We start from the raw sequence: 144,179 nt of genomic DNA, 5'->3' as shown, positions 1-144,179 counted from the left end.
TATAATCATACAATAAAGGATCCTTCTTTCTATGTATTCGCAATACATTACATTTGTCTATGTTAAGGGTCAGTTGCCACTCCCTGCACCAAGTGCCTATCCGCTGCAGATCTTCCTGTATTTCGCTACAATTTTCTAATGCAGCAACTTCTCTGTATACTACAGCATCATCCGCGAAAAGCCGCATGGAACTTCCGACACTATCTACTAAGTCATTTATATATATTGCGAAAAGCAATGGTCCCATAACACTCCCCTGTGGCACGCCAGAGGTTACTTTAACGTCTGTAGACGTCTCTCCATTGATAACAACATGCTGTGTTCTGTTTGCTAAAAACTCTTCAATCCAGCCACACAGCTGGTCTGATATTCCGTAGGCTCTTACTTTGTTTATCAGGCGACAGTGCGGAACTGTATCGAACGCCTTCCGGAAGTCAAGAAAAATAGCATCTACCTGGGAGCCTGTATCTAATATTTTCTGGGTCTCATGAACAAATAAGGCGAGTTGGGTCTCACACGATCGCTGTTTCCGGAATCCATGTTGATTCCTACATAGTAGATTCTGGGTTTCCAGAAATGACATGATACGCGAGCAAAAAACATGTTCTAAAATTCTACAAGAGATCGACGTAAGAGATATAGGTCTATAGTTTTGCGCATCTGCTCGACGACCCTTCTTGAAGACTGGGACTATCTGTGCTCTTTTCCAATCATTTGGAACCCTCCGTTCCTCTAGAGACTTGCGGTACACGGCTGTTAGAAGGGGGGCAAGTTCTTTCGCGTACTCTGTGTAGAATCGAATTGGTATCCCGTCAGGTCCAGTGGACTTTCCTCTATTGAGTGATTCCAGTTGCTTTTCTATTCCTTGGACACTTATTTCGATGTCAGCCATTTTTTCGTTTGTGCGAGGATTTAGAGAAGGAACTGCAGTGCGGTCTTCCTCTGTGAAACAGCTTTGGAAAAAGGTGTTTAGTATTTCAGCTTTACGCGTGTCATCCTCTGTTTCAATGCCATCATCATCCCGGAGTGTCTGGATAAGCTGTTTCGAGCCACTTACTGATTTAACGTAAGACCAGAACTTCCTAGGATTTTCTGTCAAGTCGGTACATAGAATTTTACTTTCGAATTCAATGAACGCTTCACGCATAGCCCTCCTTACGCTAACTTTGACATCGTTTAGCTTCAGTTTGTCTGAGAGGTTTTGGCTGCGTTTAAACTTGGAGTGGAGCTCTCTTTGCTTTCGCAGTAGTTTCCTAACTTTGTTGTTGTACCACGGTGGGTTTTTCCCGTCCCTCACAGTTTTACTCGGCACGTACCTATCTAAAACGCATTTTACGATTGCCTTGAACTTTTTCCATAAACACTCAACATTGTCAGTGTCGGAACAGAAATTTTCGTTTTGATCTGTTAGGTAGTCTGAAATCTGCCTTCTATTACTCTTGCTAAACAGATAAACCTTCCTCCCTTTTTTTATATTCCTATTAACTTCCATATTAAGGGATGCTGCAACGGCCTTATGATCACTGATTCCCTGTTCTGTACATACAGATTCGAAAAGTTCGGGTCTGTTTGTTATCAGTAGGTCCAAGATGTTATCTCCACGAGTCGGTTCTCTGTTTAATTGCTCGAGGTAATCCCAAGAGATCGCCTGAATTACTGTGCATAGGGCAATCCCCCATGTCACGACACAAGTAAACAAACAACAAGGCGGCGCGTAACATCGACAGGTCATCACGTCCCTGAGGCGTAGAGAAGTCAGTCGCAAGCTGACGCAAGGTACTGCTGTTAACAAAACGCACTAAATAAGTGAGGGCCAAAGAAGCGTTTTAACAATTATACATGAAGCCCTTACAAGAACATACCAAAGAGCAGCAACTTATCTTTAACTCTCGTAACGAAGAGCTGTGTTCAAGAAGAAAGAACATGAGAATTAAATGCAGCCTCAAGCTTTAATCAACTGGCTAGTCACAATTATAAACAGAGGGCCAGCGGCAATTACAGCCGATAACTATCAGGCCACCAATCCGTTTGTTGGCGTGTATTACAGTGAGGCAGGAAGGAACAAGCTTACCTCTACAGAACTGGAACGGAGCAGATTCTCACGCCCTTTACCTGCTTCCGCAACACTTTAAGCAGGAAATCTGTAACAGAATTCTCATACCTATTAAACTTATAAGTTCTAAATCCACTCCCCCACAGTAAAAAAATAAAGATAGAAAGGCAAATACTAAAATAACCAGCAGCAGAAAATACAACTACTAGATTTAATTGAATTTAAGCTCAGGTGTTCAAATGGCTATTTAAGCATCCCAAATCAATTAGAATTTCACGTAGCCATGCATAAGAAAAATCTGACACAGAATCGTCACAAAATTATTAAAGATAATGAAGGACTACACTTCCATTAACAACACTCTTATTAATAAAAGGGGTGGCCAACAACATTTAAAAGAGACAGGACAACTCTTATAGTAATCACCAAAACAATGGAAAGATCAATAATATTAGTTGAATAACTGCCTTCGGCCACTGTAACTGGACTTAAGCTACAAAATTACGCACGCAATAAATAAAGCAGAATACAACCCTTAGAGAGGCACTGAAACGCGCCAGTACGCAATTAATAAAATATACCAATCAATGCGGTGCTACAGAACGAATGTTGAAAATTAGGTCGAATGATAAGGTAAGGAATGAGGAGCTACTGCGCAGAACCAGAGAGGAAACGAATATGTGGGAAACACTGGCAAGGAGAAGGTACAGGATAATAGTATATCTGATAAGACATCAGGGAATGACTTCCATGTTTCTATAGGGAGCTATAAAGGGAAAAACAGTAGAGGAAGACAGATATTGGAATACATCCAGCAAATAATTGAGGATGCAAGTGCTATTCTCTGAGATGAAGAGGTTCGTACAGGAGACGAATTCGAAACGGACCACATCAAACAAGTAACAACAGTGTGGACTAATAATAATAATAAAAAACCATCCAAAAAAGAATTTAAACTACGACTAGAAAATTATGTCAATGATAGGGATTATTTGAGGCAATGTTGACTGGAATACTCTCTTTCGAATTCTGAAGGTGGAAAGGGTCAAATACAGGGAGCGAAAGGCTATTTATAATTTGTACAAAAACCAGATGGCAGTTATAAAAGTCTTGAGAGACACCAAAGGACTTGGAGAACATTTGAACGGATTAGACAGTGCCTTGAAAGAAGAATATAGATGAGCATCAACAAAACGAGGATAATGGAATATAGTCGGCTTAAATCAGGTGATGCTGAGGTAATTAGATTAGGAAATGACACACTTAAAGTAGAAGATGTGTTTTGCTGTTTGGGAAGGAAAATAAGTGATTGGAAATTGGAAATTTGTGGTAATGACTATAGGATCAAACTGCTAAGATCACCGATCCCTAGGCCTACACAATAATTAAACTAACTTAAACTAACTTACGCTAAGGGCAACACACACACCCATGCCCGATGGAGGACTCGAACCTCCGACGGGGGGGGGGGGGGGGGGGGGGGGAGAGAGAGGCGCGAACCGTGACAAGACGCCTCGGACCGCACGGCTACCCCGCGAAGCAAGAAAATAAGTAACAACGGTAATAATAGAGACGATATAAAATGTAGACTGGCTAAGGCAAGGAAATCGTTTCTGAAGAAGAGAAATTTGTTAATATCGAATATATATTTAAGTGTCAGGAAGTTTTTTTCTGAAAGTATTTGTAGGAGTGTAACCATTAATGGAAATGAAACATGGACGATAAATAGTTTGGACAAGAAGAGAATAGAAGCTTTTGAAATGTGGTGCTACAGAAGAATGCTGAAGATTAGATGGGTAGATCATGCAACTAGTGAGGAGGTACTGAATAGAATTGGGGAGAAGAGGAATTTGTGCACAAGTTGTTAGAAGAAGGGATCGGTTGGTACGACACGTTATGAGACGATAAGGGATCACCAATTAGTATTGGAGGGAAGAGTGGTGGGTACAAATCGTAGAGGCAGACGAAGAGATGAATACACTAAGCAGGTTCAGAAGGATGTAGGTTGCAGCAGTTACTTGGAGGTGAAGAGGCTTGCACAGGATAGAGTAGTATGGAGAGCTGCATCAAACCTGTCTTTGGACTGAAGACCACAGCAGCAAGTATTTGGATGTGAATGTGATATATGTTGCTCACGAACTTGCACTGGCATAGTAGGCATGAAAATCCGCTGCATCGAGCTCAGCAGCACGTACGTAAAGTCTTTCGGCCCATCGCTACAGACGCTGTGTTTTTTACTACCGATCACATTGTTGTTAATTTCGGGGCCTCCTTGTCATGATCTGTGAACTATAACGATAAAATTCCAGAGAGAGTAATAAGATAAAGCAAATACTTGACACAAGGGTGCAGCGAATTCCCTTTAACGTCCACTTCCTACATAAAGTTAGCAATTGTTTCTTTTTTGTCGTTGTTTCTTTAGTTTTCCACATAACTTAAAATATTATGCGAGCGCTGATCTTCGGTATTGGTTGTTAGAATTTCTGAAGTAGGCTGCTATTACCTCCACTGTACCCTTAACAAGTATTCGGGGGCTCCTTTAACTACGAGAAGTGATTTACGGCGGCAATGATAGGCTTGGCACTGTATTTCAGTATTGTCATTATTACGGTAAGAGAGGGCTTGATTTTATGTAATTGAAGGACAGTTCCCACACCTGTAGGTCGACTATATCTACTTTTTTTTTACTTGTTCATGATGTTATATCTACAGAATCTGACTACATCTTTACGTACTAATGGGCTTTATGACGGATGTTCACCACTTATTGACTAGCTTAAAGTTCTCATCTGTACTGTTACTTAAAATTCAACGTTTCCCATACGTTACTTAGATGATTGGAATGAGTGCTGAGATATAATATCAGCGGAGGGTCTCAAAATTTTACATCTACGCCTGTAATCTGGAAACCGACTCATGGTCTGTAACGAATGGTGCATCGTATGACTCTGTGATGTTCCCCCTTTCCTGTTTCAACGGCAATTGTGGGAGGTATAATTGTGGCTAAGCATGCGCCTGAACTCGAATCTCTCTAATTTTACCGCCATGGTAATATACAAGGTGGTCCATTGATAGTGACCGGGCCAAATATCTCACGAAATAAGCATCAAACGAAAAAACTACAAAGAACGAAACTTGTCTAGCTTAAAGGGGGAGACCAGATGGTGCTACGGTTGGCCCACTAGATGGCCCTGCCATAGGTCAAACGGATATCAACTACGTTTTTTTAAATAGGAACCTGAATTTTTTATTACATTTTCGTGTAGTACGTAAAGAAATACGAATGTTTTAGTTGGGGCACTTTTTTCGTTTTGCGATAGATGGCGCTGTAATAGTCACAAACGTATAAGTACGTGGTATCACGTAACATTCCACCAGTGCGGACGGTATTTGCTTCGTGATACGATACCCGTGTTAAAATTAACCGTTTACCATTCGCGGAAAAGGTCGATATCGTGTTGATGTATGGCTATTGTGATCAAAATGCCCAACCGGCGTGTGCTATGGATGCTGCTCGGTATCCTAAACGACATCATCCAAGTGTCCGGACCGTTCGGTGGATAGTTACGTTATTTAAGGAAACAGGAAGTGTTCAGCCACATGTGAAACGTCTACCAAGACCTGCAACAAATGATGATGCCCAAGTAGGTGTTTTAGCTGCTGTCGCGGCTAATCCGCACATCAGTAGCAGACAAACTGCGAGAGACTCGGAAATCTCAGAAACGTCGGTGTTGAGATTCTACATCAACATCGATTGCACCCGTACCATATTTCTATGCACCAGGAATTGCATGGCGACGACTTTGAACGTCATGTATAGTTCTGCCACTGGGCACAAGAGAAAATACAGGACGATGAAAGATTTTCTGCACGCGTTCTATTTAGCGACGAAGTGTCATTCACCAACATCAATAACGTAAACCGGCATAATATGCACTGTTGGGCAGCGGAAAATCTACGATGGCTGCGATAAGTGGAACATCAGCGACTTTGACGGGTTAATGTATGGTGCGGCATTATGGGAGGAAGGATAATTGGCCCCCATTTTATCGATGGCAATCTAAATGGTGCAATGTATGCTGATTTCCTACGTAATTTTCTATCGATGTTACTACAAGATGTTTCACTGCATGACAGAATGGAGATGTACTTCCAACAAGATGGATGTCCGGAACATAGCTCGCGTGCGATTGAAGCGGTATTGAATAGCATAGTTCATGACAGGTGGATTGGTCGTCGAAGCACCATACCATGGCCCGCACGTGCACCGGATCTGACGTCCCCGGATTTCTTTCTGTGGAGAAATTTGAAGGATATTTGCTGTCTTGATCCACCAACGCCTGACAACATGCGTCAGCGCATTGTCAATGCGTGTGCGAACATTACGGAAGGCGAACTACTCGCTGTTGAGAGCAATGTCGTTACACGTATTGCCAAATGCATTGAGGTTGACGGGCATTTATTGCATTAATGTGGTATTTACAGGTAATCACGCTGTAACAGCAAGCGTTCTCAGAAATGATAAATTCAGAAAGGTACATGTATCACATTGGAACAACCGAAATAAAATGTTCAAACGTAACTACGTTCTGTATTTTAATTTAAAATACCTATCTGTTACCAACTGTTCGTCTAAAATATTAGTCATATGTTTGTGACTATTACAGCACCATCTATCACAAAGCGAAAAAAGTGGTCCAACTAAAACATTCTTATTTCTTTACGTACTGCACGAATGAGTAATAAAAAATGGGAGTTCCTATTTAAAAACACGCAGTTGATATCCGTTTGACCTATGGCAGCGCCATCTAGCGGGCCAACGGCAGTGCCATCTGGTTTCCCCCTTCAAGGTAGACAAGTTTCGTTCTTTGTAGTTTTTTCGTTTGACGCTTATTTCGTGAGATATTTGACCAGGTCACGATCAATGGACCACCCTGTGTACGTCGAAGGAAGCAATTCATTTGCCGACTCCTGTAGAAATGTACGCTTTCGGAATTTTAACAGTGAACTATATCGTGACAACGTCTCTCCTGTAGCGACCGTTACTAGAGTTAGATGAGTAAGTCGCTAACCCTTTCGCTCTTCCTAAGTGAACGGAACTCACTCCTCTTCTATAGATATTTTCATTTCCTCCAGCAGTCCTTTCTGATAAGGGTCCCAGACTGACGAGCAATACTGAGGTACCAGTGGAGCGAGAGTTTTGTAGAGATACCACCTTCAGGAGCAGACTACGCTCAGTCTGACATATACCATTCCAAAGACTTTATTTTCTTTCTCTTTTTTTTCGGCTCACTTTCAGTCGCTCCGTACGAGTAATGGTTCAAATGGCTCTGAGCACTATGGGACTTAACTTCTGAGGTCATCAGTCCCCTAGAACGTAGAACTACTTAAACCTAACTAACCTAAGGACATCACACACATCCATGCCCGTGGCAAAATTCGATCCTGCGACCGTAGCGGTTGCGCGGTTCCACACTGTAGCGCCTAGAACCGCTCGGCCACCCCGGCCGGCCCGTACGAGTACTCCCAGATATTCAATGCAGGTGGTTGCTTCCAGTGATTGTTCTGCGATCGTGTAATCGTCAATAATGGGTCTTTCTGCCCATTTATGCGCAAACGATATATTAGTTTATGTTGAGGATTAAGCACCAATCGCTGTTCCGAGCTCGATCCACTCCAGTCTTCCTTCACACAGACACTATTTGTTAACGTTGTAACTCCTCAGTATGTAACAACACGTCCGCGAAAATCACTTTCCACGTTATACACAAGGTCCTTTCCACACCTGTTGTTTAAAGTAAGGCCCTATAACACTCCCTTCTAATACGCCAGCAGCTACATTTTTATCTGAATATTTCTATAAGTTACGAATGGAATGTTGTTTTTCGTTTGCTAGGATCTCTTCAATCCAATCATGAACACAATCCAAACAAGTGTGACAGTCATATCATCATTCTGCTAACTCAAGTTTCATCATAGTGTTTACATCAACGACATGTTTGAGAGCTCCTTTATTCCGTGTCCCAATCACAATAATTCTTCAGACTTAATTGCATTTGGTTGCCACTTTCCCCCATGATTTTATAAATCCCTAACGAATATTATCTATTCTTTCTGCCTTATTTCATCGCACGTTTTTCAAGCCTCCATCAGCCCCTGACTCTTACGCTGAGCTGATAGCTTTAGCCACATATATGAATGGCGATAGTATCGCGTACACATGGTGTAATAGGGTAGTGCATTGGTGGAGGTGTCATTTGTATCCAGGTGATACAGCTGAATAAGTTTGTGGCTCAAATGGTTCGAATGGCTCTGAGCACTATGGGACTTAACATCTGAGGTCATCAGTCCCCTAGAACATTAACATCTGAGGTCATCAGTCCCCTAGAACATAGATCTACTTAAACCTAACTAACCTAAGGACATCACACACATCCATGCCCGAGGCAGGATTCGAACCTGCGACCGGAGTGGTCCCGCGGATCCAGACTGAAGCACCTAGAACCGCTCGGCCACACCGGCCGGCAATAGGTTTGTGACTTGATTACGGCTGTATGATGCGAATGGCAATTGTAACTCGACGCATGGAAGATTCAATTTCAGAAATCGTTAGGGAATTCAATATTCCGAGATCCACAGAGTCAAGAGCGTGCCGAGAATACCACATTTCAGGCTTTACCTCTCACCGTGGACAGCGCGATGGTCGACGACGTCCAGTTAACGACCAAGGTCAGCGGCGATCGCGCAGAGTATTCAGTGCTAACAGACAAGCGCCCGCATCTCGTGGTCGTGCGGTAGCGTTCTCGCTTCCCACGCCCGGGTTCCCGGGTTCGATTCCCGGCGGGGTCAGGGATTTTCTCTGCCTCGTGATGGCTGGGTGTTGTGTGCTGTCCTTAGGTTAGTTAGGTTTAAGTAGTTCTAAGTTCTAGGGGACTGATGACCATAGCTGTTAAGTCCCATAGTGCTCAGAGCCATTATTAACAGACAAGCAACACTGCAAGAAATAACCACAGAAATCTCTGTGCGATATACGACCAACGTATTTGTTTGGACAGTACTGCGTTAATGGCCTATGGCAGCAGAAGATCTACGCGAGTGCCTTTGCTAACAGCACGACATCGACTGCAGCACCTTCCCTGGGCTCACTACAATATCATTTGGATCCTAGACGACTGGGAAACAGTAGCCTGGTCAGCTCAGACCCGATCTCAATTGATAAAAGCTGATGGTAGGGTTGGAATATGGAGTAGACCCTACGAAGCCATTGACCAAAGTTATCCAAGAGGCACTGTGCAAGTTGGTGGTGTCTCCATCATGATGCGGGCTGAGTTTACATGGAATGGACTGAGTCCTTGGTATAAATGAACTGATCATTGACTAGAAATGGTTATGTCGGGCTGCTTGGTGGCCATGAACTTCATGTTCCCGAACAATGATGGAACTTTTATCAATTACAGTGTGCCATGTTACCGGGGCCACAGTTTTTCGCCGTTGGTTTGGTGGACGTTCTGGACAATTCGAGTAAATTATTTGGCCACTCACAAGGGAACCTCCCCATCGCATCCCCCTCAGATTTAATTCTAAGTTGGCACAGTGGATAGACCTTAAAAAACTGAACACAGATCAATCGAGAAAACAGGAAGAAGTTGTGTGTAACTATGAAAAATAAGCAAAATATACAAACTGAGTAGTCCATGTGGAACATAAGCAACATCAAAGACAATCTGAGCCTAGGAGCGCCGTGATCCTGCGGTTAGCGCGAGCAACTACTGAACGAAGGGTCCTTGATTCAACTCTTCCCTCGAGCGGAAATTTTAATTTTTTGTTTTCAGTTTATGTCAGAAACTCTTATGTTTTCATCACTTTTTTGGGAGTGATTATCACATCCACAAGAAAACCTAAATCGGGAAAGGTAGAAGAATCTTTTTACCCATTCGCCAAGTGTACAAGTTAGGTGGGTCGACAACATATTCCTGTCGTGTGACGCACATGCCGTCACCAGTTCCGTATAGAATATATCAGATGTGTTTTCCTGTGGAGGAATCGGTTGACCTATGACTTTGCGATCAGATGTTTTCGGTTCCCATTGAAGAGGCACGTCCTTTCGTCGACTAATCGCACCGTTTTGCGGTGCGGTCGCAAAACACAGACACTAAACTTATTACAGTGAACAGAGACGTCAATGAACGAACGGACAGATCATAACTTTACGAAAATAAAGAAAGTAAATTTATCACTCGGGGGAAGACTTGAACCAACGGTCTTTCGTTCCGCAGCTGCTCACGCTAACCACGAGACCACGGCGCACCTGTCCTTACATCCTCCTTGATGTTGCCTATCTTGCCATTGGACTACTCAGTTTGTATATTTTTGCTTATTTTTTCATAGTTCTACACAACTTCTTCCTGTTTTCTCGATTGATCTGTGTTCAGTTTTTCAAGGCCTATCCACTGTGCGAACTTATAACTAAATCTGAGGGGGGTGCGATGGGGAGGTTCCCTTGTCAGAGTGCCCGGCTTGAATCCCATCGAACATTTACGGGACTAATCGAGAGGTCAGCTCGTGCACAAAATCCTGCACCGGCAACGCTTTCGCAATTATGGACGGCTGCAGAGGCAGCATGGCTCAGTATTTCTCCACAGACTTGGAACAACATGTTGAGTCCATGCCACACTGAGTTGCGCACTACGCGGGGTGAAAGGAGGACCGATACGAGACTGGGAGGTGTCCCGTGATTTTTGTCATCTTGAAACGTCCCCTTAGAAAAATTCGTGAATTACTGTGCTGATAAACCTCCACGTTATTTGATTTTCAAACAGCTGAGCAAAACTGAACGTACTCAGACATTACTCTCTTTACTTATTCTGATCAACACTAAACTGACACACAATATTTTTAGCGCAACGCAATCTGACTTTCAAAAATCCCTACAGAAGAATGGCCCTGACTAACAATAACCTATACCTTTCATGAATCGCTTACCACACAAAAATCATCGTTATTCGAACTACTGCAATACTGCGAGCGCCAATAAAAGATTCTAACTACTGAAGGCACTAACTACTGATAGGCATAGTTAGCAAATGAAAGATTTTGATAGAGAACAAACAATTTATTTAACTTAATAGTGTTCAAAAGTCATAATATATATATATATATATATATATATATATATATATATATATATATATATCAGTTCATGATATCCAATATTACAAATTTACTCTTTCTGATGAACAGACGTCCAGATCGCCCGCTCTCAAAATTTTGCCATCTCTCTCTCCACATACACCACTGCTGGCGACTCACCTCCAACTGCGCAGCGCTACGCGGTGTTCACATCCAACTGCGCAAAATTACAACAGCGAACATTCCAACAATGCCAACCAGCCACAGACTGCACACAGCACATCCGGTGATTTTCATACAGAGCGCTACGTGGCGTTACCAATATTAAAACCTAAACCGCCTATTTACAATCTTACTGTTTATTAGACGCCAGCAAACAGTTTCTCACTCTCGATGAGGCCCTGCTCGTGCTCTTCCCATCCACCCGTTGTCTCCTATGCTCTTAGCATTGAAATTAATTTTACGCCTTCATTGTTGGCGTCTTTGCATTGACATACAACGAAAGTTGTTGTCGCTTATATGTGTGCTCAGTCAGTGCTTTCTACGAACATTTATTCATCAACTGATTGATATGTGATTTATTTATTGCGCGTTTCGCCCAAGTAGAACTTCATCAGACAAGCTGAAAGCACACAGGAAGGAGTAAACAGGAAGAATGAAGTTATAAATAACTCGCGTGGTCGTATTACATACTAACAAGACGGCTTAAGACTAATTCGAAAAAGACATAACTTATAAAATTTTGGTATCTCACGTTAAAATTAATTCGTGCGGCATATGTCACAGGAAAGTTGCTGCCACCGCCGTATGTCACATCGAAAGGAACACCTGAAAGGATAGTACTAGAAAGGAAGAGTAAATAAACATCATTTATACAATTAAAAAAAAAGTGAACGACACACGTGTGTATGAAACATAAGAAAGGCAGAATTACCTTAGGTAAGACGATAAAAGCAGTCATAGCAGTAGAGAATACGACCATGCGAATTTGTTTCTTCATCAGTTTCTTCACATCTTTTCTCCTGCCTTTTCTACAATAACTTCCTAGACCACCCTTTCAACTTCATTATTAGTGACTTATGTTGCTGTAACCGAGTCTTTTCAGTAACACTTCTGTATTTCTTTCTTTCGTTGGCATCTTCTACTTCCTTCCCCTAATATGTAATTAACCATGGTGCTAGAATAAACTCATACTCTGCAATCGGATCTCGTGACTAAAAATATCATGGTAAGAGGTTATTCTCCACATAAGATTAACGTAGTTATAGTTAAATTTCTATTTTCATTTTTTTTGTTTTATGACAATGAAGTCCTTCGCGGCGACATTCTCGAATAAATGCTTCACGTAGTTCTTGCAGTGTTAGCTTTGTCAGGCTAGATTTCAGTAGGCCACTAGATACACTGGTTGGCCGAATTATGTCATGGAGATATATCGAAGTCACGTAACTTCCACGAACTAGGAGAGATTTCATCGATGTCTATGACTGAAGAAGATTGTTTGGAAAAACGTAAATACTATCCGATTCACCTAATTGCTGGCTACCACTCCCTAGTAGGACATAGAAACGGGCGCTTGATGCTGAATGGAGGAGAAAAATCAGTTGAGTCATCAACCATCAGTTACAGAGCGAAATCATCGTCGCTACCAGTGCTCTCGTGTCACCGACATCGGAAACACGTCTGGCAGCATATGGAAGTTCCGTGGCTTCAAATGTTCAAATAGCTCTGAGCACTATGGGACTTAACTTCCGAGATCATCAGTCCCCTAGCACTTAGGACTACTTAAACCTAACAAGCCTAAGGACATCACACACATCCATGCCCGCGGCAGGGTTCGAACCTGCGACCGTAGTGGTCGCGCGGTTCCAGACTGCGGCGCCTAGAACCGCGCGGCCACCCCGGCCGGCTGACTTCAAACGTCTCCAACACATAATTCGGCCAACCAGTGTACCTAATGGCCTACTGAAATCTAATCTCCAAACGATGAGGAGAAAGTCGCTCAAACCTCGGGATTTGCAAATCTGAAGTGGCAAAACCTCCGTGACAGTTTTTCTCCGTTGGTACAACGAATCTCACGCATTATTTACATATCCGTATTTACAGCAAAAATAACTCTTTCACGTATAATATAACTTGAGAACGGAAAACGCATACATCTTGTACGTTCAGTGCCTGTCAATCAGTGGTCTTATTTCGCCGATCCTACTCTTGGCAAAACAAGGTAAAGTCACCATAAAGCGGTTGGACACGTCAGTGTTTGTAGCTCACCGGACATGTGCGAATGTAGTCGTTAAAAATCCGTTGGGGTTCCCAACGGACCGGCAGCGGCAGAAGATGCTGCGGTAACAGGTTTAGGCCGGCCGGTACTGCTCCTCTCGGGATGTTGCGCCCACTTCTGGAGCCAGCCGCCATTGTCCCGGATGCAGGCTCTGGACAACACGTTCAACTTCCTGTTTAATAATTCCTATCACCTGCAGCCGTAGGAAGCGCTTAAATTTTCCGCCACTTCCGTGACAAAGTGACCTGTCGAAAGGGCTGTGTCCCATGAATAAGCACATGCCTCTGTATTACAGAGGTTTCGCATCTTTGTCACAGCAGTAGCTTATAGAAAAATTATCAAATAAAATGCGCTATCGATCAGCCTGATTTTCCTGGGCAACGAGAACTTGCATTTTAGATAGAACTGGTGACATAATGTTTCAAAATACAGGGTGAATGAGAAGTGGCTCCCTAATTCTAAGTGTCCATAAATTTTTTTATTAATGAATATGTGCACACGGAACAAGCCGTAGTCGGTTCTCAGGATCATTCTTCTCAGAATCATGAGAATATGAGTATTATACGACAATTCTACATATGCTCCTGCGATGTCGACCAAACGACGTAAACGTACAAGAATGTCATCAATTGATTTCTGCAGGAAAATCATAGGTACATTTCCGAGGACAACTGTGATCCGCTCCTCTAATTCGTCCAGAGTGCATGGGTTTGTTTAGTATATCTCTTCTTTGACCCAACTTCACAACAAGGAAAGGTCATTAGGGATGAGGCCGGGTCTTCTCGGAGGCCATTCATGGGGTCCTCGCCTTCCCAGCCACAGCCATCTTAAAGTGTTAGTCCAGCCAGTCACGAACGATGCAGGCAAATGTCTTGCTAAAAAAGGATATCCGCAACATTTTCTTATTGTGACGTCAGTGGCCACACATATTCATCCGGCATCTGACGATATGTGTCGCTGTTCCTAATGTTTTGCAATATGAAGGACCAATGAGGCGATCCGGAGTGATCCCGTACCTGAACGTCAATTCTGGCCGACTTTCTGACTTTTAAGTTGTCATTCCTGGATTTGTTTCTGCTCAATAATGGCAGTTGTGTCGACGGACGAATCTCTCAACGTGAAATACCGATTATCGCTCGAAATAGTGTTCTTGAACAAATTCGGTCAATCGTTATGACATAATAGCATAATTTCCCCGTATTCCATCCGCCTGTCACAATCCTCCAACGTAAATTTCTGAACATAATGGGGTTTCCTGATCTGATTCCCTTTTTTTTACGCAATACGCAGTGAGTGCCTGCTGATTCCACTCTTACGAGCTGCCTGGCATGTTGATTTACCAGGATTTCGTGTGAAGATATCCCTCACTGGCGCTACGTTTTGTGGAGATCGCGCCACTGAAGGTCGTCCTCCTGTTGGTTTGTCCATAACTAACGCAATTATCATTAGCGTGGTGTGAAAATTCCTAATGATTTTAGCATTAAGTATAACATGACGGCCATGAACACCCCCCATTATCGCTGGAAAAAGCGGTACAGGTCGCCACACTTCAAACCGCGAAGCTACCTGGGCGCGCTCTTGTAAGGTCAACTTTCCTGCTCTCTCGTCGTTTACCGTAAGAAGATGCTACGGACAGTCAAGATATTCTCTGGGATCCTGCAACAAAACGCAACAAAATTCATTAACAAATATCAACAACGACGAAACTTACGGACATTTAAAAGTAGGGAGCGACCCCTCACCCACCCTGTTGATTCAGAACAATGCTTTTTACTAATATGTTAAATCACAGAGTTTTAGTAATGTGTCATCACTTTAGCGCTGTAAACGTCTAGTCGTAGGCAACCTGTATGAGTAACATAGTTTACATATATAATCCGCAGGGTGTTCGGTGTGGCCGGCCGGAGTGGCCCAGCGGTTAAAGGCGCTACAGTCTGGAACCGCACGACCGCTACGGTCGCAGGTTCGAATCCTGCCTCGGGCATGGATGTGTGTGATGTCCTTAGGTTAGTTAGGTTTAAGTAGTTCTAAGTTCTAGGGGGCTTATGACCACAGCAGTTGAGTCCCATAGTGCTCAGAGCCATTTGAACCATTTTTGGTGTTCGGTGCCCCACTCTCACTCTACCTCCCCCCCCCCCCCCCCCCCCTATAATTTAATGTTCCAAAGGTGAATGGTGCGCGAGAAGAATTCATTTTGATAAACATTCGTATGAGTACGAATCTCCATAATTTTGCTTTGCTGATATTTCGTAAAACATACGCAGAAAGAACAAATATATTGTTTCACTCTATTAGGAACGTATGCTCGCAGAATTTTGACAGTAAACCACACCATAATACACAACGCCTCGCTCGTTGCATCTGCCAAAGGAACTTAATGAACATCTCCGGTTTCATGCTTACTAAATGAAGTTTCAACCAAACTCGCTGTCCTTCCTTGGATCTTCTCTCATTCCACCATTAACCCTGACTGGTACTGGTCCCAGACTGACGTGCAATATTCAAGAACCCATTGAACGAGAGTTTTGTATTCTACCCCTTTCGTGAGTGGACTACACTTAGTGAAGATTCTTTCAGTGAATCCCAGTTTGATATCTGTCTTTCCTCTGATTAGTTTTATGTAGAAGATCCACTTTTAATTGCTCAGCGAGCATAATTCGCACATTCACTTAACGGTTGTGACTGGTTTCATAATTGTTCGGCAATTGTGTTATCATAGAATAACGGCTCTTTCCTCCTGTTTATGCTCCATACGTTAGGCTTGTTCAAGCTGAAGGTCAGCTGCTAATCCTTACACCAAGTGTCGATCATTTTAGGTCTTTCTGCAGTTACCTACTACTAGCTGGCGTTGCTGTTCCACTGTATTTAACATCGTCCGCAAACAACCTCACGGAGCTTCCAGCGTTGTCATTCGTATCTATTCTGCATACTTCCTTGATTTATGCCGAGGTTACTGCTACATATGAAGATTTCTCTCCGTTATGACATGCTCTGTTTTGAGAAAAAGATGAAAGTTCAACGAAAGTATTTCTTCTTGCAAGCCTAAGGAAGGTAGAGAAATAAGAAAATCTGAAAATGGAAACGCGAAGGGTGGATTCAGATGTAAGAGGGCGTGCTGAAATACCTCTGAATTTTTTGTGAGACATCCCTTAAAGCTTTTTGAATAAAAGAAAGATTATTAACATTCTAAATCTTTATTCTTCATATCTACATATTACTTCTCAACACAGTCACCCTGGCGAAGAACATATTTCTCCCATCGAGTTTCCAGTTTGTCGATACCATTAGTGTGGACTGACTTTCCTGGCGTAGCCACAACCTCAGCTCTGCTTGTGCTACTTCATCACTTTCAAAATGAAGTCCTCTAAGGGGTTCTGTAAGTTCTGTGCACAAATGAAAACCGTATGGGCCCAAGTTAGGACTGTATGGAGGATGGTCAATGACAGTGTGTGGTCTGACTTTGTCTTACTGAAGGACTGGGTGCTCCAAGTGTGGAGTGTACTTGTGAAGATGGTATAGCAACTCAGGTGGGCATCCGGGGTGTTTATCCTTCACGTAAAATGAGGAATGCTAGGATTCAGGAAGAAATGGGTGTTGTTTCCAAGAACTACTACTGAGGGTACAATATCCACGAAAACTGGCCACGGCCGCGGAGTGAACTGCATGGAAAGAGCAAGTCGCCCTGAGTAGGCAGGAATGGTGCACACTTCCAGTGGGGGACACGCCGCTGTGGCCGCTACCTCCGACCCTCTTGCGTATCTCACGTGGTGGCAGTCAGCCCTCCCATTGGCGGATTTATGGCAGAAAGTTGGCGGCTGCCATTCAGCCGCACCGTAGTGGCGTCCCTAGCTCAGCGTAATAGCGTGGGAGCCGGTCGCAAGTATTGCGGAGTAGTTTACGTAGCTGCTCGCGCCACTGTCTGACGCTAAGTAGAATGATGGAAGTAGAATACAATAAAACTTTTTACCATTACTACTCGTTACCATGTACGGGACGAACTCTTCGAATTCCAAAGTCGATTACAACACGCTGTTTCTCCCGCACTGATATACACGTAGTTACGTTACACACCGCCGTGTCACTCGCTGCAATTCCCAGCGCTCTAGCGGCAGAGGGCTGTAAGTAAAAGTGGACACGAATAATAAAGATTTAGAATGTTAATAATGCCTTGCTTTATTAAAAAGTTTTAAGAGTTTTCATGTAAAAAAAATCGGAGTCATCACTTTTCAGCACGCCTTCATAGGAGGGCTCAGTCAAATGAAATGAACACACGAATACTGAGTAATATCAACTGCATGCAAAAGTGGAACGACGGGGGTAGGTGTAGTTACGAATGGTAAGCTAAAGTGAGTTACTGTGAGCAATTAAGCTACGGGATTGTTCTAATCAGAACTGCAACCAAATCAACCATCAACCCCGCCAACAATATCTTTATATGCGCCACTGGGCGAGAACGCCAGCAGAATACGACTAGATAGAGAGAGAGAGAGAGAGAGAGAGAGAGAGAGAGAAAGAGTATTTGAGACCTGAACAGTTAACATAGAAAATAACAATAGTTGGAGAAGGAATGGAGGAGAAAGAACCTAAGAATAGTTCAAAACTCTCAAGAGGAGGTGATATACTAGGAAAAGGCGAAGAGATACAAGAAGATATCAGCTGGTTTATGTGGTGGAGACAAGAGATTTCGAAGTAAAATATTCGATTTATGGCGCATCCAAGTGCAGAAATAGACTCAGATCACAATTTCGTAATGATAAAAGATTGGCTGAAGTTTAAGAGAATCATAAGGAATAATCAAAGTGTAAGGAAGTGGGATTATGAAATACTGGGAAATCAGGATGAGCGTTGAAATTAACCTGAGGCTGCAGCCACTACGATAGTGAATACTGCAGTGAGTAGCTCCCTTGGGGAGGAAGTAACACCCCTAAAAGAGGCAATCAAGAAAGTTAGAAGGAAAAATATGAATTTATGCAAAAAAAAAGAAAGTACGTGTAAGTAAAGAGTTACCTCCATTGATCGAAATAAAAAGGAAACACAAATATGTTCTACATAAGACAGTAATAAACCAACGTAGGTCAGAACTGAAATCAATTTCAAGTGCAAGGAAACTGCAGCGAAATGGCTTTAGGAAAAATATGAAGAAATAAAGACAGATTAAAATAATTTTCGAACAAATTAGAAACGAAGGATTCAACACTGAGGCCACAAAAATAATTCCTTCATTAATTCCAAAAGAGACACATAATACGTAGAAACATTACGTACGAGGGGGAGAAATGTACGATAAGTTGATAGAAGAAAAAAATTTTCGTAAGTTTTGATGACATAGCGGAGAATGAGAATCTCGAGTTTGACAGAGCTTTAGAAAAGCTGTGTTGAAATAAGACAGAAGGAACAGAAAACTTTTTTCCGATTTTTAAAAAGTAGTATACCACCATTTGACTGTATATTACTTTATTTTTCTTCCGTGCAATCTATATTGCGGCTTTCACGCCATTATTGAGTACAATACTCTTAGACCAATAACATCATTTTGTTGTATACTGTGCAGCATGATGTACAGAAAAAATACAGTAACATACAGTCAAATGGCAGTGTGTTATTTCAAACAATACTGTATGCCTGTGGCTAGGCACCATAAAAAACTTTTCATTTCTTACGAGTTTCTAAAATCATTGAGGGAAGTAACACCTACAGGATTCTACACCTTCATGCTTTGAGTCCGTGAGACTCGATGCATAGCCTCGGAAATTAGGACAATATAATCCATATAATGCTGAAAACGCAAGGGAGGATAACTGAGAGAACAATTGTTCAAGGAGATTAAAGGTCATGCATCCAAGTTTCTGACCAAAATAATAAACACATAAATGAAAATAAAAATTTAGGGCGCGTTATATGACTATTAGTCTTTCCTTAAGAAAGGTAAAGGCACCAGAAAGGCAATTCTAACGTTACGGTTGAGGACGGAAGCTAGAATTAAGAAGAAACATGACATTTCCATACTGTTTATTGAACTAAACAGCCACTTGAAAAGATAAAATGGGTGTATGTGTTTGAAATCTTGTGCCGGAGAAGCAAGAAGGATTAAATTCAGAATGAAAGAACATCGCTGAGAAAATTCTCTGATGAAATTACTGTCCTCTGCGAAAATCAGGAAGTATTTGATGAGCTGCTGAAAGGAATGTAATTTGTCTAGTAATAGGTATAACAGCATGTCAAAGAAAGGCGAAAGTGTCTAGGGAAAGCAGAAATGTAACGGCAAAATTAAAATATAAAAGGGGGATCATATGATGAAGTTCTATAATCTTGCATAAAAAATAACACATGAGGAATGACGCGAGGAAGAGGAAGATACGAGAAGCAAACCAGCACAGACAAACAGGGCGTTTTGCATTAAAAAAACCTATTGTAGTATCGAACACAGGAAGCAATTAGAGAAAGTAATTTCGGAGAATATGTGTTTGTTACACAACAGCGTGTGGACGAAGAGAATCGAAATGTTTGAGTTGTGGCACTACAAATTTATGGAGAGTATTAAGGTAACTAACAAGATAAGAAATGAGGAGGTCCTTCGGAATATTTGCTAGGAAAGAAATACGAAGAAAGCACAAACTAGAATAATGGATGGTGGATATTACGTATGTTAAGAGACGAGGGAATAGATTACATGGTGCTATTGGACAACACAGATGATGTCAAGGAATTCGTAGTGAGAGAATTAATTTTATAATGTTTGGCATACCTGTGGACTATCAGCAATGTCTGCTTCTCCAGACATGCATGCATGTCTGAAGGAACAGACATTGCAAAATAGACAAGCAAAAAGATGATAATAAAGTAGTCCCATTCTGCCTGTTGCGAGAATCCTTGTAATGTTGGGAGCATTAGGGCTTATAGACAGTGTGGCAGATGAAGGTATAGATCAGCCTGGGGAGAAGGCACGAATATCTGAAGCTTGAGTCTGCCTTGGCAGGATAGTGGCACAGACGTCTTGTTTATGTCCATGCCATGCACAGTGTTGCTTACGTGATTCAGCCGTCTTGGTGTGCTAAATTTTCTTGGAAGGAGAATGATTTCTGTCCACCACAAACGTACGAAGAAGACCAGCTTTGCGACTGAATATGAGCGACCGAGGGTACTTAAAATCGAACAGTTTACCGGAGATGAAACAAAGATTGATTATAACGATTTTGTTGGCAGCCATCTGTCTATACCAAGCAGTGTGTTATATGTGCAACTGATTAACGGGGAAGTACGTGATAGGATTCCATGTGCAACTAGAAGTGGTCTTACATTCCCTCACTCTGATGGACACATTGGTGATATAACTGTGGAACATGTAGGACTTGGACTGCATACAGTCTGTGTATTTGAACCCCCTTTTGAGGTCCCTTCTGAGATGGTGGTATCTGCATCCTGAAAATATGGGAAGGTATTAGCCATTCAGATGAAAAGTTGGCTCAATTTACCACATACCCAGTTGCTAAGAGGGTACAACAGATATGAATCGAGCTAACTAAACATGTACCGTCCTATTCATATATTGGCAGATGCCGTGCCATTATAGTGATGCTTACCTTCAATGCAGATCACATAATTTCGATTACGTGTTGGGTCCTGTACGACGTTATTACTGTGAATGATAGGCCTCTTGATGAATGTCCAAAATTAAAGCAACAAACCGCTGTTTCCTCGTCCTGTATCTAAGCCACGATATAATCATACCAACGGTCAACACATGTTCGATCGTGTTTTGCACGGAAGATAATATTCCGGTCAACGGACAACCTCGCCAGCTGTGACGTTAGGGCACCCATCAACCGGGGTAGTGTGTACCGGGTAGTCATCGATCCACAATCGCTGTTTGTAGAGTCACAGACGGTGCAGTATGGCACAGAGAAGACGCCTGCCACTCTGCAGTGGAGAGGCGTAGGAGGAATGGAAGCAGGACAGTCGCAAAATTGATGTGACCCGATGGCTTCTGTTGTTTCTCGGATGTGGCGACAGTTTGAAGAGACCGAAACTGCAACCTAAAGACTGCGGCAGATCCGACCATGTCTGATATCAGAAAGAGAAGATCTATTTGGCTATAAGGGCACAACAATACCGCCTTAGTACGGCACAGAAAATGGCCTCTGACCTAGCAGCATCCACTAGACGTGTTGTATCGACGCAAACGGTGTACAGAAGGCTCCGGCAGAGTGACCTCTACTGTCGTAGACTTGCTGCATGTGTACCACTGACGCGTCTTCACAGAACGGAACTTCTAGAGTGGAGTCGTCAACAAGCCAACTGGCCGATCAAACAGTGGGCCAATGATCTTTTCACTGATGAGTCCCGAATTTGTCTGGAGAGTGAGTCTCGACGAATTCGCATCTGGAGGGAACGTGGAACACGGTTTCTAGACCCAAACATTGTGGAAAGAGATCGATATCGGGAAGGATCCCTAATGATGTGGGCAAGAGATTATGCTGAAAATTCGAACAGCTCTTCATGAAATTGTATGGCTGAATCGGCAAGGTTTAACTGGTGTCAGGTATCTTGACGAGATCTTGGGATCTCATGTGCGGTTGTTGCGAGATGCTGTGGGCCCAGATTTCGTACTGATGGACAATAATGTCCGACCTCATAGAGCATGGGTGGTTGATGTTTTCTGGGAAACAGAAGATATTGCACACATGACGTGGCCTGCTCACTCTTCCAGTTTGAATCTCATACAGCATGTGTGGGATGCAGCATGCAGACGGATTTTGCATCACATCAGCATCCACCAACCACTCCTCGAAACCGGCGAGCAGCTCTGCAGGAAGAATGGGCGTTATTGCCTCAAAATGAGACTGATGACATCATACACAGGGTGCCCCGTCATTGTCAAGCCTGTAGTGCTACAAGAGATGGTCACAACTCATACTGAGCACAATAATCAGTTGTCGGAGCGTGTGTGCAAATCCGTTAAGTTGTAAGAAAATGAAGAACGTTTTTGTCTACCATTATGCATGTTGCAATTGCCTACTTTCTCTGTTCTTTACATTGTCTCTACTTTACTATCACCTGATTATACTGTTTTGTGGCGAAATAAACGCAACCTTGCAAAATTTCGGTTTGTTGCTTTACTTTTGGACACCAGTGTACTAGCAGTGTCCTGTGCAACAGCGACCATGTCAGCCGTGTCACTGCTGGGCTGGCACTGTGTGTTCACATCTATACGCCAAGCGTCGGCCTTCGAAGTGAGCTCAATCTTGCAAGTGATTTACTTTTTGCTGGGGGTGGGGGGGGGGGGGGGGAATGATTGGAGATACTGGCGAGTTCTCTAGATGCACATTTTGTAACACTGTGCTAATTATTATACACATATAACGTATCTTTGGTTGGAAATCTGTAGATCTCAGAATTTTGCTATGATGTAGTAATTCTTATACATACAGTATCTTTGGTTGGAAACAGGTAAAACTGCTGTGCTTGTAGCTTTTGCTATGATGTCGTTCATTTTGCGGAATATGTTGTGGTATCTTATTTGTACCAAGAGGAGACCGTATTTGTTTTCTAATACATCTCTCTGTCTGTCTGTCTCTCTCTCTATCGTTTCTCTCTCTCTCTCTCTCTCTCTCTCTCTCTCTCTCTCACACACACACACACACACACACATACACACACACAAGCGTGCACACACCCACACTAGTACTGTAGTTATGGCTTAGCAATGATAAATAAACCTTTCATGACATTCTGTATTGGGATAACACTGTGACATGACGTGACGTGACGCTATTTGACGTGGAAAATAATATGGCTCGATGCGACATGACGTCAAGAGCAGGGGGCCAAAACTCGTGTCGCTGGCAGGGGCAAAAAACTCGTGTAGCTGGATTACATATGTAAACAAGAAAGTTGTGAAAATATAAAAAAGTTCGTAAAACTGGCACAAATTTTAATTAATTACTTCACCTTCTACAGTTATCGAAGATAAAATTGGGACTCAATATCGTATCTCCAGAGAACTATAATTACATCAGAGCAATAGATCATCTACACCTGAGATACAGGCAGTATATCCTCATTACGTACAACGCTGGGGAGCATCATACTGGAGAGCCTGAGCAATATTCACGATTGAAGAAGGGAAAAATTAGAATGGGCTGAGGTGTGAATTGAAGATTATATTACAGAGGTCATTGGACTATGGTATTCCGTGTTAGTCATAATGCTGGGGTGGTGTAGTGGAGAGCATAACTGCCTCGTAAGCAAGAGACCAGTGTTCAAGTCCCAGCCTCGGCATGGATTTTAAAACATTAATTTAACTTCTAGCTTTATTGAAGATAAAGTTGACACGCAGTATCTCTACAAGAAAACATACTTACAGCAGAGCAATTTACATATCTGCCTGGGTGAAGTCTTTGCTGGTGACTCGAACGACAAAAATCGTGTATTATTTCATGCAATTTTTTATTTACAAATGCTCACCTCGAGTGATCTTGCTTAATGTCATGACAATAACATTAATTTGTTATTCGCCAATAGCCACACCCCGATCCTCGCCCAACTGTGCAGAAGTCATCCACTCAAGCACTCCAGCTGCAAAACATGAGGAGGATGAAAGGTTGCTTGTATCTTACTGGTCCGGGGAGAGATTGAGGGGAATCTTGATCAGTTGTCAGTGGTTTCTCAGGGAGAGAGGAGTGGGAGATGACTTTGATTACAACCAGCCCAAGTGTGTAACCACACACCAAAAGCGTAACCTGATACCACCCTCTCATCAGTGGATTAAACCAGACACACTCATGCTCATAAATTAAGGATAACTGCAGAATGTGGTACCACACGAGGTGGCACTAGACAAAACTAGCGCTAATAGCATGGGTACATAGGGAACACACACGACACAGAACTGTAAGTCCACAGTATTGGTGATAAGTTGAGAAATCCGTCCCGAAACACATGTGCTACAAAACGCCACTGTTTCCTGCGCATGTACCACGACATCAATATGGGATATGATCACCATGCACACGTACAAAGGCCGCACAAAGGGTTGGCATACTGTGGATCAGCTGGTCGAGCAGCTACTGTGTTATAGCCTCCCATTCTTGCACCAGTGCCTATCGGAGCTCCTGAAGTGTCGTAGGGGTTTGAAGAGGTGCAGCGATACGTCGACCGAGAGCATCTCAGACGTGCTCGATGGGGTTTATGTCTGGAGAACAGGCAGGGCACTCCATTTGCCTGATATCTTCTGTTTCAAGGTACTCCTCCACGACGGCAGCTCAGTGGGGCCGTGCGATATCATCCATCACGAGGAAGGTGGGACCCAGTGCACCCCTGAAAAGGCGGACATACTGGTGCAAAATGAAGTCCCGATACACCTCACCTGTTACAGTTCCTCTGTCTAAGACATGCAGGGCTGTACGTGCACCAATGATAATCACGCCTCACACCATCAAACCACGATCTCCATACAGATCCCTTTCAAGGACATTAAGGGGTTGGTATCTGGTTCCTCGTTCACGTCAGATGAAAACCCGGCGAGAATCACTGTTCAGACTATACCTGCACTCGTCCGTGAACATAACCTGGGACCACTGTTCCAACGACCATGTACTGTGTTACTGACACCAGGCTTTACGGGCTCTCCTGCGACCAGGGATAGGTGGAATGCACCTTGCAGGTCTCCGGGCGAAAAAACCACGTCTGTTCAGTCGTCTGTATCCTGTGTGTCTGGAGACAACAGTTCCAGTGGCTGCGGTAAGGTCCCGAGCAAGGCTACCTGCAGTACTCCGTGACCGTCTGCGGGCACTGATGGTGAGATATCGGGTCTTCTTGTGGTGTTGTACACTGTGGACGTCCCGTACTGTAGCGCCTGAACACGTTTCCTGTCTGCTGGAATCATTGCCATAATCTTGAGATCACCGTCTGTGGCACACGGAAGGCCCATGCTACGACCTGCTGTGTTTGACCAGCCTCCAGTCGCCTAGTATTCTACCCCTCATAACATCAATATGTGTTCTTTGAGCCATTTTAAACACACAGTCACCATTAGCAGGTCTGAAAACGTCTGCACACTTACTCGCTTCACCGTACTCTGACATGCACCAACACACCTCTGTCGTATGTGGACTGCTGCTGGCGCCACCTTGCGATGACCACAGGTCAAATGCACCGCATGGTCACACCCCGAGGCGATTTAAACCCGCAAACCGCCCACCAGAGCGTTGTTTCACCATGTATCAGCATTATCCTTAATTTATGAGCATGAGTATACAATCGGCTATAACTGGAGTGTGGGTAGAACTCACCCTGATGAATTATTCTCAGGTTATCAGTGGAGTGGTGGCGTCGTCTTGTCGCAACGTTTCAATGAGTTTCTGGCGCCAGAAGATGATGGGTGCGAAACTCATTGAAACGTTGCGGCAAGACGATGCCACCACTCGGCTGATAACCCGAGAAGAATTCATCAGTAGAATACGCCGAGAAAGACTGCAGTCGCAGTCGCATTGAACTCACCCTGATTATCTACTAACATGTTCGAAAGAAACATATTCCCTGAAACAGCCAACAGTGGTCCACGTTAGGAAAAAAATATGCTGAAGGCAACAAAAGTTGAAACTCTAAAGAGGGTAGCAGAAGCTTCACTGATCGGAAGTATACAGACAGGCTTATCTAAAGCGCAGTTGACTACCAGATGACACACACATCCGAATGGGCGATCAGGTCAACTCCTAGACTTCCACCGTGGAATAATGATTGGATGTCTTCTGAATAACAAATCCGTGATTTCAGACCTTGTAAAGCTGTCCAAGTCGACCGTTGGTGATGTGACTGTGAAGTAGGAAAGTAGGAAAGCCAAGGAACAGCCACAACTACATCAAGACAAGGCAGATTCGTACTGACGGACAGAACCGCCGAGCTTCGCGGACGGTGGTCCTAAATAAAATCAGGGAAAGAATCACTCGTGAATTCCGAAGTGCTAGCAACACAATGAACACGTAGGGATTTAAAAATGATTACAAACAATTTTCAAGCAGCTCCTTATAAACCGCAGATATCTGTAACCAGTGCTAACAGAGTCTCCAGGCGGTGTAAACACAGCCGCCACTGGACTGCAGATGACTGGAAACGAGGGACTTTGAGTGATGAACCACGCTGCACACTGTGGCTGTCCGATGAAAAGGTTTGGGTGTGGCGAATGCCTGGAGAACGCTACCTGCCATCATGTGTAGCGTCAACAGTGAAGTACGGAGAAGGTGGTGTTACGATATGGGAGTGTTTTCGTGGTTAGGGTGTGGTCCTCTTATTTCGCTTGGGAAAACACTAAATGCTGACGCTAATGATCACTTTATATAGCATTATGTACTTCATACACTAGAGAAACGGATCTAAGACGACTAATGTTCGTTTCAGCAATACAGCACACCATCAACATAAAGCAGCATCTGTGAGACAATGGTTTGTGAACAACAGCTTTTGGTTGGGATGAGTTGGAACATCTAGTTTGCTCTAGTCCCCAAAATTCAGCATTTTCTCTGATTTTGGCTCTCGGCGAAAAATGGGCTGCCATTTCTCCATAAACAAGCAGTGATCCCAGCAGAGTTCACGCCATCATAAAGGTGAAGGGTCGACGCATACCATGTTAATGTCCACTGACAAGTATCCGGACACTTTTGATCAGACAGAGTAGATTATATCTACAGAGACAAGCTACACCCTTCAGAAGATGTCGCTGATTTTGGAAAGTAGAAAAATCGCACATAAATAAAAATAAAGTTTTAGATCACAACTTTAAGTTGTGTACGTATTAAGGTTTAAATAACAATATGCTACTAAATTTTCGCCGTGAGGATAAAGTAAACGGCGTTTACTCCTATTTCTCTCATTTTCCTACCGTATAATGATTTCGCCGCCAGAGCATTTAACTTTTACCGACGGTTTAAGTCTCTCGCCACGACATTCGGTACTTTTTCTGTAGCACACGGTGCAAATGCGACACAAGCTGTCGTTTAAAGTACAGCCGCCAGAGATGTTTCCTCAGCAAACATGAGATGTGTGCTTTTCACATCGTTAGAAGTACCACTGAGCAGTCTCCCTGTGCTTTTATTAAGGACGAGACTCAAGTGGCACACCTCCAGTTCTTAAATGCTTTTGTCAGTTAAGAGCCTCAGTGTATGAGGCGACACACAACTGATGACTCTGTGACAATGACTGAAGCTTAGGAACAAAGTGTTTGCATCAAGGTGGAGCCAAAAATTCCATAATGTGGAGCTATTCTTTTTTCTCCATCACTTTTATTCCACCATCTGGCTTTTTTGATTCATTTCGTTCTTACTGTAGGTCTCATGAAGGATCTATGATAGATAATACTGATCATCGCTTCCATGTGTAAAAGAAAAAATTTTTGCAAATTTTAATGAGGTGCAATAAAGCACATCTAATGAGACCTACGTCGTAGATAAATAGTTTTTATAGATACATTTCGTGCCTTTGGCTGCACATGTTTGCATAACTGTACGATTTAACAGAGAAGGAATGTTGTCCCACTATTACTGATCATTTAATGATAATTACGTTTGTGAAATTGACGGTCAATAGATTCTCCCCTCTCCGTTCGCCCCTGAAGTGTGCTGAAAACGATTGGGTCTGCATTTAGATCAAGTGAGGCGAGCAGTGGTTAAGGCACTGGACTTACTTTTCGGAGGAGTGGGTATCAAATCAACCTAGGCACCCATATTTAGCTTATCCATTTATGTCCAAAGAGCTGAAGGTAAATACCGACATAGTTCCCTAGAAAAAGACCACTGAATATCATACGTTATACCAGTGTCTAGTCTGAGCTTTTGCCCTGTCGCTAATTACCTGAATGACGACAGGACGTTAAAGCCCAACCCACCTACCTTCTGTCTGAAAGGCATATTTCATAATACATCCACTATTCGCACTCAAAAAACTGTAATTTTCATTTAGATTGTTTGGGCTGAAACGTCGACGTATCGCAAGTACCTATTGACAACGAACTTTCTTAGAACATTACATTCGGACTGAATGATAACATTCTACCATTATAGCTGTCATCGACTGATATAAACATATTTTAATTCTTTCTCATTATGCACAGTTTTGGCTGTCAAGTCATTTTCTACTGTTTGTGTAGTATAACCCACCAAGCTGGACATACGTGGCTTAGATTTTAAGAACATATGATAAACAATCAATCCTGATCTGCATGTAACGTTTACATTATAACTGACCACTAAAATGCTTCCCTGAAACAATTCATCATTAACCACAAGACACAGCAACATGATACAACATTCGTTTAAACAGATTTGAGTAATAGTTAATTCTGAAAGCTTGCCCTGTTAGCATGCAAGGCAACCTGCGGCATGTAACCTAACCGGTACATCAGAAACAAGGTACACCAGTTTCTGTGGAACCAAAACAGTATGATCACTGCAGGCAAGTAAGGACAGAATTAGCAAACCATCAGCTTGCAGTACGTGATGGGAGCGCTATCTTTCTAGGCACATGCTAAATATGTGTACTTCTGGAACTCACAACAAGGTAGTTTGCCCAACATGTCAGAAATCACAGCCACAGCTGTCCCCAAAACACCAGCGAGCCACACATTCTGAGCTCCAAGTTTGTACTACGACCGAAAGGACACAGGGATATCTCTATTAATGACTCCTGTTGCCCTTCGCATTCAGCAGCCAACAACACTACTCGGCTCACAGCAAAGTACTCCCGTCACCTGCCGCAGCCGCGAGATAACACTGGTTTCAACAAATGGGGTAAACACAATCTCTGCTCAGTGACTCACTGAACCACAGTGATGCCATCCTTATTATCAAAACAAAAATCGTGCCAACATTAAAAAAATGTACCCGTTCGGTAGACCGTTTGCCGGGTGCCAGTCTTCCGATTTGACGCCACTTCGGCGACTTGCGAGTCGATGGGGATGAAATGATGATGATCAGGACAACACAGCAGCCAGTCCCTGAGCGGAGAAAATCTCCGACCCAGCCGGGAATCGAACCCGGGTCCTTTAGATTGACAGTCTGTCACGCTGAATACTTAGCTACCGGGTGCGGAATGTGCCACCATTGACATAGCCTGAAATAAAAACTGGATCAACAGCGTCGGATTCTCTCCATCCACAAGTGCAGTATTTGTCTGTGGCTTGTTGATCGTCGTAGACGAGCCCGAAGGTGGCCAGGTAGCGTGAAGCCCAACGTATTCAGCAGAGAAATGTGCTGATTTTTGGAAGTTACCAGTCATCATAAGATAAAAATCAACAAAAGTAATGTTGTATAGCCTACTCATACTGTATTAAAAGAGGCGGTACTGAGAGAACTTTTGGATGGGAAAATAGCTGACAATGGCCAAAGTAGAGAAGTTATGAGTTATAGAGTTCGGGAAAAGCAAAACAACCTTTTATAAAAAAAAGGAAATATGTTAACAAGGAATAAGAATTGAAGTAACACTTTATTCATATTTCTGTTACAGTTCCGTGTAACTCATAGTGACAACTACTGTAGTTTCGAACAAAGCCGTTCATTTTCAAACCAGATCCGCAGTAACAGTGCTTATGAAAGCAAAACTACACCTGCACTAAAAGTGCTTATCGAAGCAAAATTCCACCGACACTGATAAGCACTTATAGTACAGGTCTGGTCAGAAAACGAATTGTTCCGTTCTAAACTGATCACCCGTATAAATTACACGCAACTGTGACATAGATATAAATAAAGAATTGTCAAATCTCAGTTGCTGGTATTTTCCCAACAAATGGTAAAATTAAACCAATTTAAGCGTTAAACATTATTATCTGCAAACAGTCTAGAAATGTTTTTGAGGAAGGTCTGCCTTGAGCAGAATATCATTTCACCTTTTCTTTTATTTCACCAACACTTTTCGCTGGAGTTACCACATACTGCGGTTTTCCTCCATTTTTATGTTTTTCAATGCAGTTGTTTTCTTTCTCAGTTTGTCATGTTTTTCTTTCCCCATTATCTTCACTGTGAAAATTTGCAATAAGTAACATTCGCTGTCACTGTTTGCAAACTCAAAGGCAGTGAAAGTTACATTTTGCAAGCCAGAAAAAAAGGAAAACTTTGAAAGAAAAAAACTGCGATAAGAAACACAACAATATAGGAAAACCACAGCATGTGGCAACAAAAATGTAATACAAACCTATTGATAATGCAGAAACTTCAGCGAACCATGCCTGGGAAATAAAAGGAGTGACAAAATTGTGATTTGCTCAATCCTCTCCAAAAACGAATCTATTTGTAATCACACACGGACAGAAGAGTGTCAACTTCAATATGATTATTATTGCAGAATGTAGACTTATATGAAAGGTCAAGAAAAACAGATAAGTTCTTGAAGTTCGGTGCTACAGAAGAATGCTGATCTTAAGATGGTAGTAGATAGGGTAACTGTTGTTGTTGTTGTGGTCTTCAGACCTGAGACTGGTTTGATGCAGCTCTCCATGCTACCCTATCCTGTGCAAGCTTCTTCATCTCTCAGTACCTACTGCAACCTCCTTCGGAATCTGCTTAGTGTATTCATGTCTTCGTCTCCCGCTACGATTTTTTACCTCCACGCTGCCCTCCAATACTAAATTGGTGATCCCTTGATGCCTCAGAACATGTCCTACCAACCGATCCCATCTTCTAGTCACGTTGTGCCACAAATTTCTCTTCTCCCCAATTCTATTCAATACCTCCTCATTAGTTATGTGATCTACCCATCTAATCTTCAGCATTCTACTTTGCACCACATTTCGAAAGCTTCTATTCTCTTCTTTTCCAAACTATTTATCGTCCATTTTTCACTTCCATACATAGCTACACTTAATACAAATACTTTCAGAAACGACTTCCTGACACTTAAATCTATACTCGATGTTAACAAATTTCTCTTCACCAGAAACGCTTTCCTTGCCATTGCCAGTCTACATCTTGTATCCTCTCTACTTCGACCATCATGTTATTTTGCTTCCCAAATAGCAAACCTCATTTACTACTTTCAGCATCACCTGAATTAATTCCACTACATTCCATTATCCTCGTTTTGCTTTTGTTGAGGTTCATCTTATATCCTCCTTTCAAGACACTGTCCATTCCGTTCAACTGCTGTTCCACGTGCTTTGCTGTCTGTGACAGAATGACAATGTCATCGGCGAACCCGAAGTTTTTATTTATTCTTCATGAATTTTAATACGTACTCCGAATTTTTCTTTTGTTTCCTTTACTGCTGACTCAATATACAGATTGAATAACGTCAGGGAGAGGCTACAACCCTCTCTCACTCCATTCCGAACCACTGCTTCCCTTTCATGTCCCTCGACTCTTATAACTGCCATCTGGTTTCTGTACAAATTGTAAATAGCCTTTCGCTCACTGTATTTTACCCCTGCCACCTTCAGAATTTGAAAGAGAGTATTCCAGTCAACGTAGTCAAAAGCTTTCTCTAAGTCTACAAATGCCAGAAACGTAGGTTTGCCTTTCCTTAATCTTTCTTCTAACATAAGTCGTAAGGTCAGTATTGCCTCACGTGTTCCAATATTTCTACGGAATCCAAACTGATCTTCCCCTAGGTCGGCTTCTACCAGTTTTTCAATTCGTCTGTAAGGAATTCGCGTTATTATTTTGCAGCCGTGACTTATTAAACCAATAATTCGGTAATTTCCACATCTGTGAACACCCGCTTTCTTTGGGATTGGATTTATTACGTTCTTCTTGAAGTCAGAGGGTATTTCGCCTGTCTCATGCATCTTGCTCACCAGATGGTAGAGGTTTGTCAGGACTGGCACTCCCAAGGCTGTCAGTAGTTCTAATGGAATGCTGTCTACTCCCGGGGCCTTGTTTCGAGTCAGGTCTTTCAGTGCTCTGTCAAACTCTTCACGCGGTATCATATCTCCCATTTCAACTTCATCCTCTTCCATTTCCATTATATTGTCCTCAAGTACATCGCCCTTGTATAGACCCTCTATACACTCCTTCCACCTTTCTGCTTTCCCTTCTTTGCTTCGATCTTGGTTTCCACCTGAGCTCTTGATATTCATACAAGATCTCTTTTCTCCAAAGATCTCTTTAATTTTCCTGTAGGCAGTATCTATCTTATCCCTAGTGAGATAAGCCTCTACATCCTTACATTTGTCTCCTAGCCATCCCTGCTTAGCCATTTAGCACTACCTGTCGATCTCATTTTTGAGATTCCCACTATATCTAACTTTAACCTATCCATTTCCCTTTTTAAATTTTCTAACCTACCTGCCCGATTAAGGGTTCTGACATTCCACGTTCCGATCCGTAGTACGTCTGTTGTAACTGATAAAGAGATAATGAATCGAATTAGGGTGAAGAGGAATTTACGGCACAACTTGACAAAAATAAGGGATCAGGTGACGTCAGATACCAAAGAATTGTCAATTTGTAAAGCGGGAGGGGTGAATTGTCCGAGATGAAACTTGTAGAAGAAAACGGAGTACTAATTACACTTACCTGGTTTAGCTGGATGTAGGTTGGTTTGAACACCAACTCACAGGATGTAGGTCTATTGGAGCCTTCCTCCTAGCTTAGAACTTACTTATAGCTGGCCTTGCAGGAGGACCTAAGCCGGCACGCCAGTCGGGAACGACAGGGAAGAGAGGACTGTGTGAAAGATCAGCCAATCACACGCTGACAGGACCTTCCTCCAGGGCGAGAAAGCGGCATCAGCGGCCACTATGTGAAGATGACATAAGCGCCGCGACCGACTGAAGGCGGCCCAGTTCTATAGCAGCATCACCGATAGCGACTTCGTTTGCAGTTCGGGAAAGACTTTTATCAGTTAGAGATCAGCAGTCACTGCAAAGACTGATTGCTTCGCATGTCGCTCTTTGCTCGCGACACATCTGTGTAATTACCAAAGTTAGGTATTGTAATTTTCTTATTGGAATAAAACTCATTAATACAACTTGTTTGATTGTTTATCTAGCGAATCCAGCATGCAAGCTTCCTAGACACCACAAGAATGATGGCGAGACTGGAGTAAACAACAAACACTGCCAGAGACGAAAGAAGCGGTAAGTGGCTCAGTAGTCTGGCGCTTAACTGCGAGCCACCGAGCCTACAGTGGTTAATTAGATATGAAGCTGCTTGCATAGTATACGCCGAGTTGAGATCTGTATCAAACCAGTCTCCTAGCTAAAGACAGCATATCATGTGGAAATGTTGAACGCCTGTCATCGCTATAGAGGGAGCTGTGCAGTATCTGGACTGCACCAATGTGTCGTCCAGCCCTACAGTTAACATGTCAGCGATGGGCTCGTCTTTTAAGACAACAGTGCATGAGCACATCTCGTAAACATCATCCTGCTGAGGTAGCAGTCAATCGAACGTATTGACGTATGATAAATACTGAGATGAAAGCAAAGTGAATGCTTGGAATCAGTTGACACATGCAGTGTGTCGTCGTAGGAAGCTCGTAACACACAAGATGACTTCCACAGGGCCGCTGTCGATTAACGGAGCAGGCTCCAGCAGCTAAAACTCAGCCGCCTTGGGGAGGGCATGTCAAGGACACACCAAGAATGCTACAACTCAATTTTCGGAGCAACACCGTATGGTGTGTTATCCAAAAATCTGTGTACAAACATATGCAGTTTCTAACAGACTGTCTTTATTTTGTTTCTTGCTTAGTTTTCAGGACTCCGTACTAACGCGTTACGCCCCTATCTCTCTGTATAAGTTAATTATCGATTTGCTTGATTGTAAAGTTCTCAAATGAGGTGACCAGTTTATTGTAATGAAAACTGACAGTACTGAAATTCTGCAGCAAAAAAAAGTCAGCCATCGCCAGAGAGAGGAACACATCACTTAGATGGTGGGTATATAGCCATAATATCACACCTTTGTTGTGCGTGCTATGACCACATAGTGCGCTCAGTAAAAGTATAGGTACTGTAACGTAACAGGCTAAATTGGGTCATGTGGAGTACCCTATACAGCAGGTTTTGTAGCATGCGATACACGCTAAAACAGAGGAGCGTAGTGTACAACGACACTTAATGAATAAGGTTACTTAGTGCAACAATGTGAAATAGTTGTAACGAAAATGTTCAAGTGTGTCACAGACCAATTAATGTATGTTCCCAATCAGGTAAAGTAATGTACAGTTAGGATAAGTCATTATAACTTTGATATGAATTTCTGGATGTTTTGAAGCGAATGAACAAGGTCTGGAATCAGTGTTAATAGTGTATAAATGTTAGTAACCTTTTTCACTCAGTTTTGTAATTATAATTCAAATAGTAAAATTAATTGCTTACCATAACGCAAATTAACTGTGTAAATCATTAATTTTAGAAACGCTTAACATTTATGTACCTTTGCAAGTCAGGACAACATATTCTTACGGAAATCACCAACTAAAAATCTGTAATTAAACTCGTAATTAATGTTTCTGGAACATTCTATAGAGAAAATCAGTGCAATGTCCACATACTACGAAAACTAGAGAATATTCGTTTGAACGGGAGACATAACCTGATTCAGAAAGACAATATGTATCATAAATAATGTTAAAAGAACGATTTATTAATTTTTTGTAACACAACTTAAAAATTTTGTGATGTACGTAATTATTCCGCGTTTTAGCCTTCAAATGTTGTAAAAAGTCATTTTGAATGTCTGAATTGTAATTCTGATGTTGTAGAAATATTATCAGCTCAAAATTATTTCATAAAATCGCATAATTAATTAAATTACGTAAAGAAATTCGAAAATGTTCTGGACTGAATAATAAGAACTTAATTAACTCTATGCATGTTTCAAAATTGCACTTGTAAAACACCATTAATTTCGGAAATATACATTATCATTGTACTCGTTTTAATTTCTACTAAAACTCTGTAATGCCAGTTTTTGCGGGATTAACTTATTGCAATTATAACATCATACATGAAATAACGTAGTAATGTCAGAGAACTTAATTGTTAAAAGATGTATAAATACACCTGCTCTAAGGTCTTTGATGTGTACGGAGGGCGGTTGGAGTACTAGCTGGTGTTTTGCGGTGCCTGAGAAGTTGCGACAAATAAACAAGCGGTGTCAACAGATTAACTGGTGTACGTATGGTAGTGACCCAAGACTTTCTGCAGCGATGTTATCACCTCCAAAAATGTAAAACATGATACTATCAACAATACTATGTTAAACCTGAACTGATGGGATTGCTACGTTAGATCTGATGAATGGAACTGGTATGAGAAGTTACGTTAGATTTGACGTTGGAGCTGGGCTTCTGGACCTGGTTACGTATTAGTATGTTACTAACAAATACCTGAGACAGTTTTCATCAGCCACCATCAGTCAATAGTATTTAGCGGGGTCTGTATCCGAATGGGTCGAATCCCGACAGCATCACTGACCAGAGACGAACGACCGAGCAATTCGCAATAATTTCTTGCACGAAATGAGCACAGGAAATGTTAAAACGATTTCCATCTAATCTCAGGGCTGAGATTCGCTATGAGCAATGACAAATTAGTGATTCAATGCGATGCACGTTCTGTCATTACGTCGGTTCGCAATGAACTGCCGACTTCGCTGTCTCAGCTAAAGCAATCTGAGACAGTGCTAATTAGTACATAAACATGTAAATATCCACACTAGGAGATTTTGTTTACATTTTCTTCATATTTAATTCTATGAATAAAACCAGCAAACATCTATACACTTACAACAACCGTCTGCTCACTCAAGCAGACAGAGGAAGAAGACTTATGAAAAATATGGAGAGCTAAGCTCTTACCAGAAGACAAGAGAAAAACGACTTCGTACCTGTGTTTTCTTTCAGCCACAGGCTGATCTTATATCGCTGATTTCTTGGCATATGGTATTACGATTTCTTTTACATTGTATGGCTCTTGACTGACAAAGATTTTCTTAAAACTTTCATGTGTTCAAAGAAACAGATTCCTAAGGTTCCTACTGAACACTACAAGAAAAATAAAACTTTTATTTAAAAATAATATTTCAGTTCCTCACTCGGTAAAAATGGAAACGGAACCTATATAAGATGACTTTGTTGTCCGGTTGTCTGTCTGTCTGTTAAGATCCGTTTTTTTTTATTCTGAGGAAGAGGTGGAGCCGTGAAGCTGTAATTTATATCAAATACTAAGATCAATGGTCCCTTAACGGTTTGTAAAAAAATTAAACTTGTATGTCAGTGCATTAAAAAGATACGGTCATTTATGTAATATCTTTTGATCTGTCTACGTCAATTTGTACAGAGACCTCAGAGTACACAACTGCTCGCACTTGTTCTGTTTTTTGTTTCACTATGAAGTAATTTTTTGCACTGAAGCGCCAAAGAAACTGGTATAGGCATGCGTATTCAAACACAGAGATATGTAAACAGGCAGAATACGGCGCTGCGGTCGGCAACGCCCATATGAGACAGCAAGTGTCTGGCGCAGTTGTTGATCGGTTACTGCTGCTGCAGTGGCAGGTTATCAAGAGTTACGTGAGTTTGAACGTGGTGTTACACTCGGCGCACGAGCGACGGACACAGCATCTCCGAGGTAACGATGAAGTGCGGATAGTACAGTACGACCATTCAGGAGTACACCGTAAACATCAGGAAGCCGGTAAAATATAAAATCTCCGACATGGCTACGGCCGGAAAAAGATCCTGCAAGACGACTGAAGAGAATCGTTCAAAGTGACGGAAGTGCAACCCATAAGCAAATTGCTCCAGATTTCAATGCTGGGCCATCAACAAGTGTCAGCGTACGAACCATTCAAAGAAATATAATCCATAAGGGCTTTCGGAGCCGAAGCCCCACTCGTGTACCCTTCATGATTCATGACACTGAGCTTCACGTCTCGCTTGGGCACGTCAACACCGACATCGGATTATTGATGACTGGAAACGTGTGGCGTGGTCGGAAGAGTCTCGTTTCAAATTGTATCGAGCGAATGGACGTGTTCGGGTATGGAGACAACCTCATGAATCCATGGACTCTGCTTATCAGCAGAGGGGCCGTCCGGTGTGGCCGTGCGGTACTGGGCGCTTCAGTCTGGAACCGCGTGACCGCTACGGTCGCAGGTTCGAATCCTGCCTCGGGCATGGATGTGTGTGATGTCCTTAGGTAAGTTAGATTTAAGTAGTTCTAAGTTCTAGGGGGCTGATGACCACAGATGTTAAGTACCATAGTGCTCAGAGCCATTTGAACCATATTTTCATCAACAGAGGACTGTTAAAGCTGGCACAGGCTCTGTAATGGTGTGGGGAGAGTGGAGCTGGGGTGTTATGGGACCCCTGATGCGTCTAGATACGACTCTGACAGGTGACACGTACGGAAGCATCCTGTCTGATTACCAGCATCCATTCATGTCCATAGTGCATTCCGGCGCACTTGGTCAAAGCCAGCAAAACAGTGCAACAACCCACCCATCCAGAATTGCTTCAGAGTGGCTCAAGGAACACTCTTCTGAGTTTAATAACTTACGCTGGCCACCAAACTCCCCAGGCATGAACATTATTGAACATATCTGGGATGCCTTGCAACGTGCTGTTCAGAAGAGATCTCCACCCCCCTCGTACTCTTACGGATTTACGGACAGCCCTGCAGGATTCTCGATGTAAATTCCCTCCAGCATTACTTCAGATGTTTGTCGATTCCATGTCACTTCCTGTCGCGGAACTGCTGAATGCTCGCGTGGACCCTACACGATATTAGGCGGGTGTACCAGTTTCTTTGGCTGTTCGTTGTAGGTTAATACGATTGTATTCTTTCCTTTCCGTTCGCATATATGCATATTGTTCCACACTTTTTTTGGGTTCTTTAATATGAAAGGCAGTTTAGATTATCACACGCAGACTTTCTGCGGCGCAACACGAGGAACTACCAGCAGAGGGAGACAAGCAGACTCTCCCAGAGTTTGCAAAATGGATTACAAACGGTGTTCAGACGAGAGGCCTGTTGGGCAGATTTCAGTGGTAGCTACATCAGTGCAACCGGTTGCAAAGTTCAACTGCCTTCAATCGAGACCCTAGCGGCTTCGTAGCCCATCTGAATTTCGCGTAGTTGTTCATCATTAAGTCCGATTAAATCACTCCTAATAAATCAGCAACTGACGTTCTTGAGTTGTCGGGGTCTACTGTCGGATATTGTCGCCTCCCTTGCATCATACTTCGGTGACGTGACCCTCCGCCTTCATCAGGAGCTACCTGACACTGATAGACTGAAGTAGCCTGTCCTTAATCAGTCCTCTCGGTCTTTCCTCTCCATCTGTAGGCACCGCCCTCGAGTGTTCTGTTTTCGATTGAGGCCTGTTGATCGCGTCCTGTTTCCAGTCCGTACTTGCTTTGGTCGCGGACGGAGTGGGAGGCAGAGAATAAAATTTACGGGCACGCTCCATCCGACAGTCTCAGGTAGCATCTGAAGAACGGGGCGAGTCACTTTACCGAATTACAGGGTAAGGAAGACGACGATATCCGGCAGTACACACGATAATTCAAGAACGTCAGGAAACCGCCGAATAAGCCTCAAGATTTACAAATCAACAGTTGTCAAAATTCCTCTTTTCTAGTTCTGATAACGATAACATTGCTGGCTACTTGGTTTTCTAGAAGTAGTGTGAGTACGATGAAGCAGCCATAAAACTCGAATCCAAGACATGCACAAGACGGTCTTGTCTCTCTAGTACGACCACACTTTGCCCAACTTGCTTCTCGTGCGATGGATAAGTTTTAATTGGGACTTCGACAAAATGAAATTTATTTCGTGCAGGTGTGTCTCTGTAGTCGAGGTATATACTGAAATCATCGCATCAGAGTACCGTAGCACTTATACGAGTAGAAGTCAAAAAAATATTGGCGCAGCCCACTGATAAACTGGAGTACCCTGCGCTGACAGTTTTCCTGCATTTGAATGGTAGCAACGCTGCAAAAATCCCTGCTGGGTTTTTGGAAGTGTATTTGGCAACAGAATATGATAGTGCTTTGGTGATGCAGACGCAGTCAGTTTGTTGAAACATATTTGAACGACGAAGACAAAGTAACAGACTGTCTAACTGATAAAAATCGAGAATTGCAAGAAAAGTGAAGACCGCAGTGCAAAAAGACCAGGGTATCACAGTGGAGACGATAGCGGATCAGTTTTCAGCATCTTTCACCACGTTTTAACGACAACAGAAGTCGCCATCCGCTGGCTTCCGCGACTGCTCAGACCCATTCAAAAAGCCAAACGAACCGAGGCGGCAGCGGAAATGTTGCAGCTATCTCAGACAATAGCAGATGACTTCTTTGGCCGCTTCATCACTGTGGATTTTTTCTGGGTGTATCTTTATGACTATGAGACAAAGAAAGAAGTGGGACAATTTGAGCACACCATCGCTGAAAAAGGTGAAGACACAATCAAGGTTACGCTGAGTGTTTTTTTGTAGTGCCACAGTGTGCTCTTGCAAGAATATGCTCGTAAGTGGAAAAGCGTCACAGGAACGTATTACCGAGTCCCACTGTTACGGGAGGAGGTCAAAACTATGAGCCGCACCAGTCTGTCCAAGGAGGTGCCTTTCCTTCACGATAGTGCCCCAGTTCATCCTCTGCAGCACAACACGACATATTCACACTTGCTGCTTGTATGAAGTATCACATTTTGTCGCAAACCCATAACCATCGCGATACTCTTCTCACATGAGACCCATTACTTCTTCCTTTCTCCCCGGTTGAAGAAATCACTGCATGATAGACCTTTCGGAAATGATTTCGTACGTGGAAACGTGAGAATGTAGAGAAGGAGTAATACCAAGTTTAATAGTTGCAACTTTTTCGAGACGACAAGCAAAGAAGAGGAAGCTGAATAATGGAGAGAGTGTGTAGAGTGTTTATACAAGGGAAGTTAAGTTGAAGGCATTGTTATAAAAAAGAAGGAGGGTATAGGTGAAGATCGATAGGGGATATAACAGTGTGAGAAGAATTCGGCGGAGCACTGAAAGACCTAAGTCAAAACAACGCCCAGGGATTAGATGGCAATCCGTCAGAACTTATACTTCGGAGAGCGAACCATAACAAACGTATTCCACCTATTGTGCAAAATATATGAGACAGGCGAAATACCCCCAGATTTCAAGGAGAATATAATAAATCAAATTTCAATGAAATGAAATGCTAAGAATATGATTATTATCGAACTATCAGTTTAATAAGTCGTGGTTGCAAAATAATAACACAAATTATTACAGAAAAATGGAAAAAACACAAATTATTACAGAAAAATGGATAAAAAACAAATTATTACAGAAATATGGAAAAAGTGGTAAAAGTTGACTTAGAAGAAATGTAGGAACATGTGAGGCAGTATTGATCCTACGACATTTCTTTGAAGATAAGTTGATAACAGGCAAACCTACGTTTATAGCTTTCGTAGGTTTGGAGAAAGCTTCCAACAATGTGACTGGAATACACACTTTGAAATTCTGAAGGTAGCAGGGCTAAAATTCAGGGGACGAAAGGTTATTTACAACTTGTACAGAAACAAGATGGCATTTATAAGAGTCGATGGGCTTGACATGGAAGCGGTAGTTCGAAAGGAAATGAGGCAGGGTTGTTGTCTGTCCCCTATGTTATTTAGTCTGTATAATGAGCAAGCAGCATAGGAAACTAACGAAAAATCTTGACAAGGAATTAAAGTTCAGGGAAAAGAATCCCGATAATACTGTAATTCTGCCAGAGTCAGCGAAGGACTTGGAAGAGCAGCTGAACGGAATGGACAGTGTCTTAATAGGAAATTTTAATATGAATATAAACAAAACCAAAACAGGTGTAATGCACTGCAGTAGACTTAAATCAGTCGATGCTGAGATAATTAGATTAGGAAACGAGACACTAAAAGTAGTAGATGAGTTTTGATATTTGGGCGACAAAACAACTGATTTTGTCCGAAGTAGTGATGATATAAAACGTTGGTTGCAATGGCAAGAAAATCGTCCAAGAAGAAGAGAAATTTGTTAAGGTCGAATAAAGATTTAAGTGCTAGGAATTCTTTCTTGTAGATATTTGTGTTGAATGTAGCCTTGTACGCAAGCGAAGTTTGTACGGTAAACAGTTCAGACAAGAAGAGAATAGCAGCTTCTTAAATGTTGTGCTACGAAGAATACTGAAGGTTAGTTGGGCAGATCGTGTAACCAATGGGGAGGTGCTGAATACACTACTGGCCATTAAAATTGCTATACCACGAAGAAATTCAGATGATAAATGGGTATTCATTGGAAAAATATATTATACTAGAACTGACATGCGATTACGTTTTCACGCAATTTGGGTGCATAGATATTCAGAAATCAGTACCCAGAAGAACCACCTCTGGCCGGAATAACGGCCTTGATACGCCTGGGCACTGAGTCAAACAGAGCTTGCATGGCGTGTACAGGTACAGCTGCCCATGCAGCTTCAACACTATACCACAGTTCATCAAGAGTAGTGAATGGCGTATTGTGACGAGCCAGTTGCCTGGCCACCATTGACCAGACGTTTTCAATTGGTGAGAGATCTGGAGAATGTACTGGGAAGGGCAGCATTCGAACATTTTCTGTATCCAGAAAGACCCGTACAGGACCTGCAACATGCGGTCGTGCATTATCCTGCTGAAATGTAGGGTTTTGCAGGAATCGAATGAAGGGTAGAGCCACGGGTCGTAACACATCTGAAATGTAACGTCCACTGTTCAAAGTGCCGTCAATGCGAACAAGAGGTGACCGAGACGTGTAACCAATGGCACCCCATACCATCACGCCGAGTGATACGCCAGTATGGCGATGACGAATACACGCTTCCAATGTGCGTTCACCGCGATGTCGCCAAATACGGATGCGACTATCATGATGCTGTAAACAGAACCTGGATTCATCCGAAAAAATGACATTTTGCCATTCGTGCACCCACGTTCGTCGTTGACTACACCTTCGCAGGCGCTCCTGTCTGTGATGCAGCGTCAAGGGTAACCGCAACCATGGTCTCCGAGCTGATATTCCATGCTGCTGCAAACGTCGTCGAACTGTTCGTGCAGATGGTTGTTGTCTTGAAAATGTCCTCATCTGTTGACTCAGGGATCGAGACGTGGTTGCACGATCCGTTACAGCCATGCGGATAAGATGCCTGTCATCTCGACTGCTAGTGATACGAGGCCGTTGGGATTCCGCACGGCGTTCCGTATTACCCTTCTGAACCCACCGATTCCATATTCTGCTAACAGTCATTGGATCTCGACCAACGCGAGCAGCAATGTCGCGATGCAATAAACTGCAATCGCGATAGGCTACAATCCGACCTTGATCAAAGTCGGAAACTTGATGGTACGTATTTCTCCTCCCTACACGAGGCATCGCAACAACGTTTCACCAGGCAACGCCGGTCAACTTCTGTTTGTGTATGAGGAATCGGTTGGAAACTTTCCTCATGTCAGCACGTTGTAGGTGTCGGCACCGGCGCCAACCTTGTGTGAATGCTCTGAAAAGCTAATCATATGCACATCACAGCATCTTCTTCCTGTCAGTTAAATTTCGGGTCTGTAGCACGTCATCTTCGTGGTGTAGCAATTTTGTGGCCAGTAGTGTGTATAATTTGATAGAAAACAAATTTGTGGCGTAACTTGCCTAAAGGAAGAAATCTGTTCATCGGACACATTCTGAGACATCAAAGGATCGCCAGTTTAGTATTTGAGGGATGTGGCGGGGGAGAAATACGTAGAGGGAGACCAAGAGATGAATGCAGGAAACAGGTTCAGAAGGATGTAAGTTGCATTAATTATTCACAGATGAAGATGCTGCACAGGATAGAGTAGCGTGGGGAGCTGCATCAAACCAGTCTTGATACTGACGACCACAACAACACAGACAACAATTCCAACATTATGAATACCGCTAGTAAATGTTTAGCAATCCTTCCGCTGGCAAAGTATTGTCGCCCTGTTCAGAGGCGGCCCCCACAAGACAAGACGCTATGTCCACCTGGGCCACCCACTCCTGTCCCGTCTCCGCCCCCCCCCCCCCCTTTCACCGGCGCTGCTTCGCTCGATAGCCGCCCGCCTCGGATCCCCCCTGCGGCCTACGCCTCCGCGGTCTCCCTCGCACTTGACGCTCCGATCAATCCCGACAAGGAGCCACAGGAGCCCAAGACGCGCTCCCCCTTTTCCATCTCCCTGCTCTTCCCTCAGCCTCGCCAACAGAAGGGAAGGGTTCTCATGTCCGCCCCGCAACTTGTGTAACGAAGCGCCAACTCACTGCGTACGTACAGCTTTCTGTCTGAGATGCCCTCCTATTAGGAGTGATAGCGTAACAGTATTACTACAAGAAGCAGAGAACTGAAGAGAAATTTAACTGAAACAGTTGCGTGATGACAGTCTCACTCCAAATAAATGAAGTCACCTTTGATTCAATAGCATGTTATTTATTATAAGCTTTAGTAACAGCTACGATTACGATTCTGTGGATTGGAGATGCCTAATGATATAAAGGGTCGCACTGTCACGCTATTCTTGCAGGATCATAGAGCAAGGTGGCCAGTTTTATACGAGTGCCTTCTCTACTTGCGGCAACGATCTTGCCGCAGTGGATACACCGGTTCGCGTGGGATTAGCCGAGCGGTCTAGGCGCTGCTGTCATGGACTGTGCGGCTGATCTCGGCGGAGGTTCGAGTCCTCCCTCGGGCATGGGTGTTTGTGTTTGTCCTTAGGATAATTTAGATTAAGTAGTGTGTCAGCTTAGCGACTGATGACCTTAGCAGTTAAGTCCCATAAGATTTCACACACATTTGAACATTTTTGATACACCGGTTCCCGTGAGATCACTGAAGTCAAGCGCTGTCGGGCGTGGTTGGCGCTTGGATGGGTGACCATCCAGGCCGCCATGCGCTCTTGCCATTTTTCGGGGTGCACTCAGCCTCGTGATGCCAATTGAGGGGCTACTCGACCGAACAGTAATGGCTTCGGTCAAGAATACCATCATAACGACCGGGAGACCGGTGTGCTGAACCCACGCCCCTCCTCTCCGCATCCTCCACTAAGGATGACACGGCGGTGGGATGGTCCCAGTAGGCCACTCGTGGCCTGAAACCGGAGTGAGTGTCTTCTCTACTTACAGCACGTCGTTCCCAGATCTCCTTGAAGTCTACGTTAGACGTAGGACCAAAATCTATCGCAAGTGAGTCCAAACGTGTGACTGTTTTAATTATCGCCGTTAACATGCTGTGGTAGACTGAGAACTTCCTCTGTGTATATCCTCAAAGGGAAGGCTGGAAATGAACTTACGTGAATGCTGTAATAGTGCCCCACGTGAACAGAGATTACCCTGACACCTATAGCGTTGCATCATAGTGACATTTAAACTCAACGTATGTGGATTCAAACCTCCTGTACGATAATTGGTTTCTTTCATGACGAAGGAAACAGAGGAAATTGTAGAAAGCTAAGATTTTTCTTTTGTCAATACATGGTACCTGAAACCGTGGCGCCGGCCGTTGTGGCCGAACAGTTCTAGACGCTTCAGTCCGGTTCAAATGGTTCAAATGGCTCTGAGCACTATGGGACTCAACACCTGTGGTCATAAGTCCCCTAGAACTTAGAGCTACTTAAACCTAACTAACCTAAGGACATCACACACATCCATGCCCGAGGCAGGATTCGATCCTGCGACCGTAGCGGTCGCGCGGTTCCGGACTGAGCGCCTAGAACCGCTAGACCACCGCGGCCGGCGCTTCAGTCCGGATCCGCGCTGCTGCTGCGGTCGCAGGTTCGCATCCTGCCTCGGACATGGATGTGTGTGATGTCCTATGGTTAGTTAGGTTTAAGTAGTTCTAAGTCTAGGGGACTGATGACCTCAGACGTTGCCCGGCCCAGGTTGCTGCGTGGTGTGGAACACAGTTATGTACGTATGGAACTACCGACTACCAGGACGGCAACGGCACGTGATATATATCACATCTTGACTCGACGACGGCCGAATAATGCCGTAGAGCGCCGCAAACCAACAGTTACGTGGTCAGTGGTATGGCGTACAGTGCGCCACCCACACCTTGATACGGGAACGCGCGCAGTGTGGTATCAGGTGGTAAATGGGAAATACGTGACTCGTTCCAGGTCGCATACAATTCATATGGCGGACGAGCCACTGTGTCCGCAGTGCGATGTTATAGACACAGAAGAGCAGCGCCTGATATGCGGGCCTTCGGTCGACGTATGGTGTTTGGTCAAAGAAATGATCGCCTTCCTCCTTCGGGTGGGGCCGCAAACAATAGAACCACGCACACTACTTCTCCCAGATAGGACATATTATCCCCGAACAAAGACAAACGCAGTGACTTGGATTCGAGGTTTGACTGTGCGTCATCTTTTCCGAGACGGCAGTAAGAATGTGCTCGACTTTTGGGCCTTACTACAGGAACATCACTCACAGATTATGAGACATCCGAGATATCAAACATATTACGCAAATTTTTTAGGGAGTGCCTTGCTTGATCCCCCACCCAGTTGGGGTGTCCCGGGTAGGAGAAAGTAATTATTGTCTATAAGTATCAGAACAAGAAAGGACCAGGACAGTGGAGAGGATCCACAACCACACGTGAAGACGTACCCGACTCCAACGCGAGGTATAACGGGATTAGCGTGGTACGCGCCCAAAAGAGGAAAGTAGATCGTTATTCTTTTGTACTGCCAGAAGCAGGATTTTTTTTTTTCACTATTAAGTAAAAAAAAAATCCACTTATTTACGTTTCCCAGAAAAATTTTATTTTATAAAAGTCATCGTCTTATATATTTAAAAAAGTGTTAGAAGCTGTTCATGTTTGTTATTGTTACACCATTCTGCAAAAAAAACGGAAAAAAATTTAAAAAGAAATAAAAAACAAAAAAAATAAAAAAGTTGTCAGCGCGACAAAAAAAAGTGGTCAGCGCGACGGTCTGTCAATCCTAAGGGCCCTGGTTCGATTCCCGGCTGGGTCGGAGATTTTCTCCGCTCAGGGACTGGGTGTTGTGTTGTCCTAATCATCATCATTTCATCCCCATCGACGCACAAGTCGCCGAAGTGGCGGCAAATCGAAAGACTTGCACCAGGCGAGCGGTCTACATGACGGGAGGCCCTCGTCACACGCCATTATTATACCTCAGTCGTTAAGTCCCATAGTGCTTAGAGCCATCTGAACCATTTTTGAAACCGTAGCCCATAGCCGTTTATATGGAGATAGAGAACCATTGGTCGGAAAGGTATATTTATTGTCTTATGAACACACACAGCGTGCGCTTCATCATACCAACGTAGCTCAGAGTAATTGTTGAAAGTGAGGACCGCCAGTCTCAGTGGATGCACGGCAACTGCGCAGGTGGTTCTGCTGCACCCTCTCAAAGATCACTGGTATCTACTGTACCGGGAGACAGGCCAACTTGGACCCTAGCAAGCAGGGCTTCATCCGTTTCTGCGGGGGTTTCACGTACCAGCGTCTTTAAGCAACCCCAGAGGAAAAAGTTCAGAGATGTGAGATCAGGCGATCGAGCTAGTTATGGGACAGGAGCTTCCTTTCCAATTCAGCGATGAGGTTACGTGTTGTTAAGGCGCTAGCTATCGTTAACATCGAAATGGCTTGGTGCACCGTCGTGTTGAAACCACATCCTTTCGCGGACAACAAGAACTGTGGTAGTCACATGGCACATGTGCTATGAGCTAAGTTGTGTACGGTGGTCAGGGGTGTACTCTGTTTATCACGTGCTGCCTGTACAGCAGACACCCAGCAGGTTCTTGTATATGCAGAGCTCTTACTACACTACTGGCCATTAAAATTGCTACACCACAAAGATGACGTGCTACAGGCGCGAAATTTAACCGAAAGGAACAAGATGCTGTGATATGCAAATGATTAGCTTTTCAGTGCATTCACACAAGATTGGCGCCGGTGGCGACACCTACAACGTGCTGACATGAGGAAAGTTTCCAACCGATTTCTCATACACAAACAGCAGTTGACCGGCGTTGCCTGGTGAAACGTTGTTGTGATGACTCGTGTAAGGAGGAGAAATGGGTACCATCACGTTTCCGATTTTGATAAAGGTCGGATTGTAGCCTATCGCGATTGCGGTTTATCGTATCGTGACATTGATGCTCGCGTTGGTCGAGATCCAATGACTGTTAGCAGAATATGGAATCGGTGGGTTCAGGAGGGTAATACGGAACGCCGTGCTCAATCCCTAGGGCCTCGTTTCACTAGCAGTCGAGATGACAGGAATCTTATCGACATGACTGTAACGGATCGTGTAGCCACGTCTCGATCCCTGAGCCAACAGATGGGTACGTTTGCAAGACAACAACCATCTGCACGAACAGTTGGACGACGTTTGCAGCAGCATGGACTATCAGCACGGAGACCATGGCTGCGGTTACCGTTGACGCTGCATCACAGACAAGAGCACCTGCGATGGTGTACTCAACGATGAACCTGCGTGCACGAATGACAAAATGTCATTTATTCGGACGAATCCAGGTTCTGTTTACAGCATCATGAAGGCGGTGAACGCACATTGAAAGCGTGTATTTGTCATCGCCATACTGGCGTATCACCCGGCGTGACGGTATGGGTTCCCATTGGTTACACGTCTCGGTCACTTCTTGTTCGCACTGACGCACTTTGAACAGTGCACGTTACATTTCAGATGTGTTACGACCCGTGGCTCTACCCTTCCTTCGATCCCTGCGAAACCCTACATTTCAGCAGTATAGTGCACGACCGCATGTTGCACGTCCTGTACGGGTCTTTGTGGGTACAGAAAATGTTCGACTGCTGCCCTGGCCAGCACATTCTCCAGATCTCTCACCAATTGAAAACGTCTAGTCAATGGTGGCCGAGCAACTGGCTCGTCACAATACGCCAGTCACTACTCTTGATGAACTGTGGTATCGTGTTGAAGCTGCATGGGCAGCGGTACCTGTACACGCCGTCCAAGCTCTGTTTGACTCAATGCCCAGGCGTATCAAGGCCATTATTACGGCCAGAGGTGGTTGTTCTGGGTACTGATTTCTCAGGTTCTATGCACCCAAATTGCGTGAACATGTAATCACATGTCAGTTCTGGTATAATATATTTGTCCAATGAATACCCGTTTACCATCTGCATTTCTTCTTGTTGTAGTAATTTTAATGGCCGGTAGTGTATTTGGCGACATAAGTTTTTACATGCTAATCGACAGCCAGATAGGTATTTCGAACATAACAGTACTAGAACGGTGTAAATAGCTGCCCCGATGTCGCATCCAGCAGAGCTGTGTTACAGAGGCTCTACTGGACTAGGCGCAGTTCCAGGTGCAGGGCGACAGGGCTGGTGGCAGGGACAGGGTGTCAGCAGGGCAGCTGCGTGCGTGCGTGCGTAGCCGCAGCGCTAATTGCGGCCTGATCGATGCGGCGCTGCGTCGCGTAGCAGCGGGCTGCGAGCGCGCGCGCGGGGGTCGAACCGGGGCCCGCAGCTCGGCAGCCCTGTCGCACGAGCAGTGCGGCCGCGGACGCAAGGCCGGCTGGGCCGGGCCCGCGACCGGTCTGGAGGCGAGCCGGCCGGATGCTGGCCGCGCCGAGCGGGACGTCCCGCGCCCGGCCTCCGGGTCACCGTCTGGGACTGGTCCCATTCCCACACGGGACATCTTCGGGTCAGCGGCGGGGTCAGCGCTTCTGCGTCCGATCTCCCGGTGCGGGAAGTGACTGTGGCCGCCACTGGAGCCAGTAATCCTTGCAAGTGCGTCCCGTCCAGTCGGTACGGCTGCTCCAGAGGTGCTCGTCCTACACGACGGGGAGAGCCGCAGCATCCATCCCGTACCCAGCGCGGGCATGTCGATGGCTGCAACTACCGACATTCTTCGGATGTGACTCGCCAGTTTCCTGAGGGTGAATAGAGCGGCCGTATCGGCAGCGACAAGTGCACACCGTCTGGAATGCGTCCAGAGGTACTGCAGTTCATTTTCCGGGCTGGTGTGGCTGTAGCCATCGGTGGTCGAATGCTACTGCAGCTCCGGAGTTCCACAAGCGCTGGGAGAAGAGCATTAACGGAGTAGGTATCTGCTCTGAGCATCGTTTCCCCGGCACTACCGTAATCTGTCTGAAGTACATTACATCGGATGTACTTTACTCAAAAAGCTTCCCTATTTTATCGATATAAGGTGCTATTTCTTCGACTTATTCATACCATTCTTATGTGTGTGTTCCACCATGTTTGTAAGGCGCATAGTAAGATGTTGTACCGGCCGGAATGGCCATGCGGTTCTACGCGCTACATTCTGGAGCCGAGCGACCGCTACGCTCGCAGGTTCGAATCCTGCCTCTGGCATGGATGTTTATGGTGTGCTTAGGCTAGTTAGGTTTAATTAGTTCTAAGTTCTAGGCGACTGATGACCTCAGAAGTTAAGTCACGTAGTGCTCAGAGCCATTTGAACCAAGTAAGATCTGAGCTGCAATTCTTGCGGACCTCGTGAACTCTGAGGAACGATAGGCCGGTGAATCATGTAGAAAACTCGCAGATACCGACTGCGGCTGAAATTTTAGTTCCAATCGATCGCATGTACTAATTTTACTGCAGTTTTCCCCGATTTCTTAACTTTCTCGGTTATCTCGGCGAACATCATTCATCACTTTGAACAAGTTCACCAGCATTTCTCAGTTGATATTAAGTAGTGAAAAGATGTGGATTTCTAGATAATTAGCTCCGTCGTTTTGTCGAAACCTTTCGATAAGAATCATATCGTCCGTCTTGTACTGCACTCGTCATTTCTGCATTGGAAGACAATCAAAAGTTGTAAAGCTTTTTCTGTACTTTCTCCTTACAGCAGGTTTGCAATATGTCCACACTTACCTGAATGTTTACCTGATTTTGTTTTTCCTTGTTTGATGTAGTTGATGTATAGGAAATGAAGTCACGTTCCTCTTCATTTCTCCAACTTTCTCGACGAACAGTTTTGCGTCCGTGGTATCGTTAACGAAACAGTGCCAGGCTGTGGTTAATTCACCGACACATTTCGTTAATGAGTGGGTTCAATTTCCAGTCCTGTTATCCTTGAATTTTCAATGCATCTTTGTAAAACACTTTAGGTAGACTGGCTCTTCAAACTTTGTAACTACCCTTTTGTCGGATAACTATCTTCACGGGTCTGAAAGTTCATGTCTATGGACATTTCCGTGACGGTCGCTCTTGTGTCACACATACTTGTGACTCCGCTAAATCACTGAAGACGAATGCCAGGTTGGTTCCTTTCAAAGGGGACAACGGACGTCCCTCCGTTTCCTCCCATAGTCCGACCTTGTGCTCCATCTACAAGACTTCGTCGGCGGTGGGATGTTAGTCTTTAATCTCCTTTTTTCGTTCCGTAATGACACCATTGTCGTAGCCGGCCACGGTGGCCGAGCAGTTCTCGGCGCTTCAGTCCGGAACCGCGCTACTGCTGTGGGGGCAGGATCGAATCCTGCCTCGGGCATGGATGTGTGTGATGTCCTTAGGTTAGTTAGGTTTAAGTAGTTCTAAGTTCTAGGGGACTGATGACCTGGAATGTTAAGTCCCATAGCGCTCGGAGCCATTTGAACCGTTTGAGCCATTGTCGTCGAGAAGTTTAGTTAACACTCACTTCTTAATGAAAATTATTAATGTGATTACTATTACAGGTTACGGTTGTAATTTAATTTCCCATCATCTTTGACAAATGGTTCAAATGGCTCTGAGAACTATGGGACTTAACTGCTGAGGTCATCAGTCCCCTAGAACATAGAACTACGTAAACCTAACTAACCTAAGGACGTCACACACACATCCATGCCCGATGCAGGATTCGAACGTGCGACCGTAGCGGTCGCGCGGTTCCAGACTGTAGCGCCTAGAACCACTCGGCCACCAAGGACGGCAATCTTTGTCATAATTAAACAAAGATCACAAGCTAGGAATGCGCATGGACGGGAAATGCAACCGCCTTGTTTAAGGAACCATCCCGTCATTCACACAGATGTTTTAGAAAACTGCGGTAACCTAAATCAGTACGGCCGAATAGGGAATTAAATGTCGTTCCTCTTGAAAGTAGGTTCAGAGTTTAACAGCTGAGCTAAATTTACTGGTTCTTCTTCTCAGTCAATATCGTTCGTATCGAGCAGTGGTGCAGTAATCGCGCATTCGACAAGGGCGACCACCCAAATTTACGTTCTTATGTGGTTCTACTAAATCAAAAAAATGGCTCTAAGCACAATGGGACTTAACATTAGAGGTCATGAGCCCCCTAGACTTAGAACTACTTAAACCTAACTAACCTAAGGACATCACATACAACCATGCCCGAGGCAGGATTCGAAACTGCGACCGTAGCAGCTGCTTGGTTCCGGACTGAAGCGCTTAGAACCGCTCGGCCTCAGCGGCCGGCTCTACTAAATCAGCTATGGTGAATCTCGGGACGGTGGAAAAGAGCAAGGTTGATTTGCTTCGCCAAAGTTGCCCTATCCGGGCATGTACTCAGCATGTAACGATCTTACTGCCCAAGACAAGTTCGTCACCGTCCGTTCTAGCACGTAATGTGCATAGAAAACTTTACAAAAAATGGTTCAAATGGCTCTGAGCACAATGGGACTTAACTTCTTAGGTCATCAGTTCCCTAGAACTTAGAACTACTTAAACCTAACTAACCTAAGGACATCACACACATCCATGCACGAGGCAGGATTCGAACCTGTGACCGTAGCGGTCGCGCGGTTCCAGACTGTAGTGCCTAGAACCGCTGTGCCACACCGGCCGGCGAAAAGTTTACACGTTTCGGTTGATCTTTACATCTTCTACCTTTGCCTGGTCTTTGTCCAGTATCTTCACGGGTGGGCTTGTTAATATTGGATTTGGCAATGTGAGTGGTAGTGGATGTCCGGATGCACTTTTTCCGGATCACCCCTCGCCTCCGCCCCTCCACCAGGTCAGAAGCTGTGCACTCCAGTTCTCTGCTCCGTAATGTTATCCCATGTAAAGGCATGCGAACGTTTTCTACATGCTTGCGAACCTGGTAACAGGGGCGGAACGATATGAGTACCAGCCCGGTGTTCACCTAGTCGGATGTGACAAAGCGCCTAAAAACAATATCTCGACTGGCGGGCACACCGGCACTCGTCATTATTCCGTAGGACGCGCTTTCCCGAATCCTGGAAACGGTGTGCTAACGAGGGCTGCTATTTGGCCAGGTTGTTAGTCTCTACACCGCCAGTGTGGATGAGCAGAGTTCGTTTCGGTCTCTTTCTCTGCCATCTTCTTCAGTCCTGAGATATTTCGCTTCTGTGGCGTCGGAAGCGGGGTGCAGTGGTAAGTTGCCGCACACAGCCCAGTAGAGGCCGTCCGGTGAGATAGCGGCGGCCACGGCGGCGGGCAGCTGCCATTGGCAGGGCGCAGCAGAGGCTACGGCTGGGTATCGGCGAGGCGCTGCTCGGTATGCCGCGGGCGTCGCGGCCCGCCGCTACGTGACGCCACGGGAGTTGCGCAGCTCCTCACAAAGCCCACGGCCCACGGCCCACGGCCGCGCCGGACTCGCGACGAGAATTGCAGAGGCGCGCCGAATGGCGATGCCCGCCTCCCAAGTTGGCCAGCCTACCCGCCGCCTGATTATACCCGCCGGGGAGGCGGCCGTCCCGATGACGTGCAAAACGCACCTCTCTTACACCCAATTCACATTTCTCCCTCATTCTTATACATAGGCATGTTACTGACCCGTGCATATCAATTTTTACCTTCTACAACAGTAGCGTAACTACACCGTTTAAGTGACGTTGTCGATAGTGCTCCAGCTGTGGTGTAAGGTTTCTGTTTCTACGGGACAACAAACCAACGAAATAGCAGAAAGACTGAAGCTGAACCGACACAAAATTTATCTTGAAGCTTCTCAGCAGATAAGTTGGACTTGCACTCGAACCGGAAAACGTACCTTTAGCGGGCTATGCTCTTACCGAACGAGGTATCCAGGCATGATAACCCTATCCCTGTCCCCATACAGCTTTAAGTCTTTCGTACTTCCAAATCCTCTAGGCTGCGCCTAAGTCATTTCTTGATAATATTCCTTGTTACAGGTACGCTAGTCGTGCAAGATATGCAGCAAATTTTTTGTTAATTTTCGGATGCAGGAGAGAGTTATTGACGGAAATAAAGCGGTGAGGACAAATCGTCAGTCGATGCTTGGGCAGCGCAGCCGCTAAGAGCATCACCCGCCAGTGGTGAGGTTCCGAGTACGAATGCCGGTCAGCTCCACAGTTTTCATTTGCTAGGGAGTTTCAGAATAGCGTAGAATCCTAGGAAGAGTGAAATATTCCTTCTGAGAGCACATCTTCTCAAAAAAAAAATAAAAAAAATTATGAAGCAGTGCTTAGCATTCCAGATACGTGAACGAATCGTTCTTGATCACCTTTTAATACTGCTCCGATAACGAGGCAGCCACGATCAGACCAATAGGTAGATGTCAACGAGAAAGTAAAAGACCAAGTTCTGTAGTTCTGAAGGAAACAGTCCAGGGCCGGCCCTAGTGGCCGTGTGGTTCTAGACACTACAAAAAAATGGTTCAAATGGCTCTGAGCACTATGGGACTTAACATCTGTGGTCATCAGTCCCCTAGAACTTAGAACTACTTAAACCTAACTAACCTAAAGACATCACACACATCCATGCCCGAGGCAGGATTCGAACCTGCGACCGTAGCAGTCGCGCGTTTCCGGACTGCGCGCTAGACGCTACAGACCGGAACCGCGCGACCGCTACGGTCGCAGGTTAGAATTCTACCTCGGGCGTGGATGTGTGTGATGTCCTTAGGTTAGTTAGGTTTAAGTAGTTCTAAGTTCTAGGGGACGGATGACCTCAGCTGTTAAGTCCCATAGTGCTCAGAGCCATTTGAACCATTTGAAACAGTCCATCGAGTCTCATGGACAACGATACAAAACCGTGGTAAACCTGAATTTGTTCCTTCTGATTACGAATTAACAGCTTCACTCACTGTAGCTTTTCCTTTTTGCACAGACTCCGTGAACGTTTAAACGGTAAAAATTTTAACATGGTCCCGATTTGAACTGTAGCAAATGTATGTGGATTATAATTACTTAGCTACTTGCCTGAAATTGCAGTGATGGTGAAAATAAAATGTAAATGTCGGACATTTGTCTACTTGTGTTCTAATGTGTTGCTGAACATATACTCTGATATACCAGGGGATGAAGTTTAATTGTTAATGATTTTGATTCCTGTCATATGCAAGTCTGTCACGCCAGAGGCGGAATTCTTTGCTATGTTTCCGTGCAATATCATTTCCAGAGCAATGATGGAAAAACAGTTGCGAACAGTGCAAGATAGTTGTACATCAACGAATTGACTAAACATTCAATAAAACTTTTTCATTTATCCTTCGTACTTGCTACCGTTTTATTTAAATAATGCTCGCCACTAGTTAGCTGCGGTCAAGGAAATATGCATTAATCCAAAGAGAAATGAATCGTATGCTCCATGACTTTCAGACATTTTTTTCTGTCCTGCAGGTGATGCGGCGATACGTGTGGGTGATGTAACGGAAGAGAACCGGACGCTGCAGCTCCAAGGAGCGTTCGGTGCTCTGCAGAAGCTGTGCAGATAATGCTGGCTCTACAAGGCCAGGAACTGAGGTACGGCGGTTAGCCTCGGCTGTAGATTTATCTAAACTGATGCCAGAATGACAGAAACTTTTTGTCACTTGGTACTCTGTGATTAAGATAGGGAATTTTGTGTTATTCATTGGCATCCTACAAGTTTCCTTGGTTTTATTACTTCAGTTGTAATATATATTTAATATTTTATCGCAGTCAGTGGAAGTATTGCCAGATATGTAGTAGCTTCCTTGACGATTTCAGTTGCTTGTCCCACCGCGGGACTAAAGTTCTTTTCTAATCAGCATGGCCCAGTAAGCGGGAAGGTACAGCAGTTGGTGACATAAAAAATCATGTTTTTGAACCACGTTTTAAGACAGTTACTAGTTTAAGTGTAGCATGGGAACTAAGGCTTCTTTATCAACATTTAGGAATGTGGATGCGGTAAATCACTTTATAAAACAGAGCTGTCGTTCGATGCCGAGTAACTACGACAACACTAAAAGGAACTGATTGTTAGTCTCTTAAATTCGCTCAGTAACTCCAAGCAGCAGTAATGGCACCAGTAGTAGTCCTCACTGTGAAGATATTATGGCGCGTCTCATAGTATAGCAGGTTGTACTAATTGTGACAGGGAGTCATATATGTCACGAATAGCTCAAAAGGCAACACTTCATACCTCCGCGGGTGGTACTGAAATAAGGATGCTCTGGTATGCCGTCCTATGGACGTTACTTCTCAGAGCAGACTAGTTGCACGCGGGTGGAAAAGGAACTGGCCGTCACCATATTCAAGCAAGAAGCTCAGCGTTGGTTTGAGGCAATTTATGGGTAAACCATTAAAACGCGAATCAGTTTTTGAGGCCGGAGATTTGTGTAACGGTCGTCCTACCGAATATAAAGCTAGTGCATTTACCACCGTGCCGCCTCTTGAGGGAAGGGTGTTGGTTTGGCCGACGGATGTGGTTTGATTCCCAGTGACCTATTCAGTAAGTTAATAAATGGGCAGCATGACATTCTGCTAACAAATTCTTTTGCCGAAACTCTTATATTTCCTAAGCTAAGGTCCTGTGATTATTTACTTCTTAGAAATATATTGTCTTTTAAGTAGAGCAGTATGAGCTATAGAGTAACAGGTCACTGAAACTTCTAAAATTCCGCGTTTAGTCACATTCTGGCGCACAGTTTGAACCCGACAGCAGGTTTCAGAAACAGCACGAACTCCGCTGTAGGATGAAAGATTCATTCTGGTACCACAACATCGTTTCACCCATCTCTAACGACTTCGTCGCGACGAAACGTTAAACGCTACACGTCCTTCAGTTTTACCTCAGCTATCACACATGTCACAGCAGTTGAATGGAATGGATAGCGTCTTGAAAGGAGGATATAAGATGAACATCAACAAAAGCAAAACGAGGATAATGGAATGTAGTCGAATTAAGTCGGGTGATGCTGAGGAAATTAGATTAGGAAATGAGACACTTAAAGTAGTAAAGGAGTATTGCTATTTGGGGAGCAAAGTAACTGATGTTGGTCGAAGTAGAGAGGATATAAAATGTAGACTGGCAATGGCAAGGAAAGCATTTCTGAAGAGGAGAAATTTGTTAACATCGAGTATAGATTTAAATGTCAGGAAGTCATTTCTGAAAGCAGTTGTATGGAGTGTAGCCATGTATGGGAGTGAAACATGGACGATAAATAGTTTGGACAAGAAGAGAATAGAAGCTTTCGAAATGTGGTGCCACAGAAGAATGCTGAAGATTAGGTGGGTAGATCACATAACTAATGAGGAAGTATTGAATAGGATTGGGGAGAAGAGAAGTTTGTGGCACAACTTGACCAGAAGAAGGGATCGGTTGGTAGGACATGTTCTGAGGCATCAAGGGATCACCAATTTAGTATTTGAGGGCAGCGTGGAGGGTAAAAATCATAGGGGGAGACCAAGAGATGAATACACTAAGCAGATTCAGAAGGATGTAGATTGCAGTAGGTACTGGGAGATGAAGTAGCTTGCACAGGATAGAGTAGCATGGAGAGCTGCATCAAATCAGTCTCAGGACTGAAGACCACAACAACAACATCACACATATTCTCCCACCCTGTACAGGGGAAATACTAAAGAACACGACAGTCACCGTAACAACTAATCCACGCAAAGACGCCCCGGTAGCCTGCGCTCTGTAAATATGTGTTATATTCGCCATTTCGTACGAGACTTATTGTATGTCGCGATTCTTAAACGATCAACGTCAAATATTGCACAGTAAAACTCATATAAAATTTCTGGAAGTGTCTGCGTACCTTCAAGAAACTTTTATGACAAAGATTAGGTGGGTAGAACGGACAGCTAAGAAAGAAGTAATGAATACAAGATTTAGTAAGAACTGCAGAAATATATTCCGTTTATACTTCCCATACTAGGTTTATCACCACTTGTGCAAATTACGAACTGGTCTTCAAAGGCCGAGAATAGAAATTGACTTCAGTCGCTTAGTAAAAATGCCAATATTCTCGCTGGTACATCGCCTCTATGACACTGTAATTCTGTCAGAGACGCCAAAGGACATGCAAGAGGAATTGAATGGAATGGTTAGTGTCTTGAAAAGAGGTTGTAAGATTAACGTCAACAACGGTAAAACAACAGTGATGAAATTAAAAAAAAAATGTCGTGTGACGAGGGCCTCCCGTCGGGTAGACCGCTCGCCTGGTGCAAGTCTTTCGATTTGACGCCACTTCGGCGACTTGCGCGGGGATGAAATGATGATGATTAGGACAACACAACACCCAGTCCCTGAGCGGAGAAAATCTCCGACCCAGCCGGAAATCGAATCCGGGCCCTTAGGATTGGCAGTCTGTCGCGCTGACCACTCAGTCGTTGCATCTAATCGGGGCGGACGTCGTAAGACACCCTTTTAAGTTCGTTGTTGATCCATTAACTCAGTTTTTTATTACATAGGACAGCTAACCCTCTGATCGAACACGCTGAGCTACCGTGCCGGCTGTTCTATATTGTTCGTCGGCTTTGTTCGTGGCGGACGTCCGATGACACTCGTTCAGGTAGTTCGTCAGTCCGTTCACTCAGCTTTTTTTTTTATTACAGAGGGTAGCTAAACCCTCTGACCGAACACGCTGACCTACCGTGCCGGCTACCGGGGGCGGACTGTAATGGAACGTAGTCGAGTTAAATAAGGTGATGCTGATAGAATTGGACTAGTGTGTGAGACATTCAAAGTACTGCACGAGTTTTGCTGTTTGGATGGTACCGTTACTGAAAAAGAGAAATTTGAAGTTTTTGGGAATCAATTCTGAAGGTACTTGTCAGGGTTGTACCCTTGTACGGAAGTGAAACGTGGACAGTAAGCAATTCAAACAACACAAGACTATAAGTTTTAGAAATGTGGTATTAGGCGAAAATGTTGCAAATTAGATGGGTAGTTAGAATAACGGGTGAGGAGGTAGTGAATCGAAGCGGGGAACAAGGAGTTGTGCGACACAACTTGACTTAAAGAAGAGCTCGGTTGGTACGACACATTCTGAGGCATAATGGAATCATCAGTTTGGTACTGCAAGGAAGTGTATGGAGTAAAAACTGCAGAGGGAGTCAAGACATGAATACAGCAGGCAGGTTCAAATGGATGAAGTTTGCAATAGTTATTTAGAGATGAAGAGGGTAACCAGCGTGAAAACTTGCATCAAATCAGTCTGCGGACTCGGGACAAATTTGTAAGACATCACGGCAGTAAAAACTTGTCTCAATAAAAGCCCGTTCGGAAGTACCAGATTAAAAGAAAGTTTCTTTCGCCACTAACGCCCTGTTTCCATTATTTAGACCATGCTCCGTGCATCCTAAGAGCAAACCGAAAGTGTTTTGTTTCGTGGGATGGGGCGACCTGCGGGCCGGGAGGAGGGGGCGGCGGTCTGGCTCGGTAACGGTGCCGTTTATCAGCGCCGACCCGGGGGGCCCAGAGAGGCGAATCGGAATTCCCAGCAGGGCGGGGAGGGATTTGAACCGGGCAGCATTACCGGCCACCGCCGCCGCCGCCGCTGAATTATTCAGCAGCGGGTGTGCAGGCGGGGGCGGCGGCCTGCTGCAGGGCGCCGCTCAGTTAAGTACCAAGTTGGCCGCCCCTGCCGCCGGCACCTGCGCAGCTCTTGGGTCTCGAACTCGGACCCGCCGCCCCGCTGCGCCGCCCTCCGGCCGAGGCGCTTCCCTCCGCGTGAGTCACTTGCCGCCCCCGCAGACCCCCGCGCCTGCCCGCTGCCTCACTCCTCCCCCGCGCCGGCCCCTCTTCGCGGTATACATCTTATTTCAGTCCTCCTCTCCCCATCTTCGGCTTCTCCTCGTGCGGCGCGCTCCCTCCGTTTCCCCCTCTCCCCGCCACGCCGCCGGCCCGCTTCCCGAGGCGTCGCTCTCTGTCTTTGTCGCCCGCTTACTCTCCGTCCTCCTCTGGCGCTCTGCGCGTCTACTTACCACGCCATCTCTCTCTCTCTCGTCTCGCACTTACTCCTTTCATCCCATCTGTTTTTTATGGTTTTGTTTGCTTTCACAAGTAGTCTAATTTTATATTACGTCTCGCGTTCTCCTATCTGATTCTTCGGTGAATTCCCTTTCGTCTTCAGGATGTGTGTACGCCCTTAATGAAAGTGCTTTAAAGAGTTTTATTCTTTCTGGTTCATCGCTCCACCACGGTAAAACACATTTTCATTTGCTTGACAGGTTTGTTACATTCCAGCCCACAGTGTTTTACTTTCCTAAAATAACTTTTGGTGCTTTCTTACGGCGTAGTACAGCAGTTGCATACTAGCGTCGCCGGTCGCGCTTCCCCGAAGGTGAAGGAAGGAAGGAAGATATCGACATCGAGGTCATTAGAGACGGAGAACAAGCTGGGATGATTTCAGAGATAGGGAAGGAAATCGGCCGTGCCCTTTCAAAGGAAACTTCCAGCGTCTGACTGGAGTGCTTTAGGGAAATCACGGAACACCTGAATCAGGATGTCCGCACGGTGTTTGAACCGTCGTCTTCCCGACTTCAAATCCAGCGTGCTAACCACTGCACCACCTCGCTCGTGCGCTTGCCCGATATGACAGCCAGTCAGTGAGCTATGGACCTCGTCGTAGTCCTGGATGGGTTGTAATCAGCATTCGACTACGTTCTCTTCCGAGACGGCTCTGTACGCGGCATACATCAGGAACTCTCAGTTTGTCAGTTTGTAGCGGCAAACGACTGAATGACGTTCAGCATCCTGCAGCTGCCATTTTAATATCCTCTAGTCTTCTCCAACCATCATTCTTATAGAAACAATACAGCACATTGAAAAATAGGACACATGTATTAGCAGACTGAATAGTTCCACTAACAAAGAGGCGCGATCGGATCCTTCAGTTAAAAAGAACATTGTCCGCAAATGTCCATATTATATTTACGACTCGCCACTTGTTTTCATCACTCTGGAGGTGCCGATATTTCACTTTCCTTTGGTGTAGCTATTTTAAATTACTATTCCGCTTCAGGCTTTAAGTGAAAGAGTGACTATATTAGACTATACCTACTCCACCGAGAGGACAATAATTATTGAATGACTTTCGATGCATCTTCAAAGGGTAACAGAATTTTTGTGATGTTAATGTTATCCTTCGAAGAATATTGCAGTTGTTACTCACTAAACCGATATAATGTGATTCCTAAGACAAAGCAATGTTGCAGTAACACGTTTGTAAAACTGTAACTTTGAAGGACGAAAACGGTGTAGAACACAAAAAAGAAGCATTTAAAGTGAAGAAAAGGAGGTGATATATTATGTAATGTCGAAGCGCAGTTCTCGGGATAACTTTCAGAGGTCTCTTTAGGGTATTGCCTGAGAGAGCCATACGAAGAATCCATTGCTTCCATTCATGTGTTACTGAACAGCCGATTATCTTCACGTATGTGAATTTAAAGTATCGTGTAGGTGATACACATAGCTCACAGAGGAGAACTACTTTAAGCAGCGTTTACATAGTGATGGTTTGGTAACTGTGGTACGGCTCAACAGCTGCTTTGTTACCAAATACGAAGCTGACCCAGCTCCGCTAGTCAGCTCATGGGAACCGCATAATCTACCAGACAGTGGTTGTCGCTCTTGTGGACGTGTATTCTGGGCCTGTTGTAGCCAATTAAGTTGCCAGCCAGTCTTACTGAACGTGGAACGTATTCAACACTCCAAATTGCGCCTGACGTGATCAAAAGAATTGACGATTTTTGTAGCTCTGGCGAGAATGCAATAAGCACTATACAGTAAACTATAAAGCGAATACATGTGTTACAGGAGGTTCCGTAAATACTCAAAAAGTGTTTTGTATTTTTCGTTGTATGCTCTCTAGTATTGTTGTATCAGCCATAATTCTACTATGTGTATGTCGGAAACTGATGAGCACATGTTTAATTTCTCTTTTATAACTTTCAACGTCTCGAGGACTGTTAGGCTGTTGCCGGGAGTTGTGGCCGAGCGGTTCTAGGCGCTGCAGTCCGGAGCCGCACTGCTGCTGCGGTCGCAGGTTCGAATCCTGCCTCGGGCTTGGATGTGTGTGCTGTCTTTAGGTTAGTTAGGTTTAAGTAGTTATAAGTCTAGGGGACTGATGACCTCGGATGCTGAGTCCCATAGTGCTCAGAGCCACTTAAACCATTTTTTTCTTGTTTGGGTCCACATTACCCTGTAACAAATCATGGAAATCAAAGAGTTTCCAGTGGGAGAGATTTGTTTCACAGCGTCGAAGGAACAGTGCTCATAGCTATTAAGATACGCATTTTGGGCTCATGTTTACTAGACTTTTTTGCTTCGAATTATCGTTCCTCTCGTATTTGTGAATACTGACCATTCCTCCTGGGACGCCCTTTGCAGAGCCAATAAAAGTAGCTGACGTATTTTTGGAAGTCTGGTGTTTCACTTAATTTAGTGGTGAATGCGTATGATTCTAATACTAACGATACTGTACAGAACAGTGAGTTTCGTGATGAAGTTGCATCATTACATGTGAAACATTTTGAAATTTTGCTTGGAGAAGGGCTAGGAGTGAAACAATCACTAAGCAACATTCCTCTGGGCGGAGAATTAACTTTCAGTGGAGGAAATTAACGGCTGCGTGAGCCGCCATCGTATAAGGAGAATGTGTGGATAGTTCCTTCGATAGGGCAAGGCCGATTTTCTTCCCTACCCTGCCCTATAACGGGACTGTCTCTAAACATCTCGTTGTCGATGAGACACTCAAGCTTACTCCTCCAAAGGTGCAGTCGGCCTGAATACTTACTTTCTGTAAGTGCACTCCACTCTTCCAGTGTTTTTTAATGTAGGAAATACCAAATAGCATCGTGATTCGGAGGCCACGTGAAACTATAGGTCCTCCTATAACTGGTTCAAAAATGGTTCAAATGGCTCTGAGCACTGTGGGACTTAACATCTGAGGTCATCAGCCCCCTAGAACTTAGAACTACTTAAACCTAACAAACCTAAGGACACCACATAGATCCATGCCCGAGGCAGATTTCGAACCTGCGACCGTAGCGGTCACGCGGCTCCGAACTGAAGGGCCTTGAACCGCTCGCCCACCGCTGCCGGCCCAAACAAGAAAAACGTTGGTTGGTTGATTCGAGGGAAACAGCGAGGTCACCTGTAGGGTTAGGGAAGCATGCAGGAAGGAAGCGTGCCCTTTTCAAAGGAAGCGTCCGAGCGTTTACCTGAACCGATTTAGGGAAATTACGGAAAACCTAAATCAGGATGGCCAGATGCGGGTTTGAGCCGTCATCCTCCCGAATGCGAGCCCAGCGTGCTAACAAGAAGTTGTCTGGTAAATACGGGCTCTAAAATGCTTCAGCTATGAGCAATTGTTCGGTAGAAAAGACGTGTTTCACACAAGCGAAAAGAAACGAATGCTCACACCTCTTAGGGTATGCTTTTTAGAACCCATTTTTACTGGACTCTTTTTAGCTGGAGTTATCGTTTCTCTTATATCTCTCAATATTGATCGTTCTTCTTGGGACACCCTGTATAGTAACGAGAGACTGAGCACTTACGAGCAGAAAAATGAAAGATCAGTTTCAGCACTCTGGAAGTGAGAGCTCAAGAGATCGATTATTTGTTCTGTGATCGGAACGACAAATAATCACATCGGCCCAAAAGTCAACCTATGGCGAAGCAGTCTCGTGCTTCCCTGGGGAGCCGAAGGCGCTGCTGCGGAAGACGGGCGGGACGCGCGAAGTCGGCGCTGCCTGATGATCCCCGCGCATGCGCGGCGCCGAGCGACTGTCTTGTGTTTATGAAGCGCGGTTGCGGCTGCGTGGGGCGCGCCACGCCGTCCGATAATAGCATTACAGCCAAGGATACGGCGTGGCGCGACCGCCGGTAACGTAATTCCAGATACGGGCGCACATAAATTGCGTCCCGGGGCCATCTCTGGCCGCCGGCACTTGCATGGCAAACACTTTTTTGTGCTCTGCTTGGCGGGAGCGGAGAGATGGCCGGACGACAGGTTCGCGCCTGGACCGGCCGCGCAGGTCCATTTTCTCACGGCCCGAGATGTGTAGCAGGGCTGCTGCGACCGGTGCTCCGGAACCGGTCCGCTCTGTCCAGTGGGCCACAAAGAGCGGGGAAGACGTCCCAGGAACTGCAGCTGCGCGGCAACGTGTAGCACACGGAGATGCGACTCGTTATGAGATACATTTCCGTTTGCCCTGACCTTGCGAGTTGCCGAAAACTGATTCGAGGTTTAATGTCCCGTCGACGTCGACCTCATTGGAGACGGAGTGTAATGTCTCTTGCAGCGGTCTCTCCGCGATATTTTCAGAAATTTTAGAAATTATATAACTCAGTATATATCTCGAAATATCTCTTCTTATCTTACCGATTATCAATGCAAAGTAGTTTCAAGCCCAATTATTCCTTGGAGCGTCCATTTACTCCATGGAATAGCTTCTCTGCTATCTATGTTTTCTCTTATGAAAAGAATAAAAACTTCTTGCCGATTAGTCGTAAAAGAAGGATCTATACGTATGTATTGTTGAGCGAGTCGCCATCTTGATGAGATTCTGTATGAGAAGGAATTTAATACATGAACTAAACTAAAGTAAGTGTGTTCGCGTATTATTTAACGGATTATTATTATTGACAGTGTCTGCTTACTACGTTGTGTTGCACGGGATCAGTGGGGAACGTCTGATTTACACTGGACCAACCTGCCGTTTTTAATGCTCAAGATATCCAGTTACTTCAAATAAAAAGGCTAACACGGTCTTACCAGCAGATCTCCGATCTTCCCCATGTGATCACCGAAAGTTAATAATTATTACAAATGTTTCCAGGAGATCGACTGACAATTTTCGTCGCACCGAGACTTCGAAATTGCTTCACTGCCTTATGGAATTTAAGTTAAGCTTAATTTAATCGGGACAGAACAGTATTGAACTGTGTGAATGTGATAAGTCTGCTTTGTCAATGAAAATTCCCTTAATATACGCATGTTTTTACTATCCTGATCAGTGAAGCTAAATCAGGCCGGTGTGAGAGAGGTTCTCTAAATTTTAGAAATATTAAAGGAGCACAAGCTCAGATTCATAGTCAGGTACTTTTCAAAGCAAAACAAAAGATTTAGGGGAACCAGGGATGTGGTGGGCAAACATCTATTAGGCGCACTGTGAATGTAGTGGTGTGGACATGTTGGGAATGTGGGTATCACGGGGAGCGTGGAAGGGATAAGTCCTTGCAGACGCAGTATGCTCTAAACTCTCGGTGGCTCAGGTGGATAGAGCGTCTGCCATGTAAGCAGGAGATCCAGCGTTCGAGTCCCGATCGGGGCACTCATTTTCAACATGTCCCCGTTGATGTATATCAACGCCTGTTTCCAGCTAGGGTATCTATTTAATTATCATTTCAAACCAAGGAAAACCTGAGTGTTTGGACAGGCACCTGGGTCTAGTGCCTTAACGCTGCGTCATCTAGACTGGATGGGAAGGTGCCATCTCAAAGAGATGGGCTACATAGTGTCATTAAAAAGAGAAAGAAGAATATCGTCACCGAGATGACGGGGAATCTTCACGTTGACTCTGAATGAACCCAAGCAAGAGATTTGCTTATTTATTAACATTACGGGGAGACCTACCATCTCGGTAACTACGGCGGTTCATTTGCTCCTAAAAAGTAGAAACAAAGCCACCAACATGGTCTATGGTCTTTTTCTGCAGCTTTTCTCAGGTTTTATCCTCGCTTTATTTGCATAACTGCTGTTAGCTAGAAACACATATGACGCACAAAGTAACTTTTGGAAAGGGATGCCAAATGTTACTACGTTGTAAGAAGAAAGTAACAGACGATAGGAAAGATTTAGACAGAAATCCCCAGGCGGACTGCTCTAATATTAGACACAACAAATTGCATTCCTTTCTCCAATTCTGTACAAAATTTTACAGGAATTAAAAAAAAATATCAAAACTCCCATGCCTGAGCAGTTATCTCTGGATCCTATGGTGGCTAAGTACGACAAAGACTTACGACGCTTACTGTGGCATTGGGTTTCTCAGATCCAAGAAATACTTTGCTCCGGTTGACGCTCCACTACTTTTCTTTTTTAATACGTGATCTTTTACTAACGATATGCTGGTTAGAAGTATTATTAAGACTAAACATGTGCTTCAGTGATGTCCTTGTAAAAACTGTACGCTGATTGTTTAGATAACGTCATACGAGATAACTCCTAGAATTAGATGCGAATTGAGCTCAAGTGACGGCGCCCATACGTCACGTGAATAGCAATTTTTGTTGATGCGTCATTCTTGGAGTCCCACCAAATAACGCGAACCATTGTCGCCTCTAACTGCGTGTGTAATAAATGCGGACGTCATCGCACATCTGACTACGATAAAGGGGTCGGCTGACGTGAACGAGACTGAAGAAATCTTGTCATCTGAGCAACAATAGAGTGAGAAACGCAGGTAGGAATTAGAGTGTTTTGAAATGCTGAATATTTTTCCGTCGAACGTTGATATTGTTACAGTAGCCTACAATGAGGATTCGCCTGCTATATACGTATGAGAGAAACGTTTATAACCGATGTTTTTAGAAGTACTTGACTGATTAACGGGATCTGGAACTGACTGGAAAGATACCTCGTCAGATACAGTAAGCTAGGGTATATGTTGAACACTACTCAGACGACTTACAATTTTACCATACATGTGATCTAGGACGTTGGCCTATTAACTGCACTCCATTGTTCTTATACCCATTTTTTACGGACGCTTTTGTCTAAGCTGGTGTGTGGTCAACATTTCCATCTCTCTCTCTGTCTCTCTCTTCCCTGCCTGTATCTCGTCGTAACTATGGGTGCTTCAAATGCCTCTACGCACTAATTTTTGCTGTGATCATCAGTCCCTTGGACTTAGAACTACTTAATCCTAACTAACCGAAGGACATCACACACATCCATGCCCGTAGCAGCAGCGCGGTTCGCGACTGAAGCGCCTAGAACCACTCGGTCACAACGGCCGGCACCAGTCGAGAATTACAGATTGCTTCAAGTTTATCAAATCAATCAAAAAATAATGAATCCTTGCTAACAGTTGGTTTAGCGAGCGGCCTTGCCGCAGTGATACCACCGGTTCCCGGCAGATCGCAGAAGTTAAGCGCTGTCGCGCTGCGCTAGCACTTGGATGGGTGACCGTCCGGTCTGCCGTGCGCTGTCGGCAAGCGGCGTGCACTCAGCCCTTGTGAGGCAAACTGAGGAGCTATTAGATTGACAAGTAGCGATTCCAATACGGAAACTGACATACGGCCGGGAGAGCGGTGTGCTGACCACATGCCACTCCATATCCGCATCCAGTGACGCCTGTGGGCTTAGGATGTCACGGCCTGTTTATTAACAGATTTAGTACGTGATTGCATTATGCTACCATCTCCTCGCTCCAGATAAAAAATGCCAGCCTAACAACATAGAATAAAAAAATGGTTCAAATGGCTCTGAGCACTATGGGAGTTAACATCTGAGGTCATCAGTCCCCTAGAACTTAGAACTACTTAAACCTAACTAACCTAAGGACATCACACACATCCATGCCCTAGGCAGGATTCGAACCTGCGACCGTAGCGGTCGCGCGGTTCCAGACTGAAGCGCCTAGAACCACTCGGCCACAGCGGCCGGCTCAAAGAATCAATGCAGTAACTAGTTAGGGGAAAGCTGCAACACACCACTGAAATTATCGTGCCCCAGTAGCGCAGGAAGCAACAACTTCAAACACATTTCATCGCAAAGCCACCATTTAGAAAAGGTTCGCCAGAAGCCTCTGGCGGTTACAGCACCTCAAACGTAAGCGCTGATCGGTTTGACTGTGGTGGCTCACTAGTTTCCTATAACCATACAGGTGATTACGTGGCTAATCCATATTTTCTGCCGTGTCAACCTGTAAAAACATACACAACGACATGAATTCCAGCAAAACGTACGAAACTGATTAGGAAATAGGCAACAGTGTTTTTCCTCTCTCAATAATAGCAAAGTTTTCCTAAAATTGATTAAAATGGATGGATGCCTAAGAAACGGAAGAGCCTGGTCAATTTCTAGTTGTCCACCCGCGCAACGGCGGCAGATACGGGGTGAGCCCAGCAACGCGAATGCATCTGAGTAGCTGCCTGCACACAGAAATCGTGGTCAACGCTTTCCGCAAACAATCTGAGTGTCTCTTGAAACTACAGGCAGCTTTCGGCGAGAATTAAATCACAGACGGACGATGATGGTGGCTGTGGTCGTGGAGACGGTAAAGAAAATTATAAACGTTAACCACTTAACCGAGTGGTATCAGAGCTGTGTATATCTCGGTCAGGGAATAATTCTTCTGAGCGAGGATCGTCGTGCACATGCGCTGTGCTGACCTGCAGAAGTAGAGCTCTGCACACTTTCACTTCTTCACTAAAATTTTCTTTAAGTAACTCTTTTTAGAATTTTACCGAGACCTACTGCCAGCGTGCTAGACGCTAGAAAACATGAGGTTACACACAATGAAACTTCACATTCTGTCCATAAGGGCGATGTCTCTTTACGAGATTTTTCTGTTAGTGCGTGCTGGCCTTTGCTTAGTTGTGCTCCACAAAAAATTCAGAAAATGACTGCTTTCAAGAGCTGTTGCAGCTGGTGTTTTTCATAGAGAGAGTGGCAGTAATGCTTAGGGTCGTAAAATTAGCTTATTAGTATAGTAACTCAATGAACATAAGTGCCGTTGTCATATGTGTCTCTAAAAACATACCACTTTCGGTAAATGACTGAAAGCTTTTGGCTCCAGTTTCAGAATTTGCGCCCGGTCTTTGGGAATTGTGCATCTACACAATCTATCGCCGCCTTACTATAGGGTTGAAAGCTATCCAGGCCTAGGCGATAACGCCAGGCTGTAGCTAAGAGACACGGGGCTGTCTCATAGATATATTCATTCCTTCGTGGTTAATCTCGGCACTAGTCAAGTAGTTTAGTCGATCACATTTCAGCATAAGCTAGCGCCTTTATGCACCTCAGTCTCCGCCTATAACTTGCTGTCAGACACACTTCTGAGATGCAACGGATGCCTAGTATTTTAAAAATAATAGTAATAAAATATTTTAATATAATGATGTTAATCATTTGTTTATATGCGTGCGTAGTACATTGCTTTAGCGTAACTTCCATGAAACTGCATTTCAGAGAAAGAATTTGTACGAAAAATTGAGAAGTACATGTATCATGTAACGGATTGACTACATCTTAATTATACGACACAAATGTGCATTCACCACTATTTAACTTTGCACTACGACTGCGTACCCAAGTCCACCAGACAAGAGGTGTGCGAGCGTGTAGATAGGGGATACTGTTTCTTCAGTCGTTTCCGCCCACGTTCGGGAAAGTCAGTCTTCCTCTTACTATTTTAATGGCGGAAAGTCTTTCCTTTTCGTAGTTCCTTACTAAACTTCGTATAATACACTCACCAATCGCGTCTGATTTGTTGTTCGGTGGCCTTTCATCCCCATAAGGGATGTTTCCTGCAGCCGGTAAGGTCGCAAGCCCATCGTCGTCGGCTTGCTCTGGGACAAACAGCCGAAAAGTATTTTGTGTTAAACGCCGGGTGTCATTTTCTAAGACTACTTTCCCGTCCAAAAGTTAGCTACGAAATATAGAAATTAGTATGTATAAAAATATGAACGCATTTGGTAAAATGTTCTTTGGTGGGCGAGAGGACTGAGGTTATAGCCCGCATGACACTCCTGCCCCTTTTTAAATCTGTGTGTACTATGTAATGAAAGATTACGCCCAGCATTTTCTTGGAGTCTTTGAAATGAATCACGGAAAATGTTTATTAGAAGCGTATCGCTGAACATTTCTCTTGAATGTTATTCTGGCGTCTTGCTCCACTGCGCCAGCTCGCTAGGATGCAGATATTGATCCTAAACCGGGGACAGCGTCCCTAAATTAGTGCCCAGAAATCTGATGTTTCATTCTCAAGCTACAGGAGGAACAGAGCGTGACACGAGCGCAACAATGCTCTCGCGACATCGCGAGTAGAAGCGCGGGCAGGCTCTGTTATCGCAGGAGAAGGCGCATCATTTATGGCGCATCGTCAGTTTTTGTCTCAAAGAAGTTTGTTGCCCGCAAAGGCTGCGAACTAATGCTGCTGAAGGGAAACTTTACTCTGGTAAGCGACCCGCCCCGTCCTCTTACCCCTCCTCGAGCGCCCCACGGTCTGCCGCCGAAATCGTCGCCACCGCGTGGAAAACTCGTGGCGCGCAAAAAGCCGTGCCGCAGTGCGCAGGCGGGCGCGCATGCGCAGAGCGCGCGCGGTCCGCTGGGAGACGACGCGCCTCGACCAACTTTGCGCCACGGCGGCGGCGGCGCCGACCAAATTTTCGAGGGAACTCGCAATTACCGGCAGCTGCCAGGGGGAAGACCGGCTCTCCGGCGGGAGTGCCGCGGACGGGGGAAAGAAAAAACTTCCAACTTGTGTTTAGAGTTTTCCTCGTGTAATTTATCTTGCGCAGGGAAAGGGATAATCTTTACTGAAATGGATGTCGGGAGGGGGGGGGGGGGCGCTTTTCGCGGCTGGTGGGAGGTGCCGGGGACGGGGCTGAAGCGGGCGGCGTCCTGTCTATCGCCAACTTGAGAACTTCCACACATATTTTACTTCACGCCTGTTTAGAAAGGCGAGGGAAGGCCCACGCCGCGCGCCGCGCGCGCCAGCTGCTGCGGAGGGGATAAGAATGAAACAGAGCGCGCGCAAATCGCATTTGTCCCCCCCGCTTCCTTCTGTTTGGTTTAATTACGCGTCTCCTTAACAGGTGGGAGCAGCAGTCGCTCCGAATATTAATTGCGGGAGGGACAGCAACTTTCTGTTTCCCCCCCTGACGTACTTCCTTCGCGAATCGATTGTTGTGCTTATGTTGCAGCAAGGACAGTACACGGTTGTTCTTGTCGGTGTGACAGTGCTGGCTTTACGCTCAGATGTTGATACTTCGTTTTTCAATTCCAGTATAAGTACTATTCTACTGAAACTTCCTGGCAGATTAAAACTGTGTGCCGGACCGAGACTCGAACTCGGGACCCTTGCCTTTCGCGAGCAAGTGAGCTACCCAAGCACGACTCACGACCCGTCCTCACAGCTTTACTTTGCCAGTACCTCGTCTCCTACCTTCCAAACTTTACAGAAGCTCTCCTGCGAACCATCTGTAAAGTGTGGAAGGTAGGAGACGAGGTACTGGCAGAAGTAAGGCTGTGAGGACAGGTCGTGAGTCGTGCTTGGGTAGCTCAGTTGGTAGCCGGCACGGTAGCTCAGCGTGTTCGGTCAGAGGGTTTAGCTACCTTCTGTACTAAAAAACTGAGTAAACGAATCAACGAACAACCTGAACGAGTGTCATCGGACATCCGCTACGAACAAATTCAACGAACAATATAGAGCAAAATGAGATTTAAAAAAAAAAAAAAAAAAAGTTGGTAGAGCACTTGCCCGCGAAAGGCAAAGGTGCCGAGTTCGAGTCTCGGTCCGGCTCACAGTTTTAATCTGCCAGGAAGTTTCATATCAGCGCACGCTCCGCTGCAGAGTGAAAATCTCATTCTACTATTCTACTGTTTTGTGGATATCTTGAAATAAACAGTCGACTTCTGCAACTCAAAGTGTGCACCCTATAGTATCTGTAACTAAAGTAGAAACCTCTTACTTAGCTTCTATTTCCGTCCACAGAGGTACCTAGGACTGCCTCCATTACATATAATCAGGAATTAATAATAAGCATTTACGACGTAACAGGAGTTCACTGATTAGCCCTAGTCAATATAATTGCGTCAATAAAACGAGTATAATTACTGTCGAAAGACACGCCAACAGCCTAATGCATTTAATAGGAATGCCGTCTCGCTATGACTAGACTTTATCTGAAGATTTTAACAGATAAAGTGTTTTAAGTTTTCCCCAACATGCAATATTTCTTCTCGTGTCAGTATATAAACTCACTCGTCCTTTAGTATTTAATTCTTTTTTGGAGTCCAGTCTTATAACTGGTGCGATACGGACCGCCATAAATTGCTCTCTTGTGTCAACCTCTTCATTTCACAGCGGTATTAGCACACTACGACCGCAATTGTTTGTTGGGTATGTTCCAGTCCCTGTCTTGCTCCATATTTTTTTCGGTTACATCTCCCTGTAGTACCATGGCTCTCATCATTCCGTACCTTCTTGTTGTCAGTGTTTACCATGTGTTCCTTTCTTCGTCGATTCTGCGGAGAACCTCCTCATTCCTTACCTCATCACTCTACCCAATTTTCAGCATCCCTCTACAGCACCGAATCTTAAACGCTTCGACTCTCTTCTTTTCCGGTTGTCCCTGACTCCTGATTCACTAGCCTACAATACTGTCCTTCAAAAGTATATGTTTAGAAGTTTCTTCCTCATATAATGGCCGATGTTTGATACTAGCACACTTCTCTCGGTCAGGAATGGCCTCTTTGCCTATGCTGATTTTCTTTTTACGTCGTCCTTATTTCGTACATCAAGCGTTATTTTGGCTCCAGTGTAGCAGAATTCCGTTAGCTGAGCCTACTTCGTAGTCCACAGTTTTGAAGTTAAGTTTATCGCTAATCTCATTTCTGCTATTCCTGATTACTTTCGTCTGTCTTCGGTGTACTCCCAGTCCATATCGTGTATCCACTAGATTGTTCATTGGACTCAACATGCCCTTTCTCTTCTTCACTTTCGCAGAGGATAGCAGTGTGGAAAGCGATTCTTATCACTGATACCTTTCACCTTTCTTTTATTTCTGCCGTTGCTTCTTCTCTGTGTAGATTGAACAAAACACTGCGTCCCTTTCTTACAGCCTTTTTAATGCGACCACCTCGTTCTTGATCTTAAATTATCTATCCTTCCCTAAAAGTTATGTCTATTTTTCTCAGAATTTCGAACATCATGCACCATTTTACATTGTCAAATTCCTTCCAAGTCTACAAATCCTATGAAGGTGTCTAGTTTATTCTTAATTATTGCTTTCATTATCGATCTCAACGTCAGAACTACCGCTCTGGTGACTTCACCTTTTCGAAAACGGAACTGATCGTCATCTAACAAATCTTAAATTTTCCTGCAAGATTAGTTAAATTTATAAAGGATAACCGAGACTATTTTCAGCATTATCATTGTTATATTTTTTGTCCGTTATCTTCTGAATGGTTCCTGAACGTGGCAGGATAGTAATGAAAACTGCAAGATTAGTTAAATTTATAAAGGATAACCGAGACTATTTTCAGCATTATCATTGTTATATTTTTTGTCCGTTATCTTCTGAATGGTTCCTGAACGTGACAGGATAGTAATGAAAAATCGAAGACCGAAAGAGGCCAGATAGTCGTTCTTTCGAGAAGTTATCTAGGCAGTTTATTTTAAAGAGCAGATTTTCTAATTTGTAATAGTCGGTAGTAGGGTCTACGTTTCGACATAGAAAACAGCATCAAAAATGTATTAAGATATCTCAGAACTCGAACTGGTATGTCAAGCGTAAATCATTTCAGTGCAGACACTGGAGACTTGAAACTAACTCGCCAGCTGATGTGTTGCACAGTCTGTAATCCTTGCATAATTTACTGTAGGCTAAGCGTTATGTTTTATTGTCCATGCACAGTTTCCATCAGCTGCCATTCTGTAATAAAATCACTTGTATTATTTCGGCGTATTGAGTAATGTGTTAACGCGAATTGACAACTACTTTTATTACGAAGATGCTACGAGGAACATTCGAAAAATTTCCAGTTCCACCGGCCATTACATTGTCTATGTCAGCCCTAAACAACTCGTGTGTGCCCTCTTTGTGAAATGCACACAGTACGAAGCACCTAAACGTACATTAGAACGCAAATTTCAGATATGCGAAGATTTTTTTACTAATTTACTGTCCATATGATTGTGACTATAGATTGTAAGACCTGCAAATGCGGGAAATAAATACAATGAAATAGTATTAAGTCTATTACAGGCAGCAGCTGTTTAACTTCAATTTATTCATTACTATCAGTCGAACAGTACTTAGTAACAGACTTATAAATAAATCGGAAACTTAGGTATTGTTGTATTCTCTTGATGTTTTTATTTCGCTCCTAGGGGTCGAAACTAAATTCCTGAGTGTCTACCCTGTCTGTTCCCCTGTGCCATAAGCGAAGAATAGAGTGACCTTAAGCCAAGCTAGAGTGAATGTGCTGTAGAATTTACCCATCATTCCACTCGAAGAAGCAGGTCGTAAAGTACATTTAAATTTGCAGTCAGCGAACTTGTATAGTAAATCAGGCTAATATGATAATTCATGTATTTACATATAAAATGTCAGGCATACAATTGTAGCTTTCGGTATTGCAGTGATCTGGTCCATCATATCCATCCGGTCGTAGGGAAGCCCACACGTCCACGCAGAAAGCTTACAACGCTCGCCAGAGCTGTATAAGAAGGTATGTATCAACACACTTACGTTACTATCTAAATGCCGAAGATACTAATCACACAGGTGATCGTGGAATTAATGAAACAGACAACTGGAGGCTTGACATGTCCAAGAATGAACTGGAGTAATGTCAGTAAACAACAGAAAAATGACAAACGGACACGCTGATACGATGTGAACTGCGAAGCACTCTGTATCAGCGTCAAAAAAAGCGGCCCATAAAGGTAGTTCAGGGTTTTCTTCTCTCTTTTTTATATTTTTACCACAATCTGCCGTTGGCAATACAGTAAGAGAAAGCGTCACATATTTCCTTTAAAAATGCCGACTGAAATCTTAAAAATACAACTAGATCATAATTACTGTTTTGAGGTCTCCATTGTCTTCTGTTGAGATACACAATGTATCCAAAGACTGCCCGATACTTTACATTAAGATCTAGTGCTTTGTATGAGTAAAGTTTTGATGTATACAAGGGGTAAACCGCAACGGTTTACAACGTGTCACAGTGGCGTAGGAGAAGTCGAGTCGAGTTGATCAATCATATTATGTCTACGTTTCTGCCGGCCGAAGTGGCCGAGTGGTTCTAGGCGCTCCAGTCTGGAGCCGCGCGACCGTTACGGTCGCAGGTTCGAAATCTGATTCAGGCATGGATGTGTGTAATGTCCTTAGGTTAGGTCTAAGTTCTAGGGGACTGATGACCTCAGATGTTAAGTCCTATAGTGCTCAGAGCCATTTGAATCATGTCTACATTTCTAAAACGTATGACTTTTGGTAGGATATAAGGGGAGTTTTGAAGTTAGAACATGAAGCAGGGTAGATAAGGAAATAAATAAATGTGTGTTGACTAGCAGGCACGCGCAGTTTCAGAACGTAGTTGCGATGTGTATTTGAATTGCACGTGTAACGCTGTGAACTGACAGAGCTGTCCCCCCTCTCTAGAAAAAAAGAATCTGCACGTACCGACTCTCGTCCTACCCCATACCCAGGCTGACATTCAGTGTCAGATTGGAGAAAGGCAGAACGTACATACCAGTAGCAAGCGTACCCAGAGTCATTTATGGAGGAATCTCAAAACTACGAGGCCTGTTCAGAAAGTAAGCTCCGATTGATTGCCAAATTGAAACCACAGTGAACATCAGAAATGTTTTACTTGTAACAATTAGCTACACCTTTCAGCTACTTCTTTACGTAGTCGCCGTTCTGACTTAGACTTTTGTCATAGCGTTGTACCAACTTTTCAATAGCCTCATCATAGAAGGCAGCCGCCAGTGCTTTCCGCCAATTCTCCACGCTGGCCTACACCTCGTTGTCTGTGTCAAAATGTTGTCTTCAAAGACAGCGGTTCATGTGACCAGAGATGAAACTCAGGGGGAGACAATTGCGGACTGTATTGTGGGTAATCTAACATTTCCATTTGAAAACGATGCAGGAGCATCTTCATTGCCCCTGCAGAATGCGGGTGAGAATTGTCGTGAAGACGAAACAGCACGACAGTTATGTAATGTTAGCTGCATAGCTTCAGGCGAAATTTCTCACCAGGCCCTCGTACTTGGCGGCAGACGCTATTTTCTAGACATCTTTACGCACTCACTGCGAGCTCAGAAATGAGAAGAGCGACGTGATGCTAACTGGGGTTATACTAGAGACACTACCCAACACATCTGTGCAAAGCTTTATCGGATTTTCATAGTCGTTTCCATTTCGCGACCGATCGGAGCTTACTTTCTGAACGCCCCTCGTATTTCGTCATTACTACTGGGTTTTTACGATGTACTCTGCTTAAAAAAAAAAAAAAAAGCTGTAGTGCCTAGAACCGCTTGGCCACCCGGGCCGGCTACTCTGCTAAAAACGCAGGCACTGCAGTAAGGTAGTTCACACCAAGACAAAGCCGCGGCAGTAATCGAAAGTCTGTCACTGGGCGGGAATCACAGTAATTGTGCGAGTACATGACATAGACAGACGGTGATGTATTGAAGTTTGGGTCGCTCCTGGAGATCTGCTCAGATGGCCGTCCACGTAAAGCTGGAGACCAGGATTCGAGTCGTGGTGTATTGTACAGCTAGATACTGATCATATTCGCAACTCTTCCACTGTGAAGTTAATATGAAGTATCTTCGTCCCCCTCCCCTCCTCCCACGTTCCTAACCCCACCCTTGTCTCACCAGCACATATCATGCGTACGATCTTGCATCACAAGCTGGCAATCAGCTGACACGGCGTAAAAACTGGGTCAGTGGGCCAGGCGTGCGGTACAATGTCCGCCAGACAGGGACTGCAGTGTCGTGTCGCTTTGACCACTTGCGCGGCGCTACGGTGGGAGGCTGCTAGGTGCGGTAAGAAGCGTGGCCCGTGGCGCGCCTCTGATTAATCCATTTCCGTTTAATTATCCGCGGCCAGCGACGGCTGTTTTGCCGGCGGAACACTTGGCTGTCATTAGCAAGATGCGCCGCCTTGAGCCCGGCGTTTCTTACCGGCCTTCCCTCCCACCGGGCCGCATTTCGCGCCGCGCTGTAAATCAAGTTTTAGCACTACATTACTGCGAAGCAGGAGGAAGGAAGTCTGGCGAGCGCGAATGCACAATGGGAAGAAGGCGGCGGCGGTGGCGGCGGTGGTGGTGGAGGAGGACGTGGCAACAGCGCCGGCCGGATTCTGCTGGTCTAAGAAATATCCACTCCCTCCATTTCTCCTGGTTATACCTCCATCGCACGCCCCTGCATCGATAAAATTTTCTTGCGGGAGAACTGTCATCTCCTGCTTCTCCTTTTCCTCCTTTTGTTTTATAATACGCGCTCGCGTCTTGGCGTCGCGTAGGTGGTGAGCGAAGGGGTAGCGGCGGCTGCCGAAACGCTATCTAACGCTCGCCGCCATTGGCCGGCTGGCCGGCGGGTGGGCGTAGCCGGCGCAGTTCGAGGGACAGAGGAGGGGAAATTGCGTCACTGGCAGCTCTCCGGGCTGCCTCTAAAAATTCCCCCTCCCTCCCGCGGCCAACAGCCAGAATTCCCCCCCACGCGCTCGAAAAATCTCCCCTTTTTCTCCCCGATCCCCACCCCGCGTGGAGCGCTCCACGCGGCCGTAATGGCAGGAGATGGCGAGGAGATAAAATCTAAAAAAAAGGCGAAAAATTGGCGAAACAGAGGGAAAAAGGAAAAAGACGGGTAAAAACTTGCGCATTGAAGGTATCGGCGGCGGTGTTTTTACGCACCCAGTCGGGCGGCGGAGCGCGCGCCGTCCCGTGCGCCGGTGGCGCCCGCTTTTTCCACCCCTTTTTTCCGGCGGCAGGTGTGGGCGGCCCGACTGGAGGGCGGCCGCGGGGGTGTGGGGCGGCGCGGGGGTGCCCGGCGCGCCGCCGCGCGGCTGAAAAATGTAAAAAGCTCCGTCGAGCCGCGGCCGCCGTCCGAAGCGCAAGCCACCAGGGAATGAGGCGCCGTCTCCCGCTTTTTGAAAAGCGCACGGGCAGCGCAGCGCACTGCGGCCGTTTCTTCCGCATTCGGCGCTGCCTGGCGTCGCCGGAGAGCCGGCCTCGGCGACGTGAATCCCGCAAGGTAAGCCGCGACGTGCGCGCCGCTAGCCCGTGCCCCAGTGCCGGGGCCGCTTCGCCCCGTAGCTGCGGTAGTCCGCCCGCTGCGGCCGACGTCTTGCCCGCAGCCCTGCGCTCTCCTTAGTCGCGAGACGCCGCAGCCCCGCAGGGCGAGGCAAGATGGCCGCCGTCTGCAGCGAGCAGTGTCTTGGATCGATACGGCGCGCCCGGCCGGCTCCCCCTTGCGGAAATGCGAAGGAGAGGCGCAAGGCGAGGCAAGGAAATGCGAGCGCTGCCGAGGTGGCCGGCCTTCTTCTTCTCCATCTGCAGATTTCCGCCGTAAGGGGGTGCCGGGAGAGGGGAGGCAGGGGCGGGGGGAGGCAGGCGTCGGTATTGATCCGCACGTCGACGCACTTGGGAGGAAGAGCGCGGAGGGAGGGGGGGGGGGGGAGTCTTTTCTTGGTAACCCCGCCATGACACTTCTTGGAGGAGGCTGTGTACATCGATCCCTCGCATTCATATTCAGCGTCGTTACAACTTACGAAACTCCCTCTCCACAACTAACCAACTTCTTTATTTTTCTTGAGACGCTGAGCATTTCTCAGTTTGCTAAGTCTTGCTTACATACGGAATATGCTTCGCTTATATGTATAGGTAATCTTCTTTCTGTTTATTCACCGTTTTAATTCCGTATTCATGTCGCATTCCCTCCACTTCATGTTAACGTGGACGATCTTTACACCGTGTCGTATTCATGCATATTTCCTTTTCGTGAGCCTTTTAGCTTTCCATAAATTGCGAGTCTTTCACTTCCACGCATATTTCTTTCCTTTCTCCAGACACGTATTTTAAGTTCATCTTCAGTAGTCCTGTGGGTACTGCACTTTTTTCTGTGCTTGCAAGGAAAATTTAGCTTCAAATTTCTAATTATTTATTATGCCTATTTGTTATTGTTTCTTATTATTTATTCCTTATTAATTTTTTCTGAAATTGTTCATGGACGAAGCGCATCATTTTCATTTATTTGCTGACTTGTGCATAAATTGATTACATATATACATACACCTTGTTAGGATTTTCTGAGCTTCATTGTCGGTGCACATGATATTTTCGTGTTAAATATTTTCTTCTTAAATGTAGAATTATCTAGAATGCGGCAATGATATGCTTTGCAACTATGCAATTCTGTCCCTATGCTCACGGAAATGATTTTTGGTCGCTACAACGGCATTTCCATTCCTGTACTGAAGGGTTATTGTAGCCAAACAGTATTTATATCGCTCAAAGATTATTCCTTATGGAATTACCTAACGTTAGGATTTTAAGTATTTTAAAATATAAACATCTCTAGCGGATTTTCATCAATATTTTTACCTTCACACAGTATCACAGTTATGTATTTTTACAATAATTAACAGATGGCAACGTAGCTACCCAAATGTAATCTAATCTTCCCTTAGTTCCTGTGCTGGGTTCCTTATTTGTTTACGATTTTCTTCTTATAGTTAAATAACGCAAATCGGCATTTTAGATATAGGTTCCATATTCTCGCTACCCATTTATTGTTGAAAGATACCTCTACATCTTGAAAGAAAGCGAACGAGAGTGGCACACAACTTTGATCTGTTCCAAAGCTCTAACTAAAGTATTCTGATACGCCAAAGGAACAGCAGAAATGTAGTCAGTTTGTACACGTTCAGTTTTCGTTGCTTGACTCGTCTAATTGACAAGTTGTGAGTGTCTTGCCACGTTGTACCATGTGGTGTAAAAGGCTTAAGGATATGTAAATAGAACATTCACAAATATTTCGCTAAATGGTTCAGTCCTCAAAGGGCGAAAGTAAAAATTCACTTTAGGCGCATTATAGCGACATCAATATTTTCTCTGTAAAATGTGATCATGTTCTTTCTATTATTTACTGATTAAGTTTGTTAGAGAAGAAATAAGCTTTTTGCGTAGCTTATGAGAAAATAACTATTCGGGTAGTCTCGATGAGAAGAACAAGACACGGATATTGAGGTGTTGCACAGTCCTGCGGAAACCGGTATATCTGGTCTGCTTCCAGAACACGTCTCCCAGGCGCATTTCCCTTTACGACCTGCTGCGCTCAATCCGTTACTAAATATGCTTTACAAAGTATAGCGAGGCATACAAATTTTCCACTGCAAAAATACTACCTTAAATGTTCTTACTTAAGAATAAGATGTGAAAATGAAGAATTATTCATGGGGGGATCGCTGCCTCCGCAGTTGTGTGTATGTGTGTATACATGTGGACATCTTACTGCGCATGCGCCGTAGCTGCGTAGTGCGATGCGCATGCGTGCGATCTGTTTGTAATTGTGTGCTATCCTTCCTTTCCCGTTTTTTACGAATTTCAGAAAGAAGAAACTGCTCTTCACACAAAAGACATTCTTTTTAGGGACAGGAGTAATCAAGACATCATGAAGCTCACTCATAAACATACACAGACATAGACATACCTCACATCTTCTCATAATTTAAGTCTATTCTTTAATAGCTGAGCCATTAGGGAAGCACCACCCAAAAATAGAATTGTACAGAACTCGCACCTTCCTTATTAGGGGATTTCTTGTAGCGTTAAAAAACATGTGACCAACAATAGTGGCAACTTGACCAATATCCCCATCAAACTAACCAGATTTGGGAGGTCTGCGTTTTTCGCAATCCACTGTAGGTGAGTCCCAGAAAGGTTTCTGTGAACTGACCGCAGCCCCTGCCGCCCTTTTCTAATCCGGGCTTGTGTTCGGTTTAATAATGATCTCGTTGGCGATGAGAAGTCCAAAACTGTTTTTTTTTTCGCCTTCGGACATCCTGTTGCGCCATCAAGTGAAGCTATCCGTTACTAATTTCTGAGACCATTTTTCAGTGAAGTGAAACTTTTGGATGTATGTAAAGAGAATGCTTATGCAAGGGAGAAGGGCAAAGCTGGACCTTACCAAACGGGTTCTGAGCATGCGCACAACAAGCATGACACTATCAGAAGACTGGTTGGGGGCAGTGAGCTACAGGTAGTTCCACTACTGCTTTTCCTGAGTGAATGAAGACTCCCTCAGTGACGTTACATGTGTGGAAAGCTTCAACTAACCTGCACCGAACCGAACCGCTACTTCATTCACCCTGCTTCGGTGAAGGAATTGTTAATGTAAATGCTTCAAGAAGTCAGTTTTCCATGGTGATACTGAAATCAGAAGATCGAAATGCCCCTACTGTTACAGCGAAGAATGAAAGTGATGTGGTTTTAAAAATATTTCCAAACGACTCTGTCCAAAATTGCAGGACGATCTCTGTTTTGGTTTTATTTTTAATCTCTTCCACCACATCGACTGGCTTAGAATGAAATTTTTCAAATTACCTGCCATGCGTGTCTGATTACTAGGAATAAGCTGAAAATCAAATGAGATCCATTCATCGAGTGACACTGTCGTCTTATGGATCTACAGCGTTTCTGAATTTTTCTGCGCAATGTGGATTATTATTTCAAGTACTGTATCGCTCGTCTGTCTATCTCCTTTTTAGACTAAGAGACTTCAGTTTAGTGGTGAAGAAGCTGAGCCCAACGAAAGGTGTAGGGATACTCGATCTACATATTTTAAACAGTCAACGACACAATAGCGTGACTTTCATATCGCATGACGCACCATCGGTATCTTCATCAGCACGCCTTGGTGTTCGCTTCACACCTGGCGGTTTACAGACTATATTTCAAATACGAAAAGAGAAATTCCTGTGATTTATTTGGCTCTTAACCCCTGAAAGCCTGAATTATACTGTTTTAAATATTCTGTAACCACGGCAAGGCAGTGGATAAACCACGAAATCGGGAATGACCAGGAATTGAACCACAACTCCAGGCTGGTTATCCTTCACTAGACTGCCTGTGGTTTCCTAAAATTACTGACCGTATGCTGCGATAAAAACCTCTTCCTTTTACCGATTACCTACATTACCCGTCTGTTAATGGCACTGCGGATGAGGCATTCTACTCTAACAACTGCATCTATTACTGGAATTAAGAGCTGTAAGATATTAGCTTGACAATTAAATAGAGAGGTCGCGTATAAAGAGAAAAACATTTCTTAATTCAGAATGAGTAAAAACTTGGAGCACCATAAAAAAAACCTGCATGTTCTATCTCGTCAGTGCAGCAATAATTTGAGATACAGAGCAGCCAACGCGAACTTATTAGAGACCTAGCTCAAAAATAAGCAGTGAAATGCATAGTACCTACTCAATGAGCAGTGTTGCCAACTAATCAGGTTATCGTACCGTCTCAGGCAATACATAAAAAATACCGGAGGCACCTTAATAATGGGAGTCGTTGCTTGGCTGCAGTCAGTCACAATATTCTGTGTGCATTGTAAAATTATAAAACAACTGATTGGTACATATGTAAAATACACAACAGAACTTACATCAGTAACAGTAAAATTATGAGTGAATGTTTTGCAGTTGTTTTTCAGTTTTCGTATCTGACGTGAAAATATGTCATCGTAACTTAATATGTTTGTAATAAAATCTGCGTAGCTGCTATCTTCATTTCTTTTAGACCACAATCATCTATGAGATGGTGAAAGAAACACCAAAATGAATCTACGCTGAGTTAATCAAACTTTCTTTTGATTTCTCGTTACGGAAAACCCTAGATTCGCAAATGAAAATAAGAATTACCTCTTGAATCACATTGATTTCTCGGAGTCTGGAACAATCAGATTGACTGTTGTGCAGTTAGTGGATTGGTCTATAAAGCAGCAATAGTAGAAATGCAGGAATTCAACACAGACTCGGCTGGATGCCAAGTATGAAAAAGATTCTGATCTAATCCACGCTCTGAATCTGCTACCCGAGCCAGATTTGCTAGGGTTCTTTGGACGTTTTACATACTCACGTTGGGTTGATATCCTTCTCATGCCTCACGAACATACTATGCGAACAATTAAAATGATCTAAATAGAGAATATCGTAGACGAAGACAACGTCCATGTTCAGTGTTGGTCAGTGGGATAATCGGTGAGGAATAACATTCAAATACAGAAGACATTGTCACAGTTAAAGGTAACCAACAATATCGACTGAAAGCGAACGCTGTTAAATAACAAACACGTAAGTAAAACAAAAGGTGTTTTGACATGTTAGATAGGGTTGTCCTCACATTAAAACTTAAAGCTTTTTCTCGACCTCTCTACTATACTGATATAGCATCTGCTTAAAACATTGTTCCACACTTTATTGAAATTTTCGAGCAACCAGCAAAATTACGTGTGTAGCTTGCTAAGCCTTGCTAAGCATCCCACTACTAAAACCAAATCAGCCAATAACAAACAACATTACACCATTAACAACCCATCTGAAAATTTGTTTTTTCATACTTCCTCTCGGTGACATTTATACCGACGAAAACTTGGGTCAGTAATATATTCTGGAAATAAAATTTCTTCTTTTCACTGCATTTTTGAATGGGTGGCATTGTAAACAGCAACCATAGCAGCGACAGAGATTTACAAGCTGTCAAATATATATACCTGCAGATATTCCACTGTACATTAAATATCATATGTATGCTAATAAATATTTATTTACCCGCAATGTTTCAATTGATAGCAATGGTGACTTTTCTTTACAGATTTAAATGTAAGTATCTGCAGACAAATTGTTGCCATTGATCTGAGTATTTCATTTCTTCTGGAGAGCGTAGTTCAGAAAATATCATCTGGCTACTTTAAGGTGGAAATCAATTGACTTGCCTGAACTATTTAAAGTAAATAACTGAGTATGTAAATAGTGAATTATTTGGTTGGGACAGTTTGGGCAAATCAGTTGACCTCTCACAGTAACTTATTCAGGGTATTTTTGTCTGAACTAAGTACTCCAGAAGAAAATAAATACTCAAAGCACAGATGACACTTTGTCTGGAGATGTTTACATTTGAATCTGCAAAGAAAATACACATGTAGAAGACGCATTGTCGTATTCTGGATCTGAAAATTAGGCCGAAAGCCTACAGTGCTGTTTCCAAGGATCATATGTCAATTTATTCATGAATCATGAAGCTCTTGGCGCAACAGACTAGTGCACTGAACACAATGTACAAAAAAGGCTGAAGACTAACAATACTTGTCACCAACAGAGTCCTTCGCAAAAGTTTCAGGTGTCATTCATTGTGTGTCCATTGAATCTACGCTCGGGTCCTTTCAGCGGCTGGTGGAAGTAGTGAAACCGATACCCTCAGTCGAAATTTCTGTTGCTGTTGTTTGGAACCGTAAGGAAAGCTTAAACTACCGCTTCCGTCGATTCTGTGACAATCTTGAGTTCAACAATTCGTTTGTCTGCTCTATCGGCTGGATTACTGTGAATCGCTTCGAAGATGTCTGGCGTGCACCTCATCCAGGGTACAGTTACTGGTGAGGTGGAGCATGCGTGGCAAGAACGCGAGGAGTTTGCAAGCTAGAAAAATACTTCACTAAGGCTGGCAAGCAGCTATGTGAAGTACACTACACATCTACTATCGGGTCACCTGTATTGGCGTAATGGGGAGTGAATGTCCCTGTAAAAAAGAAAAATAATTCTGAACTTAGTGCTGGTTAACTGTAGAATGTGCGAGGAAGGGTTCAGAATTACTCTTACTTGTTTACGGTAGTACCGCAATCACATCTTAAATTTCTAATACAAGACATGTCTGAAAGATAGTCTCGATACCAGTGGTAGCAGCGTACTCACTGCCATGGAAATCTCAGCTATGTCTAATAATATACACACAGATAAAGTCAGAATGAGAGAGTCTCTGCATGAAGATAGGTGTCACAGGCGATGTAATCTTTCATTGTCGTTCCTTCAATTTCAGAATGGCAGGTGTGAACAAAACTTCTTACATCGATGGCTTACACGCGCTTCCTAAAGGAGTTCTTGAAACAAAATATTAGATCTAATGATTTCAAATATGCCTGTTTTTTTACAGGTAGGATTCAAGGTCTAAAAAGCTATAACGCCATCACTGATCGCTAGTATTGAGCTTAAAGTTGAGAAACGTAGAAAACATACCTGCTGTCAAGGTTGAATAGACGATGGACAACAGCAAACAGTATTGCTACGATAGCAGAGAGAGTTGCATATAAAGATTGAAGGAAATAACTGATGATAAATAAAAGCTGAGTGAAATCGAAGCATGTGTAAGGACTGCAATTCGATAAACTTTAAAAGCATTCAGAACCAAGATCTTACCTCACGAGTTGTCAGAAATGCTAAAAAATGTCGGCTGTGAGTAAAATCAGTCTGTGGACCATGGTGGTCTATCCATGTTCGTGATGACACCAAAACCGAAGATGATAAACTGAAGACAGATACATTATAGGTTATCATCCGAGGCTGTTTCACTGAAAAACACTAGCGTTTACGACCGTTGCTTGGATACGAAAACGAGTCTGGAACTGAAAAACAAATGAAGGCCTTTGAATGTAATGGGATACCAGTCATATTAGGACCTACGTGTCGAATATGCGGGATCGAATATGCGGGACAACAGACACTACATCCAGCAAAAATCTGTTGCACTTCGCTGGAACAACTGGGCATCAATTTGACTGTAATGTGCTTAGGTTTTCCCAGCCCTTAAAGACTATCGCAAACAAATGCGCTGAACAACACAGGCCTAGGGCACTGCCGATCTGTTACAGAATTAAGAAACATATTTCGAGCTCATGCATGAATACACTTTTGGAGCCTGAAAAACTACTCTATGGGAACCAACAATGACTCCCCAACTTCTGATGTAGTGACACAGTTTGCTACTTTCGGTTACGATACCACGAAGACCATAGCCCATAGTGATGTCTTTCTTGAATCTGCGGGGGCTTTCGATACAGTTTGGCGTAGATGTGCAGGAAACAAAATACGTGCTTAGGGTAAATGTGAATAAGTATGAGATTTAACTGAAGGCTTCGTAGCAGACAGAAGTCAGAACAGTTGGTAACGAGTAGGTATCGTCAGAAGCGAAAGAACGCCCGATGTAAACTACCTGATCAAAAGTATCTGGACATCCCTGTGTAATGCGGAGTTTACCAGTGGATGTCACTAAAAGTGAATCCGCCCGTATAAAATATGCTGGGGAGTAATGCATTGTCAGTAGAGAAGCAGTAACGAACAGTAGAGTGGGTTGGCCACGAGAGCGCAGTGACTTCAGAAGAGGACTGTTCACTGGATGTCACCTGAGGAACAAATTCATCAGAGACATTTCAACCCTTCTACAGCTGCTCAAGTCAGCTGTTGGTTACATGACTGAGAAGCAGACGCCTGAGGAAACAATCATAATTAAACCATGACCATGCGGACGTCAAGTAGGACTTCTGATGGACAGGGACCGTCTAGCGGTGAGAAGGTGATAAAGATCGCATGAAATCAAGGAAGGAATCACCAGCGAGTTCCATCGTGCTACCATTGGTCCAGCTAGCACAATGACTGTGTCTAGGGATTTAAAAGGAGTGGCGTCAAATGGTCGAGCAGCGTATCAAAAGCCACGCATTTTTGTAGCCAGCGTTAAGCGAAGTTTGAGACGTTGAAAATAGCGGCGGCACTGGACCGTGGATTACTAAAAACGAGTGATTTAGAGCGATGAATCACGCAACTCTCACTCAAGGTAATCCAACGAATTTAGCTGAAATGGACATAAAGAACCTATATGGTTTTTCTACACGATCGACGATCAATCACTGCGGTCAGTCACAGTCTTCAAGTTTATATAAGTAGCTGTATGGAGCGACACGCACTATGTGATCAAAAGTATCCGGACACCTGGCTGAAAATTACTTACAAGTTCGTGGCGCCCTCCATCGGTAATGCTGGAATTCAATATGGTGTAGGCCCACCCTTGGCCTTGATTACAGCTTCCATTCTCGTAGGCATACGGTGCGTTCAGTCATGTTCTGGAGGGTTTCTTGGCGAATGGCAGCCCAGTCATCACGGAGTGCTGCACTGAGGAGAGATATCGATGTCGCTCGTTGAGGCCTGGCACGAAGTCGGCGTTCCAAAACATCCCAAAGGTGTTCTATAGGTTCCAGGTCAGGAGTCGGTGCAGGCCAGTCCATTACAGGGATGTAATGCAACCATCCTGCCACAGGCTGTGCCTCATGAACAGGCGCTCTATCGTGTTGAAAGATGCAATCGCCATCGCCGAATTGCTGTTCAACAATGGGAAGAAAGAAGCTGCTTAAAACATCATTGTAGGCCTTTGCTGTGATAGTGCAACGCAAAACCACAAGTGATGCAAGCCCATTCCATGAAAAACACGACCGCACCATAGCACCACCGCCTCCGAATTTTACTTTTGGGACTACAAACGCTAGCAGATGACGTTCACCGGACATTCACCATACCCACACCCTGCCATCGGATAGCTACATTGTACACCGTTATTCGCCACTCCACACAAAGTTTTTCCACTGTTCAATCGTCCAATGTTTACGCTTCTCAAACCAAGCGAGGCGTCGTTTAACATTTACCGACGTGATATGTGGCCGCTCGACCATGAAATCCACGTTTTCTCACCTCCCACCTAACTGTCACAGTACTTGCAGTGGATCCTGATGCAGTTTGGAATTCCTGTGAGACGATCTAGGTAGATGACTGACTATTACACATTACGACCCTCTTCGACTGTCGACGGTCACTGTCAGTCAACAGACGAGGTAGGTCTGTACGCTTTCGTGCTTTACGTGTCCCTCAACATTTCCACTTCACTATCACATCGGAAACAGTGGATCTAGGGATGTTCAGGAGTGTGGAAGTCTCTCGTACAGACGTATGACACAAGTGACACTCAATCACCAGACCACGTTCGAAGTCCGTGAGTGCGCGGAGTGCCCCATTCTGCTCTCTCAGGATGTCTAATGGCTACAGAGATAGCTGACATGGAGTACCTGGCAGTAGGTGGGAGCACAATGGATCTAACATGAAAAACGTATGTTTTTGGGGGTGTCCGGATACTTTTGATCACATAGTGTAGGTCTAAGGTGGAATGATAAATATAACCGTGGAATGAAAGTACGTGGTTCATGACTGATGAAACACAGCGATTGTTACCTGGAGGCTACAAATACTTCATTGTATCACACCTTAGTGATTTTTCAAGATGATGTGCCAAAGAATGTTGGCTTTGGCCAGCGACATAGGCAAATCCTGCGATTCTTATGGTTCGTTATTTCAGAAACTGAAATTTTCGTGAGGGAAAAGTGTGATTGTTATCGTCTGAGATTTTAGCCTTACAGGTACCGTATTGGTATTTACTGTTACATAACGTCTAAGCATTACGCTTGGTTTCTTTAGCTTTACTTTTCCCTGATAGTCAGAAATTTCCACATGGAGCCCTATTTTTCAGTAGGAAATTGGAAGAAAAGAAATAGAAATACTGTGACTGTGCTGAAGGAGTAGATATATTTGAATTTAATATTGACCTCAATTAGAAGATTGATAAATATCTACTTCGTAATCCAGAAATTCATCTAAATGTAGAGGTAGCATCTGTCAGACTTATGGTTGAGAAATGAAACCGAGTAAAACCACAGGTGGAAATACAACATTAAGAAATATCGGAAAGGTGTGTTTTGTGGTTATTTCACACAGCTAACGCCCTTCCTATTTTCAAAACATGATATTGAAAAAGAACTGAATACCAAAAGAATAAAAGATAAGATTCAAGATAACGAAAGGTTTTTAAACGCCTCATTACAAGAATGAGTATTGACGGGTTACCTCTGAAAATCAGAAGCTATAAACTGAGAGTCAATGTACTACAAGAACCATTAGTGATGATTACGACAAAAGTGTGCTGATGTCTGGACAAACAAAACAATCGACAGGCGTCATACACAGATCTGCCTATAATCTAGTGAAGATGCTCACCTAGTATTTCATAAAGTCAGGAGTAAAATGTAAACGATGAGAGAAAAATTGCGTCTGTAGGACGAAAATATATTTGCTCAACAGCGTAAAGAAAGGCGTTCGATGTGTATCGTAAAAGAACGATACATTAAATTAACTTGTTTGCTTCAGTTATCACTGCATCGCAGGGCAGATTTAATGTTCCTTAGCTGATAGCACTTTAACTTTTCCAGAAGTAGAAAACAGAGATCGGTAGAAATAAGACAGCCAAGTAATGGACAAACTTACCAAAACAAAGATGATAAAGTGAAATATTGCATACCTCCGGTAGTATCTAAATCTAGAAACTATTGTGATTTTGAGAATATAAAAGTTTATACAATACAAGATTTCACTTCCATTGAGTTTTCCTGTAGGGCTAACTAGTTGTTGTTGCCTGCAGACGTGTAAATTGTTAAGGTGATCGTATATAGAGAATCCAAGTATTTTCACGCCGTACTTCATGCAGCATGATTGAAATAGTACGAAGCAGTCAAAGGAAAAAAGACTTCTACATCAAAGCAAACGGACTGAAAACTTAAATGGTTACCAATGTTTCTTTCTTTTTTCTGTAGGAAGAACTTAGATATAAGGTGCATATCCCATCACTTCCTTGCACATTTCCGCGCGTCATTGAAATGTCGAAATTTGGGTTGTAGGCAGAACGTAACAAGGTAATGACTCACTTGACTCAGTATCACACCAACATTCATTAACGAAAGTACGATCATAAGGAGAGTCAAACAAAATTTGTTACTTGACTGAGGATTTCTTGGTACAGAAAACCCAGCACATTATCTACAGGGTCATCGACATGAAGAAGCAGCTTTCGCTGCACCCCAGGGAAGTTTGTTGAGACCCCTGCTGTAGATGGTGTACATCGATGAAGTGGCAGGCAGCTGTATTAGAACCTCGGACTCCGCAGATGATGTAGTTGTCAATAATGAAGCAGGGCTACTGCCTGAAAAAGCCGCACAAAAATTTGTTAGGTTCTTGACACTATTTCATGGTGGTGCGAAGATTGGCTACTGGCTTTAAATGTACAGAAATGCAAAACTGTACACTAACAATAAGTAAAAGCGTTGAACCAATGACTAACCGGATCAGTGTTGGAATCAGTCGACTCCTATAAAATACTGGATGTAATCTCCTACAGTGAACTGAAACGGAACGATCACATACTCCGAAATATTGGTAGTATACGGGGAGACAACGTTTAGTATACAAAGGATACCGCTTAAAAAATACTAGTGCAGCCGATCGTGTACTACTGGTCAACTGTGTCGCATCAACTAGGGCTAACACCGGGGATTTAACGTATACTATACAAAGAGGGACGGCACTATTGATCATAGCTTTGTTTGCCACGTGGGAGAGCATCAGTTGCGGAGGAAGTGAGACAAGATTTAGTATATCCCCGACACTATTGGTTGGCTTTGAGCACTATGGGACTCAACTGCTGAGGTCATTAGTCCCCTAGAACTTAGAACTAGTTAAACCTAACTAACCTAAGGACGGCACACACATCCATGCCCGAGGCAGGATTCGAACCTGCGACCGTAGTGGTCTTGCGGTTCCAGACTGCAGCGCCTTTAACCGCACGGCCACTTCGGCCGGCCCCGACACTATTCAATCTGCACATTAAGATAGCTGTGAATGAAACAAAGGAGAAATTGGAAAGGGAATTAAAGTTCATGGAGAAGAAATAAAAACTTTAAGGTTTACCCTGACATCGCAATTCCTGCAGAGACGGCAGTGGGCATGGGAGATCAGTTGAACGTGATAGACATTGTCTTAAAAAGAGGTAAGGTGCATACTAACAACAGTAAAAAAAAAAAGGAAATGGAATGTACTCGAATTAAATCGGGCGATACTGATGGGATTAGATTAGGAAACGAGACACTATAAGTAGTTAATGAGTTTGGTAGTTAGGCCGAAGTTGAGAGAATACGTATAAAATATAGATTGCTGATAGCAAGTAAAGTATATCTGTAAAAGAGAAACTTGTTAACATTTAATATCAGTTTAATTGTTTGGACATTTTTTCAGGAGGTGTTTGTCTGGAGTGTAGCCTTGTATTCAGACAAGAGGAGAATAGAAGATTTTGAAATGTGATGCTACAGAAGAATGCTGGAGATTAGATGGGTAGATCGAATAACAACTGAGTAGGTATTGAATCGAATGGGGGAAAAATAAATTTTACTATAAGAAGGAATCGGTTATGCATCAATGAGTTTTAAATTTGGTATTGACAGGAAGTAACGAGTGTAAAAATTGTAGAGGGTGACCAAGACTTGGAATATTGTAAGTAGCTTCAATGGATGTAGGTAGCGATAGGTGCTCAGAGATGAAGTGGCTTGTACAGGATAGCCTAGCATGGGGAGCTGCATGAAACCAATCATCCGGCTGAAAACCATAAAGACAACAGTTGTTTCAGTTTACTGTCAGAACATGTGACAGGGGTGACAGTTCACTTAACCAGTTTTGATGTTCATTTTCTGTTTGTAAGACAATGACTGAACATTATAAAATCTACAATTCTCATCTTTATTAAGTAATTGTAACGAAAAATAATTATTTTAATCGCTTCATTTCCACTAATTCTTCTTAAGAGGGACGATATGTTTGTTCCGTTTCAGACAGTTGAAGTCTGACAGACAGCACATTAATCGTATAACAACCGAAAAAAGGTTTGTAGGTCTCTTCGCTGGTGCACTTAGTTCACTCGTCACAACGCTCTGGTACTGTACAAGTAAGCTATGAAAATAATTTGCGAAGCTCTTAAAGTTACAAACCGTAACCGCTCTGAATTTCGTTTCAGCACTGAGTAACAGACTTCAAAATACAGCTTTTCAAATGTATAGGTAAAAAATATATCTAGAGTTATTCTAAGAATGTCATTTCAATTTGTTCAAGTATCTAGTAGCAATTTCCACTCGACACTTCAGTAATTCATACTTAGCCAGGCATTACATTGATCACGCTGCAATATAGGTGGAAGCTGTTTTCAAACAGGGTACACCGCTGCAGTTGAACAAATTATAAAATTGACGCCAGCTATGTTAACATGAGTCGTACCATTCCACATGCTCACTAAAATTTTTATTCGGTAGTTTCTATTCGTTATAGCGCGTTTTATCAACTGTGAAGCATATGTCTTGCAATGATATTACTGCCATCCGGATTAGAGACTGCTCTTCCTATGATGTACTGCAGTACATTATGAACAATTCTGGGAGTAACAACCTAGCCAACTATCTCACAGTCCGATTACATTTCAGATGTTTCCAACCTCACGGTGAAATGCTTGTAGGCCCTACTTGGGAAGGGAATCCTCTACATTGCAATCTGTCGCATTCATCAGACCCGAAATTATTGCTGAAATGGCTTTAGTTTCCCGCAACCCTCTTGAAAACTGATAGTACGTTCCTGTCGCATCAGTCCTTACGTTGCATGTACTCGTCATCTGTTTCACTGCTGTTTCCATATTTCTGTCCGGAAAGGGACACTGTACCTACAGTTTTTAGGTTCCAAAGCTCATACTCGGAGGATCTGACGGGATACCAATTCGATTCTACACAGAGTACGCGAAAGAATTTGCCCCCCTTCTAACAGCCGTGTACCGCAAGTCTCTAGAGGAACGGAAGGTTTCAAATGATTGGAAAAGAACATAGGTAGTCCCAGTCTTCAAGAAGGGTCGTCGAGCAGATGCGCAAAACTATAGACCTATATCTCTGACGTCGATCTGTTGTAGAATTTTAGAACATGTTTTTTGCTCGAGTATCATGTCGTTTTTGGAAACCCAGAATCTACTATGTAGGAATCAACATGTATTCCGGAAACAGCGATCGTGTGAGACCCAATTCGCCTTATTTGTTCATGAGACCCAGAAAATATTAGATACAGGCTCCCAGGTAGATGCTATTTTTCTTGACTTCCGGAAGGCGTTCTATACAGTTTCGCACTGTCGCCTGATAAACAAAGTAAGAGCCTACGGAATATCAGACCAGCTGTGTGGCTGGATTGAAGAGTTTTTAGCAAACAGAACACAGCATGTTGTTATCAATGGAGAGACGTCTACAGACGTTAAAGTAACCTCTGGCGTGCCACAGGGGAGTGCTATGGGACCATTGCTTTTCACAATATATATAAATGACCTAGTAGATAGTGTCGGAAGTTCCATGCGGCTTTTCGCGGATGATGCTGTAGTATACAGAGAAGTTGCAGCATTAGAAAATTGTAGCGAAATGCGGGAAGATCTGCAGCGGATAGGCACTTGGTGCAGGGAGTGGCAACTGACCTTTAACATAGACGAATGTAATGTATTGCGAATACGTAGAAAGAAGCATCCTTTATTGTATGATTATATAACAGCGGAACAAACACTGGTAGCAGTTACTTCTGTAAAATATCTGGGAGTATGCGTGCGGAACGATTTGAAGTGGAATGATCATATAAAATTAATTGTTGATAAGGCGGGTACCAGGTTGAGATTCATTGGGAGAGTCCTTAGAAAATGTAGTCCATCAACAAAGGAGATGGCTTACAAAACACTCGTTCGACCTATACATGAGTATTGCTCATCAGTGTGGGATCCGTACCAGATCGGGTTGACGGAGGAGATAGAGAAGATCCAAAGAAGAGCGGTGCGTTTCGTCACAGGGTTATTTGGTAACCGTGATAGCGTTACGGAGATGTTTAACAAACTCAAGTGGCAGACCCTGCAAGAGAGGCGCTCTGCATCGCGGTGTAGCTTGGTCGCCAGGTTTCGAGAGGGTGCGTTTCTGGATGAGGTATCGAATATATTGCTTCCCCCTACTTATACCTCCCGAGGAGATCACGAATGAAAAATTAGAGAGATTAGAGCGCGCACGGAGGCTCTCAGACAGTCGTTCTTCCCGCGAACCATACGTGACTGGAACAGGAAAAGGAGGTAATGACAGTGGCACGTAAAGTGCCCTCCGCCACACACCGTTGGGTGGCTTGCGGAGTATAAATGTAGATGTAGATGTATATCTTTTCAAAACCACTTCCAAGTATGTAAGAGACACAGATACACTGCGTCTTCTATCCTCGTCGTAGTTTAACCATAATACACCTAAAATCAGCACTCTCAGACATACGTGAAATTATTTATCCCTTATCAGAAGTTGGCAACACATTATGAAGTAAAACAAATCCCCGGATGCTCATTCTCAGTGAACAAGCTGCTGCGTCGCAAATTAAATTAAATAAATCCTATAAACAACATCGTATGAGTGAAAATATTTCCAAAAACGGGATCATAGTTTGTGAGAGAAATATCGTATTCGAGATTTCTTACAAGACAGGATTATAAAAAAAGTTCTACAATCTTAAATGTCGATCACTGAGCATACCTCGCATTTGTGAAGAAAAGCTACCTATGACTGAGAGATACTTTTCCCCCAGTTAAGAATGGCAAATGTGCTCCAACTTATATTCACCACTGAAAATGTTAAATCGTAGTGGAAACTGTTTAGTAGAAGCTTTTCATGTTTTAGGTGAAAGGAAATCAATTACAGAAACATGGTGATAGACTGTAACCGTTCAATCTCTGTCAGTGTAAAGGTAATCTTACGGAAGGGTACATTTACCCTGGCAGGAAGGAAACTAACAAATTTACAGAAAGTATTTGAAGACAATATTAAAGTCTGACGTTGAAAAACCACCCATACACATTCTGCGCCGGCCGAAGTGGCCGTGCGGTTAAAGGCGCTGCAGTCTGGAACCGCAAGACCGCTACGGTCGCAGGTTCGAATCCTGCCTCGGGCATGGATGTTTGTGATGTCCTTAGGTTAGTTAGATTTAACTAGTTCTAAGTTCTAGGGGACTAATGACCTCAGCAGTTGAGTCCCATAGTGCTCAGAGCCATTTGAACCATTTTTGAACCACATTCTGCAGATTAAACTGTTGCAGCTGTTAAAAACAATTTGACAGGGAAAAATTCTGCCCTTCCTTCTTCAATAAGTGGAAGGCAGTTAAAAAATAACACCAACAAACCATCCAATACAAAACTTAAGAAAGGAAATAAATTTTTTTGAGCAGAAATGACTAACTTTAAATGCGAACATTTTTAGGTTAGGCTTTACCGTGACTGTTACTGACATTAAATGAAACAACAAGTTTACTGTTACCAGTCAACGTTTTATTTTTTCCACGACGCGTTTCGAAGGTTTAAACCTCCATCATCGGGTGGATTTACATTAGTTAGTGTTACATATGTGTGTATGTTGTGTTACGACATTTGAAGGAACTTGTGGCACTGCCTCCAGTGGTCACAGGTTCCTTTTTCTGTCGTAACACTTCACATGTATATGGCCATATTTGTTTACAAATGTGGCAGTATACATGTGAAGTGTTACGACAGAAAAAGGAACCTGTGACCACTGGAGGCAGTGCCACAAGTTCCTCCAAATGTCGTAACACAACATACACACATATGTAACACTAACTAATGTAAATCCACCCGATGATGGAGGTTTAAACCTTCGAAACGCGTCGTGGAAAAAATAAAACGGTGACTGGTAACAGTAAACTTGTTGTTTCATTTAATACAGAAATGATTAATAAACTGCTACGCTTTTCCTTCCATTATCTGTTCAAGTCCTGACACGACAAACAATTATTTGCTCCCGTAATTCTTTGAAAACCTGTGTACTTAATATTCTCAAGATATTGCGATACTCAGTGCTGTTTAAAAATTTCAAACATAGCTTGAAGGACAAAGCTATCGTTTGGAAAGTACAGATCAGGTACTAATTTATACACTACGTGCATATTTGTACCTGGAAAGGGAATATAATGTTTAAAAATATAGCAGACAGCTCCGTGCGGAACAAAAGCAATACCCTTCATCGGAATAGGCCTATACTCCTTCAGATCGCAACCTGTAAATTATTCGGTGTCAGTTAGATAAGAAATGGAATATTTGCAACTACAGACACGTTATATAGTGGATTAAGCGTCTATCTTCATCAGGTCACAGAGCGGAAAGTAAACCAAAGATTTGCAAGCCATGATGATACGTTACGGGAGAGAAAGTCTGTAGTTTTGATGAAAACAGAAGCAAAATTATAACAAGCAAAGGGTTTTTTCAAGACTGTTTGTAGGGATTGGCAGCAAGAAGATGTAATGCAGAGTAAGGCATCAAGATGAATTTTCATGAGTTTCAAATTACTTTTGAAGAATATAAAAACAATTCGTGAAGCTTCCTAGAAAAATTGCACTATGACTCCAACTCCGAACTGTCATGAACTATGTACCCAGAGATCGTTTCAATAAGGATGTAACTATTTCTGACATGCATAGTGTAATCACAGATTACAACACAAGACATGATGATAATGACGAGTTTTGAAACACATTTCTGGATCTGTTTAACAGCAGCATAGAATAAAATACTCTCTTACTTCAAATTCTGAACCGTTCTGGAAAGAACTTTGACGCTATTTATATTGTATAAACTGGGATCAATTTTTTCCCGTTCTGTTCACGGGAAGTTTCTTCAATTGATCCCCAGTAGTTTTACCGGCGACCATAATTTTTTTTCTCTCTTTGGATGTATGTTGATTCTGATATTGCTATACAGTTCACATGTAACAGGACATCTGTCATTTAGGTAGAAAATAGATTGTTTTTACAACTGCAATATTTTAATTCTTTATGGCGGTATTCCATCCAGTTTGGAGTGGCCCAGGAAACGCTTAACCTTCTGTTACAATTCGTACTGCTCCTCTTGATGGTATAACTTCACAGTTCATTCTACAATAGTGAGTGGTGATAGCCAGATATCACTGAGATATCTTCACAAGGAGATTGATTTTTTGCACTGACGTTTCCGTGTTTATGATGTTACTACAACCGTGCCCAATATTGAAAATCAGGTCCACGTACTTTGACTACAGTTGATCAGTTTAGATTGAGTCACACTATACCCAAAGACTGTACAAAACACGAAAATAATTTCCACGTCGAATTTAAATCCTTATCTAACGGAGTAGCGTTGCGTATCCTTTTGCTACAACCTTTTACAACAGCCTCAGTTACATATGGAGTTATTGTCGTGGTCTTAAGTGCGACGGCTGCCCAGTTGCAGCTCTAGACAATAGTCTGTCTACTGTAAGTCACCTCATTTGAGAGTAACGGCTCCAACTTACGACCATTTGAACCTGCTTGCTCTTCCTTCTTTTTTTTCGCCTCCCTCCAAAATTTTCGTTTCCCACACTTCCTTCCACTACCAAACTAACTGTTCGGCGATGCCTCAGGATGCAGCCAGTAAGCCTACCCCTTCTTTTAGCCAAGTTGTACCACATAATTGTTTTCTCCCCGTTCGGTGCTGTAACTCTTCCTTAACTACGAGATCTACCTATCCTATTATTCTTTAACGTCTTCAATTCTCCTCTTGTCTCTGCTTTTTATTGATTACGTTCCACCTCCTCATAAGGCTAAACTCTAGAGAAATTTATTCAAAAAATGCTTTCTGACATTTAAATTTACATTCAGTGTTAACAAATTTCCCTTTGTGAAAAAAAAATTGTATTGTGCTATTGCCTGTATGTATTTAATATAATTTTTTATTCGACCATTGACAGCGATTTTGCTAAGCAAATAACAAATCTGGCAATTTTAGTGTCCCGTTTCCTAATATAATTCCGTCAACTTCGCTTGCCCTAATTTAATTCCATTCCACTACCGTCGTTTTACTTTTGTCGGCTTAAGTATTATAACCACTACTCAAAACATCTACCATTCCATACAGCTGATCTTCCAGTTGCTTAGCAGTCTCTGATAGGATTACAATGCTTCGACAAACCTTAAAGTTATTATTGCCTCTCCCTGAACTTCGAATAAGATAGGATACAGAAAAGTTATCAAGATAAAAGAACAAGTTAACAGCTATTGTGAATTTCTTTTGCGCTAATAATTAAATTAATATACACAGCAGAAATTCACGAAAGTAATATGGAAGCAGTTTGATACCTTTTATTTCTGGAAATAACTTCTTGCTTTGAAGTGCTGGAACAAGAATTTCCCACCTTGTTAAAAATTCGTAGCTGAGACAGTTTGGCCTTCAGTATTAATAACTTGTTTAAGCGAATGTCTGGTGCCTGTAATTAGAAATCCCAATTCGTCCGGTACCGTTCGCGATTATTTTCTTATGAGGAATGCCTTTGTTATTGGATATCTGTTTTCCTTTGACAAATATCCAAATGCATATGCGCAAACGTATGGCGTACAGAACCAAAACTCATTTCACCGGTTTCTTGAAAGTAGAGACTTAATGCATGGTGACCACGCATTCATTCGTGCATTTTACAGTTTAAGTGGTTCATTTCTGTGGAGGCAACATTAACACACTATGACTTCTGCAGCTGTGGAGCAATAAAGCTGGTTGAGTCAAACATATATTGTTCTTTCAGCCACGTCTAATGAATACGTCTGACATGGTTTGCATAGCTACAATAGAATTCATTAACGAAAGATTTTCAGACTTCACGTTCCCCTTAACAACATTTAAATTTATGTCTTAGATTAGTTATGCCTGATTACGTGAAATCATCTGTATCAGATTGTTTTCTTCGCAAGGACACAACTTTGATACTCAGAACACATGTATCTTGAGGCCACTATATTTGGAACTTTACCTTGCTATGAAGCATGGCGATTAGTGCTCAATGTTTTCACCATTCTTTGGGATTTTGGGGTGTGACACTTCCTGCAATTTGATCAAATAATTTTTATTCAGCGCGGTCGGCAAATTTTGAGCAGTAACTATCAACCTGTTGATATTAACTATCGGGCAAGGGAATATGCTGAAGTTATGTCTGTGTCCAACGTAGAGCAGTTTACAAGAACTGCTTGGTTCAGAAATGCACTGCCAATGCTCACTTTAATCACGTCATTCTTGAAATGATACTCTCAACCACAAACGATGAGTAAGTCACAGTTGCCGTGCACAATTTAAGAAATTTGCGCACCGCTTGACCCTAATATAGTCTGTGATATTGTGACCTATCCGTTCTTTTTATCCTGGATAATCTTTTCAATATGTCTGAAAATCATAACTGAAGGACTGTTATGTGAAGTTCTGGCCTACACTTTCACAACAGTATGATACGACCTCTTCGTGTTTGACAGACATCCCTGGGTTTCACAGGCACTCTAACGGTGGATAACGCTCGTCTGTTACGGAGTGGGTGTTAAGGTATTTGCAACTAATGTTGCGATAAGACTGGACGAAGAAACCGCGAGGCGTGTCGGCTGTAAGGCACGCGCGCATCGGTCTGCGCAAGCCGGCATCCGAGGCCCCGGCCGCCGCCATCTCGACTGCGCAAACTGCGGGCCTCCCAATGGCGCGACAACGCGTCTATAACAGAGCCGCCAGCTGTTACATACAATGCTTGCACGCAAAATTCAACTTCTTCGAATTATAAATGACCTAGCGGTTTCTCCGAACAAGCGAACGACAAGCTGTAGAAAAAATGAAATTGAGAAATTAAAAAAAAATCTATTAAAGGAACTACAGTCTCGAAATACAGTATCGAAACATGAGTGGTGAAAACTGAGAATCATATTTCGTTCAAAACAGCAAAAGGATCTAAAGTACAGCTTCAAATATGAAAAGATTGACACAAGACAGGAAAAGATAGAGGACAACGTGACACGATTCGAAAGGCTGGTGATGTAAAAGGGAATAAATAAGAACCTTTCAAGCGAGACTGTTGACAATCTGATGTTAGACAACTTTCAACGTTTTCAGTACTTTCTTTTCGGAAGTGTTGCCCCTCTGTGCATACCAAAACAGATTATTTGAAACATCTCTATAACTCTCTAAATATACACGACTTTCACTGAATTATTATGGTTGTCGTACCTGCGACATCAATTAGAAGTTAGCTCGCAATTCCCTACTCTAATGCATTCAGTGCAAGCTTTATAAATTTATGAAGTATAATCCTTATAATGAGTGCGCTCAAAACTGATGTTTATGGACGGTAACTGGATGTGGGTTAAAACTATTGTTGCTATTGTCACGGTACTCTACACTGGCCATAGAAGTACCCTGTTAAGGCCGTGTTACCCGACTTTCATACTGAACACTTACTTTAGATATTATTTAGGACTCAAGCTACAATCCTGACGTACGTTTTAAAGAAAATAATGCTTCAAACTGCTTTAACTAGCATTCTGTCACTATGTCGTTTCCGAAGTTCAGACGCTGACAGAAAACAGCCATTCACTTGCGAAGTGAGTGCCTGGCATTCGAAGATGCATAACGTACCCAAAAACCAGTAGGCTTTCATATTCACGCTTCAAGCAATAGAAAAGGTGATGCAGAATGTGTCAAAAACGTTTTGAAAGTTGTTTTGTAAATACAACCGCCTTTTCTTGCTGCAACTTAATTTATTTTTCCCAGAAGAGTTTTGCCTTTTTCTTACTCTAAGGCATCTTCTTCTTTGTGGTGCACTATTGTTCTTTTGCCACTAGTTATAGCTATTTGTTCGAGCACTATGCTTTTAACAACGTAAACATTGTGACTTCATTGTGTCTTTCCTCCTGTGACAATATTTACGTTGTTAAAAGCACAGTGTTCGAACAAATAGCTGCAACTAGTGGCAAAGGAACAATAGTGCACCACAAAGAAGAAGGTGAAACATGATGAACTGTGTGAAAGAAAAGGTTCGGAATACAAAATTGTGCTTGTGTTTCGGAAATAAAGTGGTAGTGTGACCTCCAGACCAGACGGAAGGAAACACATACGCCAACAAACTGTCCTACTGAAGATGCCTTAGAGTAAGAAAAAGGCGAAACGCGTCTGGGAAAAATAAATTAAGTTGCAGCATGAAGAGACGATTGTATTTACAAAACAAGTATCTCTATGCTTGCTTCGGAGGATGGCAACGTAAACAAACTTGTTTTGTAAGTTGTCTTCCAGAACAACACAATTGGCGACCACAAGGAAATAAAGTCTGAATACTATTTATATGTCACACCATTACGAATATCATTTTGATGTGCAACACAAATGTTATACAACGTTGTCATATTTGTTATCAGTTAATGAAACTACTACTTACAGACGTAAGAGGACTGTAAATAAATGGGAATTATAGACTCTTGCTTTTACAGCAACATTGTACCACTGAAAGTTTGCCAAAATCACTGGTTCTACAGGGACAGAAGGGAAAGCACGGCTTTATAAATCTGTAAGCCAGGTTACCAGTCGTGACTAAAAGCTCACATTCGCTACTGCAATTTTTCTTTTATTAGCAATTGTTTCAAACCTTAGTCTCATCATAGACTTTTCCCCCCCTTTGCGGAGGCGTAATTATTATTCTGTCTCACAGTTCCTCTTTCATTAATTTCTTTGAAGAGCAATCCATTCTGCCTGTATCGCTATATTACCGATAAAACAAAAATTAGGTTGTTGTTAACTGATGTATTGGTGACTCTAAATCGTTTCATTCTCTCACTGTAAGCTCGTTTTCCTTCTTACAAGCCCGAGGATTTTAGAATTTGGTATTACTGACATTAATTTAAACACCTATTATATCTGTTTCACTTACTTTCAAGGGCTGTCATTATATTAATTTTTGGCGACCACCACTTAAGTTTACATGTTAAGAAAAACACAAATAACTGACAGAACGGCCGTACAATAAGTAACTACTCCGTCGAGGCGAAAACTGTTGCAAGCACAAGAACCTATCGTTTATTGTATTGCCCGAAAGAGAACATTATTAGTATGTAGCACTACTTCTCGTGAGATGAACGCTGTAATAAGCAATAGTATGACAGTTAATTAATCCGAAAGTATCACAACGAAAAATGAATAAGTATAGAACAATAGTAATATCCTTGTAAGGGATATTCTGCTGTCCTACAGACAGTCCCCCGCTCCCCCATTTCACTGCTCTTGTTTAGGTTTCCACCGAGTGGCATATGTTATTGTTATTGTTGAATGTTATTCTCTTACTTGCACTTCAACATTCTATTAAATGTGTTGCTTTTTCCGAAAAGTCGCACGCTGAACCGGTGCGGTTTAAAATGCCCTGCTGCCCTCAGTGCAGAAGTTACAGAGCTCCATCCTCGGTAATTAGTGTCGGTAATTGCGTTATCTTCTTGAAATCCTGAGCTTAGATTTACATGGATTAAAAGTTTATAGGCCTATTGGTGGTCAATGAACTGTTCTTGGAGGAAATAAGACTAAAATACTAAATTCAAAAAACTTCATTCATGAAAACTGTAGAACAGTTTCAAACTGAATATGTTAATGTTAGAAAAGAAAGAAGTCTTATTCTCATGAAAGATAATATTAAAAATTATGAAAACAGTACCAGTGGAATGTGAAAGTATAGCTCGTTGAAGAATGCAGTCTCAGTTCTCTATACGAAAGAAATATGTGGCTGTGCTGCTGAGATGGAATAAACAGTCACTTACTCGAATTGCAGCATATTACAGCATGTTCTAAACACAGTTGGAAAATTACTTAAAACGAACAGAAATTGCCTATGTCGAAGCCATGCTGACCCTACGACAAACAGCTTTCTTTTAGCAGATGTTGCCACCTCCTGCGTAGATGGAGATACGAAAACAAAAGATGCACTGATCGCGCATAGTGTAAGTTACACGCTACAGTCAGACACATACTGTTTAATTTCTTCCACGAGCTGGAAAAACAAAATTGGATGTAGCATTTATGCTACGTACTGTCTGAGGGGATTATAGAAAGTACTGAGATACACTGCTTTCCTCTGTCGCGGGTAAAATTGACAATGTAGTGACATTTGATTGGAGAGACTCAGCAACGCTCCTGGAGATGGTGCGGCGACGCGCGGCTTCGGCAGTCGGCCGCCCCTGGCGACGTGCGGGCCAAACACGCGTCCGATACACCGCACCCCTTTCTCAGTAGCCTGCAACTTCACTCGCTGTTCTGTCTCTTCTGTACAGTCTTCGCTGTCTCAGTTAGTTTTATAGACGTATCAGGGGCTCACATGACTGTTGGCAACTCATGTATCTCGTTATTGTTGCCACTGTAATGTTTACAATAACAGTATGAACTATTAAATGACTTCCAGTTCGGAATAGCGTTTTGGGCTGGATGAAGCAATAGTACTCGGCTGCGTCCATTTTCCATCCTACGGCAGACCTTGAGGCAAACCTTCATTGCAATTTACGTTATGTATCTGCAGTAGATAATCACATTAATGTACGCAAATGAAGGTCGTTTCAAATCCTGTGTTTACGAATTCGAGTTAGGCCTCTTCCTTTAATTTTGAAGACATTACAATGGTTGGTTTTTGAAAAAATAAAATAAGCATTTGTCATCGTCACAGACCGGATTTTTGTGTAATTTGCAGATTCCTTTCCTTAGCACGTGAACAGTGTAAATTTCCACGAATCATGCTGGCAACGTTAATATATTTAATTTTTTCGTTCCATATTCTTTCATATTTCACTATAACTGCATGTTTTTACATATTAAAACTTTATTCTACGTTGTTGCTATTTTATCCTCGGCAGGACGCTCCCTCAAAAGACTATCCGAACCCGATATGTCACGAAAGTTGATTCTTTTATGTTCAGGACTGAAAACCCATGATGTCAAGATCACACATGAAGTCTTCTTAATCTGGACTGATTACTAGTTTCGGCTAACAATCTAGCCATCTTCAGATCTAAAATATAAAGCAGATTTTTTTTCTCATGTGAGCATAATACAACAGCTTACTGAAATGCAGATGACATGGTGTAATTGAAAACAGCTTTTCGTCGTTCGTGTAATCGAACGACAGTCGCTAAACTGGAAATATACGTTAATATAGAGAAGAGACATTGTTATTCAGTCTGTTATTAATTCGTGTATATACTCTTGAACCCTGCTACAATATTATGTGCAGTTGTGTGAGTTGTTATTTGTTGCTAAAATGATGAAAATCTGTTTTATATCTCAGATCGACAAATGGGTAGATTACTAGCCGAAACAAGTACTAATGAATCTAAATAAAGAAGATTTCATGTGTGATCTTAATTTCATGGCTCTTTAAAGTCAGTACTGCCATTATATTGTTGCTTATTTATAGTGTTACATTTACAATTACACAATCATGATTTCGGCTTCGAAGTGCCATTATCAGGCGATTTAAGTGTTATAAATTGCCTAAGATGGCAAAACGACAGTATATCTTGTAAATGTAACAGTGTACATAAACAACAATCTAATGGTGGTACTGATTTTAAAGAAATATATTATGACTGTGGCTCCGCATTATGAAAAAATTATTAATTTCATGGGTTTTCAATCCCTAACAGAAATAAAAAAATGTACAATAGATCGCTTATCTTCTGGTTGACAATGTTGACGAACGTATTAAAAGTTGAAGACCGGGAGTGCCTTATCTCTAAAAACCACAGTCTACTGCAATAAAAGGAAATTAATTTCATTTATAGTTGGCTTATGAGGGATGTGCTTCTGCTTACCTTATTAATATTTGGAATTTCAGTCCACAAATGTAAAGCAGATAGAACAACAACACTGTGGGTAGAACTGTAGCAACCATTACTGTGTGTAGTAAAATACGTCGTGTGCAGTCGACTTTGTCAGCTGGGCCATCAAATAACTAGCGGTCCAGAATTAGGAAATGAGTGCGTGCGCCTTTACAAGTTTGCCAAATTGTTCTTCTTAAGAGCTCACTACTGATTGTGTTCATCCTACCTCCTCTTGCACTGAAATTATCATTTAAATTAACATCTTGGTTTAGAAATTGTTGAGAACCACACACCAAGGCTGACTGATACAGAGGATGGACAAAAATATGGAAACACCAGAACACGACATGTTACCATTACGCTACCACGACACCTTACGTTGTAACAAAAACGTTGGCGTTCAAAACAACTTCCAGTCACTCGGAGTCGATAAGTACAGGTCGTGTGTTGTGCCATTCTTCCAGCAAAATAGCGGCAATATTACATAACGAAGATGGAGGTGGATAGCGTTCACACACCTTTCTCTCCAAAGCACACCACAACGGCTCAACAGTATTGAGATCTGGTAACAGTGATGGCCGAGGAAGATGCGGCAGTTCATCCTATTGCTCACAAAACCAGTCTTGGACGATGTGAGCTGTGTGAGCGGGAATCCTGTCGCTCTGGAAGACAGCGTCACCACTGGCGAACAAACACTGTACCACGGGACACACTCGATCAGCCGAAATGAAATTTAACGATCTTACGGGGTAACCATAGGGCCCATGGACGCAATACGTCTTTCTGGCTAGGTTCGCTAGTGCAGAATCTAGTTGCACAGTGACTTTTGCAGCTCTCGTCCCCTTATTTTCGTTACAATCCTCTTCGTCCGCGTTGTGGCTCAGCGAGTGATGTTTATCCGCTTCTCCTGTATACGGTACGAATCTTCAGCACAGTGCATTTATATTCAAGATTGAATTTTTTACTGTTTTTCCATACTTTTGTCCAACCCCTGTAGCAGGGGTGATATTGGGCTGAACGCAGTGAATAAGTTTGACACTGAAGGCAAGAAATGCAAAGTACTCTACTTTTGCCACTATATGCAGTATCCTCAATGGTGACGAATACGCTACAGTGGACATCTCTTCAACAACATTTCATTTCTTAAAATTTGCTCTGTCAACGATGTGTGATGTGGTGAGGTAATTTTCGTCCTATAAAAATCTCGTTCCTCTCGGTGACAATGTATGAGTCTAGAGAACTTCGAGGAATAAGCTACCCGGTTGTTCATGCAATTTAAAATTTATATTACTCTAACACCATGGCAGTAGTGAAGAAGGAGATTGTAGCTAACAGATGTGACAGGATATAATTTTCTTCTTTTCGTTTTCCTGATTTGTTGAGTTCCATAGTAGGATAAGGTAGAACCATATTGTGATTTGTTGAGTTCCACAGTAAGATAAGGTAGAACGATATGGTGCAGTTGAATTCTGTGACAATCCTCGGAAAAAATGTAAAACAGTAAGAAGGTGCAATGAATTCTGCTTTCCAGTATTTCGTATGTTACTGCAAGCGAATAACTAGCTTCATATGTGTGTGAATTATGCGGTTCAGCAGAAAGATGGAGCAATATCTGCGAAAGGGACTCCCAAAATGTCAACAGACTAGTACATTACAATCGATAATTACAGAATTCGCAGTAAAATTTATACGGGCCTGATGAAAATACCTTCATAATCGGTCTTAGAAACACATGGTCCTCTTGGAACTATGTTCGAGAACATGTGATATGCACGCAAGTTTATTTAAGGCATCGAACAACGAAGAATTCTTCGATTATGTGTATACTAGCCGACAAGCGCGGCATTACCCGGGTATCCACTTTCACAGTTTTCCATTTGAAACGAAACCTTGTACGCAGTCCTGCAGTAGAATCGGTGTGAGATGACCCCGGACCGTTACTGTACGCTAGCCATAGCTGCTTCACTTGTCTACAATGCGATTTTACAAACGTCTCTATGGCAACGCCTTTTCATATCTCATTAGATGGATTTTGTTTTCACCTGCAGTCGTTTGCGCTTCTCAGTTGAAAGCTGTCATAAGCGCTGCCAGGTGCCCAGGATTTCCTTGCGTTAACTCGATTGTGCAAGTGTCATAGTAGTAAAGAATAAATGTTTGGAAACTTCATTCATGATGTGGCATTTTTCACGCATCTCATTGTTTATGACGTCATAGCTCTTGAACTAAGTGTCGTACAACGATATTTTTGTGTAGGTATATTCGGCGGCATATATGGATACTGTCTGCTAAATATAGAGTTAGTAGCAAAAAGAAGTAATAAATTTAAATGTCGTGCACAATACAGCAGTTTTTCACGCATCTCAATGTTTATGGCGTCATGTCTCCTGAACTATGATGTGTAGGTGGTTCTTACCCCTATAGGCATTGTTGCCTGACTGTAATGGATAGGTAAAAGTGCCGAGTTTGGTTGAAATCGGTCCATTGGCTTAGGAGGAAATGTGGAACATACATACAAACATACACATATCAAACTTTCTAATGTGTACGTGAGTTTCGCAAGAAAATAATTATTTACAGCGTTTGTCAAAGTGTATTTGTCCCCGAGACAGTAGTAAGGGATGATGAGCAACGAAGAAAAGAACTTGAAACTCTTTCGTATATTCGTAAAGGCAGTAATATACACAATAGCACAGCAGACGTTGAGCGGCAGCTGTCTATAGAAGAAACGAGACCTGATGGGCTGAACGCAGCAGAACATCAGGGATCAGCGGCACTCTCTGCCAGAGGCGTAGAGGCAGGACAGAGGCTGCCTGAAGGGGACGGGGCAGGGCAGCAGCGTGTTCTATCGGAAAGAAATTAAAGCGCGCCGCTCGCCGGAATATTACTTTCCCCGCATTCAACAGGTTGCCCTCACCTTGTGTGGGAAAAAAAGCGGCCACGGCGCGAGTTTTCCTGCGCGCCGGCGGCCACACACGTACACCGCAGGCGCGATCGTTAAGAGCCCGCAGCACCACGCCGCGGCCGCCGCTTCTTTCACGTGGCCCCACAAAAAGGCACGAGTCGCATTTCTCAAGGTATTCCGTCTCCACTCGCCGGACTTACCACTTGCTCTCACCTTGCATCGTAACTGTAGCGCCATGAACGGAATTACGCGTCTCTTTAATTCAAACTGCTAGCTACCTCATAGATGGAATTAATTTTATGTTGTTATGCTATTTAAGTCCGCCTCCGTAGCTGAGCGGTTAGCGCGGTTGATTGCCTTGCCGAAGATCTGATTTCGTTTCCCGGTACTGCCAGGGGCTTTTCGTTGGTGAGATAATGCACTCAGGCTATTGAGACCAACTATGGAGCTACTCGACCGATTAGTAGGGATTCCAAGGTTCAAGGACTGATCACATACGCCCAAACTGCATCCAATGACGCCATTGGCGTAGGATGACATGGCGGTCGGTCGGAACACGGAACTTTACCTTACTTTTCTGGATGTTTATCACTTAGTTATACAAACGTAATCTTTAATCGTGAAAAGGGTAAATAGCTTACAGAAATGTTTGATAGAGCACTGAATTCAATATAGCTTCAAGTTCCATTCCAACCTAACACTGCTAGTTCCCTACATTCCCGCTTGGTGGCATGCGCGAATGAGTTATTCCAACAGTCATCATCGAGTCATATAACGGTGCAGAGGGTGTGCAGTGTTCTTTATGGTTTCATCTACATCTACATCTATACTCCGCGAGCCACCTTACGGTGTGTGGCGGAGGGTACTTATTGTACCACTATCTGATCCCCCCTTCCCTGTTCCATTCACGAATTGTGCGTGGGAAGAACGACTGCTTGTAAGTCTCCGTATTTGCTCTAATTTCTCGGATCTTTTCGTTGTGATCATTACGCGAGATATATGTGGGCGGTAGTAATATGTTGCCCATCTCTTCCCGGAATGTGCTCTCTCGTAATTTCGATAATAAACCTCTCCGTATTGCGTAACGCCTTTCTTGAAGTGTCCGCCACTGGAGCTTGTTCAGCATCTCCGTAACGCTCTCGCGCTGACTAAATGTCCCCATGACGAATCGCGCTGCTTTTCGCTGGATCATGTCTATCTCTTCTATTAATCCAACCTGGTAAGGGTCCCATACTGATGAGCAACCCACTACGGTACTACAGTTCAAAGACAATTCACGACTACATGACGTAAGTCACCACCTCAGAGACAAGCTGCTATTAACTGGTACAATCGTTTCACCAAAACTGGTTGTGGTTCACACAGGACGCTGAATCGGGGTCTGCCAGCAGTCACTGACGCAACAACTGAACAAGTTCGGCAGTCTCACATACGTAGTTCGCATATTCTATTCTAAGCTGGCACGTCTCGTTCATTTTCTTGGACTACGAATGTAACACTGCCAAATTTGTTCAATTGCTGCATCAGAGACTGCTGGCCGACCTCAACCTGCATTCCTTTATGAAACGATTACACCAATTGATAACAGTTTGTCTTTGAGGTGGTGGCTTGTGACATTTAGTCCTGAATTGCCTTTGAACTGTAGTAGCGGATTTGGAGTCATGAAGCCATAATCGACACTGCGGTCGCCCTGCACCGTTATACGCCTCCACAATGACTGTTGGACTAACTCATTCGCGCATGCCACCTAGCGCGAACGCCGGGAATTAACAGAGTTAGGCGGGAATGAAAGTCGAAGATACACTGCATTCAGTGCTGCAGCAAACCTTACTGTAAGTTTTTACCCTTTTCACAATTACAGGTTACTCTTGTATAAATAACTTACAAACACCCTGTACTGAAAGGAAGTTCCATTGAAGCGCATGTGATCAAGTTTTCTGGCAAGAGACAAGAAAACTGTTTCCTCGGAAGAACAAAATAATAACTTACTTATTTATTTATCACATTCTGTGGAACCATGCTGGCCAGAGCAACGAGCCATTACTCAATTTACAGGATGTTGGATAATGAATGTTGATACAAAATTACAGATTTAATAAAACACCAGAAAGTGTTATGAAAAATGTACGAATAAACGCCACGTCACAGAGGAGAGTTTCCAACTGTGAGGAACTCTTGCCCAAACTTTCATCTCAGGTTTTAATACTTGACTTTATTACTGTTTTTTCTTAGTTGTGCTGAGACCCTACTGAAAATGGAAAACGCTCTTTAGTGCAAACTTTTCTGTTGAACGTTTAAGCGAGGGTTATCCAAGTGGAAATTGCATTTCTGTTTATGGTTCGCTTAATGATGGTTGCAGTTCCTTCCGAATGAGCTAATCCTGCAATGCACCAGCAAACCCTGTAATGGAGTGTATGTACAGAGATAGAAGAGGTATGACTCGAGAAACATGAACAACGCGACCTGTACGGAGTTCGGCAATTGACACCAAACATCTGCGTGATCGCCATTTTATCGCTAAGAATGTTCTGACGAGTGCTCACACTTGCCCCAAAATATGATACCGTTGGACAGAATGCGGTGAAAGTAAGAAAAATAAACAAGTCTTCGAAATTTCGTTGTCAGAATCGTTAGCTGTCCTCCATGTGAGCCTGTATGAAAGTCTTTTATCCTTTTAGGTTATCTTACGCGTCTTCGTGTCAGCTTTCTCAATTATCGTTCACGCACAGTCACTTCGCTGCTTATTTTTCTTTACATTAAATCGCCTGCTCCGTCCGATTTTGTTGCAAAAATGTACAAATACGTCTGCTAAATACTATACAGCTGAAGAATACAGAACTCACTTATTTGTATTATAAAACTAGGCAGAATGTTATTTGAGACTGTAAGAAGCACAGGACGCTCTCCACGAATCAGTCAGATAGTTACTACTGTCATTTATTGAAAAAAATAAAGAAACAATATTCTGTCTATGTGGAAAATTTATTATAGTGTTATAAATATTGAAAACTTCTTTTTATATACTTTAGACACAGGCACGAAATAAGTTTTTAATTTTCAAAAAAGCTTTAATTTCTCCTTTTGCAATCCCAATCACTGATTTTGACGTATTATACACTGACTACTAATTCCTTAAGAAACAATCAAAAATATGTCCTGTTATTGTATCTATAGGACATATAATACACCTAACATTCTACTCGAAGTAAAATTAGTGCTAAACCCGAAACCATTTCTGCTGTCAGGTGTTCAATAAGGCGAGTAGCAAGTACAGAAAAACAGGAGAGTTGATAAATTAAGAGAGCCATATAGACAAGAACTTGCTTTCTTCGGCTAGAAATCCACATTCCATTGATAATAGTCGTCACATCAAAGCAAAATCATTCATCATTAAAACCTGACGAACGTTATTTTAAAGGTCATACCAATATCGGTTCTGATAGTTATTTACCACTCTTACTACGACAGTAGTTAAAAGATGTGGCATTTTATTCATATTACCAGTTCGATTAGACATCAGCGCATGAAGTTTTTTTTTGCTTAGCTGGCCATTACTCAGTGAATCAGCTGTTAACTAACACTTGGTACGTAAGCTTTTAAGGATCAACAGTTTGTCAGTCTGAACGTGCTTGAAGGTTAATAATCCTCTGCTCATTTTTGCCGAAGTGGATATGTTCGTATCTGACAATAAAGACAAAGTATCGTCTTGGATAGATCAATGAATGGGAAGGGGATGTGGCATGGGGTTTTAGTCGAAACTCCTACAGCATTCGCATGAAACGATTTGAGAAAACCCTACGAAACCAAATTCAGAACGGCTGAACTGGATTTGAAGTCTAGTCTTCTTAAATATGAGTCCACTCTTTAGCCACTGCGCCACGTCGCTCTTTACAACCCTCATTAGACAGAGAGTATTTCATTTTACTTTGGTTTTGAGGCTGTGTACAATCTATCTGATCGTGAAACCTGTTTGTTAGTTATTAGAGTTTGGATCAAAGTTAATTTTTTTCAAAGTGAATGTTAAGTGCTGTTAACCGCTATGCTACATTGCCTTTTTTTTCTAACTAACGCTAAATTTCTAGCTTTCAGTACCATCAGAAGCACCGAAGAGTTTTGATTAGCAGTACGTGTACCACATCTCACTACGGATGTCGTTATAAATATATCTGGCGTTAGTAGTTCGCAGTCTAGTTCTTAGCGCGAAGGAGTACAAACGCTGTAAGAAGGGTTATACTACTTCCTAATGTGTCTGCCTTAAGGGGAATTTGCTCCCATTGTTATGAATTCTGTTAAATTCCGCCGTCTTTGGCGTCAGGCAGGGGTGTAATTTCGCACAAGGCACAACCCCTTGGCCCGGAGTGGAGGAAGTCCCCGCGGCTGACTGCTGTATGAGAAGCCAACCAGAGGGCTGGCGACACAACACGTTATGTTCCCCGTGCCCTGCTCCTTGGATTTATAGCCACACCGTCAACAGCCGCTGCGCGCTCAACTAATTAGAAGCCGTTATTAACGCAATGGCAATATACTGCGGCGCGGATTTCATGCATAACTCAATTACTGCCGCTGTATTACTTCTCCACCAGTACTATAACAGCACTCATTCCTCTGAACCGTATCTTTATGTCATTTTATTTACTTAATCTCGCATAATGCACACTCTCAGAACCTACGGCAATGGCAAAGGGTAGTTGCGCAGTCTATTGATGCTGGCAGGAGACAGCAAGTATTCTCACATTACTAAATAGCAATCTGTGTGCTTTACACGAGGGAGCGAGTTTGTTACAAAGTGTGTTGAGGGGAGAGAGGGCATGGTTCCAAATATAATGCCTGTAGTCTATGCTTTCATGCCATATTTGGCAGGCGAACTATGGCAGAATACGTATCATACTTCTATGGTAAGCAGTAAAAAACGATCACGTCATTCAAAGCCCAAAAAAAACATTAAATGTTTCAAAAAAGAGTATTTTTTGATTCCGAATTACTTTGTTACTTGTGAACGAGTTGTGAGTAAATAGGGCAAGGTATTCAATAAAACGATCAATAACGTTTGTGCTCTTACATTCAGTGTTTGGCAATGGAGCTAACTTGTCTTTAGTCCGCCGTGGTAGCAGCACGGTCAACGCTGGGTATAGGTTAGCGAAGGGGCAGGGGTTCGATTGCTGGCGGACCCGCAGATTTTCTCCGCCCGGGGACTGGTCGTTGTGTTGCGTTTACGTTCATATTGTCACGAGTGGCGCTCCACAGGTGAGATGGCTGTATGGGCATGCACCGAAAGCCGTTAAATTGAAAACAAACCTCTATTTAATTACCACACTGACACTATTCCATATTCTAAGGTATTCCGAGAAGTTTCCTAACTGACCCTTTAGTAATCTATACTGGAACATGGTTCCCTTTACTAGTAAACGAAGAAAAATTTGAGCTAGAAACTCAAGTTCAGGGAGAAGAAATAAAAACTTTGACGTTTGCCGATGGGATTGTAATTCAGTCAGACACAGCAAAGGATTTGCGAGGGTAGTTGAACGGAATATAAGATGAACATCAACAAAAGCAAAACAAGGATAATTGTTTGTAGTCAGAGTAAATGAGGTGATGCTAAGGGAATTAGATTAGGAAACGAGACAATTTAAGTAGAAGGTTAGTTTCACTACTTGTGCAGAAAAAAAAAACTGATGATTCCCGAAATGGAGAGGACATAAAATGTAGACTGGCAATGACGAGAAAAACATTTCTGAAGAAGAGAATTTCGTAACGTCGAATAAAAATTTAAGTGTTAGGAAGTCTTGTCTGAAAGTATTTGTCTGGAGTGTAGCCACGTATGGAAGTGAAACATCGACGATAAATAGTTTAGATAAAAAGAAAATAGAAGCTTTCGAAATGTGGTGCTACAGAAGAATGTTGAAGATTAGATGGGTAGATCACGTAACTAATGAGGAGGTACTGAACAGAATTGGGGAGACAAGAAGTATGTGGCACAACTTGACCAAAATAAGGGAACGGTTGACAGGACATATTCTGAGACACCAGTGACTGAGAAGCAGACTGAGAAGAGTGTAGGTTGCGGTAGTTATTCGGAGATGAAGAGGCTCGCACAGGATAGAGTAGCACGGACAGCTGCATCAAACCAGTCTTCGGGCTGAGAACCACAAAAATAATAACTGGACCATAACTTTAACTACACTGTTTGCTGCATGAGGTTCTCAGTTAATAGACACTGAAGTGCACAGTCGCTACAAAGACACAATCTCTTTTTAGAAATATTATACCGAAAATCCAGGCCATTTACCGTGCTGAACTCAGGACGCATTCAGTTCAGCGCGGTGGGTACTATGGCTTCAATTTTTAACATCGATCAATGGTTGGAGACACATGCGTAAAATGTGCATCCTTAAACAGCCGGAAATCTGCATACTTCGATGAGATGTGAGTGTAAGAACTATGTAAATTACGGGAATCTTTGTACAGTACACCGTAATTCGGTTCTCTCACAAGTTCGTCTTTAAATACGATAGTTCTTTGAAAAGCGTACGTCATCAATGGAGCTAAATAAATAAATATGGCATTAATGGTTAAGGGGAATGCAGTAATAGATGAAATCTTTCAATAAATTAACAGAGAGACTAGGTGCGTACTGTTTACTCCCACTAGATATGTCGGTAAATTTGTGCACTACGCTATAGCGGCGGGATTTACAGCTATATTTCTAGCAACACGCGTACTGTTTCCGGGAAGGTAAGGCATAGCTTTCACGTATACCATACAAGCTACTGAATAGAGGTTAGCGGGATCTATTTCGTCCACTTATTTTCCACAAGCTGCCGTCTTCACCAGCGTGTCGAGCCAGAGCAAACGAGAGCCTGTATGTCTCCATACGCACACTAGTCTCTCTGTTTTTATTCTTCTGGTAAGACGTAAGGTGGAAGCAGCAAAATTGTTGCACACTCTGCATCGAATACCGGTTCTCTAAAGATAATAGGGTTTTGAAGGACCGTATCGCCTTTCTACCGAGGATTCCCATTTAACTTCCCTTAATATCTTTACTACACTTCAATATGGGCTGTTCGGATTCTAACAGGCGTCTGGGATTGCCTTCTATGTCTGTGACCTGTTCCTTCTTGAAACACAAGAGCCGGCCGCTGTGGCCGAGCGGTTCTAGGCGCTTCAGTCCGGAACCGCGCTGCTGCCACGGTCGCAGGTTCGAATCCTGCCTCGGGCATGGATGCGTGTGATGTCCTTAGGTTAGTTAGGTTTAATTAGTTCTAAGTCTAGGGGACTGATGACCTCAGATGTTAAGTTCCATAGTGCTTAGAGATATTTTTTGAAACACAAGAGAAGTTATCTAGATAGGTCAAAAAACATCTAGCTGTCCTTAATCACCGTAAAAGCACTGCATTCTTCCAGAATCATTACAATTAAATCTAAGCCTCCCCTTTGCCTTAACTTGGTACTGATTTCTCCCATTCCTTTCATTTCACTTGTATCACTTCTTGATACTTAAACCAGATTCCAGGAGTTACTTTAAAATACACTTGACAATCAGTAAATTAAGAGAAAATACTGTCTCAAGTCATTCTGCTTTTCCATATTATCATCCAGACACCCTACTTTCCCATGGATGATAGCATTGCCTGTGACTAACATACAGTGCTACTAATGTACGTGATATATCGTTTACATACATTGAAAACGTAAGGAGCACAATTACGCTTCACTGGGTCAATTCTCATGTTACTCCTGTTTCAAATGAACGTCTTCTGCCTAGTAATAACATGTTGGGCTGCATGTGCCAAAACATACATTTTCGACTCAGTAACATATTTTAATTATTGTCTTCGTTACCGATCAAAATGTGGTACTGTCACGAACGACTTACGGCGAGCTAGGAAGCTTATATCTCTGTGTAATATATGTAAATACAGTCACTGAAAAGTGATATTTGTAGTGTGTGTACGGGTGGCGTTTTCTGAACATGAGATGACTCTTTTGCGGGAAACATTCATAAACCATAAACGTCATAAAGCACGATCTTATATGGGATTCAGCATCAGTCGGTTGTTAGGGATACTGGTTCGTAACACTGCAGGAAACTTAAAACGTTATTTATAAACAAATGTTAAACATATGCTTGAGGAAGACTCGAAGACAAGATATTAATTTTCAGAGTCTCGAGGTCTTCTGTAGTTTTTATTTGGGAAAGGATGAATGGGTTTACTAATTTAGGTTCCTTAAGGTAGCCCGGGCCAACTTTGAGTAGATGAATGAGTGGGTGACCGCATCTCGACAATATCCGTGGCATTCCGGCTGGTCAGTAAGCATAAAGAGCCTTTTCCATATGCGTACGTCCTCAGCCTTTAATGACTCGAACTTCGAAGATATTACATTCTTATTTTTTTGGTGTTGCGCAACTACGATCATCGAAATAAAAACACACACACACACACACACACACACACACACACACACATATATATATATATATATATATATATATATATATATATATATATATATATATATTCCCATTAAGTTGGGCATGTGGGTGTCACGGGGAGCGTTCAAGGGACAAATCCCTGCAGTCGCATTATCCCCTGTGCCTTCGGTGGCTCAGATGGAGAGAGCGTTTGCCATGTAAGCAGGAGATCATGGGTTCGAGTCCCGGTCGGGGCACACATTTTCAACTGTCCCCGTTGATGTATATCAACGCCTGTCGACAGCTTAGGGTCTTGATTGAATTATCACATACAACGAAGGTTACATTGCCACGACATTCTTGTGTAAAACATTCTAGGATTTCTTACCCTGTCAATTCTGGGTAAAATATCGAACTTTCAACAATTAGCAGCAGCATCTCCTCATGCTTCTGACGAAGACGGTGTTCTTAATCACCTAAATTTTGAGGTTTTACCCGGAATTGATAAGGCAAGAACTCTGAGAAACTCTGTTCATGAAATCACAGAATTCAACTGTCTTTGTGAATGGTTGTTTTCACGTCTTTTTCTGTTGAACTGGAATACGCACACAACTTAAACACTGCCTAGATTTTAGTGAACAAGGCACAGGATTACCTGTTAAATACAGTAATACAGAAAATGTTTGATGACAGCTTTAAATCTCAAAACAACCGCACGCGAAACGGAGAGGAGCAGTCGCCGCCGTCACCTCTCGCTCGTTGTCACACGGTAAGTTAAAGAACGAATGGCCTTCAGTTGACTTCCCGTTTGCCGAAGCTCGTAGGCGCTCCGCTCGCGAAATGCAATTTATCAGGAATTTCTATTTAGCGCACGGGGACGAAATTTGCATGGCGTGTCTTACAACCGGAATAACAGAATGATATGCATGCTAATGAGGCGGGATGCCTCCGTATAGAACGGAACAGAACAGGTAGTGAGAAGGCTCCGCGGCGGAGGGGCGCGGGGGAAACGGAGGAATTTATGATGGTGCCGCGGGGGCGGCGGGGGAGGGGGTGTGCGGGGAGGCGCCGGCAGGCGGCAGCACGTGCGCCGGGGCGCCATTCCTCAGCGCGCCGCCAGGAAGCGAAGCCGGCGCGGCGGGCCGGCCGCCTTGTGAAGATGATGTAGCGTCCGCCCCCGCACGCCGGAGAAGAAAGTAAATTGGATTCTCCAGGAACCGGGCGCAGTGCATCACGGCGCGGCGCGGCTCGCCGCTGGAATAGTAATACGGCGCTGGCGGCTCTTTGTCCGCCAGGGCGGGCCTAATTGAGCGCGCAGCGCCGGTGCAGGCCTCTGGCGGAACCTTTTGAAAATTACCGACGCCGCGGCGCCCGCAATAGCGAGGAGGGCGACGCCGCCCCCACGCCTGCGCGCCGACTAATCCGGGGCGGCGTCTGCCGGCCTCCTTGCGCTCAGGCGGCCACTGTCTGAAGTGCCTCCCGAAAGTTTTGTGGCGTGTCCACCGAGGGTGGACCGCTGACGACTCGATTAACGAACCCGTACTCTCTATGAAAACAAACTGCGGGATCCCTGTAGTTCGCGCAGGTCAACTACTCTTAACAAGCTATGAAAAGCAAACAATGTGGGTGACGTGTCCTACCTTGGTGAATTGTGTTTTGTGGGAGTTGGGCCGTGGTACGAGGCTTCTTCCCGTGACTTAAGTTTTGTCCTGTAATGCTGGAGATGTCGTCATACGTTATGAAAGCTCAAGTACCAGTTTCAAACTTGAACAAGCCCAGCGAGCCGCTCTGTTCATACGTTTCCTAGCAAAAGTAGCCGCGTCAGACATCACACCGATGCTTAAGACGGCTGAGTCGCACCGATGTATGTTATAGAGCTTTAGTACGCAAGAGTTGGCGCTGAATCGCTATCACCTTCGATGATACCTTTGTCTGAATTAAGACTTAGACCTCGGCTTTAAGACCATAAAACAAAATACCCAATGGGCACAAACACCGGCCATAAAGGCCTGTTTTCTACGATCGGTCCATCTAGAGCTGCATGATTACTTTGCAATTCACAAATAAGTGCTTGGCAGAGGGTTCATGGAATCATCTTCAGCTATTTCTCTACCGCTGCACTGTCGAACGGCGGGGAGAAGAAATGAGCGCTTAAATATTTCCGTGCGAGCTCTGATTTCTCTTATTTTCTTATGATGATCATTTATAGCTATGTAGGTGAACACCAACAGAATATTTTCTCGATAGGAGGAGAAAGTTGGTTAGTTGAATTTCATGAGAAGATGATGTTGCAATGAAAAGCACCTTTGCCGGCCGGTGTGGCCGAACGGTTCTAGGCCCTTCAGCCGCAGGTTCGAATCCTGCCTCAGGCATGGATGTGTGTGATGTCCTTAGGTTAGTTAGGTTTAAGTAGTTCTAAGTTCTAGGGGACTGGTGACCTCAGATGTTAAGTCCCATAGTGCTCAGAGCCATTTGAACCGTGGTGTCACCTTTTTTTTTTTAGTGGTAGAGTAATGGCTTGGGTGTGAATCTCTGTTTAATGGAGGAGACACAATACCTTAAGGCTACTGAATGACGAGTGCAAGGCAGGAGATGCGGAACAATATACACACACATAAAATTGTAATGCAAATCCCCACAGCACTTGAAAATGGGAACCAGTTTTCGAAACGAGTCGTGATACAGCATGGGAAAACGTAACAGGTTCAGTACATTATTATTTAAATGACTAAAGCCATAGTTTCCGGGTTTCGAAAAACATCGTTTATGATGGGGAAAGCTAAGGAGTAAACACAGATGAGTCGGTTAAGAATAACACCACTTTTATTTGGTGAACGACATCAGGGTATCAAAACGATTTATATCAGTCAGCATCACTTTTCCTTTTTTATTGATGATGACTAGTTTCTGTCAGACAAGAACATCATGTAACATAAGACTTACTTTTGTTTCATTCTTACCACTACTGACAAACTGCAGTTTTCAGCAGTAGATCTGAGAATGGTCTGCCAGCCAGATGGAAACCGGTCATCATTAATTAAAGATAAATACAGTGTCAGAAAAGCTATGGAAGATAGAGGGTTGAAAATCACTAGGAAGAAACCGGATTACTTGTGCATAGGAGGAGGCCAAATGGAAGAAACAGACTAGTTGAATGGACAGAACTTGAAGAAAAAATTCGATAGTTTAAACTACTTTAATCAATAGATGGCAATTCAGGCGTGTTAAAAGACTGTAGAATGGTTGTATGAACCGAAATAGTCATCAGGTATTTTTCACGATAAAAGAATAAGTCTTAACACTAAAACAATGGTTTGTAAGCTAGAAGTGAGGTCTGCAATGCTGCATGGAGCAGAGCCGCGAGCCCCAACTGAGAAACATTGCAATTCAATGTATGTGGCTGAAATGAGAATGTTATGAATAATTTTTGGCGTCGCCAGATTCCATTGGATCAAAAACAAGAGAATGAGAGGCAGCATTAAAGTGGCATGTTGGCAACAGAACGGTAGAAATGGTAGTGGAAGGTGACAGAAAAAGCGGAAGATCAAGAAGAAAATAGATGAAGTGTCTACATGAGGGACCCACGTTGCAGACTGTTCTTTAATAACTTAAATTTAAAAAAAAATTCTGAACCCACGACTGTTTTTTATCTTGTTTGCTACTTCAGATATTAAGGAAGATGTCGGCTGCTTAGCAGAAGTTGAAAGCACGAAAGGCAAGTATTGAGAAAGAGTGTATAAAACGCCAATGACACTTTTCGATACTTTTGTTACAGTGACGTACGTGTCTGCTCAAGACGTGTGAAGAGTATCTAAGTAAAATTAATATTACGACGATAAAATATTTACGTATGAAAATAACGCTAACGTGCAAAACCGTACCTGTACCAATGACGAACTAGAATCTCTGGAGTTAGGGAACATAGAAACGTTCGAAAACGAAATTACTTTGTGGGTTTTTATATGCTGCCTTTACAATGAAATTTCGTGGAAATAAGGAATATATATTAGTGTTTAGATGCAACTCGATTTATAAAAGCTGTAATAATTTCCGGGTATTTGCTATGTTGGAGAAAAACCTTTGTACAGAGGAAAGTCTGAATAAATAAATAAATTAATTTACATCTCGCTGTCCACCTCACTTTCTCTTCATTTAGATACGTTCCCTGTAGGAGAGAACATAGAACTGTGACTACTACCTTTAAAATATTGCATGTACTATTCATATTCAAGGAGCACAAAACAAGTATATTTATTTAACTCGCCTTTTCATAAACTCACGTGCAAAGAGCACCACAAATTTTATCATAGAGTTCGTCTGCTGGTGTAGAGTGACTCAAATTGGTGCATCGGGAATCATTGTAATTTAGTTTCTCTTTGTTCGTTACTTCCATTTCGACGAAATCTGAACTATACTGCTTATCATATTCATTTCTTTATTAATTTTACGTATTTGTGACAGTTTATTTTCAATCATTCTATATAAAACTTTTGCATTGTGTGTATATTTAATGTATCGGGTGTACCATATGTAATAGCGGAAACTTACACAGGTGAAAGCATACGGTAATAGGAGCACAAATGTTTCAGTAAACAGGGCTCTGAGCCGTTTGCGGGACAATTGCGGATGCCTGGTTACGAGTCGCCATTGACATGAGTACGAAATATTGTGATGATTGGTACAAATGAGCTTGAAATCTAAACGATAAACTCCCAGTCTACTTGTACTCAAACTTTGTGGGAACTTTGGTTAAAAAAATGGCTCTGAGCACTATGGGACTTAACATCTATGGTCATCAGTCCCCTACAACTTAGAACTACTTAAATCTAACTAACCTAAGGACATCACACAACACCCAGCCATCACGAGGCAGAGAAAATCCCTGACCCCGCCGGGAATCGAACCCGGGAACCCGGGTGTGGGAAGCGAGAACGCTACCGCACGACCACGAGATGCAGGCTGGGAACTTTGGCACGAAATACAGTGCTGCTTCAGCACTTGAAAAAGCAGCGTTTACAGATTACTCGTACCTATTAAAGAGGGTGCCCCATGTTTCAAGCTTGCATTTGTATCCAATTATTGTTAATATCGTATATCTTGACAATTCTGTACAATTCGCAGGTCCAGTTTTTCAAAGGGAGTGTTGTACTGTTCACCTCTGAGGCAGAACCTACCAGTGGACTGAGCTCAGGTGATCTTGTAGGCCAATGTATAGGCCCTGCAAAACCTGTCTATCTGAGACCATACTGGCGGGTTGGATACCCTCTTCGAACTCTGAATGTGCCGCGGGCCCAGCATATGTGTACTACTTTTTCAGTCATTAGGCTCATAGTTGGATTTCCTCTTGAGGAACTGGTCATTGGGGCTCAGTTCGAAGCGGGACTCATAACCGAAGATAATTCTACTCCAATCAATGAGATTTCAGGCTGAGGACGTGTCTGGAGTCGCCTCGGACAGCGGTTTGGACACCAACCAGACCGTCGTCCGTCATACGGACCAGCAACCATGAGTGGTGGCCAGGACTGCCATTTCATTTCTTTTCAGGACCCATTTGGTTATCATCCGCAGCACCCTTACACCACAGTGGTATGTGGGCAGTACTCTACGCTCAGTTTAGTTGCCATTGAAGGCGAGCTATCCTGGACATACGTTTCAGCAAGATAGTGTCCAGAAGCACAAGGCGAGAGTATCTACTGATTGTCTGCCTGGTCCCCAAACACTGGCCAGCAATGTTGCCGGATCTCTCTCCAACTGAGAGCGTTTGGATCATTATGGGAAGGACCCTCCAATTACCTCGGGATTTTGACGACCTAACACGCCTTTCGCACAGAATTTGACAAAATATCCCTCAGGAGGACATCCAGCAAACCTACACTACTGGCCATTAAAACTGCTACACCAAGAAGAAATGCAGATGATAAACGGGTATTCATTGGACAAATGTATTATACTAGAACTGACACGAGATTACATTTTCTCGCAATTTGGGTGCATAGATCCTGAGAAATCATTACCCAGAACAACCACCTCTGACCGTAATAACGGCTTTGATACGCCTGGGCATTGAATCAAACAGAGCTTGGATGGCGTGTACAGTTACAGGTGCCCATGCACCTTCAACACGATACCACAGTTCATCAAGAGTAGTGACTGGCGTATGATGACGAGCCAGTTGCTTGGCCACCATTGACCAGACGATTTCAATTGGTGAGAGATCTGGAGAATGTGCTGGCCACGGCAGCAGTCGAACATTTTCTGTATCCAGAAAGGCCCGTACAGGACCTGCAACATGCGGTCGTGCATTATCCTGCTGAAATGTAGGGTTCCGCAGGGATGGAATGAAGGGTGGAGCCACGGGTCGTAACACATCTGAAATGTAACGTCCACTGTTCAAAGCGCAGTCAGTGCGAACAAGAAGTGACAGAGACGTGTTACCAACGGCACCCCATACCATCACGCCGGGTGATAGGCCAGTGCGGCGATGACGAATACACGCTTCCCATGTGCGTTCACCGCGATGTCGCCAAACACGGATGCGACCATCACGATGCAGTAAACAGAACCTGGATTCATCCGAAAAAATGACGTTTTGCCATTCGTGCTCCCAGGTCCGTCGTTGAGTACACCATCGCAGGCGCTTCTGTCTGTGATGCAGCGTCAAGGGTAACCGCAGCCATGGTCTCCGAGCTGATAGTCCATGCTGCTGCAAACGTCGTCGAACTGTTCGTGCAGATGGTTGTTGTCTTGCATACGTCCCCATCTGTTGACTCAGGAATCGAGACGTGGCTGCACGATCCGTTATAGCACTGCGGATAAGATGCCTCTCATCTCGACTGCTAGTGATACGAGGCCGTTGGGATCCAGCACGGCGTTCCGTATTACCCACCTGAACCCACCGATTCCATATTCTGCTAACAGTCATTGGATCTCGACCAACGCGAGCGGTAATTTCGCGATACGATAAACCGCAATCGTGATAGGCTACAATCCGACTTTTATCAAAGTCGGAAACGTGATGGTCCGCATTTATCCTCCTTACACGAGGCATCACAAGAACGTTTCACCAGTCAACGCCGGTCAGCTGCTGTTTGAGTATGAGAAATCGGTTGGAAAATTTCCTCATGTCAGCACGTTGTAGGTGTCGCCACCGGCGCCAACCTTGTGTGAATGCTCTGAAAAGCTAATAATTTGCATATCACCGCATCTTCTTCCTGTCGGTTAAATTTCGCGTCTGTAGATCGTCATCTTCGTGTTGCAGCAGTTTTAATGGCCAGTAGTGTATAATCAGTGGGAAGCCGAATAACCGCTTCCGTAAGGGCCAGAGGTGGAACAATGCGTTATTGACCTGCCCAGTTTGGGAAGATCTTTCTCTTGAGTAAATCATCCAATGCTTGAGAAACTGTGATGATTTTTTCTCTTTACATGTACATGACCTCCACCAATTTTCGTGCTATTCGAATAATTCCTTCGTCAAGCGCTTTCTTGTTTTAGAGTGTACATTTGTACAAACAAGGAATGTATTTCAAACTGAAGTCAGTACAGGTTTTACTCATACATTCACAGTTACCTTGCAAACAACTCGTTTGCGGATGCCTGTTTACTGGTCCCTTTTGGCTCCTATTATGGTACATTCCCACCCCTATCAGTTTTCATTGCTAATTATGATACACTCCGTACACCACCCACAATTCAGAGTGATTCAAGTGATGTAAAATGAAATATAATTTCGTTTCCTTATTTTAGCGAGTAAACTTCCGTCATCGGGAACCTCTTTAAGTCTCTTCATGGTAGATGACAGCTTCGAAATGTTTTAAAAGCGTTTTAATGACCAAGCGCTCGACTGACACACATCTACGCTTTGTATGCGCTCGAGGCGCGCTTTATGCACGTTTTACGAGCACCGCCTTGGGAGGCGCCGGCGACGTCTGCGTCTTCGGTGCGAGCCGCCCCACGACTGCCGGTGGCATTGTGTGGGGCGTGGGCGGCCGGCCTCCCAGCGACAATAGGGCCAATCACTTGTGCCCCTAACGAGGTCCATTACACAAGCGTAATTGTTGTGCCCGTCTGCCGCACCAGTGGCTCAGAATTAACTCGAATTATCCATCATTACGGCATTTTCCGTTACTATCGCTATTCATGCCCGGGGTGCCGTGCCCATCCTCAGATACTTTCCTCCTTGCCGAAGATGCGTTTCACTGAGATGAATGGAAATTTGGCAGCGAAGGATGAGAGTGTATATCGAAGTAAGCAATCACGATTGAGTTGTTATTCATTCATTTATAGCGGAAACGAGTTCGAGGTACAGAGAATTTCAAGCTACCTTCGACTGACGTCTGACGAATAAAAAATCTGGAGAAGTCGCTGAAGGTATCGATTGTGAGATTTCTTCATCTTCAATATAAAATTACAACAACATGGCCAAAATCAAAATGTCAGGCCGACTTCTTTTACAAAAAATAATCTTGTCAAACAAGCAAATCGTGTTTCGAGCCCACCAGGCTCATCAATAGTTGTTTACTGCAGATTTTCGTTAAGTATTTGTATACAATTTCTACCTTGTCCTATTATAGGAAGACCTAATGTAAGTATTTCTATTACTTCAGCGGGTTACTGTCTCTAGTAGCGTTTGTACAGAAATAAGGGAAAAATAACTCGCGTCGCACAGCAATGAGTCGTGGTACGTAACTATGATACAAACACGTTAAAACGGTATTTTTCGTGTAATAAAGGATATTTCTCGGTTAAGTTTAAACGTTAATTAGTGTTTACCATCTTTGGGTTTATCAGGATGTGCTATTGTAAGATTTTTTTTGTTTACTTCAAGTAATTTGAAATGTATAACTGCTTATTCGTTTTGTTTGTTTTTGTTCTGACTTTCTAAGCATCTCACCAGAAAGGAAACTACAATGAATGAGTGATAATATGATATTATTGGCCTGGAGGCACTGTCTGGGGCTTCGTTTAAAATTATTGCGCTGCATTGTCAATAAAATTATCCGACTGCTCGGCCACTGTTGCTAACCCCATGTGGTGTTGTTCTGTCTATCAGACGCCTCTTCGGTGACTTGCGGTGACTAATTTCTGACAAATAATATAAAGCCAGTACTTAAGAGCAATGACAGTATACGCAGCAGATTGTTAATGAGCCAGCTTATGAGTATGTTCTTCCGAATTCTTCCTCTGAAGTTGTAGATACGCTGATAACCGTATCAAAAATCGCTTACGCTCTGTGCAGTGTTGTTACAACTGAAGTCGATATTCAAATGCATCATTTACTAAACTACTGGGTAGTTGTCTCATTAATCTAGAAACACAAAGTTATCCTTCAGGCCACAAAACGGCGACGCAGCGCATAGGAGACGTGGTACAATTTCTAGAAAAAATACCTCATTCAGCACTGGATGCCGTTCTAGTAGAGAATTTTGCGTTTGGATCGAATTGTTTTTCGCATCATAGGTGGAAGCAACCTATTAGGATGATAATTCTTCTGTGCACAACATTATGTTTAGGAAAAGGACTTGATATTTTATGAAAGGTCGGCTGAGACACTTAGGCAGCAGTATAATAATGAAGGGTGTTCATAAGACAAAGTACGAAACAACACTGTGGGTATAATTGAGTGTTTATTCAAAAGTAATCACCAGAGGCCTGAGCACACGTGTGCCACTGTTTCACGAGCCGAAGGGTTCCCTGTCCCCAGAATTCCTGTGGCTGCGACAGGAGTCAGTCCTCCACTGCGTCCTTCAGTTCGTCGTCAGAGTTTAAGCGCTTCCCTTTGAGATGCTATTTAGCGGACCAAACACACGGAAGTTGCAGGTCAATATGTCCCGGCTGCAGCCTAGGTCTTTGCTCTTGATGGGCTTGCGTACGCCGCTGAGTGTCTCAAAGTACACGACTCAGTTAATGGGTTTTCCATGCTCGAGGAATTCTGCGATTATGAGACCTCAGACGTCGGAAAAGACGGCGAGCGTCCCTTGTCTGCTGATAGCACATCTTTGAATTTCTTAGAGGGAGGTAACACACGTGCACAACCACGCCGGATGCCGCTCTCGCATACTTGGATGTCTCACTATGTTATCCCAAACCAAAGCGGCATATGTAAGTTTCATCCGCGTTGGTTGTTACGACTTTTCTCATCTTTTCATATGAACTCTCCGTATATTAAAAAAATGACACAGCACGGACTGTACGTGGAAGGATGATTACTGTTTAGCTTGACGTAGACCACAAGATCATCAGAGAAGGTGCAGTCACCACATGACTCAGCGTTTATGTACTCTGCCCAACCATAAGTTTCCTTAATAAACATATAGAATCTTAATGTGGAAATTTGCGATTCAAACTTTACGGCAACCTATTGCTACGCAATCAAACATATTAAAACTGTAAATTAAAAGAGGTTTAAAAAAAAATCAGCCAACCAGTTGCAAACCAAAGGGTATTTAGCCCTTGACCTAGGTTTCCATATTTACAAAAATATCTTCTTCAGAAGGAGCGGGCCTTCTTATTTCACCTGGTGGTAATTTATATTAGCTGAAACCGAGCGGCTTTTGTCATATAAAAAATTTATATAAAAACCAGAAACATCACATGCCATGGCTGACAGCAGCCAGATTATACATAGCGTATGCCAGAATAAACGCACGAATGTATTCGCCCATTGGTAAACGCTCTTGTCTAAATGTTGCTGGTTTTTATACCGATTTTATGTATGACAAGAGCAGCTTGGCTTCAGCTTATGTAATTTACCACCATGTAATGCAACGAGTTCCCCTCCTTCCGAAGAAGATATTTTTATAGATATCGAAACCTACGTCAAGAGCTAAATAAACCTTAGGTTTGAAACTGGTTGGCTGATTTTTTCAACTTCTTCAAATTTATGCAGTTTCTGAATCACAGCCACGTTTGAGATTCTGACTATAAATTAAAGTTATAGGAATAATAAAAGCAGTATACGTTAAAGGGCAAACGTTTGCTAGATTACAAATTACGGTAAGAAAATCTGAATTCATCTGAAACAAGATGACAGAACTGGAAGAGTAAATGGTACAGTACATGTTGCAGCGAAACATTGGCTGCCGCAATCCGTGCTAAAACAATTTTCATTGCGATACTGGTGATTCCAGTAAAAACAAAATAAAATATTTTAATTTCGACTCAACTTTCAAGTGTGGCCCAGGATTTGAAAATTTAGAGTTATGGCTCTCCTTTCGAGGTTGTTATTTCTACGTACTGAAACGCCGTAGTGTTGCGAATCCTATAGAGAGAGTAGTCGAGAGGAAAGGACAGGCCTGGGCTAACCTACCTGGGTTAATCACAAAACGGTGAAACAGATAGCAAGTCAACTGCTATGTTCGTTCACGTTCTTCATAGCGAGTTCCCCGTTTGGGATGCAGGCTAAAACAAATAATGTAGTGCATATTTCGGCACCACTTCATCTCTCCATTTTAGAATCGCTGCAAAAGGATGCCGGGTAATTTTTCTGTGAGGTTGTATCTTAAAAGGTAGTGAGCACGAGTTGAGCAGGCGCAGCGGTAGTAATAAGTGAAGTGCGTGCTGATTAGACGGAATTAGAGCGACGTGGTGGGGCCGGCACGGACGCCCCGCGCCTGTGGCATTTCCCAATCGGTGAGCCGCACGCACGTTACACAGACAGGCAGACGGCGGGCGCCCCTGGGGCCTGCGGCTGAGTGATTAATGCCCAGCAGAGTAGTACCTGGTTCGAGTCCCGCCGGGGCCGGTGGGCACTAGCTCCTCATTAGGAACTGCCCCGGGGAGCGCGCGCGTGTGTGCCGAATAAATCCTCAGGCCGCCGCCGGACCGGCTAACACGGCTGGCGAGCGGGAAGCGTTTTAAGAGTGCGCAGAGCCGGGCCGCACGGCGCGAAGGAAGCAACAAGTGGCCAGTTTGGGCTTTTATCACGGCGACGCTGGCGCCGCCGCAGCTTTATTAAAAACCCTATCGCCTCGCCTCGGCTTGCCTCCATGCGGTTTAAAGAGAACAGGTTGTTAACTCGCGCTGCGAACAAGATGACTCCAGCGGTGTGGCATTTCCACTCGAATCCGAAAACGCTCCCCTATGTAGTCCAGGTTGTTGCAGCTGATTCTGTGGCTCCTTGATAACTCAGATTTCTTGAAAGAGTTCGAAATTCGTCATTCTTCCATGGTTATCGCTGACAAAACGGATACGTTGGGATATTTTACTATAAAAATATAGCGACCAGCCACTTTCTTTATTGCGTTTTATTTATGCCAATATGCATTTCGGGTTTGCACCCATCTTCAGCTGGCAAATTACATGTATCTTCAGTTTCTACAGTGGTAAATTTCGACAGCAGTTTGGATGCTGCAGCTGGCCTGTGCAAAAGCAACGATTACAATAATTTACTTCAATTTCGCGAGTTTTAAGTTACGCACTATCAGTTGTTCATTTTACTTACATTCTCCTCTTCTTGTTTTTTCTTGGCCTTTCTTCTTTTTTGTAACAGCACAAACACTTTTTGTCACGTATTTTACACAGGCGCACTGCGTTATCTGCCATGTTGTCGACTGACAGGTTTTTTTTTATTATTATTTTTACATACGAGCAGTTTATCTATGGACAGAGTTATATTTTACGAAATTTTTGAGGTTCTAGTTAAGCTACTGTTTACTAAACATTGACTTGGGTGACAGAAGTATTCTAAGTACGAGGTATACCAAGTTTTTTTTTCTTACTTAGGCAGTATTGAAGATAATAACTAACATAACACATTTATACAAAGCAGTAATTCATACATTTTGGTAACTCCGATTGGTCGGTAAGTATGTCAGAAGGAGATGCATGTTTATGTGACTTACGATGGGACTTCTGATAAATTTCAGTTCTACCCTATTCCATCGTCCCAACTTATTTGCGGTACAAAGTTTTAGAATTCTGAATTATTTCCTGCTAGCCGGCCGGAGTGGCCGTGCGGTTCTAGGCGCTACAGTCCGGAACCGCGAGACCGCTACGGTCGCAGGTTCGAATCCTGCCTCGGGCATGGATGTGTGTGATGTCCTTAGGTTAGTTAGGATTAAGTAGTTCTAAGTTCTAAGGGACTGATGACCTGAGAAGTTGAGTCCCATAGTGCTCAAAGCCATTTTTTATTTCCTGCTCAAGGTCGTTAAAGACTACACACTCAACAACTGAGTCAGTGCACAGTTATAATTTCGAAACGGTGCTCGAAGGGAACAACTGAAGCTTTACGTTATCCTGATGAGGTTGATTATTGTGAACTGAACAGATGGACAGAAAAAATGGGATTTGCTTCACTTCTATGTTTCATATTTTTATCCAGGTCCAACATCGACTCATTGACTCCTATTATTAAGGGCGCCGTTTTGTTGGAACACAGGAAATAATGTGATGCCGCTGAAACTTCTAAGGTTAGCAGGCTGCGCTAGCGAAACGGATTTTAACTTCTGAGAATCGTCCATCTTGTCTGCAAACCACAGTGTTATACTTTCTTTGCTATACTTTCCACCAAGTAATGTTTGTTTTTTAAAAGTCATTGCACTGCCCGGAGAACACTTGAGAAACAGTCCCGTGTGGTCAGTATGGAATATATCGCGTGGATCATAATGTACCAACAGGCTTCCTGGTTCATTTTTCCATTCCGAACAAACTCTCTTACTAACACTCGCGCGTTCTCCACAAAGCTTCTTAAAACCGATATTTTGTCTCTTTTTAAAGTCAGCTAACCATCCTCCACTAGAGGCGAACCCCTCAGTGCCGAGACTAACAACGAATGGCTTCTCTTTTTCTTGAAGCATATAACCTTCGTCAAGTATCTCGCCGGAGCTATTTCAGCAAGCATTCTTACAGGCGCGGAAATTCTCTTTGACGCGTACACTTCCTCCCGCCAAAGGATAATGTGTTCAAAAATCCGATCTTTCTGTTTAAAGAATATTGACACCGTATAAGGCAAAATGTCGAAAGTTTCCGCTCCATACTTTTTTCTTACTACACAGTCAGTGACAGGACACTTAGAAAATGTAACAGACCTATTAAGGAGACTGCCTACACTATCCTTGTCCGTCTTCTTTTAGAAAACTGCTGCGCGGTGTGGCATCCTTACCAGATAGGACTGACGGAGTACATCGAAAAAAGTTCAAAGAAGGACAGCACGTTTTGTATTATCGCGAAATATGGGAGAGAGTGTCACTGAAATGATACAGGATTTGGGCTGGACATCAGTAAAAGAAAGACGTTTATCGTTGCGACGGAATCTTATCACGAAATTCCAATCATCATCTTTCTCCTCCGAATGCGACAATATGTTGTTGATACCGACCTACATAGGGAGAAACGATCATCACGATAAAATAAGGGAAATCAGAGCTTTCACGGAGATGTATAGGTGTTTATTCTTTCCGCGCGCTATACGAGATTGGAAGAATAGAGAATTGTGAAGGTGGTTCGATGAACCCTCTGCCAGGCACTTAAATGGGATTTGCAGAGTATCCATGTAGATGTAGATGAAATAACGTGCTTCTTTTCTGCGAGAAACTAACACTCTTATATCTTGGAAGTCAGTTTTGCACCTGATTTATCTTCTAGAAAACAATATGCCCTGTTAAATAAACAAAGAACAATTGAGGAGTTGAAAGACGAACTATGTACAGAATCAGTTGTCTAAGTAATTCAAATTACCTATTGTCAAAATCTAGCTTCTAATTGCGTTTCTAGGCGTCCTGTTATGACAGTCGCTTTCATTTATCATGTGGACCAAAGATTTCTTCGATTTATCGAAGTTTTCTCAAGGTGCTGGACAGCTATTTCAATTCATCTAGAAACTCGACTTATCGACGTTCGAACGAGTAAGATGCGACTGCATACACACGCAAATACAGCCGACTTCACGTACCATCAGATCGGTGTGGGAGAGTGATAAGACACTGAACCCGCATTCCGGAAGAAGGCGACTGAAATATCCTCGTCTGGCAGACCAACTTTATATTTTCCGTGGTTTCCCTAAACCGCTCAAGGCAAATGAGGGGATGGTTCTTTTGAAAGTAATATGACCGATTAATTTCCCCATTCTTCCCCAATTCTAGCTTTGTTTTTAATGACATCATGAAGGAATGCCAAATCGTAACCTTCTTTTCTCTCGTATGTATTAGATGATGACTACTCTGTGTAACTACTAGACTCAAAGAAAACAAGATATCAACTTGAGTGCGTTTAACATTTAAAAAATCCCTTTTAGACATCACGTTAGTAACGGATAGGACTGATTCAGCTCAACTTACTCCACGGCTCTTAAGCCCTTCCTTCACTTTCAACCCTCTCCATATTCTTAATTTATTGTTTATCTTTGTGGTTCTCTAAGCATTTGCATTAATGCGAAACATCAATTTGGGTGGTGGTGCATAGTTAACATTATTCCAGGCTTTTAGTTTCATCAGAGTAGCGGTATACGTTAACATATAACGGTAAACCCAGAACTTTAGCTAGTAAATATTTTGGCTTAAATAGATTCTAGACAAATAGTAATAACAGGGGCTTCACAGTTCTTGTTATTAACAGAACTTCGGTACCAATAAAGACATTTACGTGTGCCTGTCTACACAGAATGTATTAAGAATACTTTTACAATAGGGGCAGATGTCACATTCAAACACAATTTCTATCACATGCAGACAAGGAAAACAGTCTATTTACACTTTTGTCTGAAAACTCCTTCGCTTCTAAGTTGTTGTTTAAAGAATATTTTACAGAGCTCCCAACTCAGAAACTCGTAATCAATGTTGAAGACACCCTCCACTTCAATTAAGCACAACTGCTCTCGTCCGATCATTCCATTCAAATACTGCCAGACCGTATCGAATGAATTCGCAGTCTTCCACGCTACACCGATGAAAAGTTTGTAGACTACAAATAAATCCTGCATATACTAATCGTTTTTGGCGGCCACGTAGATTCCAAAATAATTCTGCAGGTCATAGTACTAGTGCTTCGGTACCAATCTATTTGCCATAGTAGAGACCATCCAGAGGTAACGAACAATATAATCGAAACGAGTTGAAACCGCAACAGGCATAAACGACAGGCTGCTTCTTATTTTCGGGAGAATTCTGGAAAAGAGATCCGAATAAAGACCTGCAAAATTTGTTGCGAGAGCACATGGGCCTTCCAGACATTCGCATTCAGCACCAACGCACATAGTAATTTTAAACAGATTCTGCTTTCTGTTCTCCATTACGCGACGAAGAGTTTCGTAGTCATGCATATTTTAGTAGCGAAAATGTATTCTTCCATCTTTTACAGATGATGTAATTTGATCCATTTTATTTCAAATCCTTGTGAATTGCTCCATACTTCGTATGTCCGAAAATCTCTTCGTTTTGAGATGTTGCAGTTCTCTTTCTCTTTGCAGAGTCACAGTGGATAATTAGGTTCTGTAACGCGATTACACTGCGACGTTGTTTTACGTAGTGAAAAGTTTCACATTATACCGCGAGTACGTCATAGCATGCTTCTTATCTTCTGTGTGTATTACTTCATTTAAGACGATGATTCTCATTTATATACAAGTTCTGATACTCTATCACCGCACCTTACTGCAATCGCTTTAGAGAAGAAAAGCAGAAACTTCCGAATGTGCCTTCATTACGTAGCAGTTCACCACCGTATTTTGTTGGTTATTAAAACGTATTTATAAAATAAGTGTTCCTAGATAACGAATAAAATAATTTACAGTGTTTCTAGACAACCAATCATTTCAGTTACAGTACCAACTTGTCAAAATTTTTCAGATTACACCACGTCTAAATGAATTGGAGGATGGAACTGCGGCGCCAACCGGTTCTGAGCAGCATTGTTCAACATATAGTTTTACGAAGGAATCCTAATGGCCTGAAATCTAAGAATTAATGCTCCACAGCGTAGATGTCTGCGAGAGCGGAGAGCGGAAGCCCATTCTGAAGACAACTGTCGCCATTGCGGACTGTTAGTTGAGAACACGTATGTTCGGTTCCTAAACGGAATCAAATACTGTTCAGAAAAATGTGTGCATAATTTCTCTAGTAAAGGGGAGAGAATTTTGGGATGATTTGAAGAAAAAAGCTTAAGAACACGAGTTGCTTATGAAATTTTCAGCTCTGCTGAAAGGATTAATTATTCCCTGGAACTTGAAAATGTTTTAACTGAACCGTATGTCCCACCAAATGAAAATAAAAGTTTTGTTACTCATTCATCTCATTGTCTTTCAAATATTTTAAATAACGTTGCTCCATACTTCATTACATACTTCACGATTTCTAAATAATTCTCATTCTACAGATAAAACATAAATGTCTGTATGATATCGCACCAGATAGAACTGATGAAGAGCTGTAGTAAAACAAATGAGAAAAATGAAACATTCAATAAGTGTTTGTGAATACTCACAAGCTATGTCACTGAATATTATAAACATCCTTTATAACACGCAACAGGCAAATCATAGCCTGTTTCCTGCACTAAGAGTAAATTTGGGTACTGGTATTTCGCAATGCAGTTCATAGATTTCGGAACAACAGGTAAACAATTAATGCAAATTTTCCACTGTTGCACTTATAGTTAAAATCAACAATTTTGCGGTTGTAAGGTGAAGAAATAGAAGAAAGTGTTACGAGAGACTATGGGCTTGGTAGTAGCGGTGAGGGAGGAGAAAGACTAATTCGATTCTGCAATAATTTTCAGGTAGTAATAGCTGAGACTCTGTTCAAGAATCACAAGAGGAGGAGGTATAGTCGAAGAAGGCCCGGAGACAGGGGAAGATTCCAGCTTGCTTACGTCATGGTTAGAGATTGCGAAATCAGATATTGGATTGAATGGCTACTCAGGAGCAGATAGAGACACAAATAACAGTTTAGGAGCGTATATACACACAGATCACAATTTAGTAATGATGAATGGTAGACTGAAGTTTAAGAGAATCTTCCGGTACAATCAGTGTGGAAAGAGGTGGGATACTGAAGTACTGAGGAACGATAAGAGGCATTTGAAGTTTGCTAGGCAAGCAAAATAATCCATGACGGACGAAACCATGAGGACATAAAAATCAGACGATCAGAGGCAAAGAGAGCATTCATGGCTAAATAAACTCTTCTAGTATCCCACATAGAGCTTAATATGAGGAATAAATCTCTGAAAATGTACGAATGGAACATAGAATTGTATGGTAGTGATCCATGGATTGTGGGAAAACCGAAACACAACAGAATCTAAAGTATGGTGCTGTAGAAGAAAAATTAGGTGGACTGACAAAGTAAGAAATAAGGAGGTTTTTCGCAGAATCGGCAAAGAAAGGAATACATAGAAAACACTGACCAGAAGAAGGGACATGATGACAGGAAATGTGTTAATACATTTACGAACAACTTCTTAGTACTAGAGGGAGCTGTAGACGGTAAAGACTGAAGAAGAAGATGACAAAGTTTGCGATATATACAGCAAATAATTGAGGACGTATGTTGCAAGTGCTAATCTGAGATGAAAAGTTTGGCACAGAAAAGGAATTCGTAGCGGACCGCATCAATTCAGTCAGAAGATCGACGACACAAAGCAAATGGTTCAGATACTGCGATAAGGAATACTACAGTAGACAGTTCAGCTGAAGAGGAGTGGACATGTCTAAAAAGGGCAGTCATACATGTTGAACAGAGAATCATAGGTACGAAGCAGTAAATGCGAAGAAATCTTGGATAACAAAAGAAATACTTCAACCCATCAACGAAAAAGTAAAATACAAAAATGTTCATGGAAAAGCAGCGTTATACATACAGGAATGAAGTGGTACAAAAGTGCAGAGTAGCCTTTTAGAACATTTATTAACTAACCAAGTAGTGAAATAAAAATTAAATACAGACTAAAATTTCAGCATTTCTTTGAACCATCAATCATATGGTTCCTCCATAATGAGTGTTTATGTACACAGTACATTACTTGAATTAACGTTATAATCCTCCCAGGTCATCTTGGTCCACCACGAAAGTGCAAGTGCAAGTGGATACCTTAGTTGTACACAATGTTACCGTCTACTGACACAGCCGTAATGCGGCTGACACAACAGACTGATCTGAAAGGGAAAGTACATTAAAAACTGACCACATAAACATTCAATGACAACTCCGTTTGCTTATAGTGCCGGTACTTTCCTCTTTAACACTCGTACCTTAAAAAATGATATTATAGACTCCTTAGTTAAGAATCACAGTATGACACTATAAAGCTGAAATGCGGCCACTGAACCAGATACCACTGAAAAAAAAGTAAACTAAAACGTAAGCTATACTAACGGCTAGAACAGTTAAAACAGTCACGACAATCATATAATAACACAATCTTAAGAAGTAGTTTGGTTAAAATAACAGTCTAGACAGCAATGATATTACGATCGTAGCTAGAACAGCCGATGAGCTGCCAGCACCAGTCACAGGGGGCTCACATCTGAATTTAAAGTCGACACTGGTCATAATAAATAAATAATATTGCGATATAGACTGTTACTTTAACCAAATTTAAGCACCAGACCGCTGTTCTCCTACAGACAGTGTTGTCTAAATTGATGCAATTTTGTCATATGATGACATGGTTGGTGACCGTGGCTGTTATCTTAAGACAAATGTTGATGGTGTTGAGACAGCAACCAGCCACAAATTTATTTTCAGTTCCTTTATTCAAAGGGTACCGTTACCGGTTTCGAATCGTTATGATTCATTTTCAGACGGTTTTCATGCTTTCATTACAACATGTGGTGCGGTTTTTTTACAGATTAATTGTCCTAAAATATAAATAATACATAATTATAAGCACGCCATACAGATGGTTGCGTTACAGATTTTCACTGGATGTGACTTACGTGAAATGTCGGTTTGGAGTCTATGTTGTCATTACATTCGTCCAACAGACGTGAATACATTCCCACTATATTCCTATAGTTGCACACGTAAATTTTTCTCACTCAACACTTTATATTTGTCACGAAAAAGATTTCTAACACGCACCAAATATTTTGATACATACGAAGTGCTTACAAACACATGGGTGTCAAAGATGCTATGATATGTCGTAACATTACGAAGATGTCCTATGTTTGGAAATGATTATAAATTCATTTACGCAACGGAAACGCCTTTTACACTAGTACAGAGAAATATTGGTTTTGTGAACTTTAGAGCGAAAAAAAGGATCAAAAATGGTTCAAATGGCTCTGAGCACTATGGGACTCAACTGCTGTGGGCATAAGTCCCCTAGAACTTAGAACTACTTAAACCTAACTAACCTAAGGATATCACACACATCCATGCCCGAGGCAGGATTCGAACCTGCGACCGTAGCGGTCGTGCGGTTCTAGACTGTAGCGCCTTTAACCGCTCGGCCACTCCGGCCGGCGGAAAAAAAGGGATCAATTTCATAATTAATGAAACAGTTGCATAAGTGAATTTAAAATCTTTTCCAAACATAGGACATCTTCATAATGTTACGACATATCATAGCATCTTTGATACCCATATGTTTGTAAGCACTTCGTATGTACCAAAATATGTGGTGCGTGTTAGAAATCTTTTTCGTGACAAATATAAATTGTCGAGTGAGAAAAACTTACGTGTGCAACTATAAGAATACAATAGGAACGTGTTGTATCCATATCCTCTCAAGAACAGCACGTTCTGTCATGGGACTATGTAGATACTATACAGGGTGTTACAAAAAGGTACGGCCAAACTATCAGGAAACATTCCTCACACACAAATAAAGAAAATATGTTATGTGGGACATGTGTCCGGAAACGCTTACTTTCCATGTTAGATCTCATTTTATTACTTCTCTTCAAATCACATTAATCATAAAATGGAAACACACAGCAACAGAACGTACCAGCGTGACGTCAAACAATTTGTTACAGGAAATGTTCAAAATGTCCTCCGTTAGCGAGGATACATGCATCCACCCTCCGTCGCATGGAATCCCTGATGCACTGATGTAGCCCTGGAGAATGGCGTATTGTATCACAGCCGTCCACAATACGAGCACGAAGAGTCCCAACATTTGGTACCTGGGTTGTGTAGACAAGAGGCTTCAAATGCCCCCATAAAGAAGGGGAATATCAAGAGGGTAGAGGTCAGGAAAGCGTGGAGGCGATGGAATTGGTCCGCCTCTACCAATCCATCGGTCACCGAATCTGTTGTTGAGAAGCGTACGAACACTTCGACTGAAATGTGCAGGAGCTCCATCGTGCATGAACCACATGTTGTGTCGCACTTGTAAAGGCACATGTTCTAGCAGCACAGGTAGAGTATCCCGTATGAAATCATGATAACGTGCTCCATTGAGCGTAGGTGGAAGAACATGGGGCCCAATCAAGACATCACCAACAATGCCTGGCCAAACGTTCACAGAAAATCTGTGTTGATGACGTGATTGCACAATTGCGTGCGGATTCTCGTCAGCCCACACATGTTGATTGTGAAAATTTACAATTTGATCACGTTGGAATGAAGCCTCATCCGTAAAGAGAGCATTTGCACTGAAATGAGGATTGACACATTGTTGGATGAACCATTCGCAGAAGTGTACCCGTGGAGGCCAATCAGCTGCTGATAGCGCCTGCACACGCTGTACATGGTACGGAAACAGCTGGTTCTCCCGTAGCACTCTCCATACAGTGGCGTGGTCAACGTTACCTTGTACAGCAGCAACTTCTCTGACGTTGACTTTAGGGTTATCGTCAACTGCACGAAGAATTGCCTCGTCCATTGCAGGTGTCCTCGTCCCTCTAGGTCTTCCGCAGTCACGAGTCATAGGCTGGAATGTTCCGTGCTCACTAAGACGCCCATCAGTTGCTTCGAACGTCTTCCTGTCGGGACACCTTCGTTCTGGAAATCTGTCTCGATACAAACGTACCGCGCCACTGCTATTGCCCCGTACTAATCCATACATGAAATGGGCATCTGCCAACTGCGCATTTGTAAACATTGCACTGACTGCAAAACCACGTTCGTGATGAACACTAACCTGTTGATGCTACGTACTGATGTGCTTGATGCTAGTACTGTAGAGCAATGAGTCGCATGTCAACACAAGCACCGAAGTCAACATTACCTGCCTTCAATTGGGCCAACTGACGGTGAATCGAGGAAGTACAGTACATACTGACGAAACTAAAATGAGCTCTAACATGGAAATTAAGCGTTTCCGGACACATGTCCACATAACATATTTTATTTATTCGTGTGTGAGGAATGTTTCCTGAAAGTTTGGCCGTACCTTTTTGTAACACCCTGTATAACAGAGCCACTTTAGGGACAAGTAAACAAAACCTGCATCATGACTTTCCAGTAATCAGGCTCGTTCTTGTTTCGTTACAGAAAATAAAGAATGTACATGTAAATAAGTAGTGCACTACGTCTAAATTTGTATGCATGTTCGTTGTAAATACGCTGGAAAACAGTTACGCTAGACAAAGAGGTAGACAGTTTTACTTCCATACCTCCCTAAGATGGCTTCTCCGACCAAAGATTCCTTACCTCAAATTGTTCAGTGGAGCATTCCCTATGTTCTGTAACATTTTTTCACGCTTTTATGGAAACACTCTGTATGAAATGCTTCTACTTAGGGCTTACTGTGCGTCAACCAACTCCTTACGGTACCCTTTCAGCAACCGTACATCACTTCGTATCAGTCGCTGATGCTGGTCGCACATGAGTTTCTGACACCTCGCTCTGACTGCCCGACTGCGCTCATATCGGGCCAGCTCACACACCGCGGAGATGTGCCAATCCGCCGATACAAGGAAGGCAGTGCCAATTTGCGGCACAACAGGAATACCGCAATAAAAGTTACTTGTGATGGAAATAAATAGGAAGCGCAGTAAAGCCAAGCCGAAATGACTGCAGGCCAAATTTGAAGGAATCTAAAAAGAAATGACAGCAGGAAGGACTGATTCATTCTATACAACAGCCTTCAAAAAAATGGCTCCAAGCACTATTGGACTTAACATCTGATGTCATCAGTCCCCCGGACTTAGAACTACTTAAACCTAACTAAACGACTTCACACACATCCATGCCTGAGGCAGGATTCGAACCTGCGATCGTAACAGCAGCGTGGTTCCGGACTGAAGCACCTAGAACCGCTCGGCCACAGAGGCCGGCAAAACAGCTTTCAATGAAATTAAAAGTAAGAGCGGAAACGTTAAGGTCGCCGTGGGAATTCTACTGTTAAACTAGGAGGAGAGAGTGATTAGCTGGAATGAGTTTATTCCCTTGGATGAAACATTCGAAACAGAAATTTCGAACACCAGGAAATCGAGTGAAGGCAGGTTTGCCACAGCGACATTACTTCGCATGAATCTCACTCGAGAAAGAAAGATCGTTAACATTGCTGAAGGTCTCACGCAATAGTAATTGCACGTCATACAACGCATAACGCATCCTTTTTCCAAAAACTAGCATTTGCAGTTCATTATGAATGAAGATACACTACAGAAATTTCACCGAAAAGAATTTCAAGTAATTTTTCATTAACTTATTGTATCTTTTTTCTGTTTTATTTCATTCAATAGACAACAGTAGGCGAATAAAGACAACATTATTTCAACATACATTAGAGAGCATTCGTGCAGAAATCTTCTACGGACATGGACAGTTAAATAAGAAAAAAAAATGAAAATAATAATTGGTCTTCGAATAGTGGCACAAAAGTGTGAAGCAGCGACGCTAACCAATGTGCCACCGCTTCGGTTTGACTGTTTACTCGTTAAAAGTCACGATAACTTTGACCTTCGTTTTCTCTATAACGGTAGATTATCTAGGGATAAGTCGAGACACGTGTTCGTTTACTTTGACCCCTCTTCTGGGAAATCGGGTTATGGCGCTTGCTGTGTTCTCCTCGTCACAGATTGCCTACGTAAGCAGACGTTCACGGCGCCGGTCGTGTTGTGTGTAACGGACGGTGGCAAGCGGCGCAAACCTCGGCGTGATGTGCCGGCCTCCCACGCCGTGTTAAAACAGCGTGCAGGGCAGAGGCAGAGGCAGAGCCGCTATTCAGCGGACGCGTCGGCGGCAGCAGTGATTAATCGGCCAGGGAGGCGCGAGCCGCAGGCCGCAGGCCGCTGCAGCGGCGGCAGCGGAGCCACCGGAGTCCAGCCCAGGCGGCAGCTGGCGGCTCGACCGGTCCTGCAGAGCCTCTGCTGCGGCTGCAGCTGCCGCTGCGCGCTCAGCCACCGACCCCTCGCACCTCACCCTGCTGACCGCTGCCATTCTGCCACTGTTGGCATCCCTATCTGCCGTGTGCGAGAATGCTCACCTTCCACATTACTGCCTTCCGTCCTATTTCCCAGACCATTACATACATTATCTGATCAAAAGTATCCGGACACCCCTATTTAATTCCGAATTCACCACTAGATGTCACGAGAGGCGGATAACAGCAAAATGGGTTGGTCAGGGGAACGCAGTGAATTCCATAGCGGATTAGTTATTGGATGTCACATCGCAAAAAAATCCATAAGGGACGTTTCAAGCCTTCTAAAGCTGCCAAAGTCGACTGTTGGTGAGGAGTTTGTGAAGTTAAAACGCGAAGGAACAACCACAGACAAACCAAGACCAAGCAGACATCATGTACCGACGGAGAGGGACCGTCGAGCTTTGCGGAGAATGGTGGTCAAAAACTCACATCAGGACAACGGAAGGAATCACTCGTGAGTTCCAAAGTGCTAGCAGCAGTGCAGCTAGGACAGTGACTATGCTTAGGGAGTTAAACAGCACGAGGTGCAATGGTCGAGCTACTCCTTGAGTGCCAAGCGTTTCTGCAATCAGTGCTAACTGACGCTTGAAATGCTGTAAAGAGAGACAACATTCGACAGTGGATGACTGGAAACGAGTTACACTACTGGCCATTAAAATTGCTACACAAAGAAGAAATGCAGGTCATAAACGGGTATTCATTGGACAAATATATTATACTAGAACTGACATGTGACTACATTTTCACGCAATTTAGGTGCATAGATCCTGAGAAATCAGTACCCAGAACAACCACCTCTGGCCGTAATAACGGCCTTGGTGCGCCTGGGCATTGAGTCAAACAGAGCTTGGATGGCGTTACAGGCACAGCTGCCCATGCAGCTTCAACACGATACCACAGTTCATCAACTGTAGAGACTGGCGTAATGTGACGAGCCAGTTGCTCGGCCACCATTGACCAAATGTTTTCAGTTCGTGAGAGATCTGGAGAATGTGCTGGCCACAGCAACAGCCGAACATTTTCTGTATCCAGAAATGCCAGTACAGGACCTGCAACATGCGGTCGTGCATTATCCTGCTGAAATGTAGGGTTTCGCAGGGATCGAATGAAGGGTAGAGCCACGTGTCGTAACACATCCAAAATTTAACGTCCGCTGTTCACAGTGCCGTCATTCGAACAAGAGGTGACCGAGACGTGTAACCAGTGGCACCCCATACCATCACGCCGGGTGATACGCCAGTATGGCGATGACGAATACACGCTTCCAATGTGCGTTCACCGCGATGTCGCCAAACACGGATGCGGCCATCATGATGCTGTAAACAGAACCTCGATTTATCCGAAAAAATGACGTTTTGCCATTCGTGCAACCAAGTACGTCGTTGAATACACCATCACAGGCACTCCTGTCTGTGATGCAGGGTCAAGGGTAACCGCAGCCATGGTCTCCGAGCTGATAGTCCATGCTGCTGGAAACGTTGTCGATCTGTTCATCCAGATGGTTGTTATCTTGCAAATGTCCCCATCTGTTAACTCAGGGATCCAGACGTGGCTGCACGATCCGTTACAGCCATGCAGATAAGATGCCTGTCATCTCGACTGCTAGTGATACGAGGCCGTTGGGATCCAGCACGGCGCTCCGTATTACCCTCCTTAACCCACCGATTCCATATTCTGTTAACAGTCATTGGATCTCGACCAACGCGAGCAGCAATGTCGCGATTCGATAAACCGCAATCGCGATAGGCTACAATCCGACCTTTATCAAAGTCGGAAACGTGATGGTACGCATTTCTCCTCCTTACACGAGGCATCACAACAACGTTTCACCAGGCAACGCCGGTCAACTGCTGTTTGTGTATGAGAAATCGGTTGGAAACTCTCCTCATGTCAGCACGTTGTAGGTGTCGCCACCGGCGCCAACGTTGTGTGAATGCTCTGAAAAGCTAATCATTTGCATATCACAGCATCTTCTTACTGTCGGTTAAATTTCACGCCTGCAGCACGTCATTATTGTAGTGTAGCAATTTTAATGTGTTAACTTACATTTACTGGTATGTATTTTATGACTGACGTAGATATAATGAATTGCGCTGTACCCTGTGCCAATCCCATGAAAGTGTTTGGGTTTGGAGAAAGCCTGGAGAACATTCTCGTCGTCATGTTTACTGCCAACAGTGAAGAAGGTTAAGCCAAAATACCTGTCACATCGGACAGAAAGCTGACATCCCATTAACACCTTTCCAACACAGCTGAGAAAGCTACAAACACCAGTGAAGCTTGTGAAGAAACTCTGGTACTACATGGGGAGCAAATACATCAGTTCGCGGCAGAATATACTCTACAGCAGAACAATGCACACCGCTTTGGTTCCACAGCACTCATGTGAGTAAAGCTGATGTTCATGTGAACGAAGCTACGAAAACCATTAGTGGCAGAGTCAACTCTAGCACAGTCAACTCTACACTTACCAGTACTTCCGAACATCTCTATTGCCCACTTCCGTCGCAATGCGGCTCTCTACAGCGTTCGCCAGCAAGCAGCAAAGGGTACAGCTGTCAGTCGCAAATGTTGTCTAGGATTCGGTCACTGCATGGCCATAACAAAATATTTGGTGTATCACTTACAGTAAGGTGACATGCATGCCTTATTAAATGTACAGATGCATAAGCTTTATATCTACGTCAGTCATAAAATACATACCAGTAAATGTAAGTTAACACATTAAAAACACTTTTATATGCACTTAGTAACAACTGGTCATGTCAGAGGCTGAGTGCACACTAAGCCCATACTTACAGTTACAATACAACGCATTTGGTTTCAGTGTACGTCATAATAAACTACAGCGCCCTATTTACATGCGTGATACATTGACAAATGTATTACCTGTATCCAGAATGAGATTTTCACTCTGCAGCGGAGTGTGCGCTGATATGAAACGTCCTGGCAGATTAAAACTGTGTGCCCGACCGAGACTCGAACTCGGGACCTTTGCCTTTCGCGGGCAAGAGCTCTACCATCTGAGCTACCGAAGCACGACTCACGTCCGGTACTCACAGCTTTACTCCTGCCAGTACCTCGTCTCCTACCTTCCAAACTTTACAGAAGCTCTCCTGCGAACCTTGCAGGACTAGCACTCCTGAAAGAAAGGATATTGCGGAGACATGGCTTAGCCACAGCCTGGGGGATGTTTCCAGAATGAGATTTTCACTCTGCAGCGAAGTGTGCGCTGATATGAAACTTCCTGGCAGATTAAAACTGTGTGCCCGACAGAGACTCGAACTCGGGACCTTTGCCTTTCGCGGGCAAGTGCTCTACCATCTGAGCTACCGAAGCACGACTCACGTCCGGTACTCACAGCTTTACTCCTGCCAGTACCTCGTCTCCTACCTTCCAAACTTTACAGAAGCTCTGCTGCGAGCTTCTGTAAAGTTTGGAAGGTAGGAGACGAGGTACTGGCAGGAGTAAAGCTGTGAGTACCGGACGTGAGTCGTGCTTCGGTAGCTCAGATGGTAGAGCACTTGCCCGCGAAAGGCAAAGGTCCCGAGTTCGAGTCTCGGTCGGGCACACAGTTTTAATCTGCCAGGAAGTTTCGTATTACCTGTAGTTTACAGTTCGTAAGTTTTATCATTTTATTTATTATTTTATGTTTTCTAAGACTTTTGTACATAAAATAAAAAAGATCGCTGTAACTAAACCCAGTGACCAATATTCTATAGTTATACAAGATGGTAACTGTGTGGACTGAACAGTGGCGTCAGTTACTGCTGCACATTTTACAACTCAACATAACTTAAAAATGGTAAACATGGTGTTCAAATACCAAAGTCAGTAAAATTTGTTTTAAAATCCTGCAACATACTAAGTACAATGAAAGGCATTGGAACAGACATGGATGGTGCTACAAGTCACCCCACTGTCAGCAGTACGTCGAATCTTTCTGCTTTAAAATGTCCACCCTTGTAAGTTTCGTAGACAAATACATTATAATTTACACAGTCTGGTGTCAAACCTTATAAACTGTAACTATATCATGTAATAATATGGGAAATGCATTACATTTGTCTCCAGAAACATTATGGTCAAATGCCATCTGGGAGGAGTGTAATCGTAAATAGATCTTGACTGTCAGACCAGTGCGTCCCTTGGGATCGGTGTACACAACCAGAATCCCAATGATTTTCAAACCATTCTCAAAACTGGAGCTTCTCGTGGCCAACTATACATTAAGCAGTGTTACACGACACGACGCCTGATGCCAAAAGATTTCAATCTCCTGCAACAATCCATGCTTCTTCCATCGTCGAATAGATGGAGCATTCACACATGTAAGGAGAAAATTTATCCAAGCTTACATATAATAAGGCATGGACATTACCTTACTGTAAGTGGTCCTTCACATGACTTTTAGCACTGAAGATGGCCACAGGGTGACCGAAATAGGATTGTTTTTGTGATTGGATGTGGTTCCTTTATTGTACATAAGGAAATGCTAATTGCGGGAGGATGCGAACGCATCTTACAGAATTGTGTACTATGTACAGTAGAGGAACATTTAGAAACCACTGATTTATTGTGTCAGCCAGCAGCCTTGCCGCAGTTGTAACACCAGTTCGTGTCAGATCAC

General features: G+C 43.3%; 1 long non-coding RNA gene across 1 annotated transcript; it reads left to right on the top strand.

Moving 5' to 3' along the window:
* Positions 1–48,988: 48,988 nt before the first annotated feature.
* On the top strand, positions 48,989–132,472 carry LOC124601923. The gene is made up of 3 exons (XR_006978584.1): positions 48,989–49,520; positions 54,989–55,111; positions 132,073–132,472. It is a non-coding gene; the product is annotated as an uncharacterized LOC124601923 (long non-coding RNA).
* The last annotated feature ends 11,707 nt before the right edge of the window (positions 132,473–144,179 follow it).

This window comes from Schistocerca americana, chromosome 1 (assembly GCF_021461395.2).
Source record: "Schistocerca americana isolate TAMUIC-IGC-003095 chromosome 1, iqSchAmer2.1, whole genome shotgun sequence".
NCBI classification, from domain to species: Eukaryota; Metazoa; Arthropoda; class Insecta; order Orthoptera; family Acrididae; genus Schistocerca; species Schistocerca americana.
The sequence above is the reverse complement of the archived record's forward strand: the minus strand, read 5'-3'. Positions and strand labels throughout refer to the sequence as shown.